This window comes from Xenopus laevis, chromosome 7S, assembly GCF_017654675.1.
Source record: "Xenopus laevis strain J_2021 chromosome 7S, Xenopus_laevis_v10.1, whole genome shotgun sequence".
NCBI classification, from domain to species: domain Eukaryota; kingdom Metazoa; phylum Chordata; class Amphibia; order Anura; family Pipidae; genus Xenopus; species Xenopus laevis.
In genome coordinates, this window is record NC_054384.1 from 65921796 (window position 1) to 66057835 (window position 136040).

Below are 136040 nucleotides of genomic sequence, written 5' to 3' on the forward strand. Positions count from 1 at the left end.
TGGGCGGAAACCTTATCAATATTTGTTTCCAGGTTGTCCGTCCGTATGGCAAGGGCACTGATGTCTCTTTCAATATCCTGGATATCCTCTTTAATAGATCTTGTCATCTCGTGGAGCATGTCTTTAAATCCGATTTAGAGGGTAGTTGTGCAATATAGGACTGTAGGTCTTGCTCTTCGTGATCTTCCCCTGATTCGCTGTCTGTGTCTGAGTGCTCTCTCCTCCTCGGCATTTATTGCCGGTAGCGATTTGCTTTTAGCCTGCGTCTCCTTCACCTTCGCTGCTTTGTCCCCCCTTTGTCTTTGGGTTTTCCCCATATTGGCTTTGCTATCCAGCCAGTAAGTGTTGGGTGAGACACAACTCCCACACTGGGGGCTTACTGTGCCACTGCAAACTAGGCCTCCATCAGGCTGATCAACCACGGCAAACCCCTGGCAACCACGAGGCTTAGCCGCTTCACATCGAGTGCGACCGGACCGTGCTCCAACACTAGGCGCCCTTACTCTGCCTAGGCAATCCAGGGATCAGCTAATCCCTGGCGTTCCAATTTGGGAGGTGAGAAAGGTGCGAGATGGGCCTCCCCAACACAACACGCGCACAGCGTCTGTCAGCTATTACGGCTCGGCCTCAGAGTCTAGTGCCCGCACACAACAGGCACTAGACTCTGGACACAACCTAACCCGCAACTAGGGTTGAGGGTTAGGTTAACCAGGAAGAGGGGATGAAGTGAGTATGATCAGAGTAAGCCACTCCGCCAAAGCAGAAGTCTGCAAGAACCCACATGGCAGATGAGTGTACCTCATGATGACGGTCAATGGTCATGGGTCAAAGTTCGTAGGTCAGAGGACACTCCACCAAAGCAGATGGATGCAAGAGCCCCGACGGCCGATAAGAAAACCCCATGATGGATGTCAAAGGTCACGTGTCAAATGTGGAAGGTCCAATGGTATTGAAGGCTGCCAAGTAAAGGCACAGTTGCAAATTTTGTTGTGCTGATCAGAAGAAGAAACTGGAGGGATTTTGTTAAATTTTTGTTCATCGACTCTCATATCTGGTATCACATGTAGCAATAAAGAGCATGGGCTAAAGGTCATGGGTAAGATACCTAGAATTTAGATTGGCGTTTACTCAAAAAGCACTCCATTAGAGTAAGCTAGGGGTCTGACTGGATGGTCTAGCACAGGAATAAGCAAACCCCATGATGGAGGCTAAATTGCATGGGTCAAAGGTCATGGATCAGAGGGAACTCCGTCAAAGCAGATGGTGCCAACAGCCACTAAGGCAGACAAGTGATAACCATTGTGGTGGTCAAATTGTATGGGTCATAGGTAACGGGTCAGAAGGCACTCCGCCAAAGCAGATGGCTGCAAGAGCCAATAGGGCAGATGAGCATACCTCATGATAATGGTCAACTGTCATACGTCAAAGGTCATGTGTAAAATGGCATGGGTCAGAGGGGACTCTGACAAAGCAGATGGCTGCAAGAGCCACCACAGCAGGCAAGTGACAACCATTATGGTGGTCAAAGGTCATGGGTCAAAGGTCATGGGTCAAAAAGTGTACTCCACCAAAGCAGATAAGTAAATTGCATGGGTCAAAGGGCATGGGTTAAAAGGTAATCAATCAAAGCAGGAGGCTGGAAGATCCATCAGGCAGATAATCGGTCCACACGATGGTGGTCAAAGTTCATGTATCAAAGATGATGGTTTAAATGACATGGGTCAAAGGTCACTCCACCAATGCAGATGGCTGCAAAAGCCCCAAGGTAGACAAACGACCACTATGATGGTAGTCAATCGTCATGGGTCAAAGGTCATTGATCAGACGGCACTCCACCAAAGAACATGGCTGCAATAGTCCCCAAGGCAGATCAGCGAACCAAATGATGGTAGTCAAAGGTCATGGGTCAAAGGTCATGAGTCAAATGTCACTGGTCAAATGTCTTGGGTCAGAGGGCACTGTTCATGGGTCAAAGATCATGAGACAAATGGCATGGGTCAAAGGTAACTCCCTCAAAGCAGATGGCAGCAAGAGCCACCAAGGCAGACGAATGACAACCACTGTGGAGGACAAAGGTCATGGGTCAGAGGAGACTGTCAAAGCAGATGGCTGCAAGAGCCACCAAGGCAGACAAGTGACAACCATTATGGTGGTCAAACATCATGGGTCAAATGACATAGGTCAAAGGCCATGGGTCAAATGGTATTTGTCATATGGCATGGGTCAGATGGAACTCCGATCAAAGCAGATGGTGGCAAGAGCCACCAAGGCAGATAAGTGACTACAACTATGGTAGTCAAATGTCATGGATCAAAGGTTAAGTGTCAAATTGCATGGGTCAGAGGGAACTCCGATCACTGTCCTCTACAGAGACATCCCATAAAACTATTGCAGCATATGTAGTCCCCTGTACTAAGCACAAATCAGCAGGAGTAGTCCCTAAGTTTGCTCATAACATCTACAGAGTGATCCCAAAAAACTATGGCAGCATATGCAGTCCCCTGTACTAAGCACAATTCAGCAGGAACAATCCCCTAAATTAGCTAATATACTGTACAGAGAGATCCCATTCAACTATAGGTATTCCCTTGAACTAAGTACAAGCAGCAGGAACAGTCCCCTACTTTTGCTCATTACCTGCACAGAGAGATCCCATAAACTTTGGAAGCATAGGAATTCCTCTGTAATAAGCACAATTCGGCAGAAACAGTCCCTAACTTTGCTCATAGCCTGTACAGAGAGATCCCATATAACTATGTAAGCAAAGGAATTCCTCTGTACTAAGAACAATTCAGCAGGAAAAGCACTGACGTTGGATTAAATCTTGTATAGAAAGATCCCATAAAATGATGGCAGCATAGGTATTCCCCTGTACTAAGCATAATTCAGCAGGAACATTATCTAAGTTTGCGCATAGCCTTTACAGAGAGATCTCAAAAAATATGGCAGCATAGGAATTCACCTGTACTAAGCACAATTCAGCAGGAACAGTCCGTAAGTTTACTCTCAGCCTGTACAGAGACATCCCATAAACAATGGCAGCATAGGTATTCCTGTGTACTAAGCACAATTCAGCAGGAACGGTCCCCAAAGTTTGTTCATAGATATTGGTGTTGGAATTGAACTCATGGCTTCAGGACTTCAACTTTGCCTCCTTTCGTGACTTCAGGTCTTTTCGCTGCTTCAGGAATCCTATTTTGGCTATTTTCGTGGCTTTAGGTCTTTTCGCTCATAACTTTCGCACTTCCGCATTTCGGCTGTTCGCGACTTCGGGATGAGGCGGCACGGCTTCGGCACTGGCAAGGGGGGCCCGGCTCTTTCGAAAAGTTCAGCACTGCCGGCCCCCCTTCAGGCTCGGGCCCAGCAGCATATGTATTCCCTTGTACTAAGCACAGTTTAGCTGGAACAGTCCGTAAGTTTGCTCAAAGCCTGTACAGAGAGATCCCTGTATAACTCAACCTGCAGCCTTGTGCCTTTATATGGTGACAGAACCCCTCAGTGACAGCTAATATTCTTATCATTTACGGTAGGGGACACAATACCATATAATACCTGTGTAATACTCGGGGTCCAATGTATAACTTAGTCTGCAGCCTTGTGCCTTTACATGGTCACAGAGCCAGTCAGTGACATCTAACAACCTTATCATTTAAAGAAGGGGGTGCATGATCCCTTATAATCAATGAGTGACAGTCCCCTGTGTAACTCAGCCTGCAGCCTTTATATGGTTATAGAACCCCAGCCCAGTGCCCAAAGCCCACCCCAGATTCAGCCAAGCCCACACCACAGTAAAAAGCCCACATAGACATCAGTGCTAAAACTAACCCCCACACATAATTTATAAAAAGCCATTGGTGGTTAAAACAAAAACATTGTTGGCCAGGGTCCCATATACAAGTTTTTAAAAAATCATTGGTGGTCAGGGCCCCATAAGATAAAAAAATATATTGGTGCAAGGGCCCCCCAAAACATTTTTTTTTGTTTGTTTTTTCAAAAGAAAATTGGTGGTGAGGACCCCCCTACAAGTTAAAAAAATCATTGGTGGCCAGGGCCCTCCCGCTATAAGTTAAAAAAAAAAAAAAACCCTTGCACCTGGTTCCCCAAAAATGTTTCTAAAAACATTGGTGGCCATGGCCCCCTCTTAAAAGTTTAAAAGAAACATTGGTGGTCAGGGGCCTATATAGTATTAACATAATACAGGAGTTTAATGAAATAAAAAACACACTGTTCAGTGGACCTTACTCCTTACCTGGCTTTGGGTCCTTTCGAGGCTTCAGGACTTCAACTTCGGGTCTTTTCGTGACGTCAGGTCTTTTCGCAGCTTTGAAGACCCCCCACATGGTCTGTCATTTCAGGTACTGAAAAATCAACACATTTACAGCATTAATTTGTGGGGCAAAGATAGAAAAATGTACATTCACCCAAAAAAATATATTTTCAGAAAATAGACATTCCCCTGAATCCAAATTGGGTGTGCATGTCTTTCTACTCTGAAGCACCAATCACAGTCACAATGATTCCTCCCTGTCTGCTAGCCTGTACAGAAAAGGATTCCTTCCAGTTGATACTGCAAAGGCCCTCATCCTAATGAAACGGAGACAGACTGATAGCCATCTAAGAAACTGACCCAATCAACTGGCTGATTATTCAATTATTAAAGGTATTCCAGTGTACTTGGCAAAATTCAGCAGGAACAGCCCCTATGTTTGCTCATAGCCTGTACAGAGAGATCCCATAAAACTATGGCACCATCTCTACCTACTATAGCTGCTATCCCAAAGCCACACTCCCTTCCCAAATGTGTTGCAAGGACCCCAATATTTGCAGAGACCACTGCAGATGCTAGGTGGTAGCTGAAGAGAAGAACATGTAGATGGCTTTTAATCTGACATATGTTGTTCATATAATGTGGAAAGCAATTGCAAAAAGTTTTTATTTCTGGGGAACAATCTGAAAACAATTGAACTGAAAATTTGGAAGGTAAACAACCCCTTTAAGTATATGGCACCAGCTAAACAAAAACTGTTCACTGGCTCCATATCCATCACCACTGACCCCAATAAGAAACAACACTGACTACTTACCTGGGATTGAACATAAGGGATACAAAACTGCTTTTGGGCTCCAGAATCTTCAATCGAGGCACCTTCTAGGCATGGAAATAGACCAGATCCCCATGCTCCTAAAAAACAAAGAAAAGCGGTGAGTTGGGGACAAGTGGAGGTACAGACAGCTGAAACATTACATGACGTCTATATCAATAGGAAATACTGTGTGTAGACCACTAACCAGCTTTGAAACATATAGCTCTATAAATACACCGACACGGACTCTCTCTAACGTACAAGGTCATGCTGGAACACAAACACCCCAACTTACCGGACTATACTAAGTCTTCGGAAACAGACTTAAACCTCAATCCCTGAGCAAGATTGGCTGGACATATTCCAAATAATCACAAAATGCTCAGTAAGCAATAAATAAAAAGAACAATGAGATCCACCATCTCTACCCACTATTAAGGCTAAGGAAGGGACCCCCTACAAGCCAAGGACCCCCCGGTTCTACCAGACTGAGCAACAGCAGCAGCACTGATTGGAACCATGGCTGATGAATGAATGGACCCAACAGATATGGCAGCGCAGTAACTGCACTGACTCAATAGGCCACACATACAAAGCAATGCTCTGTGTACTTAATAGTCTGTGTATGTGCTGCACATCTAATTAGAAATAAATGTCATATAATCCTCACTCATCAACAGGGGACACTTCCCCTTTAAGAGCAGGGGACAGAGGTGACTTCCACCTGGAAATGTGACAGTTGGTTCAGTCCGTTGGTTGGCCCTGTGGTGAGAGGTAAGAGTACTTTCCCTCTGGGAGATTTTTTGCCAAAAAACCTTTATTTTAGTGGAAAAAGAGGAGGGAATTTGGGCAATGTCCCACAGAGATGAGCAGGTGTTGTGCCTCTCCCTGATTTTAGTGAATTTGGTTATTTTTCCCCTAAAATGTGCTTGGGAGATGCCTTTAATCTTAGTGCTGGTTGGGAGACACAGACTTTTTGTGGATTTGGCAGTTATGCAGGGCTGCCAGCAAATATTCACATTATCTACAGAAGGAAAGTTTTGGGGACCCTGTAGCACACCATAAGATACTTAATGTATGTTCCCAGTACTGACAGGCTCCTTAGAGATTTGTCCCTTTGCCCCCTGGGTATGTGCCCTGTTCTTATGTACCAACATTGTAGCTAAATACATGTTCCCTTTATCCAAGTCTGGAACTAGGGGTGGGAAGCAGAGGCACGTGCCATGGGGACAGTTGGGGGGTGATGAGTGGGGGACATACAGCAGGTCCCATCGAAGAGAGGAGACTTTATACCTAGGGTTTGACAGTTGGTTTAGTCCGTTGGTTAAGTGTATATTCCCTCTGAGAGATATTTTGCCACATAACCTTTACTATAGTAAAAACAAGAGGGGGGAAAAGGTTAGGTGACGCCCCCAAGCAGATGTTGCTCCTCTCCCTGATTTTAGTGAATTTGGAGATTTTTCCCCTAAAATGTGCTTGGGAGAAGCCTTTAATGTTAGTGCTGGTTGGGAGAAAGACTTTGGCAGTTATTTAAGGCTCTCTGCTAATTGACTGTGTGAGGAAACTTCCAGCATTCTAGAGACCGAGGCTCAGTACCTGCTGGAACTGATACAAAGCTCAAAGTTTAGGGGAAAATACATTTCTGCTTTCCTCTGTATTAAATAGGAAATATTAAGCGCTAAATTCCTTAACTTGCCTTTATATTCTCTTTTCTATACAGATTGCTACAGTGCCTTTCCTGCATTTTTGGACCGCAACTTCGGTGATTCACACCTACCCATTAACACCTGGGAGTTTTTTTTGGCTTCTCCATTGTTCATATAATTACATCTTTATCTGAACAGTGTAAGAGAGCCAGGGGTTCCTTAGGGAGACCCCCCTTGGGGTGGCCCGGCCTTGTGCCGCCCCCTATTTTTTTTCCCCATCGGAGAATCTTCATTAACAGGTAATCTTGCAAATTCAACTGATTCAGCACATGATTTCTTCTTCAGAGAGTCTGTCATCAATTCACTTGGGGGGTCCCACGTGGCTTTGTGCATATGAGCCTATACGGCTACTGTATATGGTATTTATAAGAAGCCAATCCATCAACAGCATTAATAATGGGCTTTAATCATTGACTGGAACAATGTTTCATACAAATGGGAGAATATAGATAAGGAAATAATTAAATGGGTGGTTCACCTTTAATGTATATTTTAGTATATAACAGGATGGCTACTTCTAAACAACTTTTCCATTAGTCTTCATTAAATGTTTGATAGTTTTCTGACTCTTTCCAGCTTTCAAATGGGGGTCACTGACCCCATCAAAAAACAAATGGTCTGTAAGGCTACACATTTATTGTTATTGCTACTTTTCTTCAAATCAGCACATGGTTGCTAGAGTAATTTGGACCTTAGCAACCAGATGGTTTTAATTGCAAACTGGAGAGCTGCTGAAGAAAAAGCTCAATAACTCAAAACCCACAAATAAAAAAGGCAAACCAAGTGCAAATTGTCTTAGAACATCATTCTCTGCATCATACAAAGAGTTCATTTAAAGGGTAACAACTCTTGACTTCATTTTGGCTGATTATGTCTATTTGTCCCTCTAGGTTTCAACGATGGACAAGAAGCAGAGAAATCCATCTCTTCTGGTAATGCCTCAGTGTAAAACAATCCTCTCTCATCTGAACTGGTGTTTCCCTTTCACTCTTCTATATCAGCTCTCCTTAAACAGCTGTCTGTCTGTCTGTATGTATATATATATATATATATATATATATATATATATATATATCACGCTTAACATTCCACTGTTGGTCAACACATTAGTATGCAGTGAACAAACAAGCCACACTCCAAGGTCTCCTGAAGACGGCCCCAGTTAAGGAGCCAAAACGTTGAAATAAAACTTCACCTTTATTTTCAAAATGAAGTCCTTGGAGTGCGGCTTGTTTGTTCACTGTGGAGAGAGAGAGAGAGAGAGAGAGAGAGAGAGAGCTGAGAGAGAGAGAGAGAGAGCTGAGAGAGAGAGAGAGAGAGCTGAGAGAGAGAGAGAGAGAGCTGAGAGAGAGAGAGCTGAGAGAGAGAGAGAGAGAGAGAGAGAGAGAGAGAGAGAGCTGAGAGAGAGAGAGAGAGAGAGAGAGAGAGAGAGAGAGAGAGCTGAGAGAGAGAGCTGAGAGAGAGATATATATAGATATATATATATACACATAGATATATATATATATATACACATATATATATATATAGATATATACACACACACACACACACACATAAGAATAAAATGCCCTTATTCCTGGTATGTTTGCCCCATAAAAACCCAAACCCCTTTCTGTCTCTATTCTCCTCAGAGCCAGAGCCACTTAGTATTCTGTCCCTAATGCTTTTTCTTTTTACTTCCAGACGCTGTACTCCGTCCTGAAGGACTTCAGGGCGGAATATACGGACTTTGAGGCCCTCGCTTCTTATTATGGTAAAATCCTATATTATTTATCAGTTCCTAAGGTTGTGCCATTGTTTTATTATTTGTGAATTCCTTTCCCCATATAGCTCAGTATTTAACTGAATTGTGTTTTTCCCGCAGAACATCACTACCGGGTCGAATTCGGCGAAAACATCGTCCTGTAAGTAAAACATAAATGGACTTGTTACATGTTGGGAATCATTTGCTATTGCCCCAGGGGTAACTGCAAGGGCAATACAGCTGGAAAATGTTTTATTAACATTCAGTGATATCTTTCTTTTTCAGAAAGCACTTCCTTCTAACATGCGATGTGGACCCGAGGATGCGGGCCAAAGAGAACATTATGCATTACTGGAAAATGCTCCACTCGCTGGTATGTAATGCAGAATAGATGTTTAGATGAATAGGGAACAAATGATATTAGATTGCCAGCTCTTATCTCACGCTGCTTCTTTCTTTATGTTACAGGAAGTGATCAAGAGGGAATATGCCGCCCTCAGGAAATCTGCCAAGCTGCCTCCTGTAAGTGTCACTAGTATAATTATTATTATAGGAGAGGTTATTATTCACTGTGTGTCTCTATAATAATCTAGAACATTATTATTCATTGTATCTCCTGCTCCCCTGGGGGCATCTAAAGTCACCCATCCAAGTGACATTTTCACCAGAAACAAAAATGGTTTTATCACAAGCGTTCACATGGCCACAATAATGGCATTGGTACAAAGAAGCGCTTAACATTGACTCTCTTCTTCCACAGGATCATCCAACTCGAGTGCGAAACCGGAGGAAGCAGCTTGAGTATCTGCGGCTGGAGAATGTAAGTTCACCTGGGATCACTGTCCCTGATGCTTTTCTTGGGTGTTTAACCGCTAGATAATGAACTTTGATTGGTCTATTGCAATCGGGACAACGGCACAAGGGGTAATTTGGGTTTTTTTTCTCCCCTGATGAGAAAAGGCTGATGCTCAAAATTACAATATCACAACATCAGCTGCCGGCAGGGAATCCCACACCCTCACTGCCCTCAGCATATAAAGGTACTATTAGCAGCACATATACAGGCATAATCCTAATTGTCTCCTTTCTTTCCCCTTTGCTCCTATCCTTGTGCCTCCCCTGCGCTCACAGACTATCAACCAACATCTGACGCAGCTTCACCATGAGTTCTTGAGGGAGCTGAAGCTAAAGAAAGCGGCTGGGTATGTATTTTGCAATTAACACTTTCAATTACACTTACTGGCACATAACATATTCAAAAAAATATAGATGTTTTCTCGTACCTACGGGTGCTTTTGGCCATAATGATAGCACAGAGACTTGAACTTTTTTAGGTCCCTACAACCATAGCATGTATCTCAGCATGTATCACTGGGGGAAGTCTAGCATGGAACTTACTCAGCTCAGTAACTGCCCAATGTGTTACAGTAGGGACAGGTGTGTAGCAGGTATAATGATATTTCTTAGGTACAAGGCTATTTTAATCCTCCAGTCATCAGAATTGTAGTTGCAATACTTTGAAAACAAATTACAACAATGACCCATTTTTTTACATTTTCTTCCCTTCAAACCTAGTAAAAAACAAGCACACAGTCCTGCAGATGAAGAAGAGGAGGAGGATGGAGCCCCTGCAGCAGCAAAAGAGGAAGCTCTTGATACAGAGGACAAGGAAGAGGAAGCGGAAGGAGCTCCCGCTGAAGACCCTGCAGTGGAGGAGAAGATGGAGGAGCAAGCTCCTGCAGAGGAAGAAGAAGCTCCTGGAGCAGCAGAAGAGGAAGCTCTTGCCTCTCAGGAGAAAGAAGAAGGAGCTGAAGATAAAGAAGAGGATGCTCCAACAAATGAAGAAACAGCTCCTCCCGCTGAAGAACAGCAAGTTCCTGAAGAGGAGGAGAAAGAAGAGGGAGCGGAAGTAGGAGGTTCTGCAGAAGAACATCATGCCCCTGGAGTGGAGGAGAAGACGATGGAGGAGCAATCTGCTGCAGTGGAAAAGAAAGAGGAGGGAGCTGATGGTGAAGAAGAGATCATCAAAGATCCTCTGGTGGTGGAGAGGCCGACCCTCCGAAAACAGTTCAGGAAGGCCATCATGAAGAGGCTCCGGAGAGTTTGGGTAATGTATCAATTTACTGACAATTACCCATTATCTAGAGATGCCTCATGTTGTCCAATGCAGCTCCACTTTACTTCCTGCTGTTCTGAGCATTTTCAATCAGAACAATAAAAGGAAATCATACACTGTCTGTTGAGGCCGCAGGCTGATTACTTTGAGGGCACCCCATAGACCAATGTTTGGCTGCCTTTAGGTTGTAAGAGGTTGCTGACAGAGATAAAAGTCTGCAGATAAAGTGTCGATTCTATAGTAGGCCAATAACAGGGGAGGTAGGTAACGCTTATAGGGCTGATGGACATCTGGCTTAGATATCCACCTTTGGAAATGGGTTGCTATTGGGTAATGGACTGGCGCCAGGTGATCAAAGCGTATAAAAGAATAAATGGCACAGGCTCAGACTGAGATTCATAATAAGCCAAGGCATTCCATGTGTAGAGAGACCCAAACAGTCCCCACAGGCCCAACGAATAGTGCGTTCTTAAAGCAAGAACTATAGCCTTTAATATCATAAGGAAACAAGTATGTCTTTATTCTTATGTCAACACTTTCTATATCTTTTCTTTTCAGCATTCCACCCAAAGACTCGCCGCCTGCTGCTGCCGCCGACCCAACACCATGGCCTGAATCCAAAGAAATCCTAAATGATCCAGGGTGTAAAACCGACTGCCGTTTCTAGGAGTCAGGAAGGAATTTTTACCTACAGTGCAGATTGGTCCCCATAGTACTCTAGGGTTTTTCGCCTTCCTCTGGATCATTGGTCGTTAGGGATGCCCAAATATAAATTAGCTGTTAATTTGAATAAATCCTGTGCTCTCCGACAGGTTTCCCCATAAAAAGTCTCTGTGTTTTTCTTTAATCCCTATGGTGAATATTGAGGGAAGGGGCTCCTGTGCCTCATTCTACCGGTTGGGTGACAGGGCAATTAATACTGCTGGGAGCTGCTCAAAATGGCAGTGTAAGGGTAAAACTGGGTTGTGGTGCTGATACAGTGGGTTATTTGATGAAGGGAATGGGTTAATTTCTCTGCAGGGTCATTTGCTTCATATGTACATTGATGGGGATGAAAGACATAGGGACACATATTGATCTCAAATGATTGAAAGGAACTACAAAATTGCTTTACTCCATAGGCCACAATGTAAGCATTTCCATTAAAGTCCATTGCCCTCTCAATATTGGAATTCCATCCACTTCCCACAAGCCTATTTATACTATACCAGACATTTAGTATATGAAGGTGCTTGATATTGGGGAATGCCTGTGCTGGATTTGTTTTTTGGTTACCACTCTCTCCAGGTTATGAGAAATCCTTTTGGGGTAGGGGATTCCTGCTAAAGCGATGGAGGAGTATTATATTTCTTCCTGCCCCCACAATGACACACTCCATTGTTTGCTAGGTGAGGAAGCCCTTTGAGGGGTAATAAGGAAGGTAGGGGCAAGTTGGGCCAACCCTGCCCCTGGATCCACAAACCCCCCCCCCCCCACTCAGTACCAAAGTTCACATGGACATGAACCTGGAACAGTAACTTTTGGTCAAGGTAGACTCTTTAAACAGTTACCTAACTCAACCTAAATCAAATTTATTAGTAGAACTTTTCTGCATTTCTGATTTCGGTAAATATGAGGCAGTGGGTTAAATACTTTGGTCGAACACTCGCCGGTCCTAATAAAGGCAATGGCAAATGAGGAAATGTGTTGCCTATGGGAAATCTGTGCTACTGTCAGGTGACAATTCTCATGAAAATACCTTCCCCTCATTTAAATCTTAAAAAAACATTGGTGGCCTGCGGTCATGAGAGCTATAAACATTGGTGGCCTGGGGCCCTAAGAGTTAAAAACATTGGTGGCCTGGGACCCTAAGAGTTAAAAACATTGGTGACCTGGGGTCATAAGAGTTAAAAACTTTGATAGCCTGGGACCATAAGAGTTGAAGACATTGGTCGCCTGGGGCCCTAAGAGGTAAAAACATTGGTGGCAATGGGGCCCTAAGAGTTCAAAACATTGGTGGCAAGGGGCCCTAAGAGTTAAAAACATTGGTGACAAAGGGGCCCTAAAAATTAAAAACATTGGTGACCTGGGGCATAAAGAGCTAAAAACAATTGTGGCAAGGGGCCCTACTACAAATATCCTTATCATCTACAGTGGGGGTACAATATACCTTATAATACACAATACTCAGAGTTCCCTGTATAACTCAGCCTGTAGCCTTGTGCATTTATATGTGATGTCTATAGCCTTATAATTTACAATGGGGGTTTATTACCCCCTATAATACATTTGTAACAGTCCCCAGTGTAACTCAACCTGCAGTCATGTGCATTGATATTGTCACAGAACCCCTCAATGACTTCTAATTTGCTTATCATTTAATGTAGGGGGTACATTATCCCTTATAATACATGACGAATGCTCCGAGTTCCCTGTATAAGTCAGCTTGCAACCTTGTGCCTTTATATGATCAAAGAACCCCTCAGTGACTTCTAATGTCCATATCAATTACAGTATAGGGCACAGAATCTGTTATAATACATAAGGGATAGTTCCCTGTATAACTCACCCGCAGCCGTGTGCCTTTATATGGATTCTCAAATCCTTATAATTTACAGTAGGGGTACATTATGCATTATAATACACAAAATATACTCATTGTTCCCTGTATAACTCAGCCTGTACCCTTGTTCCTTTATATGGTCCCAAAAATGTTTCACCGTCCCTCTCTACTATAGCACCTCATCTATTCAATGTGGCAAAACTGCTGATCCCCACATGATAGAAATCGCTGCAGCCCCCAATAATCCAGGACTGGATAAACAAAATGAGTGAATTATACCATTCTGAGGAAATCTCAGCTACAGCCCCTGAATATGTCACTAAATTTACAGCTAAATGGATATACTGGACCCTCTGTAAAGGGGTTGTTCACCTTCCAAACACTTTTTTCAATTCAGGTGTTTTTAGATTGTTCCCCGGAAAGGAAAACTTTTTTCAATTACTTTCTATTATTTATTTTTTACTGTTGAATGTTGAAAGTTGAATGTTCCTGTCTCTGGTGTTTGATTCTAGCAGCTCAGTAAATCAGGTGCAGACTCTGAACGGTTACAATTTTGGAACATTAAGTTGATACATTTCTCAGCAGCCTCTCTGGAGTATTAGCAACTATTGTATCAATTCTAACAGCTGCCTGTAATGAAACCCAGAGATTCTGCTCAGCAGAGACAAAGATAAGAAGTGTATCAACTAAATGTATCCATTTAGAACAGTTTACAGGGTCGGCGACCCCCAGGGCTGCTTCAGAAGGTAAAAAATGACACTTTACACTTCAATATTTGAAAAACTGGGACACATAGAAAATAGAAAGTCATTGGAAAATGTCATTATTTCTGGTGATCTATCGGAAAACAACTAGTTGTTTGAAGGTGAACCATCCCTTTAATGAGAGGCTGGGTTGTGAGCCGGGCCCCTCGGAAGTGCCAATTTAAAAAAAAAAGCACCAAAATTGCCTACCTCTACAGCCACTCTGAAGATAATCCTCCCAGCCGCTCCTAAATTAATCTTTCTAGACACTTTGCAGATAATCCTCCCAGCCGCTATGAAGATAATCCGCACAACCGCTCTGGAAATAATCCTCCCATCTGCACTGTGGATAATTCACTCAATCCATATGAAGATCATCTGGTCAATCACAACAAAGAAAATCCTCCCATCCAACCGGAAGATAATCCTTCCAGAAGCTTTTAAATTAATCCTCTCAGTTTCCTCTCAATTGCTCTGAAAATGATCCTCCCAGCTGCTCTGAAAATAATCCTCCCATCTGCACTGCGGATAATTCACTTAGTCCATATGAAGGTAATCCTCTCAGTCGCAATAAAGAAAATCCTCCCATCCGACCTGAATATAATCCTCCCAGCCGCTCTGAAGATAATCCTCAAAATCGCTCTGGAGATAATCCTCCCATCCAATCTGAAAATAATCCTCACAGCCGTTTCGAATATAATTCTCCCAGCAGCTCTGAGGCTATGGATACACGTGCGGATGTTCGGCGCAGTTTCAGTGCAGTTTTTAAAAAAGCCGACCACTGCATAAATACGCTAGCAGTTTCAATCTTGGGCATTTTTTTTTTTTAAAAACGCGTCGCGAACCTCTGTGAAAATCCACACGTGTCAATAGCCTGAAGATACACCTCCCAGCCGTTCTGACTGTAATCCTCCCATCCGACCTGAAGATAACCAAACCTCTCATTAGATAATCAAGACACTCTGAAGATAATCCTCAAAACCGCTCTGAAGATAATCCATCTGCTCTGAAAATAATCCTCCCAGATGCTCTGAAGATAATCCTCCAAGGTGCTCTGAAGATAATCCTCCAAGGTGCTCTGAAGATAATCTTCAAAGGGCTCCAAAAAATAATCCAGGCAATTTGAAGATAATCCACCCAGCCGATCTGAAGATAATCCTCCCAGCCGCTCCGAAGATAATACTCCCAGCCGCTCCAAAGATAATACTCCCAACCCTCTGCAAATAATCACACAAAACGAGGTCTCAAAAGTAATTGCTTTATTGGGCCAACTTCCAAATTCCTTTCTTAACCCTTTCCCTGGCAGCCGTTTTGTCCTAGATGCGAACATCTACTGCCAAACAGTTTTTAGATATTTTGCACTCTTTCACTTTAAGGGCCTTTCCTGGGGTGGTCTTTTAGTTTACCCAGGAAAACAATATATTGTTTTTTTCAGGACAACCTGAACTTTCGCAATATGCAAGAATTTTGGTGTAATTCTACTTCTGTAAAAAAAATATAGGCTTCTAAGTGTCTAATAAAATGAAAAAAATCATGTTTCACAAAGAACAATCACATATATCAGAAACATCATTTATTTTATGTATGAGAACACAACCGATTTAGAAAGGTCTATGTCTCCTGAACGCGGCAATACCAAATATATATAGTTTTATGGAGATTTCTCACTTTTATAGCTCAAAATCTACAAGCAGTACACAACCAAATTTCCAAAGCAACGCTCCCCAAACTGCATACTTTTGATTTCAAGGCCAAACATTCCGCTAACAGTAGGTTTACCCTAGAAAACTACCCATTACTAGAAAGAACAGATTCTGGTGAACCAAAAATGGGTAAAAATATCTTTGTACTCTAAACTACCAAGTTGCAATTGTTTCCTAAAGTTATAATGTTTTATAGAAATTGGTGAATTTTTTGAAAAATGACCTCAAAGCTTCCACTCTACAGCAACATATCTCCCACACATCATTAGGTATCAATGTAAAACACCCCAAATATGAAATCCTGGGGTCCACTGAACAGTTTGATGCCCAATATGTATAGGTGTACCCAAGCACGTGGCATAGGGGGCCCCAAAAGGAAGACCTCCCGTTTGTTCTGTCATTTCAGATACTGCAAAATCAACACATTAGTTTTGGGGGGCGGCAAAGGTAGAAAAAAGTATGTTCACCCCAGAAAACCATATATTTTAGGAAAGAACACATTCCCTTGAATCCAAATTGGGTATGCATGTCTTTCTACACCAAAGTACCAAGGCGCAAACCATTCCTAAATTTGGTGACATTTCCAAAAATCACTTCAAAATTTCTACCCTGCAGCATCGTATTACCCACATATTTTTAGGTATCAAGATTAATCACCCCAAATATGAAAGTCGAGGGTCCTCTGAACAGTTTCATGCCCAATATGTATAGGTGTACCCAAGCACGTGGCATACAGGGGCCCCAAAAGGAAGACCCCCATATAGTCTGTCATTTCAGGTACTGCAAAATCAACACATTTACATCGTTTGGGGGGGGGGGGCAAAAGTAGAAAAAAGTACGTTCACCCAAGAAAACCATATATTTTCGCAAAGTACACATTGCCACCAATCTAAATTGGGTATGCATGTCTTTGTACTACAAAGTACCAAGCTGCAAACCATTCCTAAATTTGGTGGTTTTGGTGACATTTCCAAAAGTCACCTCAAAATTTCTACCCTGCAGCATCGTATTACCCCCATACTTTTAGGTATCAAGAGAAATTACCCCAAATATGAAAGCCTAGGGTCCTCTGAACAGTTTGATGCCCAATATGTATAGGTGTACCCAAGCACGTGGCATATACGGGCCCCAAAAAGAAGACCCCCATTTGTTCTGTCATTTAATATACTGCAAAATCAACACATTTATATAGTTTTGGGGGGCGGCAAAGGTAGAAAAAAGTAAGTTCACCCCAGAAAACCATATATTTTCGGAAAGTACATATTCCTCTGAATCTAAATTGGGTATGCATGTCTTTCTACTCCAAAGTACCAAGGCGCAAACCATTCCTAAATTTGGTGACATTTCCAAAAATCACTTCAAAATTTCTACCCTGCAGCATTGTATTACCCACATACTTTTAGGTATCAAGACAAATCACCCCAAATATGAAAGCCTGGGGTCCACTGAACAGTTTTTATGCCAAATATGTATAGGTGTACCCAAGGACGTGGCATATATCGCCCCTAAAATGAAGACCCCCCCCTTGTATGGTCTGTCATTTCAGGTACTGCAAAATCAACACATTTACATCGTTTTGTAGGGGGCAAAGGTAGAAAAAAGTAAGTTCATCCCAAAAAAACATATTTTTGGCAAGTACACATTGCCACGAATCTAAATTGGGTATGCATGTCTTTGTACTACAAAGTACCAAGCCGCAAACCATTCCTAAATTTGGTGATTTTGGGGACATTTCCAAAAATGACTTCAAAATTTCTACCCTGCAGCATCGTATTACCCACATACTTTTAGGTATCAAGACAAATCACCCCAAATATGAAAGCCTAGGGTCCTCTGAACAGTTTAATGCCCAATATGTTTAGGTGTAACCAAGCACGTGGCATATAGGGGCCCCAAAAGGAAGACCCCATATGGTCTGTCATTTCAGGTACTGCAAAATCAACACATATAGATAGTTTTGGGGGGGAGCAAAGGTAGAAAAAAGTACATTCACCCAGAAAACCATATATTTTCGGAAATTACACATTCCCGCGAATTGGGTATGCATGTCTTTGTACTCCAAAGTACCAAGTCGCAAGCCTTTCCTAAATTTGGCGATAAAAGCAACAGTTTTTACATTTTTGAAATTGCCTAAAAATATTGCAATTGGCCGCATTTATCTCACCCAATTTCTTGCATACAATAGTAAAACACCATAAATATTGATGCCAAGGGTCTACTGAACAGTTTGATGCCCAATATGCATAGATATACCAAGGCAGCTGGCATGTGCGGACCCCAAATGAAAATAGTGCATATGATTTTTCTCCGCTGCCGATTCGCCTTCTGTGAACATAGACCCTTGACTTCATATTATGTGCCTCAAGACCCTCCTAACAGCAAAGACCCCCCAAAACCATATGTATTTGGAAAGTACACATTCTGCCGAATCCAACAAAGATAACGACGTCTTTCTACACCAAACTACCAAACTGCAAAACTTTTCTAAACGTAGAGGTTTTTACAACATTTCTGAAAATCGCCTAAAATTGTTGCGGTTTCCCGCATTTATCGCACACAATGTTTTACGTATAAAGAAAAATCACCCTAAATATGGACGTCAGAGGTCTACTGAATAGTTTGATGCCCAATATGCAAAGATTTATAAAATTATGTGGCGTGTACGGACCCCTACATGAAAAACATGCATATGAATTTTCACAGTAGCCAACTAAGCTGCGGAAAAGAGAGCCCCAACTGTGCGTTATGTGCCGTAAGACCCACAAAATGTAAAAAGACCCCCAGAAAACTATATATTTTTGGAAAGTAAAATAAATCTTTCTATACCAAAGCACCAAACAGCAAAACAATACTAAAGATTCATAAGGAACAATAATGCAGGGATAAAATTGCAATAAAACCACAAAAATATCGTAAATCAATGAAATAAAATAATTGATCCGACAGCGTAATTAGTGGCCGAAATCGATTATCCAATAGTCACGCTGTCAAAATAACATGTTTTTAGGCAAAACAAACGGTACAATGAATAAGTAAAAAAAAAACAAAACACACCTGTTTGTGAGTTTTTGTGTATAGATATTTGTGCACTAATAAAAGTTGTCTGAGTGTGCAAATACATGTAATTAAGTGTAAATAAGTGTACAAAAACGCCCAAGTGTGCTAAAATAAAAAAATTTAAAAAAAAAATACAAATTTTTACTAAAATGTTTATGTAAGTGTATAAATGTACTGTAGGTATGTGTAAGTGCAGGTAAGTGTGTAAAAAAAAAAGGGCACTTACTGTTTTTGTAGCAGGAGGATCGCTGAAACCGATGGAGGCAGCCAGAACAGCGTGTCTGCAGAGTTACTGCGCAGCAGGAAGTGTGTGGGCGGCTGTTCCGGGAAGGAAGAGGTGAGTAACGCGCAGCAGCGCTATTTGCAGCGCATTTGCGTCTTTGAAGTCGGATCTGCGACAATCGTGTCGCAGATCCGACTTGACAGCCCCCCAGCCTTGTTGCCCAGGGGGCTGTCAACCCTTTTGACTCTCTGCGGAGGCGGCAAAAGCCCTGAGTAGGGCTCAGCTGCAGGAGAACGTACATGGTACGTTCTTGGCAGCCTGAGCCCTGAACCGCCAGCACGTACGCCGTACGTGCTTGGCGGTTAAAGGGTTAAAGAACAAAAAATCATTATCCTATTTATCCAGATTAGCATCCAGGCAATCCTAGCTCCCCAACTGGTAGAAATCTTCAGTAGAGGTATGGGACCTGTTATCCAGAATGCTCAGGGTTTTCTGGTAACAAACCTTTCCGTAATTTGGATCCTCATACCTTTAGTCTACTAGAAATTCATTTAAACAATAAATAAACCCAATAGGCTGATTTTGCTTCAAATAAGGATTCATTATCACTTAGTTTGGATCAAGTACAAGGAACTGTTTAATTATCACAGAGAAAAAAGAAAACTGTTTTTAAAATTTTGGATAATTTGAATAAATGGAGTCTATGGGAGAAAGACTTCTTGACATTCAGAGCTTTCTGGATTACAGGTTTCCAGATAACAGATCCAATACCTGTAAAAAAAATTTAAGCAAGTGATCCTAGAACTACCACAAAATATATATATATATATATATATATATATATATATATATATATATATATATATATATATATATATATATATATATATATATATATATATATATATCATGAAAAAAACAAACATTCTGTAGAATTTTACACCAACCACATCACACTAAAAACCTAAAAAATGGTCTCTATGCTAAAAATAACCCACAATATCAACCCCCCAATATCTCCCACAGCAATGCTGGACTAAATACAAACATGTTCTGTACCGACCAAAGCCATAATACTTACCATGAGAGTGTCCCAGGCAAACGTCTTCCCCTGTCTTCTGATCTCTCTTCTATCCCTTCTGCTATATCCTTCTCTTTTCTTCAGCTTCTTATTTGCATATTCCTGATAAAGACAAATGTATGTAAAAAAATCCATTAAAAAACCTATATTATGGTTTTTTTTTTGACAACATAAACTTTTCAAATCTGCAGTAATTTTTGTACAATTCCATTTCTGTAACAAGATATAGACTAAAAAAATGAAGGGGAAAAAGATCAAATTGAAGGTCACTTTAGAAACCAACATACTTTAGGTTCCAAGTCCAAAACTCCCACTAACTGTAGGTTCACCCTACAGAATCATAGACTTTTTTTTTGCAAAATACACACAACCACCAATATGAGCCCATAACCCTTTAGCCCACACAAAAACCTCTGGCTCACTGTCCTGACCTGACTCATAACACTGCTACAGTGCACTATAAGAAAACTAAACCTAAGCTAACTGAGCCTCACACTTCCTACTCACTTGGGTCCTGGTTGTGGTTCTCCTGCAAGGTGGCTTCTTCAGTAGATGTTCATCCTGTGATGCACATCTGTCCCTGTGGCTTGTCTCCAATTTTCTTCTAAACTCCATCCCTGTCTATGTGTTTCACTACTCTCACTCCCTCTAGTGGCCAAACCCTATATATACAGGTAACATAGATCCAACCCAACTCTACACTGCCATCTAGGAGCAGAAGTTGGTAAAGGTATGGGACCTGTTATCCAGAATGCTCGGGACCTGGGGTTTTCCGGATAATGGATCTTTCCGTATTTTGGGTCTTCATGCCTTAAGTCTACTAGAAATGAATTTAAACATTAAATAAACCCAATAGGCTGGTTCTGCTTCCAATAAGGATTAAATATATCTTAGTTGGGATCAAGTACAAGCTACTGTTTTATTATTACAGAGAAAAAGGAAATCTTTTTAAAAAATTTGGATTATTTGGATAAAATGGAGTCTATCCAGAAAGCTCCGAATTACGGAATGGCTATCGGGTTTCCGGATAAGGGATCCTATACCTGTAATTACAATGCAATAACTTGTGAATGCCTTTAAAGACTAATGGCACACTGGGAGATATGATGCCCACGTTTCAATTTGTGCTACCATGGGTGAAACATATCCCTGAAATGTTTTTCCACTGGCCAGGGCCAGAACTAGGAGCAGGCAGAAGAGGCAGGTCCTACGACGCAATGAAAGGGGGGCGCTGGGAGCTACCTTTAAAAATGTCTTCTGCCTTCCCCTAGCCGGGTTCCCACCCCTTACTCCCCTTTGCTCTCCCCTCCCTTGTCACCCTCCCCTCCATTGCTTTCTCTTCCCACCCTTCGTCGCATTCTCCTCCCCTCCATTGCTCTCTCCTTCTTTGGGTGCATCCGGGTTGTTCTGCCACCGGCAATAAAGTAAAGTCAGTCGGAAAACATACTCGGCACTTTGTTCCCAAAATGCAACTTCAGCTAACTTAAGGAACTTTTTATTACCAGCAGGGAAAACATTTTGAGAGAGATTTGCATAAATTCTATTTTCTGTATAATCTTGTCCAGCCGTAGAAGGGATTTTGATCTCCATCTCTTAATTCTGCTAAAAACATATAAACTTTAACTTAGTTACCATCAAGTACAAGACACTGTTTTATTATTAGAGAAAAAGGCAGTCACTTTTAAAAAGTATAGGTATTCCTTTGTACTAAGCTTCATGCACTGAATCCAGGATTTGGATATTCAAATTAGGGGTGGGAAGGGAAATTACATAACTATTGGTTACAAAACAGGAATGTAAAAAGTGGAAAAAATATTTTTACTTCCTTGTCAGTTTTCATATGCAAATTAAGATTCCGATTCGGTATTCGGTCAAATCTTTAATTTGAGCCACTACGGCTGGCAACAAGACCCAGAGAGCATGCTCAGATGCAGCCTCCAGGCTGGAACTCTATGACTGGACTGCTCCACAAGATTGCGGCACAATGCTTTAAGACCAGGCAGTACAGCTGCTATGCACCTCAATAATTGATTGCTGGGCAGCCTTATCGTTAAAAATAGAGGAGGTTAAGACCGACCTCTCCCTCCTACAAGGTGGACGACAACGAAAACAGGCAGCTCAGGAATGCCTAAGTTTGCTCAAAGACTGTACAGAGAGATATCAAAAAATATGGCAGCATGGGAATTCCCCTGTACTAAGCACAATTTAGCAGGAACAGCCCCTAAGTTTACTCATAGCCTGTATAGAGAGTTCCCATAAAAATATGGCAGCATGGAAATTCCCCTGTACTAAGCACAATTCAGCAGGAACAGTCCCCTAAAATGTTTATAGCTTTTACAGAATGATCCCATAAAACAGGGGCAGCATGGGTAATTCCTCTGTACTAAGCTCAATTTAGCATAAACAGCCCCTAAGTTTGCTCATAGCCTGTACAAAATTTACTATATAACTATGGCAGCATATGTATTCCCCTGTACTAAGCACACATCAGTAGGAACAGTCCCCTCAATTTGCTAGCTTGCTCTTAGTCTGTACAGAGACATCCCATAAAACTATGGCAGCATAGGTATCCCCTGTAGTAAGCACAATTCAGCAGGAACAGGAAGTTACATCACACAGAACTGATATGGTGCCGCAATCATAAGCAAACGGAGAGCTTCTAGAGCTGTTTTATGCAGGTATGGTAGAACATTCTGCATAATAAATACAGCGTTCTATCTTGCACTATTGTGACAAATCTATTAGTAATATAATGCATCACTTTTCCTTCTGGTGGTGATCTTATAAAAACATCTTCTAATTTAAAGCATAAGCAGCGAGTAACAGGCCCGAACTAGCAATGGGACACTCTACTGATTGGGCAGCTCCATGGCATATTTAAAATGTAATTAGATGTAGACACGCAGCGACGCGCTTTCCTACCTCTACAGTCAAAACAGCATGTTGGGAGTGGCGCTCTTTCTGCAGATAATCCATTGAAGATAATCCAGCTGCTCTGAAGGTAATCCAGCTGTTCTTAAAGTAATGCTCCTAGCCGCTCTGAAGATAATCCAACCATTCTGAAGATAATCCAACCACTCCTCCCAGACGCTCTGCAGAGAATCATTTTAGTCCTTCTGAATACAATTTTTCCATCCGCTCGGAAAATAATCCTCCCTGCATCTCTGAAGATAATCCTCCCAATTGTTTTGAAGATAATCCAGCTGCTCCAAAAATTATCCAGAAGCTTTGCAGATAATCCTCCCAGCCGCTCTGCAAATAATAACACAAAATGAGGTATCAAAAGTATTAACTCACCAAGAAATAGAGGAGGTCCACATGCACCACCCTGAACCTTCAGCTAGGGGAGCAGATGAAAACGGTATTATGATGGAGCAGACAATCATGCAACACTCTTCTAGACAGATGTGTAAAAAGAATGTAGTTTATTCAGAACGTAAAGGTACATTCTATTTACGTCTGTCTTTAAGATAGTTCCATGAGTGACTGCTCCATCATCATTATACAGTTTTACAAGCTGACAATCTTAGCTCTCATGTGCAACAGCATCCCTCCCCTACACTGGCAGCTTTACACCAGGCTGAGAAAACATATTCTTATTACTTGCATAATAAAACTAAAAATAAACTACTCGCGTGTGGTCTGCACGGGGCGCTGAGCAGATGTGTGTTCTGGAGCTCCGTGACAACTATCCTGAATACCCCGGTGGCAACTGGCTAGAAGCTCAAATCCTATAAGTATGGCATACCCGACACCACTAGACACTATGGGTGGCAACAAGACCTTGATAGCAAGTTCAGATGCAGCCGCCAGGCTGGAACACTATGCCTGGACTGCTCCACTAGATGACGGCGCATCCCCTTTGCGGGAAGAAGAGAACACCACGCCAGCAACAATGTTTCAGAAATGGCAGCATAGGTATTCCCCTGTACCAAGCACAATTCAGCAGGAACAGTCCCTAAGTTTGCTCATAGCCTATACAGAGAGAGCCCATAAAAACTATGGCAGCATAGGAATTCCCCTGTACTAAGCACAATTCAGCAGGAACAGTCTACTAAGTTTGCTACTTTGCTCATAGACTGTACAGAGTTCCCCAAAAACTATAGCAGCATAGGCATTCCCTGTACTAAGCACAATTCAGAAGGAACAGTCCCTACATTTGCTAGTTTTCTCATAGCCTGTACAGAGAGATTGCATAAACCTATGGCAGCATATTCCTCCTTACTAAGCACAATTCAGGAGGAACAGACCCTAAGATTGCTCATAGCCTGTAAAGAGAGATTCCATGAATCTATGGCTGCATAGGTGTTCCCCTGTACTAAAGGGATACTGTCATGGGAAAACATCTTTTTTTCAAAATACATCAGTTAATAGTGCTGCTCCAGCAGACTTCTGCACTGAAATCCATTCCTCAAAAGAGCAAATCTTTTTTTTAATATTTATTTTTGAAATCTGACATAGGGCTAGACATATTGTCAGTTTATCAGTTGTCCCTAACAGGTTACTTGTGCCACCACTAAAGGATGGAACTGCTTCCTGGCAGGCTATTTCTCCTACTTAATGAAACTGAATTTGTCTCAGTGGGACTTGGCATTTACTATTGAGTGTTCTGAGATCTACCAGGGAGCTTTTATCTTGTGTTAGGGAGCTGCTATCTGGTTACCTTCTTTTTGTTCTTTTGTTAGGCTGCTGGTGGGGATGATATCTCTCCAACTTACAGCACAGCAGTAAAGAGTGACTGAAGTTTATCAGAGCACAAGTCTCATGACTGGGGACACCTGGGAAATGGACAATATGTCTAGCCCCATGTCAGATTTCAAAATTAAATATAAAAAAAAAAAAAAATCTGTTTGCTCTTTTGAAAAATGCAGACTTCTGCTAGAGCAACAATAACCGATATGTTTTGAAACAAACATGTTTTCGCATGGCTGTATCCCTTCAGCTCAATTAAGCAGGAACAGACCACTAAGTTTACTCATAGACTGTACAGGGAGATCCCATAAAACTATGACAGCATAGGTATTCCACTGTACTAAGCACAATTCAGCAAGAACAGTCCCCTAAAATTTCTCATAGCCTGTAGAGAAAGATCCCGTAAAACTATGGCAGAATAGGTATCCCCCTGTACTAAGCACAGTTTAGCTGGAACAGTCAGTAAGTTTGCTCAAAGCCTGTACATAGATCCCTGTATAACTCAACCTGCAGCCTTGTGCCTTTATATGGTGACAGAACCCCTCAGTGACAGCTAATATTCTTATCATTTACGGTAGGGGACACAATACCATATAATACCTGTGTAATACTCAGGGTCCAATGTATAACTTAGTCTACAGCCTTGTGCCTTTATATGGTCACAGAGCCAGTCAGTGACATCTAACAACCTTATCATTTAAAGTAGGGGGTGCATTATCCCTTATAATCAATGAGTGATAGTCCCCTGTATAACTCAGCCTGCAGCCTTTATATGGTTATAGAACCCCAGCCCAGTGCCCAAAGCCCACCCCAGATTCTGCCAAGCCCACACCACAGTAAAAAGTAGAGATGCGCCGAACCCACTATTTTGGATTCGGCTGAACCCCCGAATCCTTCGTGAAAGATTCGGCCGAATACTAATGCTAATTTGCATATGTAAATTAGGGTTGGGAAGGGGAAAACATTTTTTACTTCCTTGTTTTCTGACAAAAACTCATGCGATTTCCCTCCCCGCCCCTAATTTGCATATGCAAATTAGGATTAGGTTCAGATGGGCAAAAGGATTTGGCCAAATCCGAATCCTGCTGAAAAAGGTTGAATCCTGGCTGAATCCCGAACCGAATCCTGGATTCGATGCATTCCTAGTAAAAAGCCCACATAGACGTCAGCGCTAAAAACTAACCTCCCCACACATAATTTATAAAAAGCCATTGGTGGTTAAAACAAAAACATTGTTGGCCAGGGTCCCTTTTTAAAAAAATCATTGGTGGTCAGGGCCCCCCATAAGTTAAAAATAAAAAAATTGGTGCCAGGGCCCCCATAAGTTTTTTTTTTAAAAAGAAAATTGGTGGTCAAATTAAAAAAACAATCATTGGTGGCCAGGGCCCTCCCCCTATAAATTAAACAAAAACCTTTGCACCAGGATCCCCAAAAAAATAAATAAATAAAAAAATAAAAAAAACATTGGTGGCCATGGCCTCCTCTTAAAAGTTAAGAAACATTGGTGGTCAGGGGCCTATATAGTATTAACATAATACATTGGTAGCCAGGGGTTTAATAAAATGTAAAAACCAATTGTTCAGTGGACCTTACTCCTTTCCTGGCTTTGGGTCCTTTCAAGGCTTCAGGACTTCAACTTCGGGTCTTTTCGTGACTTCAGCTCTTTTTGCGGCTTTGAAGACCCCCCCACATGGTAGGTCAATTCAGGTACTGCAAAATCAACACATTTACAGCATTCATTTTGTGAGGCAAAGATAGAATAAAGTATGTTCACCCCAGAAAACCATATATTTTCAGAATTTATTTCTTTCTACTCCAAAGCACCAAGCCACAAGCCTTTCCTAAATTTGGCGGTTTTGGTGACATTTACAAAAATCACCTCATAACTTTTACCTTGCAGCATCTTATCCACCACATACTATTAGGAACCAATATAAAACACCCCACATATGAAAGACTAGGACCACTGAACAGTTTGATACCCAATGTACGTACATAGGCTTATTGAAGTACATAACATGTAAAGACAAAATCTACCTTGTGCATACTTATTTGATGGCTTACATTTACACTCATTTATAAACACTGGCAGTTTTATGTGGAATAAAAGCTACAAACAATTAAAGTGACCCCTGAAAACCATATTTTGTAAACTACACATTATGATGACTCCATAATGGGCGATTATGTATTTCTACTGCACTGTGAAACTGCAAAGCAATGTAAGAAAAAAACTGCAAAAAAAAAATCACCAAAAAAACAAATACAATTAGGCAAATCAATAAAATAACTGATCAGATAGCGTGGTTAGTGTTCAGAATACTCAAGGCAAAAGTCACCCTATGACATCAGTTTTAGGGGGGGGAAAGGGAAAATTATAAAAATGAAAAAAAAAGTGGTCTGCGTTCCTGTAAAATTCAGCCTGCAACTTGGTGCTTTTATATGGTCATAAAACCACTCAGTGACATACTGTGGAACTACAGTAGCCCTTTTAAAACATGAGTGGAATTCAGAGATCCCTGTATAACTCAGCCTGCAGACTTGAGAGTTTTTATGGTCACAAAACACCTAGGTGAAATCCAATATCCTTGTTTAAAGCAGGAAGTACATTATCACTTATAATATATAGAGAGTTCCCTGTACAACATAGCCTACAGCCTTGTTCCTTTATATTGTGACAAAAGGCCTCAGTGACTTCTAATATCCTTATTATTTCCAGTAACAGGGACATTATCCCTTATAATAGATTTGTGATACCCACCGTTCCATGTATAATTCATCCTGCAGCTTTGTGCTGCTATATGGTCACACAAACCCTCGATGAGATCTAATATCCTAATCATTTACAGTAGGGGGTACCTTATCCCATAAAGTAAAAATGAGTGATTCTCAGAGTCCCCTGTATAACTCAATCTGCAGTCTTGTGCATTTATAAGGTTAGAGAGCCCCTCAGTGACATCCCATATCCTTACAATTTACAGTGGGGCAACATTATCCCTTAAAATATATGAGATACCAAGAGTTCCCCATATATATCACATCCTGCAACTTATGTCTTTATATGGTCAGAGAACCACATAGTGACATCTAATATTCTTATCATTAACAGTAGTGGGTACCTTATCCCTTATACTGCATATAAGTGATATGGTAAGTGATTATGGCTTAAAAGAGGGGTACATTATCGCCTATACTACAAAAGTTATACTCAAAGTCCCCTGAATAACACAGCCAGCAGCCATGCGCCTTTATATGGTCACAGACCCCCTGACTTCTAAAATCCTTATCATTTACAGTAGGGGGGTATTATCCCTTACAAAAAGTGATGGATACCCAGAGTTCCCTGTATAACTAAGCCTTCAAATTGTGCCTTTATATAGTCACAGAACCTTACAATTTACAGTTGGGGTACAATATCACTTAACATGACTGATAGTCAAAGTCCACTTTATAAATCATAGTCTTTTATGGTCACAGAACCCATTATAAAATACTTAAAGTAGGAAGTACAGTATATACATATAATCAATGAGTGATTGTACTCTTCATATCTCAGTCTGTAGCCTTGTGCCCTTACATGGTCACAAACCATCAGTGACTTCCAATATCCTTTAATGTACGATAGGGGGTACATTACCCCTTATAATATGTGAGTGATACACAATGTTCCCTTTATAACTCAGCCTGGGGTGGGGGGCATTATCCCTTATAATATAGCAGTGCTACTCCTTGTCCTCTGTATAACTCCTCCTATAGCCTTGTGCCTTTATATGGCCAGGGAACCCCTCAGTGACTTCTAATATCCTTATAATTTAAAGTAGGGGGATATTATCCATTATAATACATGAGTGACACACAGAGTTCCTTGAATATCTCAGCCTGTAGCCCTGTGCCTTTATATGGTCACAGAACCCCTCAGTATCTAGTATTCTTATAATTTACAGTAGGAGGTACAATATCCATTATAATACAAAAGTGACAGTTCTTTGTTCAACTCAGTCTGCAACTGTGTGTCTGTATATGGTCACAGAACCCTTCAGTGACTTCTAATATTCTTAGCATTTGCAGTAGGGGGTGCGTTAAACCTTATAATACATGAGCAATACTCAGAGATCCCTGTATAACTTAGCCTGAAGCCTTGTGTCTTTATATGGTCACAGAAACCCTCAGTGAATTCTAATATCCTTATTTGCACAAGAGGTACAGTATCCCTTATGATAAATTAATTTCACCTCAGTGAAATCTAAATTCCTTATCAAGTAACGCAAGAGAAACATTATCCCTTATTATAAATGAGTGATATGCTAAGATCCCTGCATATAAATACCCATTGACTTTTAATATCCTAATTTATAATGGGTGTAGAATATCCCTTATAATACATGAACAATTTTTTCCTGTAGCATTGTGCCTTTATATAGTCACAGAACAGTAGTTCACAATAGCGGTTTCATTATCCCTTATAAAAAATGAGTGATCGTCAAGAGTTCCCTGTATAATGAAACCTGCAGCCTTGTGCTTTTATATGGTATCAGAACCACTCAGTGACTTCCAATATCCTTATCCTAATACAGTCAGGGATCCCCAACCTTTGGAGCCCATGAGCAACAATCAGGAGTAAAAGGCGTTGGAGAGCAACACAAGCATGAAAAATGTTCTTGGGGTGCCAAATAAGTGCTGTGATTGGCCATTTAGTAGCCTCTATGTGGATTGTCAACCTACATTGAGACTCTGTTTGGCAGTGTACCTGTTTTTATACAACCAAAACTTGTCTCCAAGCCTGGAATTCGAAAATAAGCTCCTGCCTTGAGGCCACTGGGAGCAACATCCAAGGGGTTGGAGAGCAACATGTTGCTCATGAGCTACTGGTTGGGGATCACTGCAGTAGGGGGTACATTATCTCTTATAATATAGGAGTGATGCTCAGTGTTGCCTGTTTAACTCGGCATGTAGCCTTGTGCCTTGGTATGGTAACGTATGGTAACAAAAGCACTCAGTGACAATTACTATCCTTATCAGTTACAGTACGGAGGAACCAGTACCCCTTACAATACATGAGTGATTGGCAGAATTTCTTGTATAACTAAGCCTCCAACATTATGCCTAATAACTTAACCCTTCATTGACTATTTACCAGTAGGGGGTTACATTATCCCTTATAATACATGAGTGATGCTCAGAGTCCCCTGTATAAAACTTAACCTGCAGCCCTGTACCTTTATATGGTCCCACGACCCCTCAGTGACATCGAATATCCTTATCATTTAAAGTAGGGGGGGTACATTATCCCTTATAATACATGAGTGATACTCAGATTCCCCAGTATAAAATTTATAAAAAGTGATACAGAATCCCTTGTAATACATGACTGAACTCAGCCCAAAGCCTTGTTCCTTTATATGGTCACAGAGCCACTGAGTGAATTCTAATATCCTTATCATTTAAAGTAAGGGGAATAGTAACCCTTATAATACTCAATGATACAGTTCCCTGTATAACTCAGCCAGTAGCCGCGAGCCTTAATACGGTCACAGAAATCCCTCAGTGACTTCTAATGTCCTTATAATTTAAAGTTGGGGGTACATTATCCCTTATAGTACATGAGAGGGATGTCACAACTATGAAGCACAGATATTATGAACTTTTATTGCCAGACCATTTTTCAGACCATTTTTTTTAAACCCCATATGGCAGTCCCTAACTCGTTTGCCTCTGGCCATAGTATAAAAACTCTTACTTCTCTGCATAGTAGCATTATCTGTAATCAGTGTCTGTTGAACCTTGGTTTCAGTATGAAGGATCTAACCTCCCCCGCCAGTATGCGGCTTTTAAGGGAGAGGAATTGTCCAAACCAACGTCCATTTTTAAAAGTATGGGAGCATACTGGTGGGGGAGGATAGATCCTTCATACTGAAACCAAGGTTCAACAGACACCAAGACTTTTTATACTATGGCCAGAGGCAAACAAGTTAGGGACCGCCATATGGGGTTTACCTTGATGTGGTATGGTGGCTTTTCAAATTTATGATCATAACTTTGTAAGTAAATACCCCTGTTTTGTAAACTTACTTTTGAGACAGGATACCAGGGAATGTGCATTAAAACTAGCACTTACATTATACTATAACTTAGCCTTTAGAGTGCTTCCACATCCCCCCCATTTTTGTACATTGATAGATAAAGAACTAGAACTTATCAGCACAAAAAAGTCAGTCACCAATTGCCAGTTCTCATACCCATTCAACCAGAGAAACATTACCATTGCACCGTCAACATTCCGTTTAAATATAAAGTGGCTATCCATCAATTGCAACAATCTAACTCCTGTTGAACTGCGGTGTATGGGACCCACTGGGGCTGCCACCAGTTGCACCCATATGGTGACAGCCACCCACCTGCCGCACAGTGTGAACCGGCTCTACTCCTTGCAGCCACAATGGAAACGGGAAGGAGGGCCAGCGCCCACATGTCCTGATGGGGGGGGGCGGGGGAAGCGGGGCCTCAGTCGGAGAAGGCCCACCAGGTCTGGGGCCAATTGGTTTTTTTTTCTGGTCTCCCACCAGCCCAGTTTAACCCTGAATCCATCAGCCAGATTTAAAGGAAGAGTCAATTCAAGCTGACTTGGCCCTATGGATTACATGAAAGGAGAACGAAAGTCAAAATCTATGTCGTGTCCCTGATAGTAGTCCTCATAGAGCACTACCCAATCGCTAGGTATTTTTTTAAGAAGTAACTTGTTTTACTAAAGATTTCTACTGGGTAAAGTCTCTGCCTTTTGATTGAAACACAGCTGCCATCTTAGAAAAGGACACACTGCTGCAATAAATAATCAATGCGCATGCACCAACATTCCTCTACATGACCCCTGACGTGTTTATCATTATACCCATGGTGGGAAGAAAATTAAGTGATATAAAAGGGTTAAACTTGCCCCTCGCTCTGCTGGTAGTTGCAGTCTGTGCTGTGAACCTGCCAGCAGCTCTGAGACAGAAAGGGATCGAGCGTTGTCCAGGAGACCAGCAGCATAGATTCCTATTAGCTGGTGGGCAAATGAAGAGCATGCAAATGAATTTAGGAGGCCAGGACGGAGAGAAGGAGTGTTTTAATTAGATGCATGCGCAGATTGAAAGAAAATGAGTTTAGGAGTCTGTTCTGTGCCCGAGGCAGTGGGGTGGGAACATGAAGAGATTTTGCTGACATCACCCAGCTCAGTGGTTTGGATTCTGCTGGCAGATAATTTACATATGAATGAAAGCATGGACACAGAATTCACTGTGCACAAGTGATAAGGGAGAATGCCTTTGCTTTCAGCCTACATGTTGATTAACCTTTCGTTGTTCTTGAAGCTTTCTAATAAGAATATCCTATTTGAGTTATTTGTACTGGACACTGCAACATCTATTAAGTGAATTAAGACAAGAAATATTCAGCATTGTGTGATTTTATATAACCTTTGGAGGAGTTACTGTAGAGTATAAATTACCATGGACCTGGGCTAGCAACAATAACTGCCTGGTTTTATAACAATTCTTTATTTTCTCACACATTAGGTACCAATGTAAAAACAGATATGAGTTGTTGGATGATGTAGTCCTTTCGTTGTTTAGTTTGGTTCAACTTCAGAGTTAGGCACCGCCAGACCTAGTGACTTTCACAATATAAAGAATAGACTCTGGAGAACCAATTGCTGATTAGTGATTCATTTATTCAAAACCAGTGCACGACATGTTTCGGGCCCAGTGGCCCTTCCTCAGGTGCGCACCTGAGGAAGGGCCACTGGGCCCGAAACGTGTCGTGCACTGGTTTTGAATAAATGAATCACTAATCAGCAATTGGTTCTCCAGAGTCTATTCTTTATATTACCAATGTAAAAACACCTTAAATATGAATGTCATGAGTCCACTGAACAGTTTGATGCCCAGTATGTATAGATCTACCCAAGTATGTGGCATATAGGAGCCCCAAAATGTAAACTCATTTGAGCTTTCCAGATATTGCAAAATCGAACACCTTTACATGGTTTGGGGGGGGGGGGCAAAGATAGAAAAAAAAGTATGTTCACATCTGGAAAACAATATAATTTCGAAAAAATTACACATTCTCCCTAATCCAAATTGGGTATACATGTCTTTCTACGCCAAAGTCACCTCAAAACTTCCACCCTGCAGCATTTTATTTCCCACATACTACTAGGTATCAAGATGGATCACCCCAAATGTAAAAGCCTGGGGTCCTCTGAACAGTTGGAGGAGGTGGTGTATAGCTGGGAGGGTCTGAGGTGCAGGTAGGCCTCCGTATAGGAGCAAGCCAGTGTCTGGTCAGAAACTGTAATAGGTCACTATAGGAGGGACAGTTAGTGAGCAGCTAAGGCTCCAACAAGGAGTTCAGTGAAGGGTTAGCACAACTACAAAGGATCAGACAGTAACCGTGAGTAATACAATTGTGTGTAATTAACCTGCTGCCACTACTTGCTTCGTGGAGTGTACCATCTGAGCATACATCTTGAATATGTGACTGAATATTGAGAAGTGTACCATCAGTTCAACAAATCGTTTGACTGTTTTAAAGAACCACTGGTGCCAAAGTTTATCAAGAGTGACTGCTGTGTGCTTATACCAGCGCGGTAATCCTTTCCTCCATACCATAAGCGGGGGGGCCCCACATAAGGATAAAGAGTCTAATTATATTGTGTCTAACAGGAGTTGCTGGGAGTTGGACCCCTTGCCCAGGTACTGAAACCAGTGGATAGTAACCCAAGGGAAGGTTTTGGTAATACCTGACCCATTCACCTGTTACACATCTATAAGGATTTTATAAATGTCATCCTTTTGTCTAATGCAAGTAACCCCCCCCCCCCTTTTGGTAGTGTCCCAGATTGCATCCCATTCTTCCAATCAACCTATGAGATTTTCACATTTGTGCATACAGCTGTGTTTGTATTCTGGGGTAGTGAAAGGATTGTTTAAAGCTTCTATATTCTGGATATTACTACTTTCTGATGGAGTCCATGCAAAGCTAAATGTTCAAAAAAAGCTAGGGATGCACCGAATCCAGGATTCGGTTCGGGATTTGGCCTTTTTCAGCAGGATTCGGCCGAATCCTTCTGCCCGGCTGAACCAAATCCGAATCCTAGGATGGGTAAAAACCAGCATCTGGTCCTGTACTGACAAACTTTGCTAAGAATATTTTTAGGATAACTGGCTTATTCTATAACTACAAGAAGGTAAGCAGTTCCATCAAGAATCAAAATGACAAAGGTCTCTTGATTTTGCATAGTCAATTGAAAAACCTATAACACTTTCTAGCAACGATATGCCACAGTCAGACTAATTTTGTGTGTGTGTGTGTTTGTGTGTTGTGTGTGTGCCTTTTATTATAAAGCTGATTATAAAATCACAACCAAATTGAAAATGGATTATATACAGTATTAGAACAAACCGATAAACAGCTAAATGTTGACTTGAAGAAATGCTGAGCACTTGGTGTTGTTATCTTATCAGAGACTGTCAAGTAGAAATGTCAGGGCAATAAAAATAAGGTTGCTTTTGAGAAGATTATTGGCAAGTAAATTAAAGGATAGGCTGTCAAAGGCAGAGATTGTCTGTAGGAACCCAGCTGCTATGTGAGGGGTGGGCTGAATGCAGGCAGGTAACAATATGTTAAGTTCAGAGTGCACCACTGACATCTATAATCATGTGATTATCTTAGCTGGCTAGATGCTGACAAATGTCTTTCAGTTCCGCAAAATAATTCAAATAATGTACTATACATGACAATGATTCTGGGCGTCATTTATGTATCTGAAAAGTTAGCATGGATAAGTAGTAACTGTGCATCACTTATCTTCCACAAGTACCTGTGCCAATATGGTTATGAACACAGAAAAAAAGGAAATATAATTTCCACAATATACAAAACCAACTTTACAATACATGCATGCTAGGCTTCCCAAAGCAAACATATGGGGTGCCAAATATTAGGTAATCCCTAAGGATTGAAATTACTTACCTGATACCCCAGGCCAGAGCTTCTCTTAGCAGAAAACTGCACGGTCCAGGACACTAGCGAGTGACCAATTGTTTTTCTCTCTTCTTTATTTGCATGGGTGTGCATGTGCAGTAGAGTCAAAAGGTGGACTTTAACCAAAAAAAAAAAAAACTGCCCTTTCCGCTATAATGCCCATGTGTTGTCTGCTGGGTTTTGAAGAAAGAAGAAGGGAAGAGGAGGATCGCTTGCTCACAAGTGCCCCATGCTGGTGCAGTTTTTTGCCAACAGGAGCACCAGCCCAGGGTATAAGGTAAGTCATTAAAATTTGGCACCACCCATTGTTTAGGGCTTTTGTTCTTTTTTAAACGTTCAAAGAATCATTTTAGATTAGATCATAAACTTTCCTAAACCTAGAAGCCTAGACAATCAAATTCACATTTCTGCATGGGAGCACGTTGCTATATTACAGGTATGGGACCTGTTATCCAGAATACTCTGGACCTGATCTTTCCTTCATTTAGATCTTCATCCCGGACGTCTACTAGAGAATCATGTAAACATTAATAAACCCAATAGGCTGGTTATGCTTCCAGCAAGGATTAATTATAGTTTGGATCAAGTACAAGCTACTGTTTTATTATTACAGAGAAAAATATCATTTTTACTTGGATTATTTTGCTAAAATGAAGTCTATGGGAGATGGTATTTCCATAATTAGGACATTTCTGGATAACAGGTTTCCAGATAATGGATCCCATTACCTGTACTTGCCTTGAACAGCTTCTCCAGTAAATAGTAAAAATGACAGGAGATACAGGTATGGGACCGTTTATCCAGAACCCAGTTATCTAGAAAGCTCCAAATTATGGTAATGCTGTCTCCCATAGACTCCATTTTATCTAAATTTTTAAAAATGATTTCCTTTTTCTCTGTAATAATAAAATAGTAGCTTGTACTTGATCCCAGCCAATATATAATTAATCCTTATTGGAAGCATAACCAGCCTATTGGGTTTATTTAATGTCAACATGGTTTTCTAGTAGACAAGGTATGAAGATCCAAATTACAGAAAGATCCATTATGCAGAAAACCCTCGGTACCGAGCATTCCGGATAACAGGTGCCCTACCTGTACTAAGAAACAAAATATTTTGGCTCTCCTATTTTACTGTTAGTAAATTCCTACTTATAACAGATCTATATTGCATTTCTAAATGTACAGCTGGTATAGGAAGAGAAAACCTGGAGAGGCATAATACATGTGTGGCACAAGACTGGCACAAGACCGGCCCATACAAAATAATTATCTATTGGCATTATACATAGACCTCAGTGCACTGGATTTTCTGCCAGGCACATTTAATATCTGAACAGCCTTGACCAAAAGAACTAGTTCAAATTCAGTGGCTAAAGGAGGCTCATATCTGCCAGAAAACCTTAAAGGACCAGTAACCTCAAAAAAAAAAAATGCATTGGTTTACGGAAAAAAAAAACCCACCAAGACAAATTAAACTTTAAAATCACAAAGTCTTTATTAAGAAATAACTTACCAAAACTCTGCTTCCCCTCTTCAGAAAAGGGGACAGGGGGACCATTCGATTTCTCCTCCCTGGCTATTCTATCGACAGCATGCGACTGGGAAGCCCTGCGGATAGCGCTCCCATAGGCCAAGGCATGAGCTTCTTCCCTGGGAGAGATGGCTAGCGGCGGCTCCAGCTCAGCCCCGTCCTCTCAACCTTCAGGAGCAGCATCCCAGCCGTGCTGGGACAGGGTCTGGTAGAGTCTGTGCATCACCCCTTGTCAAGCAGCGGGCTTCTTGGGGCAGGATGGACTATGTGATCAGTGCGATGTACGAGTAGGGGGCTTCACCAATGTACTCCTTCCCGACCCAACCCGACCCTGCCGGCTTGTATGGGTCTTTGGTTAAGGAGCAGCGCGGGGAGCGGGGCATCAGCAGGTCCCCATCCTCTTCCTCCTCTGCCCGCGCCGCCATTAGAAATCACAGGGCCCCCGTACAACAAAATTTTCAGGGCCCCCTGGGACCCGCCTACGACGGCCCCCCAAGCCCCACTTCAGATCCCGCCCACTCCACACTACAGTTAAAAGACCACATAGACATCAGTGCTAAAAAAGGTAACCCCTCCCCCCCACACACAAGTTATAAAAAGCTAGAGATTGTCAGGCCCCCTTATAAGTTAAAAAAAACAAAAAACATTGGCGCCAGGTCCCCCCATAAATATTTTTTTATTTTAGGTTTTTTTTTTTTTAAATTGGTGACAGGACCCCCCTTAAAATCGAAAAAAAAAATTGATGGCCTGCCCCCCCCCTCCACAAGTTATAAAAAGCCATTGGAGATCTGGGCCCCCCCTGCAAGTAAAAAAAAGATGGTCCTTTAAAAATAAGTCCAAGTAAAGATGTAGAGGGATTGGACAAGGGGATCCAATCCCAATGCAGATTTACTGGATTTATTCCTAATGGACCAATGAGGGTACAGGAAATCTTAATTGGGAAAAGCTTCCGTGCACAGAGCTGCAGTGTCCTACTGGCAGCACGCTGAGCTGAAATCAAGTGAGCATGGTTGGGCCCCCCCCCCTAGACAGAAAATTCTGTCCCCCCTGTGACCCTCTGATGGCGGCCCCGCCTGTGGCTCCTCGTCTTCTCGCCTGGTTACTTTCTAATTTATTTTAGACCTATTACAGATGACAAAACAAACTAGGAGAGCTCCTGTCCATGTCACAACCGGCAACCAGCATAACCAAAAACTAAAACATGTGGGTTTCATATACAAAAAATAAACAATTTACTTAAATGTAGTTGGTACTGGCTCAGTACAGTTTTAGCCTTATAGACCTCCTACTATGTTATAATCCCTTCACAAAATGTCACAGAAAGCCTTGCCTAGCAGTACATGGTTATGGAATGCTATCCATTACGGTACTGCCATTGAACAGGGCCATGAATAATACCCCTGATAGTAAGGATATGTCCTTTGTTTTTCTCATAGCCCGAGAGCTAAAACGAGATATACATAGAGAGAATAAATCTAGATTTCCTTGTCTTAAGCACAAATAGATAAGTTGTCCCTTTGCAAGCAGAACCAGTTAAAGAAATCCATAAAACCACACCTAATCACACATAATAATACCTGTGTGTTGTCCATGTGTGCCACCGTAAAATTCCTCACCAGCGATTAGCTCCCTGCTGCTACATGAACCTTAACTTTACTAAATGCTTTACTTTCATTAAAAAACAAAATAGTTAAATGTGTGCTCCAAAGTTTGTCTCATACTCCAATATGTAACAGACTGGTTTGTTTACCCTTGAGAAAGATCACAGTCCACAGTTCAGCAAAAATGTAAAAACAAAATGGTGTACACCTTGTTTTTTAATATCTATATTGTATAAACAGAGATTCAATTAAGTAGTCCTATACTTTTTCCTTATACAGTAAGATATATAATAACTATAAATACTCTATGCTACAAAATGTTATTTATTATTGTCGCCTAAAAAGGACGTACTGTATAAACAAAATACTACCTTCATATGAGCTAAAGCATTAAGTATGTCTGGAATCTTAATGTTTTCCATGAGATAAACTGTAGGTAAAGCAGGATTACCTGAAAAGGCATTGCTTGTGTTTAGAAAAGAGATTTCTTACCTTAAATCAATATCACAGGCAGCGACCACGATGGCATTACCTTGGCGATCTCGTAAAGCATAATATGGAGAGCTCTGTTCATCCACAGCTACAGTATATGGACTAGGTGAAATCTTTTATATATTTTAGCAGTAGATTTGGCCCATTGTATCTAAGATTGAAAAAGGCAGAACCAAATTAGAATGAAGTTGCTTAAAAAAAATATAAAGCCAATAATAAATGTATTTTTGTACCTGGTCATAAACATGCAAAAATATGTTCTCAAATGATTACTAAATTGTCCTTTATTTTTCAAGATTAACAAGCAGTTATCAGCAGGACATTGCGAAGGTTATTTATTATAAGTCCAAATGCTCAAAAAAATATGTAATTATAAAATCCCAATTTTTAGAGAAAAAAAAAACTAATTTTTGAGATGTGAATGGAAAAAGTCAGAATCTGTAAATTCGGCATTCTCAAGCCTTCCGACCTTGAATATATGTCAATGGGAGAGGTCCCTATCCTATGTGGAAGTTTCTATGATCTGTGCTGGAATTAGCCTGAAAATCCAACTATTTCGGATTTTTCAGCCAAAAATCAGAAAATCGTACTATTAGAATTTTCATTTGTAAAATTTTTCTTTGTGTTTGCCCCCCGATCTGATTAAATTGTGATTTTTTTTTTTTAATAAATAAGGTCCAATCTTGGATTCTAGTTTGGTCTGACTTTTCTCATTAAAATAATCAGAAAAATTCGGAATTAATAAACAACACTTTTGATGATTCTGCCATTGTCACTATTCTTATATATAAAAACAGATGAAAAACAGCCCAGTAAGGTACTTTCCAAGATAATAGTATTATGTTATATTATCCAGAATGCTGGGGACCTGGGGTTTTCCGAATAATAAATCTCTGCGTAATTTGGATCTTCATACCTTAAGTCTACTAGAAAATCATAAAAACATTAAACAAACAGTCTGATCCTGCTTCCCATAAGAATTAATTATATCTTGGTTTGGATCAAGTACAAAGTATTATTACAGAGAATAAGGACATTTTATAAACATATTTGGATAAAATGGAGTCTATGGGAGATGGCCTTTCTGTAATTCAGAGCTTTCTGGATGAAGGGTTTCTGGATAACTGATCCCATACCTGTATTAATATTATAGGTCTGGTTACTATTTTAGATTTATAACTTTAGTTAAGATTGATTGGCCAAACAGTTCTACAGTACCCCTTAAACTGAAATCTTATTAACCTATTATAAGGCTACTATAGCTCAAAGTTATAGCTAATATGACTTTAGTTACTAAAAAAAAAAAAAATCACATAACTTGGGCACTGTTCGGAGGTATGGAGCTGTGATTAAGAGGATTTTCTACTTTCCCTGGGGCTACAAAAATATTTTATTCCTGAGATTGAGTCCCACATATAGCAGAGCTGGAAAGGTAACTTTTTAAAATATTATGTGTCAGCAAAATATTTGTCAGGTCATCGGGCCATGTCTAAATGTATGTCTCTAGCAAGTGAAGGTAGATTTTGCTAATGCGCTTATGCTTCCCCTATAGTATCTGGTTATATCCCCTTATAGGATATGTTAAACTGTCTAATCAAATTAAAACCTCAGGAAACACAGCCTAATTACATGTAGGTCTTGGGATAATTCTCCTAATTGAGATATTTCCCCCCCCCCAAAAAATATTGGACCATTACTAGTTAGAATCAAAGATAACTGCATGCTTTTTTAAATTCGGGTCTTCTGATAAAAAAAGATTATCTATGAAGGAGGCATATTGGATTTAGCATTTGAAAACAATAGAAATTTCTGGTGGAATGAATAAAGAGTGGGAAGCATCTTGTTACTATTGGCTTCTGGTTCTCTCCTGCAATTTTCTATGGTTTCCTCTTTTTTGTAAAAATATATGAATATTTTAAATAAATAATTGTGATACTTTATTGTGCATTATGTATTTGTGGATAATGTACATAACTACATTTTTAGATTCCAGTTTGTCACTTTCCGTTGTGCTTTACACTGTTTTTTCGTGCATTTGTAGTACAGGTATTGGATTAGTTATCCGGAAACCCAATATCCAGAAAGCTCAGAATTACGGAATGGCAGTCTCCCATTGATTCCATTATAATGAAATAATCCAAATTTTTTAAAATAATTTAATTTTTCTCTGTAATAAAGCAGTACTTGATCCCAATTAAGATATAATTAGTCATTAAAGGGGTGGTTCACCTTCAGGCTAACTTATAGTATGTTCTAGAATGGCCAATTCTAAGCTACTTTTCAATTGGTCTTCATTTTATTTTTTTTATAGCTTATGAATTATTTGCCTTCCTCTCCCGACTCTTTCTAGCTTTCAAAAGGGGGTCACTGATCCCATCTAAAAATAAATCCTCTCTAAAGCTACACATTTATTGTTATTGCTACATTTTATTACTCATCTTTCTGTTCTGACCCTCCCCTTTAATATTCCATATTCTCATTCAAATCAATGCATGGTTGCTAGGGTAATTTGGACCCTAGCAACCAGATTGCTGACACTGCAAACTGAATACAAAGCCAAATAACAAAAACCACAAATAAAAAATGAACACCAATTGCAAATTGTCTCAGAATATCACTCTCTGCTTCATAATAAAAGTTAACTCAAAGATGAACAACCCATTTAATGGAAACAGAACCAGTCTATTGGGTTCATTTAATGTTTACATGATTTTCTAGTAGACTAAAGGCTGAACTCCACGGTGCGCCAAGGAGCAATCTGTTGGCATGCGATGACACGCATGCGATGATGACACGCATGCGATGACACGCATGCGACGTGTCGGATGTCCATAAGATAAAGGAAGTGAATGAGAAATCGCAGGTAAAAACTACACATATCCGACTGTCGGATAAGGACGCAGCGTTGTATTTGGGATTTAATGTCTTGTGCAGCCTTCTTTTTTAAAAAAATAAATAAAAATCCAGAGTCTATAAAGCACTTATGAGCACCCAAGACTCTAAACTTCCAACACTTTACCTAAAGTGACAAGTAAATATACCCGATTTAATGACAGAGAAATGGGAAGATGCCACTGAGGACCCATATAACCACCTGCCCTCAGGGACAAACTTATTCAGTGCAAGTTCCTGCACAGGGTATACATAATGCCCAAAAAACTTCACCAAATAGGACAAAGAACAAATGACAGATGTCATAGATGTAACCAAGCCCCTGCCCACTGGTTTCACGTGTGGTGGTAATACCCATGCATCAAAAATATTGGGGCAAAATAGTGATATACATGGGCGATGATCTGGAGCTGCCTCTGACAACGGAACCCAAGCAGGTGCTACTAGATGTTATAGAAGACCTGCCAAATACAAGCAAAGCTACACGTATCTTAGTAAAAAACCTACATTACTATGGTAGGAAAACGATCCTTACGCATTGGATGGGGAGGAAAACCCCACTATAAAAAAAGTGGAGACTGTTAATAAACACGGTACTTCCTCTATACAAACCGACGCATGAGAAAAGGGGAAAGAGCAAAATATAAAGTATGGGGACCATGGTTAACACAAGGAAGATCTGGATTAGACGACCTACAAAACATGAAATGAGCAATAGGGAAACAGCTAGTTTCCCCCCCATACCCCATGTTATGTTTTGATATTATGCTGTAGCTCATGTATAACATCGCTGTTGTTCTTATGTATGTGATTGTTTGAATAAAAACAAAAAAAAACATTTTATAAAAAAAAAGTAAACAGTATGTCTGTAATTTCTAAACTTCTAAAATGTTCTAAAAATATTTTCACAAACAGCTCAAGTGAATATACGATTTAATTCCCACGTGTAAAATGAAGGCAGATAATCCCAATACCCGCAGGCACCACAAGCAAATAAAAACCAAGATGCCCTATAAATGTTCTGCATTTTCTGCTGTTCTGATAATACAGAAGGGAGTTAAAATATTCTACAGAACCAGGTTTAAGAACAGACCTTCTGGGGTTAACAACAATGACATCGAATGGCTGATTCAGCTGAAATTTGGGATTTAAGGTCTTGTGCTGCTTTCTGTTATTGTTTAAAAAAAAAAAAGTCAAAAAAGGAAACTGTGTCTAATTTCTAAACTTCCAAAACATTTTCACAAACAGCCCAAGTGACGGAGTTAATGTAGATTTTTCTATAGAATTTGTTTTGGTGCCACCACTAAGAGAAGATCCACTAGAACTCCTGCTGAATGTATTGAGTCGATATAAAGAACACAACCATCTGAGCAGAACATTCATGTGATTTACACTGTGATTGTTCCCATTCTGACTAATCTAAACTCACTCACACAACTACTGGGAGCAGTAACACAACTGACCCGACACTGACTAAGCCGCACCCTCTCTACTTACTTGTTTGCAGGTGGTGTCTTCTAGGTGGTGTCTTCTAGGTGGCGCACTTCTGTCGGCTTCTTTCCTATTCTAAACACAGGCCTCGGTCCCACCCTCCTTTTCTAGCCTTGGGCCGCACCCCTCTGGAAGGATTTCTGGGGCGTTTCCCTGTCTCTTTTGCTCCCTCTGGTGGCCACACAATAAAATTGCACCCTTTCTCTTTTGCTCCCTCTGTTGGTTACACACTAAAATTGCACCCTAAATGTACTTTTCTTAACACACTAGTGACAACTTAGTAATCACCTTAAAATAGCTGCTTTTTTTTACAGGTTATTCTCCAGTGTTAAAAATATACTAAACCTCATTTCCCCCTATAATAGGAAACATTTCTTAGGATATCAGTTCAAACAATAAAAAAGGCATAATTAATCAAACATCATAATGACCTTACAATTAAAGCTAACATTCATTAACCCTTTAAGTGCCAGCAACATTTCGCATTTCAGTTGCATGAAATGCGAAACATTTTTGAAACATTTTGTGCTCTCTCACTTTAAGGGCATTTTCTGAGGGGAAACCTTTAGTTTACCTAGGAAAACTATACATTGTTTTTCTAGGGAGAACCTGAGCTTTCTAAATCTGAGTTTTCATGTATTTCCACCGCTGCAAAAAGATTTATATCACTAAATACAAATAATACAAAAAAATCCTATTTTTCACAGTATATGAATATATAACAGAAAAATATTTAATTTTACACATGAAAACCCAACTGATTTGGAAAGCCTCATGTCTTTTGAATGTGCCAATAACTCCAGGCAATGTATTACCGAATTTTAAAAGCACTAAGGCAGAAAACAGCATACTTTAGATTCCAAGGCCAAAAAATCCTAAACAATAGGTTTACCCCCAAAAACTATATATTTTTAAAAAAAGTACACATTCCAAAATGGGTAACTATGTCTCTCTACTCCTAACTACCAAACATCAAAGCTTGGCTGAATGTAGCAGTTTATAAAAATGTATTAAAATTCTGAAAAAATCACTTCAAAGGTTTTATTTTGCTGCTCCACATCTCCGACACCGAATAAGGTACCAAGAAAAAGCACCCTGAATATGGTTGCCAGGGGCCCTCCAAACAGGTTCTGAACGCCAGGGGTCTACAATACAGTTTGATGCCCAATATGCATAGATTTACCAAACTATGTGGCATACAGAGACCCCCAAATCCAAATAGTGCATATGAATTTTCATGTATGACATGCTGGCTACTACAATATAAGCACCCGGTATGATTATTATGTGCCTTGAGACCCTCTAACAGTATGGAGACCCTAGAAAACCATATATTTTCAGTACACATTCCAACGAACCTAAAACGAGTAAATATGTCTTTCTACTGCAAACGACCAAACTGCAAACCATGCTAAACAATGTTATGTTTTAGACATTTCTGAAAATTGTCACAAAGCTTGCATTTTACACTATTATATACCCCACAGTTCATAACGTACCAGCATCCTAAATATGAATGCCAGGGGTCTACTGAACAGCTTGATGCCCAATATGCATAGATAAACCAAACTATGTGGCTCACAGAGACCTCAAAATGGATATATAGCAGACAAAATTTCCATGGGCAAAACGAAGTAACAAAGAACAGAGCGAAATTTGATAAAATCACTAAAATCAAAAAAAAAAACACAAAAAGCAATGCTTTTTTTTTTTTGCCTAGTGTAATCAGCAGTCAGAATCATAGTTTCAACTAAATAAAATGCAAAAGGTATTGCGCAATGCAATTAGTGAATACGCCATTTGCATTTTTTTCAGGCAAAACAACACATGATACAGTTAAAAAAAGCTACAAAAATATGTAATTGTGTATATGTGTGTGTACACATGGCAAAATGTGTGTTATGTGTGTGTTTGTGCAAGTATATGTGAGTGTTGTGAAGGTGTGTAAATGTGTGAAACCCACCCCTGATCCCCCAAAAATGTATGTGATTGTGTGTAAGTGTAAATGTAAGTGTGTATTACCATAAAAAGTTTGTGTAGGTGTATTTGGTGTGTTACACTAACCTGGGGGTTGTAAGCAGCAGATCCACGTTGAATATCGTTGAACTGGAGGTGCTGGAGGTAGGTGTCCCAAGCAGATCCAGGTAGAGGGTCGGCGCAGGGAGGGAGAGGAAGTAGGCTGTGATACAGGAAGCAACAGAAACTTGTCCGCTGTTCCTATGGGGCCCCTGGGTGATCCCGCCAAAGGGGTCCCTCATTGCCTAGAGGCGGGGGAACAAGCAGAAACGAATGGCGTGTCTTTAAAAGCCGCTCCTTCGCTTCCCCAGTAGCAATCGCTGCAGAAAGTAGATTCTAGGTTCTGTGGCATTTAAAAGGTTAAACCCACTTAGTTGCATGAGCATCATTTCTCCAACCACTACCCCCTTAGGTGAATAAACAATGGTGAATAAATCAATGTATTAGAATAGACTGTATATAAATAACTAGAACTCATCAGCACAAAAGTCGCTAATTGCCAGTTCTCACACCCATTCAACCAGAGAAACATTACCATTGCACCTCTAACAATCCTATTAAATATAAAGTGGCTATCCATCAATTGCAACAATCTAACTAGTGTTGGACTGGGGTCTCTGGGACCCATCTCTTCGTTCTTCTGAAATTGCATCTGGACAAACTGTAGGTGACTTTGCAATGTGTAGGTTTTACCACTGGCAATTTCAGTTATTGTCAATGGAAAAGCATTTTTGGGAGGTTTGTAGCCCACAGCCATGCATTTTTATCAGGGGTGACAAATCTCCCTTCACCCCGTGGAGGCTTATTTATTAAAGGTTGGATATTAGTGGCTTTTGAAACCAAGCCTAAACTCACAAGCTCTTAAACCCCAAATGTTATTGAATTTATTAAAAGATCCATATATAAAAAGTAAGGACACAAAAAAAATGCTGAACCGATTCGCTAAAAATTATGAATAATTATGAATTTTAGTTTCATGGACAAAGTCCAAAATGATTAACATTGGTCCAATAAGATCAGCACAGCTCTCATGGACTTCTATAGCACCTCAACAACTTTTACTTGGTGAAGTCTGGCATTTGAAGTTTTTGAGGTATTTACATTAAATAAATTTCCAGTTTTTAGAGCTTATAATATAGGAAAACCATACATTTTCCGAAATTTGCTGGGAAAAAAACTCAACTCAATTGTTAGTAAACGGGCTCATCACCATTAGGGGCAGATTTATCAAAATGTGGGAATAGAACTCAACACAGAAAAACTCACTCACTTTCTATTCATTCCTATGGGAGTTTTAGAATCATATTTATCACTGGAGTTCATCATTTGATAAATGTGCTTTTCAAAATCCCATAGGAATGAATAGAAAGTGAGTTTTTCTGTGGCAAGTTCTTTTCTCGCATTTGAATAAATCTGCAATGTAACACAATTTCTCAGATTTATAAACATTATCTTAAAGGACTTGGTCACCTTCCTAAAGCTGGCCATAGAGGCAAAGATCTGATCGTACAAATCGAGGATTCATACGATTTTCGAACCGTGTGTGGAGAGTCCCGACATTTTTCGTCCGGTGGAGATCGGTCGTTTGGTCGATCAAACAGGTTAGAAAATTTCTGTCGGCTGCCGATAATATCTCTGCGTGTATTGCCGATTGTACGATTTTCAGTGGGAGACTGTCATTAGCTTTGGTTGGACATAGATATCGTACGATTGCTGTCAGGGGCAGAACATTGCTGATCTGTTCTTTAACTAATCTGACTGGTAAGACTTTGATCTGAATAGTTAGTGGCGGGTCGGGAGATGGGAAAGTCCGATCGTACGATGATTGGTAAAATCGGATCTTTGCATCTATGGCCAGCTTAACACTTTGTTTTAGTTTAGTTTAGGGATGCACCAAATCCACTATTTTGGATTCAGCCGAACCCCTTAATCCTTCACGAAAGATTTGGCCGAATACCGAAACGAATCCGAATCTGCATATGCAAATTAGGGGTGGGAAGGGGGAAACATTTTAACTTCCTAGTTTTGCGACTAAAAGGCATGCGATTTCCCTCCCTGCCCCTAATTTGCATATGCAAATTAGGATTCGGATTGAATCCTGGATTCGGTGCATCCCTAGTTTTAGTTGTTTTCCAATTATTCACCAGTAATAAATATAATTACTTTCCATCTTTTACTTTTTACAGTTATTTATTATTTATTTACCCAGTTTTTATTTCTACACTGAACTGTTCCTTTAAAGCAAAATGGGGGCGAGGTTTAAAGCAAATGGAGGTGAGGCTTTAAGCAAATGGAGGTGAGGCGTTAATCAAATGGGGGTGAGGCTTAAAGTAAATGGGGGCGAGGCTTAAAGTAAATGGGGGCGAGGCTTAAAGTAAATGGGGGCGAGGCTTAAAGTAAATGGGGGCGAGGCTTAAAGCAAATGGAGGTGAGGCGTGGAACTCACAGTTAGGAAGTGGGTTGCAATTACAGGAGAAAGTTAAGAATAAATGGAGATTAAGAGGGCCGGACTGAATGCAATAGAGGCATGGTAGCAACAATAACAGATGTGACATTTCTTAATCCCACATCTCCAGTCCTTAATATCGGGCCCTTGGCCCAATACACCTCTCTGGGGCCTACAAAACCCATTAGCCCGACAGTTGCTTTTCCAATTCAATCAGTAAGTGCGACTTGCCGCTTAGGAGTAGGATGGAGCCGGTACCGTGCCGCAACTTTTGTCAACTAAATCGTTTTTCTATTGTGGTTTAAAAGAAACCCTTACAGTATTTTGAATAATTGTCCTTCACGCTGTGCGTTACTCCTTTACCCTCTCATACAGTGAAACTTCAGCTTTAAATCCTTTGATTTGAAGTTTCCCTCCTTATACATTGTTTTCTATGGGTGTTCTACTGAATGCCTTACTGCACTTCTCTCAAACTAATGTGCTTTTCTGTTAATTCCTTCCAATGTCAAGCCATATTGTTTTCCTTTCGCTGAACTGAGGATTGCGGTCGCCAATTTCCCTTAATAGATTCAAAACGAAGCAGGCGCCGCAAATCACATGTGCGTGACGTCACCGGAGGCCTAATATTGACACGGAACTAGCGCGACGCTAGCGTTTCCCCTTGTATGGTGCATTTGTGTTTCTCGTCGCAGCAGACTTAATAATATATAGTTTACTTATTTCGGCAACAGAATGGATTGGTGACCGTGACAAGTCTTAATCACCTGTGTCATAGGATGGCAGATAAAAGTACAAAGCGCAATATAAGTCTGGTGCTACAGTGTGAATGGGGCTCTTGCACTCACGTAGCGTCCAGGATGGAAGACTTTTGCACTCATGTGTCAGAATATCTCCGACAGCACCAGCATGAGGCAACGGAGGAAGCTTTGGACTGTGAAGGTGAGCCTGTCTCATATTACTGCTGCAGCCATTCTCACCACTTCATTGCCGCTTTGCTTTGCATGTCTTTCACATCTAGGACAGTGCTCCATAGATTAATGCTGAAGTGCCTGTTACTGTCCTGGACCTGAATGACCTGCGCAAACCACAAAGATCCTTGTTAAACCACCACTCTGTAGTCCTTGTCTCAAGAACTGGTTTTCATACTACTAGCCACTTATCTATATCTAAGCTTGTTGTTTTCCTTAGCAGATAAAGGTTCCATTAGGCGATATATCCCTTTTTTTATTCTTATAGTGCATTGAGTTTACCCCACATTGCTTATCCTTTAGTCATGTAACTATGAGACCTGTCACTGCACTTGCAGCCAATGTCCGTGACGGGTAGGGGGTACTTGTAGCAGTGATTAACTGCTGTGTTCCATAGCTCTAAACGCAATCCAACAAAAGCTCTTTGTGGTAGGGCAGTGCTGTCCAACTTCTGTGCTACAGAGGGACGAAATTATTCCGGCCTTCATAGCGAAGGGCCTATAATGGAAACCAGTGTTGACCACTCCCTGTTTTTAAACCACACCCACTTTAAACCGCACCCATGTTACCACAAGATCGTGTCCACATTAATGGTGGTAACACGCCAAAAAACCTAATGGTTGGTGCTCACTGGATATCATTTATCATTCATATGTGAAAAAAGTTGTCATATTAAGACATACCCTTAAATCCATATGCCTCCTCTTCCCCTTGGATAACACAGCACCCCCAGCACATGATTGAACACCTTAGTGGCCCCTAACAATAATTTATTTTCAAATGCCAACAAATCCCCAGAACAAATATCAGGCTTATGTTCCACAGGCAGAGGAGGGCACACGCAGGCAGATCATATGGAAGGCAGAACAGAGCAAGAGACAGGGAAACCTATTAGGAACAGTCTAATATGTACTACATACAGTGCTGGTATCCATTAGCATTTTGTGTGAACAATGTGGGCAGTTTCAGTCTGGGTCTCAGGTGTGAACAGTACATGTTTTTAGGGATGTGAATAGGGATGGGCGAATTTTGCCAGTTTCGTTTCGCCAAAAATGTTGCAGATGCCCATTAAAGTCTATGGGCAGCAAATACAAATTTTGTCGTGCGGCGAAATTATTTTGCCGCGCGTCTTTTTTTTTTCCGATGCACACCACCATACAAGTCTTATGGGCGTCATTTTTTCCGCAAAACAAGGTGAAAAAATTCGCCCATCCCTAGATGTGGAAAATAGATGTGTAACAAGTGTGAACAATGCAGGGGGATCACAGGTGTGAACAATACAGGGGATTCGTCTGAATTTGAAGTTTTTAAACAATGCAGGGGCTAGTTAATTTCTGTAGTGATACCATTTAAAGCTTACACATGGTAAGCAAACACAGAAGGTATGTGGGGGGCAACACAAGGGTCGCGGGCCACCAGTTGCACAGCCCTGTGGTAGGGGGTCAGTTATTTGAAATGCTTAGGACGTATGGCTTTCCTCAAATTTTTTTTTCTGTAATTTGGGTCATTGTTCCTAAAATATAATAAAGGAAAATCAAAGGTCTTTTTATTAGGGGCCAAAATTTAGGCAACCCCAAGTGATCTCATTTATTTACCTCAAACCCCAGGCCAGTGCACCTGCACTGGCCCGGGATTCTTCCAGTTTACACCACGGAGCAATCTTCTTTCTTCAAATTTCCCAGGGCAGATGCATTTGCAGTAGAACTAAATAACCGACTTTTTAGTTAAAGTTCAGCTTTTCACTCTACAGCGCATGCGCAGCTGTGAGACAAAAGAAGAAGCCAGAAGAAGATTGCTCCATGGTGCTCGCTGGAAGAATCCCGTGCCAGTGCAGTTTTCTCCTAATAGGTGCACCGGCCCGGGGTTTCAGGTAAGTAAATGCAATCGCTTGGGGGTGCCCAACATTTGGCACCTCCAAGTAAAAAGACCTATCCTACTTTAAAACATGTTTCATATTTCTTAAAAATACGAGAACGGGGGAGTGTGGAGAGAGCAGCAATTTCTAGGAAGCGCTGAATGGAAAGTGAAAGTAATTGTCTGTCCTGCCTCTATGCCCAGGGCATAGAGGAGAGGCAGATAATATTTGATTAACAGCTGAGATGTTTAAACGAGCTTACAACAGCTATGCATGTTTTAATAAAAAAATAGAAATTGGATTTTATGTTTAATTTGAAAAGGACTTTTATTACACATCTTTTTGTGTCTGGGTGACAGGTCCACTTTAAGCAATGAAAAAACGTATCCCCTTTGTTACTCTCCAGAGAAAAATATTGGGAGGTGCGTGATATTGGCTCTGTTGCAAACATGAGCTTGTTTATTCATAAACAAAAATAGGAACAAAGACACTCTCCATTCAATGCATCTGCACAAAATTCCATAGCTTCTTGATTAAGGTGAGATCCTTGCTTTAATATACAATTGTTAAGTCTTGCCAGATTTGCTGTCGTAATAAAACAATTTATTTTCCTTTTACTTAATGTTATACAGCCACCGGATGCAAAACCATTGTTGTCCCTATTTTTGTTTATATTTAAGCAATACTTTGTAGGAATATCTTTGCTAATTTATACAGTGTTCTGGATAATATATTACTGATAATAATAATAATATTATCATCAATGGGAGATTGTCACTATTTGTCAGACATAACGTTTGTACGATTGCGTTCTGTCAATGGCCCAAGAATCGTGTGATTTGTTCTCTTTACTACTTTATATTAATCTAAATATTCTCATGCCTCATAATTCAAACTTAGAATAAATCATCGTCACAGGGCCATAGATGTTGAGATTTTTAAAAGATCCAATCCTCATCATGAGACCACAATTTTCTCTGAACGATCGTAAGAATTGTCCATCAACCAAAAAGACCAATTTGCAGGAAAACAAAGGGGAGCTGACTGCTTGTCCCTGCAAACATAGATAGATTGCACTGGGACCGACAAAGATTTTTTGACCTGGCCGATCAATTTCCAGACAGATGTCAGCCGAAAAATTGTAAGATGTACGATCGTTTGAATCCCACTAAGCGCAAGTTAATTTCGAAGGATTGGTCGGACTTCCCTAAAATTGGTCGTTCGGCAAGAAGAATCGTAGCGTCTATGGGGAGCTTAAGCCTAAACCCCTCAGACAGTTGTGATCTTCAATCCAGAATGTGGAATTATTGCCACAGTAAGGGGTCATAAGGACCCTGGGAACAATTGTCTCAGCCTTCGATGTGATGCATGCCTGACCACCCCAATAATTGATTAATTGATCTTCCTTGAGCTAAATAGATTACTAGAACATAGACTGCAAAGTGCTCACACACCAAAAGGTTGAGACCTCATTTCAACTGAGACGAGCTTCAACATGTGGGGTGGGTACTGTCACATTAAAGGGCTTTCTCCTTGAGCTACTCGTTTGAGGCAGGGCACCTGGTCTGTCTACTCGGTGCCATATGTTCCCTCTAGTTGCCTAATTAAACTGCTGATCTGATTGTAATTCCACTATATTTATGGCCATGGCATCTGCACCAAAGGAGCTTATGATCTGGTGAGATGTATTGGTGTTAATGCAGCACAGCTTTGGATTTAGTTTGAATGTTGATAAATATGCCCAAAGCAAGAACCCTGTAAACTAAATTGTTTTTCTACAGTGGTAGAGAGACACTTATTTTGAATTACTGTCCTTCACTTGGTGCGTTACACACTCCTTTACACTCTTATACAGTGAAACTGCAATTTAAAATCCTTTTGATTTTAAGTTTCCCTCCTTATATATTTTTCTATGGGTGTTCTACTCAATGCATTACTGCACTGCTCTATTTTGTGTTAAACTAATGTGCTTTTCTGTTAATTCCCTCTAATTTCATGCCACATTGCTTTCCTTTAGATGAATACTGTTGCCTTTGGTTAGGATGTGGATTCTTCACACCAGACAGAGCAGATTTTGTACGACATGTTTACTTTCATTGCTACCACACCAGACTGAAACAGTTTGGCCTGCAAGCCCTTCAGAGTCAACCTGACCTCAACCCCTGTCAACTGGACACTCAAACTCGCAACATAATCCCAGAACTACAAGATGGCTTCATTTGTTTATGGGACCAATGTGAGGTAATGATCTGATCAGTATTCAAGGGATACTTCTCATGGTTGTGCTTATATAACATACTGAAAGAGATATATCAGTTATTTATTTTTTTTTGTCTTTCAGCAAAAAAACAAAGTTTATAAAAGTTACCAAATCACTGTTCTATTATTAGCTATACCTGGAAAATAACACCTTCGTGTTTTGTAGACTTCCTATGACAATGCCGAGTGGTTTTACAGACATGTTGACACACATGGTCTTAGTGCTGAATATGAGGTGGCTGGGAAAGAAAACAGAGTGATACTCTGTGGCTGGAAAGGTGAGACTAAAACAAGCTAGTTCTAAATTCTTTTAGCCTACTTTTCAACTTTGATAAAAGATTTGGGTCTTTTAGATAAATGTCTCCAATGTCCTTTTGTTTGACTGTTATTAGACTGTGATCTTTCCTGTAAAAGTCGATGGAAGTTGCGTGAGCATCTGCGGAGCCATACTCAGGAGAAGGTGGTTTCCTGTCCCAACTGTGGAGGGATGTTTGCCAACAACACAAAATTCTATGACCATCTTAGAAGGCAAACCTCATTAGAAGGTATGTATTGTAGTAATGGCTAAAGAGCTGCAACATTTCATATGTGATGTTACATTAAATGGGATGTAAAAGCAAAAAACAATATTGCATTTACCTGTACTATTTATAAACTAAAAAGAAGCATATTTGCAATGTGCTTCACTTAGAAATTTTGCACCGTTTCTTTAAAATAACCGTTTTTGTGCAGCTATAGTCACTGTTCGTCTCCTCTCCTTGCTGAAACTGTGCACAGGTCCTTTTCCAGACAGCCAGCCATCAAGGGTAGTAAGAAAACAACGAGGCACTGCTGTGCTACTCTGTATTCCAAAAGGCAAGGAAAAAGTGGAAAAGTTGTGCTCACCACTAATTGTTAAAACCATTAGGCGGGGTTGCAATGAGGCTGTGACCACAAAATACATATAGACAAATACAAGAGTCCTCTGCACTCAACCCATTATCAATATATTTAAGATGGAGACATTTTGTGCATACTGCTACTGAAAAAATGCCTTACCCTTTAAACAAAACAGGGATTGTTTGTCCATATATTGCAATATATTTAAGCTGGCCAACTACATCAGTCATCCCATATCTGGCCAGTCCTATGCTCAATTTTCATCTGATTCATTAAGAATTCTATTGCTTCATTATACATTTTACAAAGGGACTAAGTTTTACCTGCAACTTACTAGCTGCTTTCAAAGTAAAACTCCCAAACTTGGCTGCCCTTTTATAAGACACCAGTGGGATCACCTGACTATAGTTGGGAAGGGTGGGAGCTACAATATGGAGCTGGTCACTGCTCCTGTATAACTATAACAAACAAGGGAAAGTTGTGCTCACCACTCATTTTTAAAACCACCAGGCGGAGGTGCAATGAGGCTGTGACCACAAAATACATATAGACAAATACAAGAGTCCTCTGCACTCAACCCATTATCAATATATTTAAGACGGAGACATTTTGTGCATACTGCTACTGAAAAAATGACTTCCCCAAACGGATTGTTTGTCCATATATTGCAATATATTTAAGCTTAAATATATTGCAATATATGGACAAACAATCCCTGTTTTATATATATATCTACAGTGTCCTGGGGTATAGTTTTGCTTTGAATCCCATAATGGCCGCCCACACTGGGAGCTGCCAACCGTGCAGCTGACATAGCTCACGTGGAGTGTGCCCCTCTTTGGTGGAAGCAGTACATGCTACTATGAGGACCTGGCACACTTGCCTTTGCCCTGTTTGAGGGGAAAATTCTAGGGGGGCATCTCCATCATAGGCACCTATGATGAACAGCCCATTTTCTGGTAAATCATCATCATTTCATCATCATCATTTATTTATATAGCGCTGTCAATGCAGCAATGATATTTAAGACACTGATAGCTTTAAGTTGTGGGACAAGGGCCTATACTGTCTTATATAATGCTTATTCTCCATTTACAAATACAGAACATCGTTTCCAGTGCTCTCACTGCTCAAAGAGATTTGCAACAGAGCGACTTCTACGGGACCACATGCGTAATCATGGTGAGTATTCCAAAAATATCGGTAAGCAATTGTTCATCTTTTAATAAAATGGCTGGTAGATGTACATTTTTTTTTGGGGTATGTTTCGATATGCATACAATGTGACCTGTGGCCACTTCCTTCCTGTTCCTATCTGCCTGCATATAAATTAAAAATTGTAACCCTGGGATAAAGCAAAATATTTGCTACTCTGTGGGCTATAATAGCCTGTCTAGAATAGACTTAGCTTTTGGCAATGAAAAATCCATAAAACAGTTGAAGGAGCCAAAAAACTTCCAAGAGACATCTCCCACCACCCTCCCCCCCGTGACACTACACATTTCTCCAATACCAGGAGACAGGCTATGGAGGTTGAGCTCATACTGGGCTAACCACCAAGACCTAAATTTAACCATCCAAAGTAATATTGAAAATTCTTTTGTCAAATATCACTGCTTAGCATAAACCCCCCTATAGTGCAATCTAAACTCGGACGTCTAAGCCAGCTCCCAGACCATCAGGTGTTGGCACAACATAGAATTAAATATAATAGTGGTGGGTAAACTGCTGCCCTTTCCAGAACTGTGACAATTATTTTCTGTCACAAATAGAATGATTTTCAGGTACCTCCATTTAAGGTATGCAATAGGCTCTGTTCACTAAACAGTAACTCGATACAACTCCCAAACCCCAATGGCCTGCATAGCCAAGCTAAAAAAATACCTTTCTCACAATATTATGTTAGCCTCATGAAGGCATGGCATAAAAACCTTCCCCAATTAACCCCTGATCAATGGGAGGACATACTAGAATCTACCTGTGTGGGAGGACTGACTCCACCTTACATACCTCACTCCCCAACGATGAATATCCAAGATGCCAATACACCCCTGCTGATTTTGTACATATGGTGTGGGCATGGCCAATTTTACAAAGGTTTTGGGGGAATGAAACTAAATATATACAAGGTAGAACAGACATCATACTCCCGTTAGACCCAGTAGTGATCTTACTTGACCAGCATGAAGAAGTATCGCCTCTTGGAGCACAACGTTCCCTAATTATCTCATTGTGCATGTATGCCAATATACCAATTGAATTATATTGGAAATTGAGGTCTGACTTGAGAGCATGGGCAGACATTTTCAACAAAGCCATACCGTTATATAAACTAACTTATCTCAGGAGAAGCTGCCCCAAACAATTTGAGAAAGTCTGGGGACAGGACAGACTTTGACCCCTCTCCTTATCTCTGAAACCACCCTAATCTATCAGAACCTGACCGTTTTCCAAACGTAGACTCGCCCGCACCCATTAAATTTCCCCTTGTAATAACAACCTAGTTTATGAAATAATAACCCTTTGGTATCAATATTAAACCCTGGAGGGTATAAGAAAGTTTCATGGCATATTGGTAAGGTAAAAAGACAGTGTTTAGTTTACGGTTTTAAAATTTATTGTAAAATTAAGGATTTTTTACTACAATGTATAAATATACTGCTGTTCAATAGCTTCTTGTTATGATCAATAAAATAATTGGTAAAAAAATCTGATATCTAGTTCCTGGGGTGGGGGGTACCTTGGTATGACCTCAGAAAAGGGCAGTAAAAGTAAATACCATTGCTGATTTTGGTCCCCAGTATTTTTTTATTTTAGGCTGTATTCCTTTCAACCCATCTTGTATATGAAGGCATCTTATAATCATTTTATAATGTAGTTTCTCTTTGCAAGTTTATTTTTTTGTGTGTATTTCATATTTAAAGGGAAAATCATATTTAAAACTATTAATGAATATAGATTAATCATGATCCCAATCCCCTCAGGAAGTAATTAAAAAAACCTTTCCAACAGTGAATCATTACAAGTGTCCATTGTGTGACATGACCTGCCCGCTTCCCTCCAGCCTGCGATCCCACATCCGCTTCCGGCACAGTGATGAGCGTCCATTTAAGTGCCAGCATTGCGAATACAGGTCAGTATGTACAGGTACATTTTATGCAATTGTTTTTCTGGTGGGCAAGTACTTTATCAGTGTGTTTTCCTTTCGTACCCTAAGGGCAGAAGCGCACGCTCCGATTTGGGGATATTAGTCACCCAGCGAAAAATATCCTCTTCTTCAGGGTGACTAATCTCCTCTAACTGCCTCCCGCTGACTAGAATGTAAATCGCCGGCGTTATGGCAATCGGTGCACTTCGTTTTCCAAAGTAGTCTCACAAGGAAACTTCGGGCGTGTTTGGAAAATGAAGCGATCCAAGTGCCATCCCGCGGCGATTTACATTCTAGCCAGCGGGAGGCAGTTCGGGGAGATTAGTCGCACCGAAGAAGAGGATATTTGTCGCTGGGCGACTAATCTCCCCGTATCTGAGCGTGCGTCTCTGCCCTAAAGTGTCTAAGGCTAGTTCCACCACAGGGGCTGAAATCAGCTAGCAGAAATATGCTGACTGAATCCAGCTCTACTGCTCCCTTTTCCGCATCGAATTGGCTTTGATGGGAACAGACTTTGGTGAAGAATCACAAGTCTCTGTATTTCAAGCCGAAAACCGCCTAATAATGTTTCCCCGAAGCAGGCTGTCCGCAGTAGCTAGCTGATTAGGCCCATGTGTGGCCCTATGCTATAGCTTTGCATCAGTTTGGAAGACTACCCAGGATGTGTATTTTCTACCCGCCACTCTCAATCCAGAGTAGTATCTCTGGATTGTCTTTGTACAGTACATCCTCACTGATGTGGTACAGATTTTTACTGAGCAGTCTTAGTTCAACAGAGCTGACTGTAGTGTCTGTAATTAAAATTAACTCTGCATCGTTTTTATACCACCTGATATTATGTGGAATGTTTTTGCTCACAAGCTCTTGTTTTTGAGCAGCTGATTGACTGTACTATCTCCGTTTACATTCCCTAAATACTGTACTGTATTATATATGATCTTATTTGTTCTATTTTTCTTTTCTTTTTTTCGGTCATCCTTGATTTTGTTTATTGCTTTTTCACATAAGACTATCATGTTTCTTTAATAAGCTGTAAAAATCTGGTGGACTTAAGGCGGCACCAAGACACACACAGCAAGATGCCAGCATTCTGTTGTGAGTATGAGGAGTGCACCTTCACTGCTCGCTCTATGGCGTCCATTAAGGCTCATCACAGAAAATTTCATGAGGTGAGAGATCCCACTTTGTGATTGTAAAAGAATATGCCTCATGCCTGTAATATCTGTACAGTTCTTCCTTCTGCAGTGACCATAGGGTCCCCATAATAATCATTACTGTATAGAAGAAAGTGCAAAAATATGTAAAATAATATATAATCATGCTAATTTGTATTTTTAAAAAAACAACTTTTTTTATAGATTAAATAGTGAAGCTTAAACACCTGTTATATATACCCTTACAATGAAAATTGTTTTCCAGAGCAATCGGTGTCTGTTATGAATATGTATATTCTACAAAGGGCTCGTAGACTGTAAATCAGTGATCCCCAACCAGTAGCTTGTGAGTAACATGTTGCTCTCCAATCCCTTGGATGTTGCTCCCCGTGGCCTCAAAACAGGAGCTCATTTTTTAATTCCAGTCTTGGAGGCAAGTTTTACTTGCATAAAAACCAGGTGCACTGCCAAACAGAGCCTCATTGTTGATTGACAATCCACATAGGGGCTACTAAATAGCCAATCACAGCCCTTATTTGGCACCCCAGGAACATTTTTCAAGCTAGCGTTGCTCCCCAACACTTTTTACTTCTGAATGTTGCTCACAGGTTCTAAAGGTTGGGGATCCCTGCTGTAAATAATATAGTGAATAAAGGACCCCCTTTTGTAAAATATAAGGATATTGTAAGTTACCGAGGAGTTCCATGACCATATAAAAACCCAGAGGTAACTTCTAATATCCTCATATTTTACAACTGGGGGTACTTTATTATAATACACAAGTTTCAGTGAGTCATGTGACAGAAAATACATCAGAACTCACCGTTTATAACTGATGACATCATAACTCACAGTTTATAATGATAGAATTGACAAGATATTCATGGTTTTTGTGTATTATAACCTTATAATACACAAAAGCCAGGAATTATCTTGTAAATTATATCCTTATAAACTGTGAGTTATGATGTCATCAGTTATAAACGGTGAGTTCTGATGTATTTTCTGTCTTAGTGATGTCATCAGTTATAAATGGAGCTTAGTGATGTCCTTTTTGTCACATGACTCATAACTTGTGTATTATAATAAATAAAGTACACCTTGTTGGCAAATATGAGGATATTATGACATGGAACGCCTTGGTGACTTATAATATCCTTATATTTTACAATAAGCGGTACTTTATTCACTATATAAACAGTGCATTCTGATGTCAGAACCCCCCATTTATAACAAATACAAATTCTGCTGCACAACCACGTATGTCAATTAATTTAACCTCCCAAAAAATCGAACTACCCAAAAAGTATTAAAAAAAAAAAAAAACTCAGATGATGCAGGTTTTTTTTCCCAACTTTTAGAATGGAAATTAGGGTCCTGTTTGTTTCAGTTTTTGACCGGAATGGTTATTGAGGATTTAGTATTTGTCCAAACGCAAAAATTATATATTCAGAGCATATCTAGATTATTTATGCTCAAAGTTTTTGATTTATATCCTCTGACTTCTCAAACTTTGTAGGGGGATTGTGAGCCCAGATATAAATGCCATGTTTGTGAGAAATGCTTCACTCGTGGAAACAACCTTACAGTTCATCTACGCAAGAAACATCAGTTTAAGTGGCCCTCAGGGCATCCACGTTTCAGGTATTTACATGCGGAGGAAAGAAGTATGCTTTAAAACAGTCCATGTGAATCCATAAGAATAGTTTAACACTCGTAATCTAGTCCATTTGGTAATCCTTACAGCAAATTCAAAAAATATGTAGAGTGATTTCATAAGAGCAACAAGTGACCAAAGTGTATTCATAAAAACAAAAAATGTAATAATAATTAATGCATTTGACATACCTGAGATTCACTTACGTATGCATTAGTATAGAAGCAGCACTCAGGATATTCAATGCTGATCAGGCCTCAAAAAAGGGAAACCTGTTAGAATACACTATAAAATCTTATGTATAATGTATTTAACATAGTCACCAACATTTCACAATCATAGCAGTTTACCTAATCAAAGATGAATGCAGCGGGAGTGTAATCCCTATTAAGACCCCACTGCCATATTACAATTCAAAGTTTCTTTAATAACAATAGTCTGTCACCACCTCTCCTAAATTCAACCTCTGAATCAATTATTTGAAATCTGTTTGTTTAGGTTGGTGAAAATGAGCTGGCACTCATAGTGGTTAATCCTGTCCTAATGATGGACTTTTGTTTAGAGAAATGATTTCCCCTTTATAAATCAGACCACATGGACATTTAAGCAGATGTATTACAAATGTTGACTCACAAGTCTAGAAGTTTTTGATTTTAAATTTGTTTGTCTGAATGTTGTTGTACAAAATAATTACCCTTAATGACAGAATTATACTGCGTATAGTGTAGACATGGAAATGTGCCATATTTGGGGTTCTGCAGCTTTCTTAACTACCAATATCAGCTTTAACCAGTTGATAGTTTACATTTTCCCCTCTTCAATGCCATCATATGTATTTGTGGGAAGGCTGTACATCTGGTAAACATGTTTTAAGAAGGTGCCAATGCTGTTGTAAATGGTACAAATACCATAAGGCCCTCATTTTCTTTTCAGTACTAGACAATAACTGTTCCTATTATTCTCTTTAGTGATGAAAATACTTCTAGTGAGAACATCAAGGTTTTTAAACCTTTCTGACATTTCTGCCGCATGTTCAATAAAAAATATTTTCATCACTCACAATATGTTTAACCCTTGTGAATTCTGTAGGGAGGGGTAAAGAATTTTTTACGTTGTCTGGAAACTCAAGAAATGTAACAGACTGCTGTTGTCTGTCGGTTTTCTAGACAGATCTGTAGCGAGGATCTGAACTTCTCATGTATATCTAGGGAGTTAAGCTTAGTGGAACTTTAAAGTACTCTCCATTGTGTTTAAATGATGGTGGAATTGGAGCAGACTTTCACTTGTGCCCACAATACCAGAAGATCATATCTATCTATCTATCTATCTATCTATCTATATCTATATATATATCTATAGATATAGATATATAGATATAGATATATATATATATATAGATCTATATATCTATATTAATTTGCCTATGTAGGTGTAACTGCTGCCCATAGCTGTTTCATAAAAACGTGAAATGTAATCTAGCACTGGACTCTCAATAGGGATTACACTCCTGCTGCTTTCATTGATCCTTACCTTTGATAAGGTACGCTGCTATGATTGTGAAACGTTGGTGACTATGGTAAATACATTATACATAAGATTTTATAGTGTATTCTAACATGTTTCCCTTTTTCAAGGCCATTAAGCTAATCTTCATAGAACATCCACAGTGCTGGTCCTATGTATATGTAAGTGAATCTCCATATGCAATGTGTAATCTTTGAAAAGCATCTCCGATATGTCAAATGTATTATTGATTATACAATTTTTTGTTTTTACGAATACACTTTGGTCACTTGTTGATCTCATGAAATCACTCTACATATTTTCTGAATTTGCTGTAATGATTACCAATTGGACTGGATTACAAGTGTGAATCCACAAGACAACTATTGCGTGTGGATTCACATGGACTGATTTAAACTCTTGAGGGGAGCACTGTGATGTCACTAATTAGGTGTTGGACTTATTTACTCCACCCATCACTTGGTCTTTAAATTCATCTTGCTTTAAAAAGGACCCAGTTAGCCCCGAAACATTGCTTGCTTGTTATTTTGAGGGTTGAATAAATGCTTCACAGAACTTGCAACTAATAGCATGCTGTGGGATTTCGTGTTTTATCCATGTATATGGCTGTAGAATTGTCAAAACCAACAGACGGTTTTTGCTATTGTCCTTCATGAGTCATTGTGCAAAATTTATAAAAACGCCATCAGCATCAGTTTACAAACAAATACACTGGTTTGACAAGCCACTTCTGTTATAAAACCATGGTATACTCTTGCTTTAGATCTCTAAACAAACCTTCAAATGGAGACTCCTGTTAAGATAATAAACATAGTCTTGCAGTTTCAATTCTATGCCTATATTTTCTATTTTGTAATAAAATACATTTATTTACCTCCAATCCATTAGTACCACAATAGAAGTGAGTAGTGGTGGGCGAATTTGTCCCATTTCGATTTGCTGAAAAATTAGCGAATTTCCCGCAAAACTGCGAAAAATTGTGAAATCTGAAAGTTCCTGAAAAAAACGTGAAATTTGAAGGTTTTCACAAAAATATTTTGCAGGAGATTTGCAAATTTAGTCGCTGGTGGTGAAACGTGGGAATTCGCTGCGAATTCGTGCCAGGCGAATTTATTCGCCCATCACTAGTATTGTGTGTAAATATATATACAGGAAAACAGAGGCTGTCTGTAGACTCTCCTGCTCAGGGTATATTTTTGTCTTTAAAGGGGATGTTCACCTTTGCATAAACTTTTAGTATGATGTAGAGAGTGATATTCTGAGACACTTTGCATTTGGTTCTCATTTTTTAAAGGAGAAGGAAAGCTACCGAAGCAGTTTATTGCCAATAGATTAGCCACAATAGTGCAAGCTACAATACTATATTCTGCAGAATGCTTTACCATACCTGAGTAAACCACTTTAGAAGCTCTCTCTCGGTTTGTTTAGGATAGCAGCTGCCATATTAGCTTTCTGTGAGATCACTTCCTGTTTGAGTCTTTCCCTGCTCGCTCATAGCTCTGAGCTCAGATTACAGCAGGGAGGGAGGGGGAGAGGAGCAAACTGAGCATGCTCAAGCCCTAGCCCTGGAGGTTTAAGCTGAAACCAGGAAGTTTGATACAGAAGCCCATGTATACACAATAGAAGGAAAGAAATGCTGTGTTTCTTTTGACAGAGGACTCAGAGAAGCACTACTTTGAGGGTTTACTGGTGTATTTATATAGACCTTTCTGATAAAGTTTACTTAGTATTAACCTTTACTTCTCCTTTTAATATTTGTGGTTTATGAGTTATTTCGCTTTTTATTCAGCAGTTCTCCAATTTGCAATTTCAGCAATCTGGTTGCTAGGGTCCACATTACCCAAGCAACCATGCACTGATTTGTAGAAGAGCCTGGAATATGCAGAGGAGAGGCCTGAAAAGAAAGAGGAGTAATAAAAATGAGCAATAACAATAGATGTGTAGCCTTACAGAGCATTTGAGTTTTAGATGGGGATCAATGACCCCCCCATTTGAAAGTTGAAAATTTAAAAAAAACTATACAAAATAATGAACAATTGAAAAGTCGCTTACAATTTACCATTGTATAACATGCTAAAGGTTAACTTAAAGGTGAACCACCCCTTTAAGACTATCTTAATGTATTTTTCTAAAAAAACAAATTCCTGTTGAATGTCCGACCTGCAGTAATTGCCAGTATACCCCGCCAGCAGTTGGTGGTTGCCTATAGCTAATGGGAGTTAAAATTCACTGGAATGTAGCATGTTTAACTATCTCTTCTCAACAGATAACAGCTATTATGAAGAACTTATCTTAAAGGGATTCTTCACCTTCAAACATGTTTAGTTGGTTTCAGATAGTTCACCAGAACTAAAGACTTTTTGTAATTACTTTCTTTTTGTGATAATTTTTCTATTGAAGTATAAAGTTTCATTTTTCACCTTCTAAAGCAGCTCTTGGAGCTCACACTGTAACTGTTCTAAATTGATGCATTTAGTTGATACATTTGTTATGTTTGTCCCTACTGAGCAGAATCCCTGTGCTTCTTTTAAAGGAGAATTCAACCCGTAATAACAAAAACCCCTACCCTGGGTAGACCCCTCAGCCTACCTGCCCCCCCGGGCAAATGCCCCTAATTTTTTACTCACCCTTTTTACTCACCCCTCCGTGCAGATACTGCCCTCGGAGTTCACCGACGACATCTTCTTTCTTTGGTCTTTTTGGAGTAAAGTCACGAAAATTTCCGAACAATTTTCTGAAATTTTTGTGAATTTGTGCCGAAAATGCTGTCAAGACACAAAGATTACCGGAGAAGAAGAAGATGGCTGCCGTGAACTCCGTGGCCAGAATCTGCACGGAGGGGTGAGTAAAAAATTAGGGGCATTTGCCCAGGGGGGCAGGTAGGCTGGGGGAGGAGGGAGGGGGGTATACCCAGGGTGGGGGAGGTTTTTTTTTAATTACGGGTTGAATTCTCCTTCAAGGCAGCTGTTAAAATTTATACAATAGTTGCTAATATTCCAAAGAGACTACTGATAAATGTATCCACTAATGTAGCTACTAAATGTAGCAAATTGTAACCGTGTAGAATGTGCTCCAGGATTACTGATCTACCAGAGACAGGAACATTAAAGTTTAAACTTCAATTTTGGAAAAACGATAAATGGAGAGTTGGAAAAAAGTATTTACTTCTGGGGAACAATTGAACTGAAAAAAGTGCTTGGAAGGTGAACAACCCCTCTAAATAAATTTAGATCATTTAGTACACATAGGTTTGGAGTTTCTCCGGTACAAACTACCTGGAAGAAGTGAAAGACCACTTGTGCAAATACTGTATAATGTAGGGTTGCAACGTTTGCTGCAGGTCTGGTAACTTCTTCGTTCAGTAGTATGATCGATTTGATTTTTCAATCAAAGATATTTACATGTTTTATCTTTAGGTTTTCCTCCATCTTATATGTTGTATACCAAAAATAGACATGTTTAAATAATTTTGAAGCCATCTGCTTGCATATATACCTACCACAATGCATTAAAATTTGCCTTCCCTCGCAGGTACAAGGAGCATGATGATGGCTTCTTGCGCTTGCAGCTGGTGCGCTATGAAAGTGTAGAACTTACTGAGCAGCTTATGAAGGAACGTGAGAAGCAGGGTGCCCCAATGGATACAACCACTGCTTGTTTGGTGCTGAGCCCAGGCGGAAGCTCCGAGTCTGATGAAGGAGTTTATGAGAGAACTGTGACTGAGAAAGATTGTGCTTTACTTACAGAGTGATGGGATCATTTTTTCCAGGATAAAAACTCTTTTGCAATGTGAGAGTTATTTGGACTTAAGTAACAAGATTGCAGCTAAAGGTGCTCAACATTGCACACATTTTTTTATGTGTTGTTTTATATTGAATGCAGGCTCTTCAGTTATTTTCAGACAAAAACTCTGCCATCTGTGAGACAGAATGAGAAAAACAAATGCTAGTCCATAATTTTGACATGTATTTTCCTCCCAGCAACTCTTGGGCGTTTGTATGTTTGAACGCCTATTCCACTTTTCTAAGCTTCCCGTTGTCTGTTGGACCTTCCCTGTTTATTAAGTATGTGGATTGTCCCTTGGGTCTGTTGGGAGAGCCAGCTTTTCATTGTTTGGTCTGTATTAAATGGCCATAGAAGGATAAGACAGGCTTTGCTGCTTGGCAGATTCTTCCTACACAATCATTATTCTGCAAAATCCACTGACTCCTTTGTCTTCAGATTTAGTATCTACCATTTATTGTTGCCTGTTCCAAAATAAATATTTCATGTTAATTTAACTTTTACTTATAGTTGCTTTAATTGAAATCATCCTTGAGAAAGAATTGGGGCTTACGGGCTCTGCTAAAGAGGCATTCTTCTTACCACTGTAACTTTTTATTTGTCTGCTGAACAGAAGATGTTTGGCAGTTGGCACAGAGCTTCACCACACTGTTGCATATAGAGGGTTAACACAAAGGTAATCCAAGGTAAAGCAGTACTTTTGCCAAAAAGAAGAAATCTGGGTCATGCTGCAACCTCCTTCTGCTTGTACAAGAACCACCTTTTACTGGACCATTGTTTAATTCAACATTCTTTTGCAATACACAAGCCGCTTGCTAGGCACGCACTGAGCACAAAAATAACAGCATGCAGGGGTATGGCCACAGACAGACTGGTTCAGCAACAAATAAAGCTACAAATTAAGTTATACTTTAGTTGCCCATAGCAGATTTTGTTGCCATTTTAAGAACAATGGCTAACCATTCGTTTTAAGAAACGATTCATCCATCAATGGTTAATGATATGTGAAGAGCAATTTGTTGTATATTTGTCTAGTTGCCTGAAAAAAACTAACATATACAGTTGTGTTCAGAATAATAGCAGTCCAACATCACTAACCTGAACACTGTTTTTGGTGGAAATTATATTTCTACTTGGCAAATAACTTAGTAGGTGATTTCAGCCCTTATTTAAGGAAGGAAGGCAGCAAATGTTGTGCATTCTGGTTATAGTGCATTTCTCTCTGAAAAAGTAAATTGTTCAGAGGAACAGCGTACGTTGATTAAAAAGTTGATCGAAGAGGGGAAAATACAAAGAAGTGCAGAAAATGATAGGCTGCTCAGCTAAAATGATATCAAATATTTTAAAATGGCAACCAAAACCTGAAAGACGTGGAAGAAAATGGAAAGCTACCATTCAAATGGATAGAAGAATAGCCAAAATGGAAAATAAGGTCTACCTGTGAGTACTGTTACAATTGGGAGATGCCTATGTGAAGCCAAGCTATTGGCAAGGAGCCCCTGCAAAGTCCCATTGTTGAAAAAACTAGGTACTGAAGAGGTTACAGTTTGCCAATGAACAAATTGACTGGCCTAAAGAGAAATGGCTCAACAATTTGTGGACTGATGAAGGTCTAGGGACCACAGACAGGCCCCCAAAACTGAATTCAAACCACATTACACCGGAAAACCGTGAAGCATGGTGGCGCAAACTTGATCTGGAGAGGTTTCTCAAACTATGGTGGCCTATTTATCACATACCAGGGATCATGGATCAGTTTTTAATACATCAAAATACTTCATGTTGCCTTATGTCGAAGGAGAAATGCGTTTGAATTGGATGTTTCAACAAGACAACGAATGTTGTTGGAATTTATATTTAAATATTAGTTCAGTGATTCAGCTAATACAGTGAATGCAGACACTGCTATTTTTTTTTGGAACAGGCTGATATTCCCATATTTTTGCTTTCTGTAAAGGAATAACACAAATTTGATAAATTCTTCGTGTGCGATCAGTTTGGGTTCCTGTGACCCTTCAGTCGTCATAATTACGCAATGAGGGAGCCAATGATTGTGCTAGATCGCAGTAGAAAAGACTAGGCGCCTTGCTATGATGTCACTCCTAGCAAAACCTATGTGGCGTAATGTGTGAAGTATGTTGTCTCCACCAACTTGGGCTCCCTGCTTCTAGCTGGACATTTAGGATTGGTATTACCCTCCTACCTGTGGTCCTTATAATCTTATTAAAATGAATTTGTCCTTATATTTATTTAAAACATTTTGTTTGAGACTATTTACTTATTTATTGTTTATGGTGAACATTCGTATGCTACCATGGATCCGGTAACTAATTGGTTTTGGTCCCGTTGCAGGCAGGGCTTCACATTAATATTCAAGGTGAGACGAGCTTTGTTTTAAATGCTTTAACTAAGTCTAAATTGTGTTGGTGTTGAAATAAAGATTGTCTTTTTAATACTGAAATTTAGAGTGTGCATTTAAACAGGGTCTTTTACTACAAGTTTGCTACAGTGTTGCGGACTATTGCGTTTATAAATTTTGGTTGTGTTCCTGGTTTGCACCTCATCACACACTGTCATGTTTATTGGTATGTGGTGCTTTAATGCAATTGTGCTGTGCCTACTGCAATTGCATCCAATTAGCCAAATTAATGTGTGCGATTTGTCTCAAATCAGGCACAGTTATGGTGAATTCGAAGTCATTTTGGCATCAATTCCGGTGTTTCGTGTTAGAGTAACAAGTAGCTTATGGTTTACCCTGCAAAGCAGTACTCCATTTAGAACGGAAACCAGAAAAGATTCAGTGGCACCAAGTATAACTATACAGAAGTGCAAAGAGCACAATTTTACACAAGTATCTAATGAAAGTGGTGTTACACGCAGCTGGCTGTGTGGAAAGGGCAGTGTTTACAACCGCACTTATGGGTGCTATGGACTGTTCAATTGTATTTCATTTTAATATATTTTTTTATTTCCATTTTTATTTTCATGTCCTCTTCATGTTCCAGTCTGACTTTCACACTGCTGCTGGTTGCTGAGGTAGTTAAGCCCTACAAACCAGATAGCAGTTCCACAAATTTTGCTGCAGTCATTGTGCAAATATACTCCATTAAAAGCACTTGCATCTGAAGCCACAGCCTGCAATTTTGCATAGCTACACTTAGCACCGCTGCCTTTGTCCTGCCTTCTGTCCTTAAAGGTCTCTATAAAAAATATATTGCATAAACCAGCTCATATGTAAAACCCTGATTCACGTAAATAAACCATTTTCATAATAATATACTTTTTTAGTAGTATGCGCCATTGGGTAATCTGAAGAAAATTAGCATTTTAAGAGTTAATGGCTGCCCCTCTGATCCTATGACCGTGCACACAACTAAACCAAACATCCCACGTGTTAGGTCACATGAACTAATTAAGGGACAAAGATCTGTTTTTTGCTTCCACACTCCTTCCTGTTAGAGTTGCACTATTTCTGGTCAGGTGATCTCAGTACCCAGTAGGCATCCAAGGCTTTTGACAACAAAACCCCCATGCAAAAACGCATACAAAGTGTGGTGACGCATAGGGAGGGGGAGTAGAGGTGTGGTGCCGAAAAAATGTTGCCGTGAAGATCTACAGGACCTAAATTTCACTTGTCAAGGGTCCGAACTAAGGGTAGCAGACAAATGGTACGTGGGTAGTGCCATGTTGCGCCCTAAACATGTGTTTTTTCTGCCATAACACATCGCACACAACTGCCTCTAACATTTAAGCTCTGTGTTGCTATTATGCTGAAATTGTGGGGGTACATGCTGCATTGTGGGTATAAAAAATGGCACTTGAAATCGGCCTTTGTACTTGCAGTTGTAATTGAGCCCTATTGTCATTGAATATGTTGTTGCACTGTTTGTGGCATTAGTGCAATTTATAGGGATAGAAGATAGAGAACATTCAACATATGGTCAAAAGTATCCATAAACTTGCCTGCCCAACATCTATTTCTGAAACAAGGCTTTCTCTCTGTATCATTCCGTGAAGTCAGTGCCTTTAATAATGCAAGCTGTAGTCAGTACATAGGATAGCTAAGCAGAGATTTCATTGGTCTGGAACCAGACAGGATTTCCCATTTCAGAGTATATACTTAATGAAAGCGGTATACAGTAAGTACAGAGCAATGTAGCCTATACACAGCCTTGCAGCAAAGTGCCTTCATAATGCAGACAAAAGTGAGTTCTTCCTATTTTAGTATAAATGTGACAAATTGGGACTACAGTGTAACACTACTGATTGTGTAAGAAATGTTGCTGCACCTAAAATTTGTATTTGTGCCACACAAAGGGGATTTATATGTAACTTATATACAGACCTGTGTCAGCTATCCTGCAGAACAGTTCTCTACAACACACAGTCTCTTGCAATACATGTATTTTTCTGGGTTCTATTTAAAGGAACAGTAACCAAAAAAATAAAACTATTGTGCTGTACTGGTAAAACTGGTGTGTTTACTTCAGAAACTCTACAATAGTTTATATAAACAACCTGCTGTGTAGCCATGGGGGCAGCCATTCAAAACTGAAAAAGGAGAAAAGGCACAGGATACACAGCAGAAAACAAATAAACTCTGTAGTACACAATGGGATTCCTCAGAACTTATCTGTTATCTGCTGTTTATCATGTGCTTGAATGGGTGCCCCCATGGCTACACAGGAGCTTGTTTATATAAACTATTGAAGTGTCACACTCGTTCTACCAGTGCAGGGCAACACTACATTCAGGGGTGCTTCGCCAATGAGGCGTGTTGAGGCTGTCGCCTCAGGCGGCAGTGCCCCACTAGGTACCAGGGGCAGCAAAAATGCTGCTCCTGGTACTTTAAGAGCAAATTTATGGGGGAGAGGGGGCAGCAGCAACTGCTGCTGCCTCAGGCGGCGGAAGGGCCAGGATCGCCCCTGACTACATTATATTGTCATTACTTTTATACACTTTCATTTTCAGGTGTTACTGTTCCATTAAAGTGGACCTGTCACCCTAAGAAATAATTACAAATTCTTATTTATTGTGCTTGTTAAGCAAAATAAACTTTACTTACACTATATAAATCATTTCAATCTTGGTTGCAGTCAGCCTTGGAATCTACCACCACAGCTAACAGGCAGCAGCCATTTTCTGGACACTGTTATTAAGACAAGCATTGTAATCTTATTTATGCACCAGAATTTGGGACCTGATCCCCATGCCTTTGCATTGGTAACACAATTATAGACTGTGAACAGGGAGTGGGATGTGGGAAGTGCAGTAACATGTAGGAAATACAGAATGGAAAGTGAAAGTAATTAAATATATCATTGACAGCTGGAGTAGAGTCCTGCAGAGGGTCGGGTACCTCCGGGTTATCCGCAAAAAAAAGTGGGCACCCTGCGGAATGAGCGGAGAATTTTCAGGTGCGGGTATACCCACAGGTTCGCGGGTCAAGTTGCAGGTCTCATCACTTCCGGTCTGCAGCACAGTCACTTCCTGTTTGATGGTGGTAGGTGGGTTGCGGGTCTGGGTCGGGTAGCGGATCAAAGTGGGTAAATATGCGGTACAGGTTGCAGGGTCGGGTCCGGTTCTTAGAAATTGGTTCCGCGCAGGACTCTAGCTGGAATCCTTAAATGCATTTATAAAAAGTATGGATGTTTTAATGAAAAAAATAATTTGGGTTTCATGTCTAATTTGGAAAGGACTTAATATACAGCTTTTTATGTCTGGGTGACAGGTTCACTTTAAGAATCATTACTGAAAGCTGTATAGGTGCCTCTCTAACACTGACCAGATAATAATAGAATTGGACAGCTGTGGCTCCGATGAAATCAGCTTGGAACAGCTCAACCCATTCTCAAACCATACAGTCTATACACTGCCTTGAAAACATATTTAGCCCCCTTGTCCAATTTTCTCATTTTACTGAATAACAAATTCTATGCTAAAAATTCTACTTCCGTCATTTTAAATCTGAAAAATACACTATGGTACACTTAATCATAGCCTGTGATTATGATTTTAGACTAATAATTTAATATTGTTATGACCATTCCAGTTTTTTTTAAATAAAAATGTTAATTTTGATATTTGTGAGCGATAATTTGTAAGGGGTGGACCCTTGAGTTGTTTCCTGGTGGGCCCCAGGCACCCCAGTCCGGCACTGGATGATGTTACTAAAAGAAGTCTATAGATTGGGTCAGCACACATGAAATCAACACATTCAGCCCATGCTGCCTCCAGTTGAGCAGCTGCCCTAACCTACAGTTTTAATTTTACCCTTCAAATTTACCATATCCAGATAATACTGATGTAAAGTTCTGATGTATAAACTAAGAGCTACAACAGAATGGTAAGAGCCATGAGTTTCCCAATTTCTTCGTATTATCTTATTTTGTTATTTATATCTTGTATCTGAGTCCCTGCACATGGTGTGCTGTGGGTTGCTGTAGTTAAAAATATGCAGAACTGAATGTGACAGTAAAGATCCAATGTGGAGCATGACCAGTGTTGATTTAAAAACAGAGACGAGCACTCCAAACACAGATTATACTCCAAAATTCCCTTTTCTTGAGGCCCCAAAGTTCCCTTTCTCATTTACATTTGACAAAGGGCAGTTTGTGCCCAAAACAAGCTTATTTTATAATTCAATCTACTTTTGGAGTGCTCATCTCTGCTTTCATACCTACATTAGAATTGCTTTTGTTAATGTATGTGAAAAGTTGCTACCTATAGTTATTTTCTCCAGGGCTTTTTGCTAATAAGCAGAGCACAATTATACAGTATACCTTTCTGGGAACTTAATCAAAAATGCACTTAACTCCTCCCCCCCCGAAATGTTTCCCTCACTGGAGTGGAAACATTTTTCTTCACATGGGGAAATTCACAGGCCGTCCTTTACCCTTACTACACATCAGTGTCGGACTGGCCAGGCCAGACCCCCCTCTCCCGATATTCTGGATTGTCCATGCAGCGCAAGCGCACCAAACGGCGCAGTTTGCACATGTTCGTTTAGTTTGAGAATGCAAGACGAGCGGCGCATCACAGTTGGGCAGCGGGGAGGGGGGCCCTGGACAGCAGTCCAGATGGGCCCGGGACCCCCCAGTCTGACCCTGCAACACATGTCTGTAGAGCAGTGATCCCCAACCAGTAGCTCGTGAGCAACATGTTGCTCCCCAACCCCTTGGATGTTGTTCTCAGTGGCCTCAAAGCAGGTGCTTATTTTTGAATTCCAGGCTTGGAGGTAAGTTTTGGTTTCATAAAAACCAGGAACACTGCCAACAGAGTCTCAATGTAGGTTGACATTCCATATAAAGGCTTCCAAATGGCCAATCACAGCCCTTATTTGGCACCCCAAGATGATTTTTCATGCTTGTGTTGCTCCCAAACTCCTTTTACTTCTGAATGTTGCTCACGAGTTCAAGGGGTTAGTGATCACTGCCCTAGAGTGTTCTGGTTATACCATATTAGAGCCTGGACACTTGTGGTATATGTGCAAGTGTGGGTTTCAAAAATATAGACATCCACAATGGCATTGCAGCTGCCTGGTTATCTGCTGTCAATGACAGTATGTCTTCTCCCACACAAAGGTGGGTTGTGTCAACTCACAGCTCCAGTGAGAGAAATATTTAAAGGGGATAGGTGGCCTTTAGTTAACAAGTTCATATGTCACAAGCATAACATTTTATATACCGCCTCTCTCCAGTCTGTTCAAGGACACCATAAATTTCTGTTTATGACATAATCATGTTTATTATACTCTAGACATTGAACATGTGGATTGACATAAAGTTAACCCTCTGTGTAAATATTTGCTCTGTACAATATAATTATCATTATTACGAACACATAATTATAAAGAATCCTCAGTCAGCTTTGAACATCATAACAGCTGTGAGACTTGATGTTGGATCCCTTCATAATGTTAGCTGAAAAATAAGAGCTAGATGATTGCTGTTGGTGAAAAAAAAAACAGAATCAATGTGCCCAGACCTTGAACTATTTAAAAATAAAACCACCTCTTCATCTCCATATCTTTATAGCTATCCTACAATATATATCTTTATCTAATTCTATCCTGACACACTCCAGGCAAGAGGATTTACAGTTATATATTGCCCTTAAAGGAGAACTAAACCTTAAAAATGAAGATGACTAGAAATGCCATATTTTATATAGTGAACTCATTGAACCAGCCTAAGGCTAGTGCCACAAATACACTGGCTGATTTCAGCTCTACAGCAGGCTGTAGCCTCCTGTCCTTTTTTCACATTCCTAAGTGCAGAATCAGCTTCTGTGTGAACAGACTTTGGCGGATTTCAGCTCAAAATGCAGAGACTTGCGGTTCTTGACCGTTGTCCGTTGTGTCTGTTCACAATGAAGCCGATTCAGAAGCTAAACTTAGGGGTCATATAAGCTGGTGTTACAGGGCTGATTATTACATTATGAGAATTGTGTTTCTGAACTGCCATGTACAAATAATTAGTTTTTTACTAATCAGTTGTATATTGTGATATATGATCAATTGAATGCAAGTCGTAGAATTATATCACTTCACAATGAGAAAAGGGGTTGAATGGCTCTAAGCCTAAAGGTGGCCATAGACACACAGATCCTATTGTACGAATCAAGGATTCGTACAATTTTCGGATTGTGTGTGGCGTGTGCCGACATCTTTCGTCCAGCGGAGAATGGTCAATCGGTCAGGTTTGATTTTGACCCGACCGATCCCGCCGGAGCCCACGGCACATCGTAAACGGATCGTTCGGCCATACGGCCAAACAATCAGATTACACCCGATATAGCCATGTTTGTTAATGGCATATCGGGGAAAGATGGCGATGTTGCCAAACGAGCGGATCTTTGCATCTATGGCAACCTAAGGTGGATTGGGAAATTGTCTTTGGTGTTAGAGGTAGACTGTCATGATGAAGGCTGTGGAGTAACTATGGAGACATACTCATACTTAAGCAGGACCTTCCCCCTAATTATTAGCCCACTTGTCTGGGCACTGGTGGGCCCTGCCAACAAGTAAAATAGGACCCCAGTAAGTAAAAAAAAATGCCCCTTGCTCATGGTCATGATCATTATGTGCCCTGGCAACTCAGAATTCTGCCGACAGCACTCAAATAACAGTTACTGCTAGAAAAATATTTTATTGACTACAAATCACACGACATGTTTCGGGCTTAGCCCTTTCTCAAATCCACCTGAGTCTACAAAGGATTGCGGTAATCCTTTGCGGAGGATCGAAGCATTGAGGAATTAACCCCTGCAAGGCTGAGCGTAAGAACAAATTGTGTTTTTTGTATATAAGACAGTGCCCTGGCAACTCCCCAGTTTTGTCAAAACTCCTTTCTTGAACCGCTATCTTCCAACTAGAATATATCCTATATTTCTGCGGGACAATCCCAATTTTGACAGCTCAGCCCACAGTGCCAGATTTTTATTAAAAGTCCAGAGTTTCTCTTTGAATACTTTTCTAGTGTCTATGCAGGAGAACAAAGTTTTTGAAACTTAATTAAAATAAGGGGCTTTTTGGCAGAGAGCCAAGAATACTCAGCACCTGTACTAAGCTACATTTGTAAGAATTTAAGATAAGCAAATATACAATTGTCACTATTTAAGATAAGCAAGCTTCAACTAGGTGTAGGCAGCAGACAAGGTACATGCAGGGCAGTATTTAGGACTGATGCCACCCTAGGCACTGGACCTAAACACGCCCCCTACGTTGTGCGTGTGACATCAGCACGTTGTGTGCATTACATCACACACACTCATGCAGTGGAAGTGATGTCACACGTTGTGCGCGCATAATGTCACTTCAACCAACCAACCTGGCCCACTACCCCTCACCCCCCCCCCAGCTCCGTCACTGGATCTCATATAGAAATCTGTGGCAGAGACGGGGAATTTTTTATTATATTTAAAAAATATATTTATAGGCAACCGAGGGTCACCCCCCAAAACCTGCTGCCCCAGGCATAGGTTCAAGGGTGCCTTACTATAAATAAGCCCCTGGATACATGTGTGGTGCCCCCCAAGTGTTGCGCCCTAAGCACGTGTCACTTCTGTCTACCCCTAATTCTGACCCTGAATAAAACCTATAGGGTTTTCTAAGTGTACTGAACTGAACATGATACTGCTGTTTGTGAAGGAAACATTTAGGGAGGAACTCCCTAGGGCCCATGGTCGGATCAGAATGGAGGCAATATGGGCGGTCGGATTGTGGGACCGCATCAACGAACAGATGCGCCCGTGATCCAATGGGATTTTTTACCCTGCCCGATCGGCATCTGCACGACTTTTGGGCAGATATCGATCGGGGACGCCCATCGGATGGCTGGGTCTGTCGGCAGCTTTTATCGGCCCGTTAATTAATTAGTCTTGTACAGTATAGATGCTGTCAGCACACAGGAGCACAGCACCTTTTCATTTTGTGTACAAAAAAGTACAAATAGAGCAGCAAGTTGTGTATATTCCTTCTCACTGCTACTGGAGTGATGTGACTTTAAGAGAAGCCCAGCCTCTCAGCAGCCTCTGCCAGATGATGGAACTGCATCAGCTTTAGAGCATCTCTGTCTGAGCTTGGGCTTTCTGCTACAGGACCAGGGAACACATTCTTAGTCTACAGCCATATAAAGCATGGGGGAACCGCAGCATCCCACTGTGCGAGGCTTTCCACTCCGAATGGCAGTTTATTCTTGCCAGCCCCTGTCCTGAAGCATCCCTTCCCCCTAGATCCCCTGGGGCGGGGGGAGCTACTCTAACTGCAGCTGGAGGCTACTGACTGGAAGGGGAGCATTGATCCCCTCTGGAATTGGAAGGTGAGACCCTTTATCGCATTTGAGACTAGGAGTATATGGGGGAGCGGGGGTGGGTCACTGTGGGGAAATTAAGGTGAATGCAAGGGATAAGGAGTTGGCGTGCAGGTGAGGAGAGGGATGCACAAGTATTTATATGAGTTCACACACAGCGGAATAACAGCCTGGCCCACAGATCAGTAAAAACAAAATATGGGTGGGACCTGGTGTTGGGGAAGGGGGGAAGTCAATCTCTAGGAGGCCAAAATAAAAAGGTGAAAACATGTATAGATAGAGAAAGAGAACATGGAGGTGGAAATATAGAAATGAGGAGTGAAGTATTATGGGTAAAAATCGATTCTGGCAATGTAAAAAAAAGGAGGAAACAGTTCAATAGATGTGGGGGCTGGGAATAAGGAGTAGATGGCAAATAACAGACACCTGTAAAGAGGGACAGCTTGACACAGAATAGAGGTAGGTTGTTATCCAGAAGTGTACAGTAAGTACAGGCAGCAAGTGAATTATTTCCAAAGCATGTGTGGATGCAGGGGTCACTCACTGGTACTATATGTTTATATGGGAGTGTGTAATATGACTATGGAACTGTGCACACTATGTAATCATGTGCACTTTGCTGTTATTTTCTATACACTAATGATGACATTTTCGCCCAGCAACAAATTGCCTCTTCTTCAGACAACTAATCTCCCAGAAAAGCCTTCCCACCGGCTAAAATGTAAATCGCTGGGCAACTAAATCTCTCCGAATTTTAGCGTGTGACACTGCCCTTAAGAAGGTTTTTCAGATAATGTGGTTTTAATATAGCTCATCGATTCTGTTGTTATTTTCACAGTATAAGTGGAAACATGGGGTCTAAGCTACCAAGAATACCTATGTAGGCAAAAACAAATATTAACCTTATGAAACACCCACCATCACATTTACTGTAGCTCCCCTATGTATGGCCTGCCAGAGTTTGTTGGTCCTGCAGAATCTCTCCTGTTCAGCTGAATGTTAATTGCTAATATTACCATTGCATTATATAATGCTATACAGCATGTAGATTAAAAATTAGGGTCAGGCTGTCACAGTTTGGCCTGTGCAGCACATTTAAGTAAGTTGCTCAGTACACACCCCCCTAAACTTATATATAGTACACGTATGGGACTGTTATGCAGAATGCTTGGGATTGGAGTTTTCTGGATAAAAAAGTCTCTCTGTAATTTGAATCACCATTCAGCAAGTCCACTAAAATAGTTCAAACTTTAAATTAACCCAACTGACTTCTACATGAACTCGGCAGGTCTGAGTTGGAGTATATTTTTATTTGGACTTTTAACACCATCGGGGTTAATAAATCATGAGAAAAGGTTTTTTTTGTATGAAAAAAATTGTTTTTTTTTCATTTTAAAGTCTGACCAGATAAAATCGGACTTTAATAAATAAATCCCTTAATCTTAGTTTGGATCAAGTACAAGGTACCATTTTATTTTTTCAGAGAATTTATTTAAAATAAAATTAGTTATTTGATCAACATGGAGTCTATGATTTTTGCCTCAGGTGCATGGTAAATTGTCTAGATACTGCAAAAAGACCAGCAACACAGAGAAATCTTGTGAAATTGAATACAATACTATACAGGTATGGGATCTGTAACCTAGAAACCAGTTTTCCAGAAATCTCTGAATTAGTGAGGCCATCTCCTATAGGGGCAGATTTACTAAAGGGCGAAGTGACTAACGCTGGCAACAATGTGTCAGCGTTACAGGCACTTTGCTGATTTACTAACTTCACTAGCGAAAGAGACAGACGCTATTGGTCATTTGCACTCTATCACCAGGCGAATTTTCGCTCTGGTGAATGGACGTTACTCCGTTACCTCTTTCGCCAATCTTGCCTTCACCAGCTCAGGCCAGGCGAAGTGCATTGGAGTGCATAGATCTTCCTCAATCTTCTGTTATTTACATCATATTATCATATTTTTCGTGGAACGCTGGCATCTTTTCTTTTTTTCAGAGTGATTGCCTGCAAAAGTCCTTACATTTTTTTTTTGGTAACCAGGTTCCCCCATACATTTTCTAACATATGGAACATAAACAATACAGTGGGCTCAGGTCCGGATTTGTGGCAAGGTCACAAAGGGCCTTATGCGCCCAGCCGCATTAGGAACACAGCGTTCTCCATCGCTTCCCAGTGCAATATCGCATGTACGTCTGCGTGCTTGCGTGAGGTGGGTGCATGCAGACCACGGCGATAGGATCCTCAGGCCTAGGATGGCGGGCAATAGAACCGCGAGGCACCGGGGACGCAAATCCGGCCTTGACTGGGCTCATGTGTAGGGCATTATAACAACTCTATTTTCTTTATTAAGGTTCCATGGACTTGTTTAATGAAATGTATTTGCTGCAACATATACATCCATTCAACTTTATAATTTCCCGCTGTATGCAAATTAGCCTGAGCGAAGACCTCTAACAAAGTTGCACTAGGCATTATAGATCTTTACCGCATCTTCGCTTTGATTGCCAAAGTAACGCTAGTGAAAATTTGCCAGTGTTCGGCACCCTGGACACAACTTTGCATTTTAGTAAATTAGCTTTGTCATCCATTTGACATTGTTACCCCCATTGATGAAAACTCAAACAAACGTGTAATGCTAAACTATTGCAGTGTCAGACTGGGAGGGGGGGTCTGGGCCCACCGGGGGTACTGTATATATATACATATATATATATATATATATATAAATATATATATATATATATACATATATATATATATACACACATATATATATATATATATATATATATATATATATACATATACATATAGACAGAATATGTGATAGCCATATACGTTATTTCATTCTGTCTATATATGGTAGTTTTGTATAGTGTATGATGTTTTAGCATCACATATTACACACCACCTTGCAAGGACCAAATATTGAGTAGCTTCATTTTTCCTGTTTAGCCCAAGAAATAACGAAAAATTCAATTTTTTCATGATAGAAATGTCATATAGACTAGAAATACTATATGTACATGAAATTTGCTTTATGGTCAGGAAAACGTACACTAGAGTGCATAGTACTGAGTATTTAAACTGCCATTCAACTAAAATACTTTGCAGGAAAATCCTGGACATTGGCAATCAATGCATGGCTTGAAAGTGATCCATAATGAGCCCAAGGAATATCCTTTTTGTAATATTATGTTGAGCAGTATTTCCATGGTGGGAAATGCAAAATATACTGAAAATATGAAGTCATTAATGGACAGTGACCGCCTACTGAAGGACAATTTTGCTAAATAATCTTTAGTTTAAGGCTGAAAATGTATACAGAGCATATGCAGAAGCCCCCTGTTTTATTTGATGTTTAGAACCAGTATGTATACATTTACTAGCCTTTTTACAAATACTTTTGTTTATTCAGCTTTTTATCAAGGGGCGCTGCAATCCTTGGCTATTCCAATTACTGGTGTTCTTTATAATAAGGCAAGTGATTTCCCAATTCAGTTGTTGTTCAGTAGATAGTCATATGTCCTGGCCTCATCTAATTATATTAAGGGCATTCTCTGACCCAGCAAATTGAGCCTAACATTTAAAGTATACATCTTAGTGTAAAGGCTGCTTTAGCGTTAAAAGTCACCCATGGAAACATGCCCCCACACCTACAGTGGCAGGCCCACGATGCCTTATGCTTTTCATGCTATAGCAGACTTAGTCATAGGCTTTGACAAAGCTTTAGCAGGTATGGAACCTGTTATCCGGAATGCTTGGGACCTGGTGTTTTCCAAATAAGGGATCTTTCCATAATTTGGATCTTCATACCTTAAGTCTACTAAACAATCTTGTAAACATTAAATAAACCCAATAGGCTGGTTTTGCTTCCAATAAGGATTAATTATATCTTAGTTCGGATCAAGTACAAGGTATTGTTTTATTATTAAAGAGAAAAGGAAATACATTTTAAAAATTTGGATTATTTGATTATAATGGAGTCTATGGGAGATGTCCTTTCTGTAATTCAGAGCTTTCTGGATAACGGATTTCCGGATAACAGATCCCATACCTGTACCTGATATGTTTTTGTGGTCTTCTATTCTTTTAATAAGGCCTGTTCAGGGGATCTGTGAGTGTCGGCCATATATAATATTGAAATCAGGTATAAACTTTAGCTGCTGATTATTAATACGCCTCTTAGATACCTAGTCTGCCGAAAGATAGGGTGATGCTGTGCATTGTGTTTGGAGTGAATGTATTTCATTCTTAAGCAAGGCGTTCTGTAACAATTACTTGAAACAAACATTTATTAATTGTTTGAAATTATAGAAATCCACGTGTTCATTAAAACCCTTAGGCTTATAGTAGCATTTTCTTGGAGTCTTTGAGCTGGCAGAGAAGGCTCACCAAATCTTCTCCTGCCTCCTCCCATTGGCAGCCCACTGACATGTGTAACACGTTTTTGGACTATCCAGGCCAACGGAGTTAACCACCAGCTAGTATACTAGAGCATGGGTTATACTTGACTGTAACACTTTCACAGGCTAATTCCAAAATATAAGATGAACTGTAGCTCACCGACACAAATTTCTATATTGGTCATCCTGCAGGGTATCCTGTGTTGATACCCTAAGCGAATTGCTCAAAGAAGGTTGGAGTTTGAGCAACTCCCACAGGCTACTGTGCTTTAACCAATAAAGAAATTGGCACCATGGGGTTCTTGCAGTCGAACAGATCAGAATAACTTTATTTTTCAGAGACAAATTTAAATCAGTAAATAGGCATTTGCAAAATATATAGGCACACAGCTCAGACAGTGTATCAGAGGTAGATGCAGGTGCATTCCATGAGAATGAGAATGACTTTAACAAAGCTCAGGGATTCTGCCCATCAGAGACAAAGATAAAAAAACTTATTAGCTAAATGTATCAATTTAAAACAATTTACAGAGTTGGTGCCCCCTGAGGTTCTTTAGAAGGTGAAAAATGAAAGTTTCCACTTCATTATTAGAAAAACGATCACAATAGTGGTGTGCGGGTTGAAAAATTCTTGTTCAGCACCTGATCCTAATCTGCACCACTATTTACAGACCAGCGCCTGCCCCGCAATGATGTCACAAAAGGAAAGGGTGGAGGCAGCCGCAAGTCTATAAATTTAGGCGCCGGAAGCCGCAGTGCTAGGTCACTCAACCCAGACCCGCCCCAACCCAAACATTTTGTGCGAGAGCAGGCCTGAACCTGCCTGACCAGTAGGTAAACCCCGGGTCCCACAGGTTTCGGGCCGCCCCGTACATCACTAGATTATAAATAGAAAATAGAAATTAATTACAAAGGGTCTTTATTTCTGGAACCAACTTTATTTCTGAAACCACCTAAAATGAATAATGTGTTTTATACAGTAGGTGAACAACCCCTTTAATATACTGAACTTATATATTTGTTCTGTTTTTGTAAAACTAAGTTCATCAATGTTCATTTGTATGAAGCGCTTGTTGTATCAGTTGGGATACGCTGCGTTTTGCTGGAATAAAAGATAGCTTTTGCTATACAGTATATTAATAACTCTGTTTTATTTGGACCAAATTCTTGATTTAACTTCTATGTTTACCTATTAGGATATACAAAACTCTTGATGTTTGGCTTAATTCTTAAGTATTCTTCACTATAACACCTTTTATATCAGAGTCACATAAACTGCAATTTAGACATGGAACATCCAAAATGTTGTCGTGACCCAAAGATTAAGTCTTTTTTATTAGGTTTGGACTGTACTGTATGACTGACCGTATGCCTCTAACTACCTAATAGGTTAATGTTCACTCTAAGGAAGTGGTCCCCAACCAGTGGCTTGTGAGCAACATATTGCTCACCAACCCCTTGGATGTTACTCCCAGTGGCTTCGAAGCAGGAGCTTATTTTTCAATTCCTGGTTTGGAGGCAAGTTTTGTGTCATAATCGGCACCCGAATTCCAGAACAGGTGCTATGCTCCCTGGTTTCGGCTCTGCTTCTGCCTGTAGCAGCCGCCTTTCACTTTGGGAGGAGCCCTCCGCTAATGCCGCCAGGTCTTAATAAGAGAGGAGCCAAGCAAGAGTTCTGGACGAGAAAAAGGGCACAATTGTTTACCAAGGATTTAACACGGAAAGCAACACAACTCAGGAGGAACCAACGGAATAGCATGAACAGACAAGTTCAAGCCAGGTCAGACAGGCCGGTCGGTACAGGTAGAGTTCAAGCCAGGTCAGACAGGGAAGGTTCAGGACTGAAGCGTACAGAATAGTCAAGCAGGCAAGGATCAGGATTGGAGAGTTTGGAATAGTCATGCAGGCTAGGGTCAGGATTGTAAAGTTCAGAACAGTCAGGTAGGCAAGCAAGGGTCAAAAATAGGGATGTAGCGAACGTCGGAAAAAAAGCGTCAAAAATGCGAACGGTTCGCGAACGTCGCGAACCCCATAGACTTCAATGGGAAGGCGAATTTTAAAAGCTAGAAAAGACATTTCTGGCCAGAAAAATGATTTTAAAGTTGTTTAAAGGGTGCAACGACCTGGACAGTGCCATGCCAGAGGGGGATCAAGGGCAAAAATGTTTCTAAAAAATCCATTGTTGACACAGCGCTGCGTTTTGTGCTGTAAAGGGCAGAAATCACACTACATTTCTAAACCTGTGTAATAAAATGCTTTAAAACGTCCGGCGTCTACATGCCAATCAAGTCGTGTAAAGGTTACAGCCTGTTCACACGCAAAGACGAAACGCGGTGCTTACTGCAACGCAAAAAGACGCAAAGAGCTTTAATGAATGATACCGTTAAGTGAGCAAATAATAGTTTTTAATTACTAGTTGCTTGTCACCTCCAGGATGTTCGTCCTGTTGGTGGCAATATTTCTGTAGTGGTGTGTTTAGCAGTCACCGTGCTTGTGCGCACGTGCACTGTCAGGCAGAGGTAATTCAATGTACAGTGAAGTGAACCAAAAAACACTGATTCTGCAGTGTGGGCCCAGTTTTGGTCTACTTTATTGATCACCTGCGGTGACCATAAAAGATGCGATTTTGCCACTGTTGCAGAACCCTGAAAAATTAGGCATGTGTACTTTCCTGAAAAATTATGTTTTTTTTGTCGCAGCCACTGAACCAGAAGTCCAGAAACAATATGCCATATAAATGCTGAAAATATTAATTTTTTTTTGTCGCAGCCACTGCAGCACAGAGGCCAGAAAAAATATGCCATATAAATGCAAACAATATTAATTTTTTTTGTTGCAGCCACTGCAGCACAGAGGCCAGAAAAAATATGCCATATAAATGCAAACAATATTAATTTTTTTTGGTCGCAGCCACTGCAGCACAGAGGCCAGGAAAAATATGCCATATAAATGCTAACAATATAAAAAATTTTTTGTCGCAGACACTGAAGCACAGAGGCCAGAAAAAATATGCCATATAAATGCTGAAAATATTCTGTTTTTTTTGGTCGCAGCCACTGAAGCACAGAGGCCATAAAAAATATGCCATATAAATGCTGAAAATATTCTGTTTTTTTTGTCGCAGCCACTGAAGCACAGAGGCCAGAAAAAATATGCCATATAAATGCTGAAAATATTCATTTTTTTGTCACAGCCACTGAAGCACAGAGGCCAGAAAAAATATGCCATATAAATGCTGAAAATATTCATTTTTTTGTCACAGCCACTGAAGCACAGAGGCCAGAAAAAATATGCCATATAAATGCAGAAAATATTCTGTTTTTTTTGGTCGCAGCCACTGAAGCACAGAGGCCAGAAAAAATATGCCATATAAATGCTGAAAATATTCATTTTTTTGTCACAGCCACTGAAGCACAGAGGCCAGAAAAAATATGCCATATAAATGCTGAAAATATTCTGTTTTTTTTGGTCGCAGCCACTGAAGCACAGAGGCCAGAAAAAATATGCCATATAAATGCTGAAAATATTCATTTTTTTGTCACAGCCACTGAAGCACAGAGGCCAGAAAAAATATGCCATATAAATGCAGAAAATATTCTGTTTTTTTTGGTCGCAGCCACTGAAGCACAGAGGCCAGAAAAAATATGCCATATAAATGCTGAAAATATTCATTTTTTTGTCACAGCCACTGAAGCACAGAGGCCAGAAAAAATATGCCATATAAATGCAGAAAATATTCTGTTTTTTTTGGTCGCAGCCACTGAAGCACAGAGGCCATAAAAAATATGCCATATAAATGCTGAAAATATTCATTTTTTTGTCACAGCCACTGAAGCACAGAGGCCATAAAAAATATGCCATATAAATGCTGAAAATATTCATTTTTTTGTCACAGCCACTGAAGCACAGAGGCCAGAAAAAATATGCCATATAAATGCTGAAAATATTCATTTTTTTGTCACAGCCACTGAAGCACAGAGGCCATAAAAAATATGCCATATAAATGCTGAAAATATTCAATTTTTTGTCACAGCCACTGAAGCACAGAGGCCAGAAAAACTCAGGATTTACCTGGATTCAAATTAAACCAGTAGGGTTTGCACCCTAGTTTGTAACGGTGGTGGAGGGAGGAGGACGCTAAAGGACAGCTGTATGTGGAGTCATGAGGCGTGCAGAGAAGGACAGCTGCATGGGGAGTCAGAATCAGAAACTCAGCACAAGTCTTCCGGCGTGCAGTAACCCTCCGAGATCCACCCCTCATTCATTTTAATAAAGGTCAGGTAATCCACACTTTTGTGACCTAGGCGAGTTCTCTTCTCAGTTACAATCCCTCCTGCTGCACTGAAGGTCCTTTCTGAGAGGACACTTGAGGCGGGGCAAGACAAGAGGTTCATGGCAAATTGTGACAGCTCTGGCCACAGATCAAGCCTGCGCACCCAGTAGTCCAGGGGTTCATCGCTCCTCAGAGTGTCGATATCTGCAGTTAATGCCAGGTAGTCCGCTACCTGCCGGTCGAGGCGTTCTTTGAGGGTGGATCCCGAACGGTTCTGCCGCTGCCTTGGACTGAAAAACATTTGCATGTCTGACGTTACAGAGTGGCCAAAGTGCTTTGTCCTTGCAGGTGCGCTCGTGGCAGGATTACTGGCACCTCTGCCCCTGGAATGTTGATGAGTTCCTGAAGTGACATCACCCTTAAAAGCATTGTACAACATGTTTTGCAGGCTGGTTTCTAAATGCAGCATCCTTTCAGACTTGTGGTATGTTGGTAACATTTCTGCCACTTTATGCTTGTACCGAGGGTCTAGTAGAGTCGCGACCCAGTACAGGTCCTTCTCCTTAAGCCTCTTGATACGGGGGTCCTTCAACAGGCATGACAGCATGAAAGACCCCATTCTCACAAGGTTGGATGCAGAGGTATCCATCTCCGCTTCCTCGTTATCAAGGACTGCATCATCCACGGTCTCCTCCCCCCAGCCACGTACAAGACCAGGGGTCCCCAAAAGGTCACCACTAGCCCCCTGGGAAGCCTGCTCCTGTTGGTCCTCCTCCTCCACAAAGCCACCTTCCTCCTCTGACTCCACTTCTGACACCTCTCCCTGCGTTGCAGCAGGTGCCTGGGTTCGTTCTGGTGATTCCGACCAGAAATCGTGCGCTTCCTGCTCCTCGTCACGCTGGTCTACAGCCTCATCTGTCACTCGTCGCACGGCACGCTCCAGGAAGAAAGCGAAGGGTATTAGGTCGCTGATAGTGCCTTCGGTGCGACTGACCATATTTGTAACCTCTTCAAAAGGGCGCATGAGCCTGCAGGCATCGCGCATAAGCACCCAGTAACGGGGTAAAAAAATCCCCAGCTCTGCAGATCCAGTCCTACCACCCAGTTCAAACAGGTATTCGTTGACGGCTCTTTGTTGTTGCAGCAGACGTTCCAACATGAGGAGCGTTGAATTCCAGCGAGTCTGGCTGTCGCAAATCAAACGCCTGACTGGCATTTTGTACCGCTGCTGAATGTCAGCAAGGCGTGCCATGGCTGTGTAGGACCGTCTGAAATGGGCCGACACCTTCCTGGACTGCCTGAGAACGTCCTGGAATCCTGGGTACTTTGAGACAAAACGTTGTACTATTAAATTCAGAACATGTGCCATGCAGGGCACATGTGTTAAATTGCCCAGTCTCAGTGCTGTCAACAGATTGCTTCCATTGTCACACACCACTTTTCCGATCTTCAGTTGGTGTGGGGTCAGCCACCGATCGGCCTGTGACTGCAGAGATGACAGGAGTACAGATCCGGTATGGTTTTTGCTTTACAGGCACGTCATCCCCAAGACAGCATGACAACGGCGTACCTGGCACGTCGAATAGCCTAGGGGGAGCTGGGGGTGCACAGGTGTGGAGGAGGAGGACCCAGCAGCAGAGGACGAAGAAGAGGAAGAAGACGAGGTAGAGAGCGAAGGAGGAGTAGAGGTGGTGGCAGAACCGCGTGCAATCCGTGGCGGTGACACCAACTCCACTGTCGTTGTTGAGCTACACATTCCCTGCTTCCCAGCCATTACCAAGTTCACCCAGTGGGCAGTGTAGGTGACATACCTGCCCTGACCATGCTTGGAGGACCATGCGTCAGTAGTCATATGGACCTTTGGCCCAACACTAAGTGACAGAGATGCGGTGACTTGGCTCTGCACATGGTGGTACAGGTGTGGTATTCCCTTTTTTGAAAAAAAATTGCGTCTGGGTACCTTCCACTGCGGTGTCCCAATTGCTACAAATTTGCGGAAGGCCTCAGAGTCCACCAGCTGGTATGGTAAAAGCTGGCGGGCTAAGAGTGCGGACAAGCCAGCTGTCAGACGCCGGGCAAGGGGGTGACTAGCAGACATTGGCTTCTTACGCTCAAACATGGCCCTCACAGAAACTTGGCTGGGGGCAGATGACTGGGAATGGGAACTGGTGGTCAAGGTGGAAGGCGGAGTGGAGGGTGGTTCAGACGGGTGAAGGACAGCAGAGGTAGAGCAGTAAGATGCTGGACCAGAAGTAGGGTGGCTTTAGTTTGCCTGTTGCCTTTGAGGTGTTGCTCCCAAAGTGCTTTGTGCTTGCCGTTCATGTGCCTTCGCATAGAAGTTGTACCTATGTGGCTGTTGGGCTTCCCAAGACTCAGTTTCTGACTGCACTCATTGCAAATGACAACGCTTTTGTCAGAGGCACACACATTAAAAAAATCCCACACTGCTGACCTTTTTGAGGCTGGCAATCTGGCGGTAACAGTAGAAGTCGGCGGCGTTGGCGGCAATGGCGGGTGCGTTGGCCGGCTGACCACAGGTGCCGATACATGTTGTTGCCCTACTGTTCCCTGCGAGCTGTCCTCCCTGCTTCTTCTAAGTCTTATTCTCCTCCTGCCTCTCTGACTCTCCGTCTCTCCATCTGAACTATCCTCCTCTTCCTCTCTTCTACTGGGCACCCATAAAACATCAATCTCCTCATCCTCATTCTCCTCAGATGCATCAATTTCTTCTAACAGCTCACAGAAGGAAGCAGCAGCGGGGACCTCCTCGTCATCACTCATTATGTCCATCTCTGTTGTGTTCTCTGCCAGAATTAAATCTGGTGTAACGTCCTCATCTCCTTCATCTTCTTCTGCCAATAATGGTTGCGCATCACTCAGTTCAAGAAACTCATGTGAAAATAACTCCTCTGACTCCAGTGAAGAAGGGGCGCCGGTGGTGGAGGAAGTGTTACGTGGGGTGCCCATAGCAGTGGAGGATGAGGATGTTGTGGTAAAGTTAGAAACGGTAGAGGATGGGGTGTGCTGTGTAAGCCAGTCAACTACCTCTTCAGCATTTTGGGAGTTCAGGGTCATTGCCTTTTTAAAACTGGGCAATTTCCTAGGGCCACAGGATAGCATAGCAGCACGGCCCCTTGTGCCTCTGCGTGGCGGCCTGCCTTTGCCTGGCATTATTTTTAAAACAACAACAACAACAACTCAGGTGGTGTTTCTAGAGACGGTATTATTATTGATATTTAGACAGAATGTGAACAAGCTCACACAGCTAGATGGGAGTTGTTTGAAAATGAAGAAGAAGAACACACTGGGCAAACAAGGCCTACAAGGTCAACGTATACACTACTACAGCAGTGGATACGGAATATATTATTGCTGCCTGAAAAACGTCACTCGGGTGGTGTTTCTAGAGACGGTATTATTATTGATATTTAGACAGAATGTGAACAAGCTCACACAGCTAGATGGTTGTTGTTTGAAAATGAAGAAGAAGAACACACTGGGCAAACAAGGCCTACAAGGTCAACGTATACACTACTACAGCAGTGGATACGGAATATATTATTGCTGCCTGAAAAACGTCACTCGGGTGGTGTTGCTAGAGACGGTATTATTATTGATATTTAGACAGAATGTGAACAAGCTCACACAGCTAGATGGTTGTTGTTTGAATATGAAGAACACACTGAGCAAATAATGCCTACAAGGTTAACGTATACACTACTACAGCAGTGGATACGGAATATATTATTGCTGCCTGAAAAACGTCACTCAGGTGGTGTTTCTAGAGACGGTATTATTATTGATATTTAGACAGAATGTGAACAAGCTCACACAGCTAGATGCGTTGCAGCAGGTGCCTGGGTTCGTTCTGGTGATTCCGACCAGAAATCGTGCGCTTCCTGCTCCTCGTCACGCTGGTCTACAGCCTCATCTGTCACTCGTCGCACGGCACGCTCCAGGAAGAAAGCGAAGGGTATTAGGTCGCTGATAGTGCCTTCGGTGCGACTGACCATATTTGTAACCTCTTCAAAAGGGCGCATGAGCCTGCAGGCATCGCGCATAAGCACCCAGTAACGGGGTAAAAAAATCCCCAGCTCTGCAGATCCAGTCCTACCACCCAGTTCAAACAGGTATTCGTTGACGGCTCTTTGTTGTTGCAGCAGACGTTCCAACATGAGGAGCGTTGAATTCCAGCGAGTCTGGCTGTCGCAAATCAAACGCCTGACTGGCATTTTGTACCGCTGCTGAATGTCAGCAAGGCGTGCCATGGCTGTGTAGGACCGTCTGAAATGGGCCGACACCTTCCTGGACTGCCTGAGAACGTCCTGGAATCCTGGGTACTTTGAGACAAAACGTTGTACTATTAAATTCAGAACATGTGCCATGCAGGGCACATGTGTTAAATTGCCCAGTCTCAGTGCTGCCAACAGATTGCTTCCATTGTCACACACCACTTTTCCGATCTTCAGTTGGTGTGGGGTCAGCCACCGATCGGCCTGTGACTGCAGAGATGACAGGAGTACAGATCCGGTATGGTTTTTGCTTTACAGGCACGTCATCCCCAAGACAGCATGACAACGGCGTACCTGGCACGTCGAATAGCCTAGGGGGAGCTGGGGGTGCACAGGTGTGGAGGAGGAGGACCCAGCAGCAGAGGACGAAGAAGAGGAAGAAGACGAGGTAGAGAGCGAAGGAGGAGTAGAGGTGGTGGCAGAACCGCGTGCAATCCGTGGCGGTGACACCAACTCCACTGTCGTTGTTGAGCTACACATTCCCTGCTTCCCAGCCATTACCAAGTTCACCCAGTGGGCAGTGTAGGTGACATACCTGCCCTGACCATGCTTGGAGGACCATGCGTCAGTAGTCATATGGACCTTTGGCCCAACACTAAGTGACAGAGATGCGGTGACTTGGCTCTGCACATGGTGGTACAGGTGTGGTATTCCCTTTTTTGAAAAAAAATTGCGTCTGGGTACCTTCCACTGCGGTGTCCCAATTGCTACAAATTTGCGGAAGGCCTCAGAGTCCACCAGCTGGTATGGTAAAAGCTGGCGGGCTAAGAGTGCGGACAAGCCAGCTGTCAGACGCCGGGCAAGGGGGTGACTAGCAGACATTGGCTTCTTACGCTCAAACATGGCCCTCACAGAAACTTGGCTGGGGGCAGATGACTGGGAATGGGAACTGGTGGTCAAGGTGGAAGGCGGAGTGGAGGGTGGTTCAGACGGGTGAAGGACAGCAGAGGTAGAGCAGTAAGATGCTGGACCAGAAGTAGGGTGGCTTTTAGTTTGCCTGTTGCCTTTGAGGTGTTGCTCCCAAAGTGCTTTGTGCTTGCCGTTCATGTGCCTTCGCATAGAAGTTGTACCTATGTGGCTGTTGGGCTTCCCAAGACTCAGTTTCTGACTGCACTCATTGCAAATGACAACGCTTTTGTCAGAGGCACACACATTAAAAAAATCCCACACTGCTGACCTTTTTGAGGCTGGCAATCTGGCGGTAACAGTAGAAGTCGGCGGCGTTGGCGGCAATGGCGGGTGCGTTGGCCGGCTGACCACAGGTGCCGATACATGTTGTTGCCCTACTGTTCCCTGCGAGCTGTCCTCCCTGCTTCTTCTAAGTCTTATTCTCCTCCTGCCTCTCTGACTCTCCGTCTCTCCATCTGAACTATCCTCCTCTTCCTCTCTTCTACTGGGCACCCATAAAACATCAATCTCCTCATCCTCATTCTCCTCAGATGCATCAATTTCTTCTAACAGCTCACAGAAGGAAGCAGCAGCGGGGACCTCCTCGTCATCACTCATTATGTCCATCTCTGTTGTGTTCTCTGCCAGAATTAAATCTGGTGTAACGTCCTCATCTCCTTCATCTTCTTCTGCCAATAATGGTTGCGCATCACTCAGTTCAAGAAACTCATGTGAAAATAACTCCTCTGACTCCAGTGAAGAAGGGGCGCCGGTGGTGGAGGAAGTGTTACGTGGGGTGCCCATAGCAGTGGAGGATGAGGATGTTGTGGTAAAGTTAGAAACGGTAGAGGATGGGGTGTGCTGTGTAAGCCAGTCAACTACCTCTTCAGCATTTTGGGAGTTCAGGGTCATTGCCTTTTTAAAACTGGGCAATTTCCTAGGGCCACAGGATAGCATAGCAGCACGGCCCCTTGTGCCTCTGCGTGGCGGCCTGCCTTTGCCTGGCATTATTTTTAAAACAACAACAACAACAACTCAGGTGGTGTTTCTAGAGACGGTATTATTATTGATATTTAGACAGAATGTGAACAAGCTCACACAGCTAGATGGGAGTTGTTTGAAAATGAAGAAGAAGAACACACTGGGCAAACAAGGCCTACAAGGTCAACGTATACACTACTACAGCAGTGGATACGGAATATATTATTGCTGCCTGAAAAACGTCACTCGGGTGGTGTTTCTAGAGACGGTATTATTATTGATATTTAGACAGAATGTGAACAAGCTCACACAGCTAGATGGTTGTTGTTTGAAAATGAAGAAGAAGAACACACTGGGCAAACAAGGCCTACAAGGTCAACGTATACACTACTACAGCAGTGGATACGGAATATATTATTGCTGCCTGAAAAACGTCACTCGGGTGGTGTTGCTAGAGACGGTATTATTATTGATATTTAGACAGAATGTGAACAAGCTCACACAGCTAGATGGTTGTTGTTTGAATATGAAGAACACACTGAGCAAATAATGCCTACAAGGTTAACGTATACACTACTACAGCAGTGGATACGGAATATATTATTGCTGCCTGAAAAACGTCACTCAGGTGGTGTTTCTAGAGACGGTATTATTATTGATATTTAGACAGAATGTGAACAAGCTCACACAGCTAGATGGTTGTTGTTTGAAAATGAAGAAGAAGAACACACTGGGCAAACAAGGCCTACAAGGTCAACGTATACACTACTACAGCAGTGGATACGGAATATATTATTGCTGCCTGAAAAACGTCACTCGGGTGGTGTTGCTAGAGACGGTATTATTATTGATATTTAGACAGAATGTGAACAAGCTCACACAGCTAGATGGTTGTTGTTTGAATATGAAGAACACACTGAGCAAATAATGCCTACAAGGTTAACATATACACTACTACAGCAGTGGATACGGAATATATTATTGCTGCCTGAAAAACGTCACTCGGGTGGTGTTGCTAGAGACGGTATTATTATTGATATTTAGACAGAATGTGAACAAGCTCACACAGCTAGATGGTTGTTGTTTGAAAATGAAGAAGAAGAACACACTGGGCAAACAAGGCCTACAAGGTCAATGTATACACTACTACAGCAGTGGATACGGAATATATTATTGCTGCCTGAAAAACGTCACTCGGGTGGTGTTGCTAGAGACGGTATTATTATTGATATTTAGACAGAATGTGAACAAGCTCACACAGCTAGATGGTTGTTGTTTGAATATGAAGAACACACTGAGCAAATAATGCCTACAAGGTTAACGTATACACTACTACAGCAGTGGATACGATATATATGATTGCTGCCTGAAAAACGTCACTCGGGTGGTGTTTCTAGAGACGGTATTATTATTGATATTTAGACAGAATGTGAACAAGCTCACACAGCTAGATGGTTGTTGTTTGAATATGAAGAACACACTGAGCAAATAATGCCTACAAGGTTAACGTATACACTACTACAGCAGTGGATACGATATATATGATTGCTGCCTGAAAAACGTCACTCGGGTGGTGTTTCTAGAGACGGTATTATTATTGATATGTAGACAGAATGTGAACAAGCTCACACAGCTAGATGGTTGTTGTTTGAAAATGAAGAACACCCTGAGCAAATAATGCCTACAAGGTTAACGTATACACTACTACAGCAGTGGATACGGAATATATTATTGCTGCCTGAAAAACGTCACTCGGGTGGTGTTGCTAGAGACGGTATTATTATTGATATTTAGACAGAATGTGAACAAGCTCACACAGCTAGATGGTTGTTGTTTGAAAATGAAGAACACACTGAGCAAATAATGCCTACAAGGTTAACGTATACACTACTACAGCAGTGGATACGATATATATGATTGCTGCCTGAAAAACGTCACTCGGGTGGTGTTTCTAGAGACGGTATTATTATTGATATTTAGACAGAATGTGAACAAGCTCACACAGCTAGATGGTTGTTGTTTGAAAATGAAGAACACACTGAGCAAATAATGCCTACAAGGTAAACGTATACACTACTACAGCAGTGGATACGGAATATATTATTGCTGCCTGAAAAACGTCACTCGGGTGGTGTTTCTAGAGACGGTATTATTATTGATATTTAGACAGAATGTGAACAAGCTCACACAGCTAGATGGTTGTTGTTTGAAAATGAAGAACACACTGAGCAAATAATGCCTACAAGGTTAACGTATACACTACTACAGCAGTGGATACGGAATATATTATTGCTGCCTGAAAAACGTCACTCGGGTGGTGTTTCTAGAGACGGTATTATTATTGATATTTAGACAGAATGTGAACAAGCTCACACAGCTAGATGGTTGTTGTTTGAAAATGAAGAACACACTGAGCAAATAATGCCTGCAAGTGCACTACTATTGGTGCACTACTATGAAGAACAGCAACAGCACTGTACGCGTTAAAGAACAGTAAGATAAGTAAAAGAAAAAAAAAATATATGTATATTAAAAAAAATATTTTTCTCGGGTTGGTGCTGCTGAACTACTAGGAGCAGCACAGTAGCACACCAGTCCCACTCCCCAACACTGCTAGACTAATAGCACTGGGCTTATAGTAGCAACTAGCAAAGTAAAAAAACAAAAAAGAAAATAAAAGGACTATTGGGTTATTACAGCAGTCAGCAGATGAGATCAGAAGAGATCAGTGCCCACAGCAGGCAGCTACATACAGAGCACTGCAGTAGAAGGTAGATTACTAGCCAGCAAAGCTACCCTAAAATGTCCCTCAAATCCCTGCAGACTTCTATCCCTCCAATACAGAGCAGTATCAAGTAGATTACTAGCCAGCAAACTTACTATCAACTGTCCCTCAAAGAAATCAGTGAAATCAGTAACAGCTCTCTCCCTACACTAGCTCTTGCAAGCACACACAGGCAGAATGAAAAAACGCTGCAGGGCTTCAGTTTATATATGGAAGGGGAGTGGTCCAGGGGGTGTGGGGGTGGTCCAGGAGGGAGAGCTTCCTGATTGGCTGCCATGTATCTGCTGGTCTGGGGTGAGAGGTCAAAAAAAAGCGCCAGGTAAGGCGAACCCAAAATGGCGAACGTCGCGTGACGTTCGCGAACATTCGGCGAGCGCGAACAGCCGATGTTCGCGCGAACAAGTTCGCCGGCGAACAGTCCGCGACATCCCTAGTCAAAAACAGGATACATAAAGGAATTCACGTAGAATAAGCACCCAGGAACTAAACACGTTAGAGTTACAAGTTATAGTTGCAGACCCTGCCACTACTGAATGTTCTTTTTTATATAAACATATTCTCACTCAATACTAATAAAACACATTTTCACAACAACAATATCGTGTAGTCAATCAAAATCTATATTAAAAATGATATGTCTCTTTTTTTAATTGGTGTTACAAGGCATTGCTGTGTCTGGGTAGTAGCAGTCAGTGTATGGTTTTTACATCAAAATGTTTTGCAGCAATATATGGAGGACACAAAAAAGCAGCAAAGACATTAATTTATTGAGCAGTGCTGGCAGTGGCTGAAAGGGCCTGACAGGGAAATTAAAGTTTAACATCCACTCGCAATCTTGTGTAGTCACCCATTGAGGTTTAGAGCAGTTGTTCTAATTTTAAAATAGAAAGAGATTGACATGACAGATTTAGTGAAATGTGCTAAGTGTAAAGGCTAATTAACCTAGCACTTCTGAATAAAATAGAGCTAGCATTTCAATTGTCCTTTACAATGTTTATGTTAATTTAGTGTGACCCGATATTGGTATTCACTCTCAGAGGGCCATGCAGTCCGGGCACCCAAGGCAACCCCGCCGGCTTCATCACCCCCACCCCTGAAGAGAACACTGGGAAGGAACCAAATAATAGCTCCCTGTCACAGGAACACAACAGGATCTCAACACCATGGTGGATATGAGAATATCACTCAAAAGTAAAAAGTCCCACTGTGACTCCCCCAGTTACATTGAGTAGGTGAAAGCAGTTCCATTGTGAAGTGCTGGTTCTTTCTTAAAGTGCAGGATCAGGCACAAATGACCTGAGATGGCTGCCTACGAAATACGATTGTTGGTTCATGAATAAAATTTTATGTGGTAGAGTGAATTATTTGAAATGTAAGCAGTGTAATTTTGAAATAAAACTACACCATAAAAATTATGTCAGAATCCCTTTATTTGTAACCTTGTAACCTGCTTCTGCCTGTAGCAGCCGCTACAGCACTTCTCCTGCTCTCCCCAACCGCCACCTTCAAATGCCGGCTTTCGACTTCCGGCTTTATAGCTGCGCACCTGCTCACCCCGCCCCTTTTGTGATGTCATTGGCAGGGCGGGTTGGCACAGGTCTATAAAAGGAACCCGGAAGTGCGGGCTAAAGGCAGGCGGGTTAGGGTCAGGTGCGGGTGGGGAAACCCCTGACCGCACATCACTAGTCTTTTGAGTACTATGCTACTATTTCTGACTACATGTACAATTGAAACATTGTGGCAGTATTAAACTCTCCCACAATACCTTTCACACATCAGTCATTTACCTTAATTACAGTACTTTTAGAGGCCTTTTTACTAAAATTTGACTTTCTTTTCACTAAATTAAATAAAATTTGACAACTCCCAAACCCAGATCCCCTTAATTTACCAATAATTATTCTCTAAAAAAAGGTGGAAAAAAATCATGCAACAATTCAAATCTTGTGACTTTTTTGATTTGATTCTCGATACAACTTTTTATAGTTTGTAACCTGAAAAACGTATCTGTTTATTGAACAAAAAACAACTCAAACAGCCCTAAACTATCAAGAATCCTGAAAGTAAAAAAACATCTTACAATTGTTTAAGGGGCCATCGGCCATTGACTTCTACATAATTTTTTCGGATTCAAATTTTTAGCAGCTACGTGGCGTAATAAATCTCTAAAAATTGGAATTTTTTATTTTCTTTAAAAATTCAAATTTTTCCCTTTTAAAAACTCGACCAGAAAAATCTAAGGTTTAATATATAGGCCCTTTAATCGCAGAATATGCAAAGCATTGTGGGGACTGGAGTCTTTCCTACTTCTTTTCATTAATACAGTGAATGGCAAAAGGCAGATACATAATGCTTTCTATAATTAACATTGGAAAGTTGATTAGAATTACATTTGATTTAATTATGCAACATTTCGGGGCATATTTATCAAGGGTCGAATTTCAAATTTAAAAACTTCGAAATTCAAATTCAAAAAGACCAACCGAAATTAGGTCGAAGTTTTTTTTGGTCGAATAGGTCAGTTTTCAATCGAATAGGTCCACATTCGGCCGAATTTGAATCGTACTAATTGAAGGAATAGCGAATTCAAACGAATTCGATTCTAAGTTTTTCCCAAAAAAAGTTTGATTTTACAAAGTCCACCAATTGACTCCAGATAGGTTCTAGGAGGTCCCCCTAGGCTAAAACAGCAATTCGGCAGGTTTTAGATGGCGAATGGTTGGTCGAATTTTTAAAGAGACAGTACATAATAAATTTCGATATTCGAATTTTCAAATTTTTTTCAAATTCGAATCGAATTTGGACTATTCCCTAGTCGAAGTACACAAAAAATAGCTTGAAATTCGATTTTTTTTTTCATTCAAAAATTCATCTTGACCTTTGATAAATCTGCCCCTTCATGTTAGGGTTTACAACCCCTTTAATTTTTCCTGTGTTGTTTGCTATGGAGACAAAGCAACCATTTATTTCTAACCAGCTACTAATCTTCCTGTCTGACATGGGGCCTAAACATAATCATATTTATTAACATCATTATTAGAATGATCACCCAATATTTTTGTATAATGGCAAATTTATGTTTTTGCAGATTCCTGGATTTGAGTTTTTCAGAAGTTGCTCCCACTTATCACATGGCAGAAAAAAATCCTCCCCCAATACAAGCCTCTGGCATTGCTGAGGATGGATCTTGCCAGAACCAACAAGAAACAACTCTGCTTGCCACTCACCTGAAGAAAGTGGAAAACCATATCACTGACGCACGGCGCTTCTGTCATCTCCCCAAACGTTCTGCTGTTGATATTGAATTCAAAGACATTTCTTACTCTGTGAGAGAAGGGCCATGTTGGAGAAAGAGAGGTGAGATGGATAGAAGCAGAGTCACAGAGGGATGGAATGATAGAAAAAATAAAGGAAGGATGCACTGAATCCAGGATTTGTCCAAATCCACATGCCTTGCTGAACCAAATCCTTGGTTTTTTTTTACACATCCTAACCCTGATTTGCATATACACATTAGGGTTCAGTATTTGGCCAAATCTATCAAGAAGGACTCAAATCCCAAAATAGTGGATTTGGTGCATCCTTAAAATAAAGTAATGAGGACTGGGAGTGAGAGAAATTCTAAATAGTAATGAGAATGTTGGGCAGAAATGAGCGAGTATTTCCATGGTACAATTTTAAATGTGATTGAAAGAAAAGTGTCTCTGTATTTGACAGTGCTACTAATTTACTCTTCACAGGATATAAGACTCTCTTGAAATGTTTATCCGGAATGTTCTGCAGTCGAGAACTTATTGGAATTATGGGACCATCGGGAGCTGGAAAATCTACCTTAATGAATATTCTCGCTGGGTACAGGTGAGAAATACAGTACATAAAAAGTTTAATAAAAAAATTATATTTCACTTCTATATGTATTAATTCCATAGGTACAGTAGACCAAAATGCAATATATTTGGTGCGATATGTTTAAAAAGTAATACAAATATTAGCTTTTATTTATAGGACAAGAGAATATCAAAACATGATACAGTAAATACAGTATAAAGAACGCTAAATATTAATGGTTATTGGAATAAATAAATAAAACTGGTAGTTGTGGTGAGGCCATTAATATATAAATTGAAGCCCAGAGTTTATGCACAGCTCCCAAACATGAAAAAGATAATAGCATTAAAGACATATAAATAACCCTTATGGTAGTATTCAAGACTCCTTGGGTTCAGAAGTAGGTGAAGGTAGTCATTGGATTTTGATCTAAAGAACAGTCTTTTTCAGCCATAAATTGAAACAAGAAGATCTAGACTAATGTTTATGGAGCTAAACGCCTCTCATGTAGTGGCCACCTGTTGAAGGTTTGTGTTGTAGGTACATAGGAATGTAGGAGGTTTCTTTCAGTCATGTATCTTTGTGCTGTGGAGTGTGCAGATAAATTAGGGGTGTCTTATATTCAGTGACAACTGTTTTGTGGTTGATTCAATTCCCAAAGACTGATTCTTTTTACATGCATGTGTTTTACTCTGGGTTTGTTACTGTGTTTGATATAGTCTGCTCTTTGAGATATTTATTTGCCTCAGCTTTAATCAGCAATTATCCCTGCAGATAAGGTACGTGCAAGGGGACATTTAACTATATAACCAGGTGTTTTATATGACATGTATAATTGTATTCCAAAAGGTTGGCATATTGCAGTGTGACTAATACCCCCATTCTACTTCCAGTCTCTTAAACATGAAAGCCCCGTTGATAGCATGAACAATATCACATCTCTATTTAGATCTCAGGAAATGTTTTCTCACTCTAGAAAGTTTTGGCAGATCGTAGGTGCAGATTTATTAGTGTCGTACTGGTAGCCCACCAGGACCGCCACCTTGAGAACCCACCATCCTCATCCTCTTCACAAATCCCTGCCCTCCAATGCCCTATTGCTTACCTCCTCTCTCCTTTTGGGAGACGCCAATTTCAACCAGTGGGGGTGAGCCTGCAGATCCTGGCCAACAGGGGTGTGTGTGGAAGATCCCGTGCAACAGGTAAGGGGGCCAGTGTCCCTTCGGTCCAGTCTGACCCTACAGGGACTGTCCACCTTCACAAAAAAATGTTTTCATTTCTTAAAGGAGGCATTTTGTGCTAAAAATGAGAATGTACCAGTGCATCATTTAGATATAGAAGAATTGTGCTTTAAAATGTAGTGTTTATTGAATAATTCTGCAAACCCCTTAATAATCCCTCCCTTTCCTTCCACTTCCTGCTCCCTGAATTCTAGGGATGCATCGAATCCAGGATTCGGTTCGGGATTCGGCCAGGATTCAGCCTTTTTCAGCAGGATTATGATTCGGCGGAATCCTTCAGTCTGGCCGAACCGAATCCTAATTTGCATATGCAAATTAGAGGTGGAGAGGGAAATCGCGTGACTTTTTGTCACAAAACAAGGAAGTAAAAATTGTTTTTCCCTTCCCACACCTAACTTGCATATGCAAATTAGGATTCGGATTCGGTTCGGTATTGGGCCGAATCCTTCGCAAAGGATTCGGGGGTTCGGCCGAAGCAAAAATAGTGGATTCGGTGCATCCCTACTGAATTCCCAGGCTGTGCAGGGGAGCTGGTGTCTCTCAGCTCACTGCACTGTAGGACAGGAACCAATCAGCCGCAAGCAGGACCTGATAGGGAACTAAAGCCTGTCTGTGCTTGTGTGACTGCAGGGCTGTGATTGGCTGTCCCCCTCCTACTGTGCTTCTGGCAGGGACTTTTTGGACACGCCCACCCCTCATTTGAAACACAGACAGTGAACATGTAGAGGGTGCTCTAATAAAGTGGCTATTTTTAAAGATAATATTAATTTTAAGCACCATGTAAAAGCAAAACCATATATTACTTATAATTGCCTATAAAATTTGTGTTTTTTCATTTATTCTATATGTTTTCCTATATGTTTAACTTCCCTCCAGCTCCCTACGTGTACCTTTTTATTTTTTACAGCAGTGACTGGGACCGGTGTGGACTGCACCAGATTTACCTAGCACTCAACCAAACACCTCACAGGTACACAAAAGCGCGGGAGCACTGGGGAGCTGCTCGTCCCCAGTGCTCCCCATAGAGCGGCTGGGCGGCATGTTGCCCCTAATAATCTGCCGCCCTAGGCTCGACCTTTGTGGCCTAGTCACAAATCCGGGCCTGCCCACCGTTTTTTTCCCGCTGTCCTGCTGGCCCAGTCTGACCCTGGGTCCCCCTATTGTTGTGCCCTAGGCCCTCTTTTGCCTACCCCTAGTTCCGGCCCTGCTGACTGGTCAGAAGGGGGTGGTAGCTCCAGAATTCCCATGTGTCATCACTCAATTTGGAACTGAAGGCAGCCAAACACTGTACTCATGTTTATGAAAGACGCAAGGAACGCATTTTAACGTAAGTACCTTCAGTGAAAGTGGTTTTACATGCAACTGACCAGGGAAAATTCAGGGACCGCAACTGCAGTTGTCAATGTAAATAAACCCTGTTGCTTATTTGTAATGCACTGAACCCTGTGTTACATATGTGTGTGTGTGTTGCAGAAGTATGTGAACCTTTGCTTTCAATAACTGGTGTGCAATAACTGCAACTATATGTTTCCATAAATGTTGGTAAGTCCTGTGCATCAGCTCTGAGGAATTTTAGCCCATGTCTGCTTACAGAATAGCATCATCTCAGGTATGTTCGTGGGCTTCCTCACATGAACTGCCCACTTCAACTCCTTCCACGGCACTTCTATATGATTAAGGCCACTACTTTGACTCATCCATTCCAAAACATTACTTTCTTCTGCTTGAACCATTCTTTGGTTTGACTTGTGCGTTTAGCGTCGTTTTGTTGCTTTATAACACATTTCTCATGAGCTTCCTGCAGAATTTGCTGGTGCAATTAATAATTCATTGTTCCAATTCATAATTCATTGTTCCATCAATGCAGGTCCAAACCATAATAATGCTACCATTATATTTCACAGAAGGGATTAGCTACATATGCTTGAATACAGTGTTGTCTTTTGTCAAACATAATGCTTTTCATTCACAAAGTTCTGGTTTCCTCCACAACATTCTTCCAATAGCCTTCTGACTTCATTAGCAAAATCTAGACTGCAATGCTCTTGGATAGTATTTTCTTTCTCCTTACAACCCTGTTGTACACTATTGTTGCTCAGTGATCTCTTGCTTGTGGACTCATGAACCAATACAAGAGAAGCCTCTAGCCTGGGTAAATTGAGTATTTCAACCCTTGCTCTTAGTGAACTGTTGGTGTCCAAACGCTTTAGAAATAGCTTTTTGTTTTATTTTTCAGAGGCCTCAGAAATCTCCTTTGCCATGACACACTTCCATAAACCATTGTTTATTAAAGGGGTGGTTCACCTTCAAACAACTAGTTTTTTTTGGATAGATCACCAGAAATAATGACTTTTTCCAATGACTTTCTATTTTCTATGTGTCACTGTTTTTCTAATATTGAAGTGTCAAGTGTCTTTTTTCACCTTCTGAAGCAGCCCTGGGGGTCGCCGACTCTGTAAACTGTTCTAAATGGATACATTTAGTTGATACATTTCTTATCTTTGTCCCTGCTGAGCAGAATCTCTGGGTTTCATTACAGGCAGCTGTTAGAATTGATACAATAGTTGCTAATACTCCAGAGATGCGGCTGAAAAATGTATCAACTAAGGGGCCCATTCACTAAGTTTGAGTGAAGGAATAGAGGAAAAATAGTTTGAATTTCTAATGTTTTTTTGGCTACTTCGACCATCGAATTGGCTACTTCGACCTTCGACTGCGAATTGAACGATTCGAAGTAAAATTCGTTTGAATATTCGAACATTCGATAATCGAAGTACTGTCTCTTTAAAACTTTCTTCGACCCCCTACTTCGCCACCTAAAACCTATCGTGGCCAATGTTAGCCTATGGGGAAGGTCCTCATAGGCTTGCTAACAATTTTCTGATCGAAGGATAATCCTTCGATCGATGGATTAAAATCCTTCAAATCGTTCGATTCGAAGGATTTAATTGTTCGATCGAACGATTATTCCTTCAATCGTTCGATCAAACGAATTGTGCAAAATCCTTCGATATTCGAAGTCGAAGGATTTTAATCCGGCAGTCGAATATCGAGGGTTAATTAACCCTCGATATTCGACCCTTGATACATCTGCCCCATATGTTTAGAATCTGCACCTGAATTACTGAGCTTAAACACCAGAGACAGGAACATTCAACTTTAAACTTAGATTTTGGGAAAAACAGTAAAAAATAAACAATGTCAAGTAATTGAAAAAAGTCTTTATTTCTGGGGAACAATCTGAAAACAACTGAATTCAAAAAAGTGTTTGGAAAGTGAACAACCCCTTTAATATCAGATTTGGATTGCAAAGGGTTCACAAACTTTCAAGCACCACTGTACCTACATAGTTATATGTCCTGGTCTCTGTTTAGTTTCAAATTGATTTGGATAGGGGCAAGACTTCACTGTGATTAACAGGGTTTTAAAGGAGAATTAAACCCTAAAATGTATATGGCTAGAAATACCATATTTTATACACCGTACTTATTGAGACAAACGAAAAGGTCTGCATTTTTGTAGTAGTAATGACCCAGGCCTTCAAAGTTGTCACAGGAGTTTCCCATCTTGGATTTGGTTAGTAGTGTGTGCGACACACATGCTCAGTGTGCTCTGGGCAGCTGTTGAGGAACTAAGCTTAAGGGTCATTGCAAATCTTCAATTAGGTTTGCCTGTTATATAAGCTTATGCTGCAGAGCTAAATATTAAATTGTTGCCATGTACTAATAATCTGATTTATTTATTAATCAGCCTTAAATTGTGACATTTATATTCTATGTGTACTGTATATTGTGAGTCAGTTGCTAAGCTCAGTAAGTGACAACAGCACAGAGCATGTGCAGTGAATCAGCAGAAAAGAAGATGGTGAGCTACTGGGGCATCTTTGTAGACACAGATGTTTGCTGCTAAATAGCTATTGTTTATATATTTAATTTACATATGTGAGTGTATCTATAATTTGTTTTGAGTATGTGTATATATGTGCACTGGGGTTCATTTTAAGGGCTTCAACTTGATGGTCTTTTGCAAGCCAACTTATTTATATACTGTAACTATGTACCTATTATGTCCACTACTCTGTATAGGCAGACACAAAATTAATGAAGTTTTAGGTGAACTTAATCTCCCAAAATTTGTCCAGCTGCCATGTACAAAGCAGTGTATGCTATAATGCTTTGCTAAACAAAGTAGCCTTACTTTAGGCTTTACTCTGTCCTATATAATAGTTGTATTCCATTTATAATTTGTGGATATAATAAGGATTTAAATATTCTTTGGTTCTCCTTGCAATGCCTCCTATAATTATCCACTTTTGTTATTATACTGTATACCTCAAAAAGCCTTTCTGCTGGTTTCTTTCACAAGAAACCAGCAGAAAGCACTACCTGATGATATAAATGATGAAGCCAAATGTTATAAAAAAGAAGAAAAAGTATGACCCATATGGTTGCACCTTCCCACCTTCATTAGCTGAGTTCCCAAAGCAAAGTTTTGCTTTGGGAACTCAGCTAATGAAGGTGGGAAGGTGCAACCATATGGGTCATACTTTTTCTTCTTTTTTCTATGCTATTTATTACTACCATTGACCTTGCACACCACCTTTTTGTTTCAAATCTCTACCAATGGATGGTGCTACCTACCAAACTAATATATCTCAAATGTTATAAAACAATTATTGGCCTGTAATTGATTTCCATATTCATAGCATTAGCAAAAACAGCCTACTCAAACTGTTCTCACCTACACTTGCCACTGTAGTGACAATGAGCCGGATTAAGTTAAAGCAGGGGTCCCCAACCTTTTTCACCTGTGATCAACATTCAAATGTAAAAAAGTTGGGGAGCAATACAAGCATGAAAAATGTTCTTGGGTGGTGCCAAATAAGGGTTATGATTGGGTATTTTGTAGCCCCTATGTGGACTGACAGCCTACAGGAGGCTCTGTTTGGCAGTACATCTGGTTTTATGCAACCAAAACTTGGCTTCTAGCCTGAAATTCAAAAATAAGCGCTTGTTTTGAGAGCAACATCCAAGGGGTTGGAGAGAAACATGTTGCTCATGAGCTACTGTTGGGCGATCACTGATTTAAAGGATACGTCAACCCCAAAATAAAAATTTGCCTTATAAAAGAAAATATAATTCTAAGCAACTTTCCAATACACATTAATTAAACATTTTCAATGCTTTTAAATAATTGAAACTGGTTGTTACTTTATAAACAATGTTGTAATTTTGCAAGTCTCGGCTCCCCATCAAAAGAAGGTCTGTTAAAGGGGAACTCCACACAAACATAACTGAAGCTTTTTGAAAAGTAAACATAATTTCAAGCAACTTTGCAATATACATTGATTAAAAAATATGCAGACTTTTCATGATTTTTAATGGTTTCTGACAGTTCCCTAAGCCCAGCCCCCTGCTCTTCTGACTACTTTGCTGAGCTGGCTGAGTACTGTTACTTTGTATCAGCAGCCATCTGTCCTCAGCCTGCATCCTCCAAACCCCACAATTCCCTGCACACGTGATTTCAATAAGGAATGGAACATTACAGTGCAATGCATTGTGGATTATGTAGTTCCTGCATGCTTTCTGTAAACTGTGGAGAAGTTGTTACAATTTGTAACATCAGTGTTTAGTCCCTCCTTTCCTGCCAGGATTTCAAATGATGCAGAAAGAGCAGAACTTTTAACCAGCCGGATTGCAGCATAGAAAATGGCATTTATTCTGAAGAAACAGGTAACTGTGATGGGTATATTAGGGGTTTCTGTGTTATATGGGCTTCTTGAACAAAATTTTGGTTTGGAAGCCGGAGTTCCCCCTTTAATCAGTGGCCTTGTCTTAAATTGTTTTAACAGTCTGAGCCATCAGGGCAGAGAATAGAGTGGGACAGACAAACGGCTTTCAACAGCAATACATTTACAAATAACTTAAACACCAGAGAAAATCTGTAATGAATTTATATTGCAACATTGCTTAGAATTAAGTATTTTAAAATGTATTTTTTTGGGTTGACGTTCCCTTTAAGTATTACTTTTGTGCATCAATCGATAATTTAAACAAATTCTATGAAATTAATTTTCTATTTTTTTGACAAATCCTAATGTAATGAAATGATCATTCTTAGAGGGTGGCTCTGCAGCTGAACAGCTTTTAGACCTTGTAAATATCCTATGTCAGTGTTCTTGTTCTTGCATTTTGCTTTGCATTATTTTTCCGCTCAGTGTCTTTGGTGAAAATAGTTAATATTAAAAATATATGCAGTTAAAAAAATTATAGTGTCTTGTAAAAAGTCATATACATTTCTTGTAGGGGTATCATGGGTGTTCTGAGCCTGCATTGGAAATAGAATATTGCTTAATACTGAATGGAGGGTGTATTTAGATGTCTGTACATGTGTGCATTTGGTCTTACACCTACAATTGAAGCTTGACATTTGTGTATTCTGATCCATTTCTCCAGAAAAATACAGTATGCTAATTGCCTGCTTGATGAAATGTATTTATTAGTATGTACTTGTGATATAGAGCTTTTATTTAAGGTTGTTCATGTTGCTAATATCTAATATGTGTGTTTCAGGGAGAGCGGAATGACAGGCCAAATTCTAGTGAATGGGAAGCAACGGGAACTACGAACATTCCGGAAGATGTCATGTTATATTATGCAGGATGATATGCTTCATCCCCACCTCACTGTCAAAGAGGCAATGATGGTATGATGTGGAGTAATACGCTTGACGACATTGTGCCTACAAAGGTCCCATAATGCTCAATAAGTGCCCAGTGAATTCTTTGGTTTTTGACTGTCCCCTAAACTGTTAAGGATTTCCCTTGGGGATGTTCATCTTCCAACACTTTTTTTCAGTTCAGATTTTTTTTTAGTTACTTTCTATTTGTGACTGCTTTTCTAATATTAAAGTGTAATGTTTCATTTTTCACCTTCTTATTACTTTCTAAAGCAGCTCGGGGGGGGGGGGATCACTGATTCTGTAACCTAAATTGATATGTTGGTTAATACATTTCTTGTGTTTGTCCCTGCTTATTGGAAACCCTGAGTTTCATTGAAGGTAGACTTGTTACTGTAGTTGCTGAGCTGCCGGACTGAAACACCCAAAAAAGAATATAACATTTTAAAATTTAGTATTGGGAAAACTGAAAAATTTAAAGAAATGGAAAGTGATTGAAAAAAGTGTTTATTTCTGGTGAACAATCTGAAAACAACTGAATTGAATAAAGTGTTTGTAAGTTGCACAACGTAAGCACTTAAAGAGCCTCATGCAAATGAGAATGTTATATATAAAACAAATGACACACATTACCCAAGTAAACAGGCTAAATCTAGAACTCATCACCATTGCGTATCTTGTGCTTGAATGGTTGCCCCATGGTTAAACAGTAGCTTGTTTATATAGATTGTATTTGTGTTTCTAAAACAATACCAGTTTTACCAGTGCAGGGCCACACTACATTACACTGCCATTTCTTTAAAATACTTGATTTTTTGGTGTTACTGTTCCTTTTACAACCATAGACCCCCCACTTACTCATCCAAAAAGCAGGTTACCTGAAGTCTGACGTATATTTAGCTGAGAAATCTGAAAAACTGAGAAATTCTCTGGTACAAGAGCAATTAGTGATAGTATAAAACATTGGCACACTTGAGTAGATTTTAGTAGGTATTGAAGTTTAGAGATGAAGGAGGTTATTTGCTAAACTCCGATTTTTTATGGTCAGAGTTTTAAAGGGGAAAACGCAGTTTTTTTGTCGAAAAAAAAAATAGAATTTTTCAAGTGAAACCCTGATGCTGTTAAAAGTCGGAATAAAAAAGGACTCCATCTGAAACCTGCCGAGGTCATGTAGAAGTCAATTGCAGATGTCCCATTTACAATAGGATGATCATGATGTACATTGTGTTTCGCATAATAATCCGATTAATTTGTAGTTTTCGGGCATTAAACCTGCAAAAAATCGTACAATTCAGATTTTTTTCACGATTTTATGAAGTCTTTTCCCGCACCAGATTTTTTAGAGTAAATTTATTGATAAACATGGTAAAAAATGTTTGGTTGAAGTGGCTTTAAGAAAATTGTGAGAAATTTTCTGATTTTAGTAAATAACCCCCTAAATTATTGTATGTTCAAATAGGTGGGGTGGCACAATTGTGTTTGGGGGGAAACCACTGATCTTTTATAAATGTTCTGTCAACCCAGGTTTCCACTAATCTGAAACTCAATGAGAAGATGGAAGTAAAGAAAAAGTTGGTAAGTGCGAATTGTACAGAGCAGAAATCCTTACCAACCATATAATGTCTCTAATGTTTACGTAAAATGTATTTTTTTTTCATATTTGCTTTAGGTTCAGAATTTTCTAAAGTAAAATTGTTAGGTTGTTTGGTTGAGAAGAATTCATCAAGGAACATAGGGGCATGATGTAGAGAGAGACTTTTCACACACAGTGTAATTCATGCAGGTGAATGAGATTCTGACTGCATTGGGTCTACTGGATTGTTCTGGAACTCGCACTTTGTCTCTATCTGGGGGCCAGCGCAAGCGTTTGGCTATAGCGCTGGAACTTGTCAATAATCCACCAGTCATGTTCTTTGATGAACCCACTAGGTGAGACTGTTTTGCTAAAATCATATTTTTCCCTCCTTTTTAAAAAAATATTATTTTAAAATTAATCTTATTATGGTTTCTGTTTATTAAAAAAAAAACCTCTATTAGAGATTATCTGTGTTTTTTGCCCCTTGAGGTGTTTCTCCACAGCTATGCTATATTCCCTAAGAATTGCACAGAACCATAACCAAGTCAGGGATTTATTAAGCAAATCTTTACATTTTAAGCCTTAAACTCTAAATAATGTATCAAAATAGCTGGAATCACATTATACATTACTACCATATTGTTATATAATTAGTTTAATTCAGGGGCTCTAACTGTCCTATAACAAAAGCACAACAAAAGAAGCTGTGAATAAAATTAATAGTAAAGATAGGGCTACTGATACTCCAACCTTCCATATGCACAAACATGTTGGTTGAATTTTTATCTGGAACAACCTTGGCAATATTATGCCTCTTTAATTCTAGTCTTAGAAAATAAACATGGAACCTCAATTTTGAAATTATTTGTGCATCTGTTATTCATATAATCCCTTCTTTTCTACGTCACAGTGGTTTGGACAGTGCATCCTGTTTCCAGGTGGTCTCTCTGCTGAATTCTTTGGCACAGGGGGGGCGCACCATTATCTGCACCATACACCAACCTAGCGCCAGACTCTTTGAGATGTTCAATAAGGTCTGTATTTAGAATTACCACAGGATTTACTTACAGGATTGTTTTAGTAACAAATATATTTACTACATAGTAATCAGTGTTTTAATGTTTTGCTTGGATATCCATAAAATGTGTATAAGCATGTGTTCCAGTTATTCCTCCTCCAGAGCAGGGCTGTCCAAACTGAGGCTTCCTTAGACTTCCTTTCAGGACATGAACTTTTGATTATATTGTGTATCTATGATTAGTGGACCACTACATAGCAAAACTCTGGCAGCAGTACTTGAAGGTAATATCCATTTTCCCTTGTGTCCCTATTGCATTTGATTATTAGCCTACTACATAGTAAACTTGGACAACAGACAAAATATGTGGGGTGTTTAAGTCGAGAAGCTAACACCTGACGATATATAGATAGATACCAATATCTGTATTCAACCTCAATTCACTTGAGCAACAACCCACTCAACCCCCCTATAACATCCAAGCCACCCAACCCCCTTATATGCAAAAAAGCTGCTGGAAATCATTTAACTTTTCCCTTTGGATATTTTTAATTATGTAAGGCCATAGCGACATGCTCCAAAGTATCGTCAAAATAGCGATTACCACATGAATATGATGCCACATCGATTACATCTTGGTGGTACAAGAATTAGTTAAATCATTCATTTTATATTTCACATTTGCTTATAAATTAACAAAATGATTTAACAAGAAATGTAGATGCTTTGACAACCTTCCAACCTCTTCAGTTCACTATGCCTAGGGCCTTTTAACCTTTGTGCCAAATTAATTTATAAAGGGCAACTGATATAAATATGTACCAAAAATGAGCTATCGTGCCAACACACAAACCATAAAAGATAATATTAGCTAAATTATAGATATAGAATTTCACTCCCAACTTTCATCCTATTACAGCTAGAACTGCTTTTTTCTGTTTGTGTTTCATTTTGTTCCAGTGTTCAATGGGGCAGATTTATCAAAGTGTGACTTTAGAACTCACAGTGTCGGACTGGGACACCAGGGGCCCACCCAAAAACCTTCGACCAGGGGCCCACCAAGTAATCTTAGACCAGGGGCCCACTCTTAATACTATTAATCTTCCTCTCCTCACTCAACCTCCATTCTCCTAGTCTCTTTTCTTTATATACTATAATCTATTATTCCATCTATTTAGCCTCTTTGTTCTCATAGAAATAGGGAATGACCATGACATAGGCCAAATGTTTAGCAGCATGAGGGCCACTGACACCTGGGCCCACCGGGAGTTTTTCTGGTATCCCGGTGGGCCAGTCCGACACTGAGAACTCACCACAGAAAAACTCACTTTCTATTCATTCCTATTGGATTTTTAAAAGCAAAATTGATAAATACATTTCAAAGAATCCCATAGGAAGGAATATTAAGGGAGTTTTTCTGTGGTGAGTTCTAAATTCACTTTGATAAATCTGCCCCAGAATATCACAAAGTGGTGGTTCAACGATAGACTTAGGGGTAAATTTACTTACCTCCGAAAATCAGCCAGCGATGGCTTCGCTTACATCACAACACTTCTCCAGGTTTAAATTCGCCTGGACAACGCTAATTCACGAAGATCCGAAGTTGCGCACAGGGTACCGAACGCTTCGAAGTTGCGCTATAGATAATACGATCAGCAGTTCGAAGTTACTCTACCGCTAATTTGCATGCGGCGTGCAGTTAAAGTACAATGGACGTACAGTATATGTTGCAGCAAATACATTACACAAGGCCAGGAAACCTTAATAAAATTATATAGAGGTCTTATATTGCCCTACACATGTGCCCAGTGTATAGTTTAGGTGCCATATGTAAGGAAATGTAGAGGGGAAGCAGGGTACCCTAAAAAAAATTTACGCACTTTTGCAGGCTATCACCCTGAAAATAGGAAAAGACGCCAGCGTTTTTTGGGACTTAGAAAAATTTTCAACAAAATTTTAAGTAAGTCCATTGCACTTCGCCTGGTCTGAGGCGGTGAAGGCAAGTCTGGCGATAGAGGTAACGGTCAGTAAAATCAAAAACTTAGTCAATTTGCGTAGTAACGCTCTTTCGCCAGAGTGAAAATTCGCCTGCCGTTGGAGTGCGAAGTTGTGCCAGAGTCTATCGCCTTCACTAGCGAAATTACAGTGATGGTTAGTAAATCGACGAAGTGCCGAAATGACGTCAGCCGAATTTTAGCCAGCGTTAGCCACTTCGCCCTTTAGTAAATTTCCCCCTTAAATGGGACCTGTCACTCAGACATAAAAAAGCTTTATAATAAAAGAGATTTTCAAATTAAACATGAAACGCAAATACTTTTTTAATTAACACATCCATGGCTGTTATGCTGGCAATTTTATATTGCCTGCTCTGCCTCTATGACTCTAGAAGTGGGACAGGCAATTACTTTCAATTTCCATTCTATAATTGTGTAGTTAGTGCAAGTGCATCAGGTCCCCATTCTGGTGCATTAATAAGCTTGTCTTGTTAACAGTTTCCCAAAATGGCACTTTCCTATGTGTTCTTATTGTGGATTTCAAAAGAATAAAATAAACAAGATTTAAATAATTGATATAGTGTAAGTATACATATATAATAGAATATACAGTAGAAAATCATTCTGAATTATTTCTTATTGTGACAGGTCCCCTGTAAACATAAAGATCCAGTTATACCTCATGAAAAAAATCTACTCTCGGTTTAGATAAAGTTGGACAGAACTACTCTGGAGAAGAAAAAATGTGATTACATGTTAGACATGCATGGGTATATGCATATCTAGATAGATATAATTTTCTTTCTATTTTTCCAGCTGTATATCCTCAGTCAAGGGCAGTGTATATACAGAGGGTCTGTAACTCACCTCATTCCATACCTGAAGGGTTTGGGACTGCACTGCCCAACCTACCACAATCCTGCTGACTTCAGTGAGTCACATATATTCATCATATACCATCCTGCATATTTATCTTAACTACTAACAGTACGCTCTTAAAGTTGCATGGTTATGTTTCTCATATCGATTATACCATTAAAGGGATACTGTCATGGAAAAAAATTAAAATGCATCAGTTAATAGTGCTGCTCCATCAGAATTCTGCACTGAAATCTGAGCAAACAGAATTTTTTATATTTAATTTTGAAATCTGACATGGGGCTATACATATTGTCAGTTTCCCTGATAAACTTTTGTCACTCTTTATTGCAAGTTGGAGTGATATTAACCCCCTCCCTCCCCCCCCCAGCTGCCTAACAACAGAACAATGGGAAGTTAACCTGAAAACAGCTCCCTAAGACAGGGTAACAGCTGCCTGGTAGATCTAAGAACAGCACTCAATAGTAAAATCCTGGTCCCACTGCAACACATTCAGTTACATTGAGTAGGAGAAACAAAAGCTTGCCAGAAAGCAGTTCCATCCTGCTGGGCTGGCTCTTTCTGAAAGCACATGACCAGGCAAAATTACCTGAGATGACTGCCTACATACCAATATAGAAACTAAAAAAATACACTTGCTAGTCCAGGAATTAGATTTTATATTGCAGAGTGAATTATTTGGAGTGTAATTTAGAAATAAAAACTGCATCATAAAAATCATGACAGAATCCCTTTAAGCTCAATTGTTCATGGGATGCTGTTCAGAAACTTGATATTTCAGCATCTGTAAAAGTAACACTACTTCAAGAGGTGAACAAAGCTTTATGGGTTATATATTGCAAATGATTGCATTCACTGATCACTGTATTATGCCAGATTATAATGAATGTATCCCTGAATATTCGGTTTATTATAAAATAAAAAATAATGTAAGATTGGTAGTACACAAAGAGCACAATTATTAGCCCTTCTGATCATGTTATTAAACCTACAAAATTAACTTACCACTGATGTGTTGGAGGCTCCTGACTGATCTTTCAAAGTAAATTCCATCTGAGATCAAATTCCTTCAACTGAGTGTCAGCTAAGAGCCCAGTAGGTGAGTAGTCAATAGGAATAGGCATGGATACACCACTCTCATACTTCAAATGTGATCAATTTTTTTAGCCCATGTGCCAAGTAATACTATAATCAGTAGAGAATATCTCTCTATATGATTTCATTACACTGGCCTGTTACCAGTGTAAATTATCTCTTAATTATCTTCTTTGGCATCTGCCAACACAATGGCTAACTGCATATTCAGGGTCAGATATCCCTAAAAAGTTAATTATTGGTCTGTAACAAGTAGTCGGTATCTCCACAACAATAAGCTTAAAGGAGAAGGAAAGCTACGGAGGCATTTTATTGCCAATAGATTAGCTGCAATAGTGCAAGATAGAATGCTATATTTATTCTGTAGAATGTTTTACCATGCCTGAGTAAAAGCTTTAGAAGCTCTCTGGTTGTTTAGGATAGGAGCTGCAGTATTAACATGGTGTGACATCACTTCCTGCCTGAGTCTCTCCCTGCTCTGGGCTCAGATTACAGTAGAAAGGGGAGGGGGTGGGGAAGAGGAGCAAACTGAGCATGCTCTTGCCCAGGGCAATGAGGTTTAAGCTGAAGGCAGGAAGTCTGATACAGAAGCCCATGTGTACACAATAGAAGGAAAGAAATGCAGTGTTTCTTTTGACAGGGGACTCAGAGCAGCACTACTTTGGGGGTTTACTGGTATATTTAGATGGACCTTTCTGATAAGGCTTACTTAGTTTTAACCTTTCCTTCTCCTTTAATGTACATGCAATATTCAACTACTTTTCCAACTTTTCATGAATTGTTATTCCTTTCTGATTAACAGTTATTGAGCTGGCATCAGGGGAATATGGAGACTTAAACCCTGTGTTATTCCGGGCTGTAGAAGATGGCTTATGTCCAATCACTCGAGACAAGAGTCAGCAAACCAAGCTAGATCAGGAGCACTTTCCTAATGTGAGTGTGAAATCCCATCATCTGTATGTCATTTGTTACATAATCTGACTTGTCCAGCTCTTTATTATTAAATATGAACCAGTTAGGTTTTTTGCAGTCCCACAAATTTCCCTGCAGTGAGTTGTGTGTAAAATCCCACTTATTAATGGTAGTTGTGTCAAAATATATTCTTTGCACTTCTGTTTATTTGTGCTCGATGGCACTCAGTCCTTCCTATCTTCTTTTCTGAATCAATCACAATTGTGGCCTGTACCTAAAGATTAGGGTGCGCATGCCACTTGCACGCCAGACACCAGAAATTATTTCAACTTGGCATCAAAAATATTCAGTGCAATTGAGCTACTTTTGATCTGCCACAAAAATTTCAGGCACAACACTCTCTTGTGACTGCAGCGATGTTGGTAAGGGAAAAGGATAAGGGAAAAAACCATGGTGCTTGCACTTGAAATTGTCAATTATAAAGAGTTAATCTTCTTAAATTAATTTGAACCCCTATGGTTTTAAAGGAACATTTTAGAACCTTAAGGTGCATAGAGAGTATGATTTTGTCATGGAATTATTCTAGTACACAATAATATATAAATGCAAGTTTATTGTTTCCCAGAATTTCAGTATATTTGCAGGTGCCTGCAAAGTAGCATAAACTGGAACTTGCTTGGAAATTTAAAAGCAAATTAGTTTTCACATTGTTAGATTCCAAGATGTATTCATGTTTCATCAGTTTGGGTATGAATGGCATCATTTTTGGCAGTGTTAACTGTATTATTGCCCAATTCATAAGGAGCAAGTCAGCTGCAAATATATATATATTTATATATATTTATATATATATTTATTTTTTATTTTAGAAACTACCTATGCACGTAGCTATACCTAGAAAAATCACATTGCAATATTGTACAGAAGCTAACACGGGGGTATTCATTTTTTTGCCAAATGTACATACAATGATCCTTCATGTATATTTATGCCTATGTATATGCTTGTGCCAACAGGATGTCTCTGTACATGTAGAGAGTCACACTTTTGCCACCAGCTCCCTAAACCAATTTCGCATCCTTTTCAAACGCACCTTCCTCTCTATTCTGAGAGATACGGTAAGGACAAGAAAACGTATGCTGTAGGTGGGTAAGCAAAAAAATATATTTAGATTTCTAAAATGTTGCGAACAATTAGGGTTAGGCTTAAATGAAGGGTACCATAAATGAATTATATATTCACAGTCCTATCAGCCTTTTCATCAGTCCATAAAACATTACACAAGTCCATCTGATTAGGAACAATTTACATGTATGTCTATGAAGTGTTTTATTCATCTAGGTCATGATAACATGACAACATCTAGCAGTGATAGGTCTAAAGCTCTGAGATTTGCTGAGCAATCTTGATCTGAAATTGATCTTGAAGAAGCTGCTTGAATGGGTAGTGACATTTTTTTAAAACTACTTAGCAAAACCAGTAGCTTTAGACTTCGGTTACTGAAATGAACATGTAGCACAACGTTACATAGTTAAGTTGGATTGAAAAAAAGACCAAAGTCCATCAAGTTCAACCCCTCTTAACAAATCCAGTACACATACTATATATATATATATATATATATATATATATATGGATATAGATAGATATATAGATAGATCTATCTATCTATCTATCTATCTATCTATCTATATATATATATATATATATATATATATATATATATATATATATATATATATATATATATATATATATACAACTTTGACAGTCTACCCTGACGGTTTTAATCCTCCATTCCTTTTACCAGTTCAGTTGCATGTCTTTGCACTTTCTCCTGTTCTTTAATATCCATCTTAATAACTGGAGCCCAAAATTTTTTTCATCCCTCGAATTAATGCCCTTTTTTCATGCAAGACTGTACTTTTTTCGCTTAAGTATCCTCTGAATAAAACTGCCTAGAATTTCAACCAAAGTGCATAACCTTGCACTTATTAACATTGAGCTTTATTTGCCAGTTTGCTTTCCATTTTTCCATTGTCCTGTTATTTGGGCAATGTGAGCAAATCAAAGCGAAAATGCGCTAGCGTTCAATACTGCCTAGCGCAACTTCGTTAGAGGTCTTCGCTCAGGCTAATTTGCGGTAAATTTAAAGTTGAATGTACGTATATGTTGGAGCAAATGCATTACATTACACAAGTCCAGGGAACCTTAATAAAGAAAATAGTTGTTATAATGCCCTACACATGAGCCCACTGTATAGTTTATGTTCCATATGTTAGAAAATGTATGGGGGAACCCGGTTACCCAAAAAAGATTTTTAAGGACTTTTCCAGGCTATCACTCTGAAAAAAGGAAAAGACGCCAGCGTTTTTTGGACTTAGAAACTTTTTCCACTAAAAAATATAATGTAAGTAACTGAAGAATGAGGAAGTCCTATGCACTCCAGTGCACTTCGTCTGGTCTGAGATGGTGTAGGCAAGTCTGGCGAAAGAAGTAACGTTTAGTAAAATCTGCATCCTAGTGAATTTGCGGAGTAACGTCCATTCGCCAGAGCGAAAATTCACCTGGTGATAAAGTTCGAATCGCCGCTAGAGTCTCCTTCGCTAGTGAAGTTACGCCTGCACCCGTTAGTAAATCGGTGAATTCCCTGAAAACAGTAACACTGGCAATTTTTAGCCAGCGTTAGTAACTTCGCCCATTAGTAAACAGTGTCAGACTGGCCCACTGGGATACCAGGAAAACTCTTGGTGGGCCCAGCAGTCAGTGGGCCCTCTTACATCTAACCATTTTGCCTATTTCATGGCCATTCCCTATTTCTTTAAGGGCCTTCATAATGGAAGAATAGAGTATAGTATGTAGAGATAAAAGACTAGGAGAATAAAGAGGTTGAGTGAAGAGAGAAGGAATAATATTTTGGAAAGTGGGCCCACAGTCTAAGGTTTTCTGGTGGACCCCTGGCATCCCAGTCCAACACTTTTAGTAAATCTGCCCCTAGCTATAGTTTCGCATGGTTTAGTATCATTCATCAGCATCGCCAGGAAGGATTTTTCTCCTCTTTGAGGCAAATTAAGGCTTCAGATGGATTTTCTCATATTCCTTTGGATCAGCTAGCAGGTTATAGGCAGGTTTCAGTTAGACCAAAATGTTGAACTTGATGGACGTGTGTCTATTTTCTTTTTTTTTTTTTTTAAAAGTTTTTATTTATTAAGAACAGTTGGCAGTACATCAAATGACAAGTAACAGAAAAGTACAAAGGTTGCACAGCGACACAATATCACACGTGACACTATACAGCATAAGTTACCACATTCCTTGTAATGTACAATGCTCACACATTTCCGGAAACCATAGGGTATATGTCTATCCATTGACCCCATACTTTGTCAAACTTCTCAGGGTGACCACGGGCTTCATACGTAAGCTTTATTACCGGAAGCATATGATTCACCATGTTAAGCCATTGGTTAATTGAGGGAGGCATAGGTTGAATCCAGTGCATAATAATGACCTTCCTTGCATAAAATAACAGGGATCTATACATTATTCTAGTACCGCTTTTAGGAACTAGCTCATCTATTGCCCCCAGAAGGCAGGCTTCAGGGGAGACTACTTGGGGAAGGGCTAAAGTATCACTAAGCAAACCAACCACTCTTTTCCAGAACTGGAGTATTCTTGGGCACTCCCACAACATATGAATAAAATCTGCATTAGCCTGAGCACATCGGGGACATGCCGAAGACTTATCAGGAAAGATCCTACTCAGCCTAAGAGGGGAATAGTAATAGAAATGCAATATTTTAAAACTAATCAGCCTGTCTTTCGTTGAGATAAGGTAATTATAGGCTTTGTCAGTAGCCTCATCCCACACATCATCAGTTATCGTAGGTAGAACTCTCTGCCATTTCCGCTGGGCTACTTGGAAGGGAGTACTCCCCGCCTCCATTAAATTCCTGTAAAGGCATGATACCAATTTGCGCGGGTTCTCCGCATGTAATGTACTGGAAACATCAAATTTGTGAAAGGAGGGTATATACCCATCAAACTGAGCTTTAAAGGCATGCTTTAATTGCAAGTATCTGAAGGGGTTGATTATTGTGTCAGGACATAACTCTTGCAATTGGGGGAGAGTGACAAAGACCCCATCTTTCAGGATGTCTCCGAGTTTTTTGATCCGTCTAGTGGGCCAGTACAAAAAATCAGTGAGGTAGCGGAGATGCGGGAGATTGGAATTTCCTCACAGTGGAGTGTGGTGGGAGAACAAAGTTGGAGACACCTTGCACAGTCGGAGAGCCAGCTGCCAGGCCATATATGGGGCATATAGAACTGGGGGAAGCTGGGGTAGATCTTTCAATTTACGCATGGGACAAAGTGCCAAAGCTTCCAAAGAGCCCAAGAGCAGGCCATGTAATAGCATATTGGGGTTTTCAGGATCAGGATTAAACCATTCATGAATATGTGATAGTTGAGCCGCTAAATAATACAGCCAAAGGTTTGGTAGACCTAGACCCCCACACGAAGGTGGAGCCGTGAGGGATTCCCAGGAAATTCTGGCCTGCTTCCCTGCCCATATAAATGATATTAACACCGTGTTGACTTTCCGAAAAAATTCCTTTGACAATTTGATCGGAGTGTTTCTGAAAAAGTATAGGAATTTTGGGAGAAAAACCATCTTAAAGATATTAATCTTCCCCCATAATGTCAGAGGCAAGTTCTGCCATTGAGCAGAAGTCGCTGTAAACTTAGCCACCAGTGGACCTAAATTAAGCTCAGGGAAATCGGTAGCCTTTGATGTCACAGTTACACCCAGGTATTTTATTTGGGCTGCCCAGACCAGTTGGTGGACCGGGGTTTGTTGATGTGGGGGGATGTCATCTATGGGCATTATGAGCGATTTACCCCAATTTATCTTCAGACCAGAGTACATACCGAAGTCCTGTATTATATCTAAGGCCGACTGAAGTGTACGACCCGGATCTGCCAAAAATAGCAGAATATCATCAGCATAGAGGGCTATGCGTTCTTCGGATGTCTTGTAGCGAAGTCCAACTATATTAGGGGCATTTCTTATACTTATGGCCAGAGGCTCTATTGCTACTGCAAACAGGAGAGGGGAGAGTGGGCACCCTTGCCTGGTGCCTCTATGTAATTGAAGAGGTAAAGACAGGGAGTTATTTACACGAACTTGAGCGATGGGCGCTGCATAAAGTAATTGAACCCAGGAGATGAATCTGGGGCCAAAGCCAAAAGCCCTCAACGTTTCCCATAAGTATGGCCACTCAATGGAGTCAAAGGCCTTGGCTGAATCCAGAGACACCACCACCCTCGAACCCGCATTCTCATGCACGACCTGCAAGTTGGTATAGAGTCTCCGCAAGTTAACAGTAGTGGACTTGTTAGGCATAAATCCTGACTGATCCGGGTGAATTATTGATGTTATGACTTTTATTAGTCTGGAAGCCAAAATTTTGGCCAACAATTTGGCATCTGTATTTATCAACGAAATTGGGCGATACGAGTCGCACAGATCAGGATTTTTGCTGGGTTTATGGATTAGCACTATCAATGCAGAGTACAAAGACGGTGGTAACTGCTTAACCTCAGATGCAGCCCCCACCATGTGTACAAATTGTGGAATCATCTCTTTAGCCACCTGCTTGTACCACTCAGCCGGTAGACCATCAGGGCCTGGTGTTTTGTTACTAGGGAGGGAGTGGAGTGCCACTGCAACTTCAGTCGGAGTAATAGGGTTATCTAAGTATGCTGTCTGTTGTTCATCTAATTGAGGACAATTGATTCTCCCAAGATAGTTAGCAATATCAATTTGTGAGCAGGTAAGTTTCGATGTATATAAATCGGCATAAAAGTCCCTAAAAGTCTCGGTAATTACCTTTGGGGATGAGGTAATAGTGCCGTTGTTTGTTATGATTCTTGGAATTAATGTGCTAGGTGTAACGCTTTTTGATAGGTATGCCAGAGTTGCTCCGCCCTTTTCCCCTTTATCAAATAGTCTTTGTGTCGTGTACAGCTCCTTCTTTTTCGTGAGGGAGGTAATAGCTAGTTCTAGGGCCTGTTGCGCCTGACACATTAGAGTGTGATTAGCGTCTGAGGGGTCTACAGCATATGCTGCTTCGGCCTGTCGTACCACCTCTGTGGCGTCAGCTACCAATTGTTTAGTATGATTTCTCGCACCCTTTATGGCCCTGGAGAGGGAATCCCGAGCAACTGCCTTGGATGCGTCCCAAGATATATTAGGGGAGACTGTATCCCTATTGATGTCCCAGTATTCCGCAAATTCCTGGGTAACTGTCTCCTGTACCTCTGTGTTTTGCAACCACAATGGACTAAGCCTCCACATTCTATCAGATGACACATCGCCCGCCTGAAGTGATATCATTAGAGGGGAGTGGTCAGAAAAGGCCCTAGGGAGGTATTGAACTTCCGAAACTAGTAGGAGAAATTCGGGGGATGCCAGTGCCAGGTCTATTCGGGAAAGCGTATTATGGGTAGCGGAATGACAGGAATACTATCTGGTTGCTGGGTTTTTCCACCTCCATATGTCCCTCAGACCCATCGTATCAGCCCAGTTGGCTAGTGGTGTTAGTGCTGTTGTTTGGGATATTAATCTATCAAGTGCGGGATTCAGCGGGGAGTTGAAGTCACCCATTAAACAAACAGGAGCAGGGGGAAACTCCAATATCTTATTAAAGACTTTGTCTAGCGTGTCCATAGACATAGGAGGAGGAAGATATATATTCGCTAAGATTAAGGGAGTAGAGTTCAGTTTGCAGTAGAGGACAATATACCTTCCGTAAATATCCAGGTGAATCTTAATTAGCTCAAACATTATGTGTTTCCTGACCAATATTGCCACTCCCCGGGCATAAGTAGAGAAGGTCGCATGGTAATGGTGCGCTACCCACGCTTTTTTAAGAGCCAGGATTTTCTGACCTACTAAGTGGGTTTCCTGTAATAAAAGGAGCGCCGGTGAGTGGGTTTTAATGTATTGGAATAACTGTGCCCGCTTAAACTTTGAGTTTAGGCCCCGTACATTCCAGGAGCAAATTTTGATGGAAGCCATTATGTTACACCCAATGTGGAGCTACGTAGGATTGGAATGTGTAAATTCGGCCGGCTGCCAACCAACTGTATACCTGTAGAACTATATACACAGCATAGAAACCTTTCCAGCTTCATAACTTCCCAACTTGTCCCTTCCCTCCCCTGCCCGCTTATGCAACTTAGCAAGCCTATGACCCCCAAACTTTCGATAAATGAGGTAAAGATAGCTTACGTAGGTGCCATTACAGTCCCCATTATGTAGGGTTAACAGTCCATGCAGATAGGAATGGACCAATCCAAACTCCGACAGTCACTGAAAATACAAAGTCCACAGTCCAATATTCCAATGGTATAGTATAGTATAGGAGTGTTACCTGCCGGTGAGTATGGAGTCAAGGTGCCAGAGTAACACCCCAATATCTTGTGTGGAGAGACAGCAAAAATAACTTATCTTGTGAGCCGCATGCCCACTATTGCTTGCGTAGAGATCTGGGCCTCCGAATTAGACGACGTCGCCGTCGTGATCTGGGGGATGTTGTCGTCGCCCCGCGGGGTGCTTCGATTCAATCCACTGAATAACATCCTCTGGGTGGTCAAAAAACAGAGTGGAGTCCCCAGTAGAGATGCGCAGCTTCGCAGGGAATAGCATAGCGTATTGGATCTTTAGTGTACGCAGTCTGCGCCGCGCCTCTGTGAATGAGCTGCGTTTCCTCTGAACCATTGAGGAAAAGTCGGGATACAGGGAGACTCTGGCATTCTCGTGGATGATTTCCCCTTTAATCCTCGCTGCGCGCAAGGCCGCATCTCTGTCCTTAAAGTTCAGCAACTTCATGACCACTGGACGGGGGGGAGCCCCTGGAGGAGGTCGGCGAGCCGGTACACGATGGGCCCGTTCCACTGCAAATTGTGCCGAAAAGGTATCTGACCCCAGCTTAGTCTTAAGCCAATCCTCCATGAAGGCCTCCATCTGAGGGCTTTCACATCCTTCGGGTAGGCCAATTACGCGCAGATTCGACCTACGTTGTCTGTTTTCTAGGTCGTCAACATGCTCAATGAGCAAGCGCTGATCTCGTTGTAGTTGCTGAACTTGTCTCTGAATTGGCGGCATATCATCCTCCAACGCCCCAATGCGTCTTTCGGCCTCAGTAGTGCGCTCCCGGAGCTTGTGCACATCCTGCTGCAACAACGAGAGATCCACTTTGATCTCCTCCATTTTGGATGTCATCGTGGAAGTCGTGTCGGAGATCTGCATCGCAAGTGAGGCTCTGGATTCGGTAATCGCTAGCATGAGCGTTTGCAGCGTAGGTTCCGGGTTGTGCTCATCGGCGCATTCAGATTGTGGGGAGACGGGTCTGCTGTTGATTAATTCGTCAGCGTCTTTCTCCCTAGCGCCGCCGCCGCCATCTTGTCGATGCGGCCTAGCAAACATCTTTGGGATGTTCTCGGATTTGGACTTCCCAGGGCCCTTGGAAGGCATTATATAATGCTGTGGGTTGTTAGGTCTCTGCTGGATGCCGTCCGGCACCAAAATATAGGCAGGAATCGGGTCAGGATATGTATTAGTACGGGAGCTCTGGCACTGCACGTCTATCACGGATCACATCGTAGCTCCGCCCCCACGTGTGTCTATTTTCAACCTAACTTACAATGTTAATATGTTACATATGGCTACTAAATAGAGTAAACCTTTATGTAAAAAACATCAGTCAATAAACAAAAAAACAAACACAAAAACACCATGGAGGGGGGGAATTAAAAAAAGTGGTGATATTGAGACAAATATAAGTGAAGATAGAGTTGCCGGATTCCCCTCCATATTCACAAACTTCTATTTCCACTTCTGTGAATTTGTTACAGATTTTGTCTTTTGCATGACATTTTATTAACATTTTTGAATTTGTATTAAGCTCTTCCTAAGCCTATCAGTCTATTAGGCTAAGCCTATCTCCTATTAGGAGAATCTCAGCTGTACATTTCCCTCATACTACTGATTGTGCCCTTCAGAGAAGAGATTCCCTGCCTCTTTAAAAGGCCAATATGGCAGAACACACACTTTATCACTATCCATTCCCATCATTATTCTCACCTAGGAACATGTTCAATAGCCTATGATTCCAGTTTAACTTTCATTTTTTTGTACCTGTTCACTGATTAGCAAGATGGATGCCGGGAACAGAAGGGACACAGTTAAATGTGGGGCCAACACTACTAGGCAGCTCTGTAGTTCTGGGCATGGTGGGGAGTGGGCTGTGTACTGATACAAAAAATTAAATTTGCCAGGGTGGCTTTACTTTCCCTTTAATTAAAGATCTATAAGTTCACTTGAAATTATAACATTGCCTCATTCATTTAGCAAAATAATGCAAATATGAGGTAAAAATCCCAGGGGGTGGTTTATTTTTTTAAATGTCAATTTTCTATTTATGATTATCCAGCGACACATACTACTAAAAAAGTATATTATTATGAAAATGGTCTATTTACATGAAGCAGGCTTTTATATATGAGGGGTTATATATGGGGGGTTTAAATTTCCTTTCAGCAGTCACTGTCTTACTGGCAGGCTAACTAAAACCTCCACCCCATCCACACACAGGGCTTTTACTGTTATAATAACATTATTAAGGTGTGCCAAGTTTTGATTACTAAACTTTATTTTAGTAGTTATATTAATACATTTATTAAGCAGGTACTATGCAAGATCATAGGCTAGAAGCAGAGAAGACAAGTAGTCTAAATTAATTCCACTCCACCACATTTATGTCATGAAACACTGAAAGTGTTTATGGCAAAAATGAAACTATAAGGCAAAATAGGTTTACGATAAATAAATCACAAATCTCCTTTGCCTAACAGTATAAACAGCAAACTAATTATATGAGGTAATATAAAACTTGCAAGATCAAATGCAGGTAGAAATGTTTCCTGGGCCATGATTATCTTTCTAGGTGTGTCTCACTGTGTACCATTGCATGTTACCTGTTTTGTTCTCCTACTCCAGGTCCTGACTCATCTGCGTTTCATGTCTCACCTATGTATTGGGGTTTTGATCGGGCTGCTGTACCTGCACATTGGAGATGATGCCAGCAAAGTGTTCAATAACACAGGCTTCCTGTTCTTCTCCATGCTCTTTCTTATGTTTGCAGCCCTCATGCCTACTGTGCTGACTTGTAAGTTAACCAACATTATTAAGTATAAGCTTTCTGTCTTCTCTTGCAGCTTTCATTGTCACACTGACAGTGCCTACTCATTCCCTCCCTCATCACTTCTTTAATTTATCCTTTTCGATAACCCATACTTTGCCTTTCACGTGTTTCTTGTCCTACTTTTTCTTGTAGATACATTATATGCTCCCTTTTTATCTCTATTACTCAAAGACTCCCAGTTGTCTCTATCATTCTCCCCCACCACACTCTTCATTGTTTTCCCACAGTTCCCCTGGAGATGTCTGTCTTTCTACGAGAGCATCTGAATTATTGGTACAGCTTGAAGGCCTATTATCTGGCCAAGACCATGGCAGATGTTCCCTTTCAGGTAACATACTGTGGTCTTACAAGGCCATTTTTCAAACAGTATCTAACTAAGCACTTTTAGAAGCAGAAGGCTTGTTTTTTATGGGGCCTAAATTAAGTCTTAAGTAGGATCTACCAAGTTTTACTAGTTGGCTTAACAAAACCCACCAAAATGCATCTTACCTTCATGTACACCCAATACCTGTGGTTGTACATAATATACAAATGGGTGGCACATAATTACTGTGTTTAACGCCTGATAATGTTGGCCTGTCCTTGCAATACAATGTTTCCTGTACAAACCAGAACTAAAAAAGTGTTAGCAATACAAACATACTATACAACAATCAGGGGCTATGTTGCAATGGCAAAAACAAGTTTATTTAATGTTTTTATATCATATGAGATATTATGATATGATTTAGTGGTACTTAAATCTCTGAATGTTTTTTCTAGTCTTGTATTATAGTATATAAATGTGCTAACTCAAGTGCAGAGGAACAGAACTAAAAGGTTAATGCATCTTGTCCTAGAGCAGCATTTTCCACATAATGTATTAGCAGTGGTTTGATTCTATCCACCAGGCACATTAATTGTGTACATGGCTAAATTCTTCCCATTTCTGTCTTGCTTTCTGACAGATTATCTGCCCCGTGGCATACTGTAGCATTGTATACTGGATGACCAGTCAACCTCCTGAAGTTTCACGTTTCCTACTCTTCTCAGCTTTGGCAACTTCTACTGCCCTCGTGGCACAGTCATTAGGCCTTCTCATTGGTGTAGCATCAAATTCTTTGCAGGTGATGAACTATTTATTTAGTAATCTAATGCCACAACACTCTACTACTGCACGTTCTTGCACAGAAGGCTCATTATACTTCTTAAAATTATTATGTATTTAAGGCTTTTAGTGTTTACATCAAGAAATACAAAATATAATATGTATATCCACGTTAACGGAACTCACAGGATTTGTATATACAAGCAAAAAGGTCAAAATGAAGATGAATAAAGTGCAAGGTTTATTTAAGCCGACGTTTCGGTTCCACACAGGAACCTTTCTCAAGGACAAAATGTAATATGTATATAAAGCACAGCACATACAAGCAAACAGGAGAATACTGGTGGTAGTTATTCAGAAAGTCTCTACTACACTTTAAGAAAAAATATAAATGGTAGCAGATTACATTCCTTCCCTTTGTTTATAGGTTGCAACCTTCGTGGGACCAGTTACTGCAATTCCAGTATTGCTATTCTCAGGCTTCTTTGTCAGCTTTAAAACTATCCCAACATACCTACAATGGAGCTCCTACATCTCATATGTCAGGTAGAAGGAAATGTGCTGTAACTATGAATGTAATTAATCACCACTAGATAACTTTTGAAAACATCCATCTTGTGGGGCAATTGTCTGATCTTAGAATATCAAACTTTTTTGCAAGTATATAAAAAAACAAAAAGCACATCTTTCATCGACTGCCTACACCATATATGTTTACAACCACTAAATATTAGAAAACTATACAGAAACCATGACTACTTAACAAAAGGTCACGCAGGCATTTTTTTGTTATATTGCACTTATCTTCCAACTCTCTACTGTTTACTCTTTAAAAGTGGTGGCTAGAGGGATGAATTTATGAACTTATGCAGCAAAGTGGGGTTTCAATGTCAAGAAAGTGTTTCTTTTTAAACTCTTAGGGGCCTATTTATGAAGCCTTGAATTTGTTTGGTCAGAATTTTTGAGGAACAAAAACTTTTAATTTTTCGAGATTTATTATACTGTACTCCAAAGCTGCTAAAAATTAGAATCTGAAAATACTCCAGCTAAAACCTGTCACAGTCATGTAAATGGCAATGGCAGATGGTCCTTTTAACAAATGGAACATGTTTTCTGCCTTCATGATTGTTCAAAGTTGTTGGCTGTTTCACACAGGTTTTTGTTTGATATTCCGACAAATTAGAGTTTTTGGGTTCAACAATTCCAAAAAGTTTCAGGATTCAAATTGTCACACGATTTTGTTGAGACTTTTCTCACACAGATAATCTTCAATTCGAAATTGTCAATAAATTAAGCCAGATCGTGGATGGGAGTTTGGTTGAATTTTTTTTATCTTAATAATCGGAAAAAATCGAGTTTTAATAAACACCCCCCCTAATATTATATATATATATATATATATATATATATTCTTATCTCCATACAGGTATGGATTTGAAGGAGTCATCTTGGCAATCTATGGCATGGATCGTGCCCCTCTGCAATGTCGTGAGTTATCCTGCACTTTTCAGCTACCTCAACAGGTCCTGCAAGAGTTAGATGTTGAGGATGCCAAGCTATATGTGGACTTCTTAGTTTTGGGAGGCTTCTTTCTTGGACTTCGTCTCCTTGCTTATCTAGTATTACGCTATAGGGTTAAATCTGAGAGGTAAACAATGGAAGAGGAAAACCTCACAAATGAATGAGTTTCCAAAAGTTTTCATGGTCAGGTACATCCAAAATATGGATTATAAAATGTGCTGATAGCAAAAACTCTCACAATACATTTACCAATGCATAGCTGGACAAAAGCCTCATCCTCTTCTGGTCCTTTTTTTCTCTTGCTCCATTGCCTCTACTTCTTCTATCAGTGTCTTAAATTTGCACAGATACCACTTTTGCACATAATTTCTATGTCTTTTTTGCTTCCACTTTTTTATTATTGCCATTGTATTCATATGTATATGAATAGTATTATTTCCTGACTGTTAGTTGTGTTCTGTTTCTTCCTCCTCAACAGACAGGAAACTGATTATTTCAACAGTATAAGCAATCTGAAAACTATTACTCCTTTAAGTCTTATTCTGACAATTTTTTGAAGATCATTGTTGATGCACCAAGGAGGTTAAAAACATTGTCCTCTCTCCAGAATGGTTCTTCTATTGGCTGTGCACTAAGAACAATAAACTGCATTCCACAGACACAGCCTTCTCTTGACCAGTCCTGCTATGGCCAGTCGGTATCTCTTATCTTCCTCACTGGTTCAGGCTTCTCCAGATGTAAACGTATATATTCATCTGCTGCTAAAATATTATAGTCCTTCCCTGGAATTTCTGTAGTATTACCTAAGAAAAAAGTAGCACGTCGTCTGTTATCCCTATCCATTGTAAATGTATGTGAATTTGTTGGCTGAATTATTCTTGTTCAAAAAGAAAGTGGCCATATTTTAGTCTTGAAAATTTGCCTGAAGTTTGAACTGCATATTGAAACCACATGGCTGTCATTTTGTTTTAGCAGATGTGTGTTTATGTCTTTTCTGTTGACTTATTCTGAGTACTGCAATTTTATGGCTGTTAGAACCTTTCAACATAAGTGGTATCATACAAAGAAAACACATTCATAGACAATATATACAAGATATCAGTATTACTTTTTTTGCTAGTGCACTGTGGTCAATATGAAGGATCTGGGCATTAAACATGGCCAGAAAATTGCAGAGATTAATCGCCAAGGATATAATATACTTGAGATCAAATGCTGGAGCATTTCCTTCTTAATACCCACAAGGTACATTATTCAAATCACATCCCATGGATGTGTTGGTATAACAACTGTTATTTCTCAGGCCTTATTCCTATATGTAGGCCTAAAGAATGTGATGTTCATTTGCCCACCTTCACTGCTTACTAGGCAATTATCATACTACACTGTATCAATAAGATCGTCTTGTGACTTTAATAAAATTCTACCTACATACATTACATTGAAAAATCAGCCTCCTTCATCCAACATTTTGCCATATTTGCATTTTTATTTAAAGGAACAGTTTGCCCTAAAATTAACTTTTAACTTGAAGTCAAGGCGATGTGTGTGTATTGACTTTATAAAGCCTCACTAATTAAATTTTTGATAAATAAGACCATTAATATTAACAAGGTTACCTCATAATTTACATGATTATAGAGCAATATAAAGTACATGCTGCAATATGTGAGCATATATATAGGAAACAATGCTGCTAAAATGTCTTCCTTAAAATAATTTCTACTTCACTTAGCATAACTGCTTGTTTTCACCCCAATAATGCATGCATAGTTAATGCAATTTCTGTTTCACAGATATTTGCAATATTATTGCAACATTACATTACATAGCATTTTGATTTGCTTTTAAAACTGACTCAGCTAAAGCATCTTTAAAGGGTAAGGCATTTTTTAGTAGCAGTATGCACAAAATGTCGCTGTCTTAAATATATTGATAATGGGTTGAGTGCAGAGGACTCTTGTATTCAGCTAAAGCATCTGACACATACTCCTCCTAAAAATGAATTGTCTGCTGCTTCTCCAAGATGTGTGCATATATATATCTCTGCTGTCTATCTGTAAAATAAAGCATGTTCCTACAGAGTAGAAACTGTGTACCTAAAAAACAGATTTTATAGTGTTTTTGTGAGCACATAGGTATTCAGTGGGTTCATGGATTTCTTACTGAATGAGAGTCTTGATTTACAGCAAGCACAGAGCATGACAATCACTGTACTCACATTCTAAGGTGCCCTTTACTGTTTATTTATTTGTCTAAATACTATTTTATATCAGACATGATCACATAATGCCATGCATGTAAGCTTGTAGATTACTTCATGTATGTGCTCTAAAGACTACTTTGCCTATAAGAATATACTTAATGCATGGTTGTTTCAGCACAGGATAATCCATCATGCACTTATTCAATATTTTGTGTTTTTGTATTAAACACATCAAGGCCTGAAACAAGTCATCATATGCAAACAATGCCTAGGGGTTTCTTCGTTTCATACTATAGAGAAGAAACATCATTAACAGTTTCATGTACAATATTATAGGACACTGTATATTTTTATGGAATCTGGTATTGCTAATCTGCTTTGTTAGTTATAAAGGGAGCCATTTATTTTATTTATTCATTGCTGTAACAATATTTTAATAAAAACATATGCTTCATAAGACCCTTTTAATTTTAACATTGTCATCCTATTTATTGAACCCAGCCTATGTTCAGATATGTGCAATTTACAATCTTATAAGTTGTTTAGCCTTCTTTGCATGCAAATAACAAGCACTGTTTACCTACATTGGTACTACAGAAGACAAATAATACAATGTACAGCATTGTGGATTCTATTGCATATCATATGTGGACCATTGTTTTTACATAGCGAGGACAGAAAAAGCCATCCAGACCCACAAAAGTGTTACAATACTGAGTTTTACGTTTACGAAGGATAACATTACTATGGATAAAATTGCTTATAACTAGGGATGAGCGAAATATTTCACTGAGTTTTACTGCAAATAAAAATCCATATACTCTAACGAACAGTTAAAAAATTGTTTTGTGGTTAAAAAAAAATTTGATTGATGTCACAATCAAATGATTCATTGATTTGCATTTGTATTTGGTGGAAACGGGTCAGAGTTGCCCATCTCTACTCATAACAAATGCATAGATGGTAATTATAATACTGAAGAAGGTTCTTTGCCTCAAAACATTGTGCACTTGCCTTATTGTAAAATAAAAGTGGCTATAAGCCTAACACCTTCCTCAGTTGTGTGGCCCCAAATTCCTATTTCTTGACTAGATGGTTATTGTAATCCATTCAGGGTACAGGCAGAATATTCATTAGATGACTAAAGGTGGCCATTGATGTTAAGATTATTAAAAGGTGTTTTCGTTATCATAAAACCAAGCTTATTTTGAAACAATCGTTTAAATGTACATGGCTGTCCAACTGGCAGCCCGCGGTCCGCGACCCCCCTTGTGGGGCCCCTCACATGGCAGTCTGTCTGCTGTGTCTCTTCCCATGTGTCTCTGCCCTTAAACCTCAAATTCAGACTGTAATCCCCTGTATTGTTCACACATGTAATCCCCCTGCATTGTTCACACATGTAACACCTCTATTGTTCATAGTTACATAGTTACATAGTTAAATTGGATTGAAAAAAAAAACAAAGTCCATCAAGTTGAACCCCTCCAAATGAAAACTCAGCATCCATACACACACCCCTCCCTACTTTCACATAAATTCTATATACCCAGAACCCCCTACGTTGCTTCAGATGAAATTTCTTTTCTTCTAGTCTAAAGTGGTGGCCTCTGGTACAGTGATCCACTTTATGGGTAAAAAGGTCCCCTGCTATTTGTCTATAATGTCCTCTAATGTACTTGCAAAGTGTAATCATGTCCCCTCGCAAGCGCCTTTTTTCCAGAGAAAACAACCCCAACCTTAACAGTCTACCCTCATAATTTAAGTCTTCCATCCTTCTAACCAATTTAGTTGCACGTCTCTGCACTCTCTCCAGCTCATTTAAATCCCTCTTAAGGACTGGAGTCCAAAACTGCACTGCATACTCCAGATGTGTACCATACTCTGCCTGCCCTATGCTCCCTGTGTGTGTCATACTTTGCCTGACCCATGCTTCCTGGGTGTGCTATATTCTGCTTGTCATATGCTCCTTGTGTGTGCCATACTCTGCCTGTCCTATGCTCCTTGCATGTGCCATACTCTGCATGCCATATGCTCCCCGGGTTTGCCATACTCTGCCTACCCCATGCTTCCTGGGTGTGCCAAATTCTGCCTGTCCTATGCTCCTTGTGTGTGCCATACTCTGCCTGCCCTATGCTCCCTGTATGTGTCATACTTTGCCTGGCCCATGCTTCCTGGGTGTGCCATATTCTGCTTGTCTTATGCTCCTTGTGCATGCCATACTCTGTCTGACCTATGTTCCTTGTGTGGGCCATACTCTGCCTATTCTATGCTCCCTGTGTGTGTGTGTGTGTCATACTCTGCCTGCCCTATGCTCCTTGTGTGTGCTACTGTATACTCTGGCTGTGTGTGCATTGCTCTGCCTGTGGAACATAAGCCTGGCATTTGTTCTGGGGGTTTGTTAGCATTTGAAAATTATTGTTAGGGTCCCCTAAGGTGTTTAATCGTGTGCTGGGGGTGGGGGTGCTGTGTTACCCACAGGGTAGGAGGAGGCATATGGATTTAAATTTTTTCACATATTAGTGATAAGTGATATCTCTGAAGTGAGCACCAACCATTTGTTTTTTTTGGTGTACTACCACCATTAATGTGGAAATGGTCTTGTGGTAACACGGGTGTGGTTTAAAGTGGGCATGGTTTAAAAACAGGGACTTGTCAATGCTGGCTTCCATTATTGGCCCTCCACCATGTAGGCTAGAAAAATTCCGGCCCTCTGTACCACAGAAGTTGGACAGCGCTGGTCTAGATGAAGCTAGGTAAACTGTGGATAGCTGTCTGCTTGACCCTGCAAACAATTGGACAATCGATAAATTTTACTGTGACTAGTGATGGACGATTTTGTCCCATTTACCGTGAAATTCCCTTAACGGCAAAAAATTTGCGAAACACATGGAAGTCAATGGCCAGCAAAATAATTTTGACACAAGAACTTTTATATGCGCGCCTATTTAGTCCAAATGCATTAAAGTCAACGGGCGTCCGAATAATCTGACACAAGCCCAAATTTTTTTGATGTGACGGATTTTTCACCTGCGAATTTTCACCACAGTGTCGCACATTTATTCGCTGGCTGTGAAATGTGGAGATTCATTGCAAATTCGCGTCTTCCGAATATATTTGTCCATCACTAACTGTGACCAATGAAAATTCTCAAACCTACCCGACTGACTTTCTGACTGATGTCAGACGACACATCGCTTGATGCATGATAGTTCGGTGCCCACTAACCTCGCGATAATTTGACAGATTTGTAGGGTGGCATAAAAATCGATTGTTAAGGAGAGAAATATCTTAACTTTGGTGACCTTTAGACACAAAGCTAAATGTATTTGAGTGAATGGACTGTCGCTCCAGTCTTAGAGAGTTTTTTTTACAAATAACCTCCCATTCGAGTTTTGAGTACATTCAAATTTATTAGAGTCGAAGGACAGTGAAGAAGCACTTGTTGCACTCTAGTCTTCACTGACTACCACTTTCTGACCTCATGGACTTTCTTTTCTTTTTGTATGAGTTCCAAAATGAAGCATTTACCCAGGACTTGTTATCTAACTGCAGGATCCTGACCTTTCTACAGTGAGAATTAGAGATGTCGCGAACTGTTCGCCGGCGAACTTGTTCGCGCGAACATCGGGTGTTCGCGCTCGCCGGAAGTTCGCGAACGTCGCGCGACGTTCGCCATTTTGGGTTCGCCATTGTTGGCGCTTTTTTTTGCCCTCTCACCCCAGACCAGCAGGTACATGGCAGCCAATCAGGAAGCTCTCCCCTGGACCACTCCCCTTCCCTATAAAAACCGAAGCCCTGCAGCGTTTTTTCACTCTGCCTGTGTGTGCTGAAGAGATAGTGTAGGGAGAGAGCTGCTGCCTGTTAGTGATTTCAGGGACAGTTGAAAGTTTGCTGGCTAGTAATCGTTTTGATACTGCTCTGTTATTGGAGGGACAGAAGTCTGCAGGGGTTTGAGGGACATTTAAGCTTAGGTAGCTTTGCTGGCTAGTAATCTACCTTCTACTGCAGTGCTCTGTATGTAGCTGCTGTGGGCAGCTGTCCTGCTTCTGATCTCATCTGCTGACTGCTGCAATAACAGTAGTCCTTGTAAGGACTGCTTTTATTTATTTTTTTGTTGTTTTACTACTACTACTACTACTACTATAAGAGCCCAGTGCTATTAGTCTAGCAGTGTTGGGGAGTGGGACTGGTGTGCTAATCTGCTGCTCCTAGTAGTTCAGCAGCACCAACTTTAATTTTTTTTTTTAATATTCATTTTTTTTTATTTTACTTTTTTTTATTTTACTACCGCTGTAGTAGTGTATAAGTTGACCTTTTAGGCATTATTTGCCCTGTAGGCATTATTTGCACACTGTTTTCTTCAACCCGCCATCTAGCTGTGTGACCTTGTTCACATTCTGTCTAAATATCCATAATATTACCGTCTCCAGAAAAAACACCGGAGTGACTTTTTTCAAGCAGCCATAATATATTTTACGTAATCCGTATCCACCGCTGTAGTAGTGTATACGTTGACCTTGTAGGCATTATTTGCACACTGTTTTCTTCAACCCGCCATCTAGCTGTGTGACCTTGTTCACATTTTGTCTAAATATTGATAATATTATCGTCTCTAGAAAAACCACTTGATTACTAGCCAGCAAACTTACTATCATCTGTCCCTGAAATCACTAACAGCTCTCCCCCTACACTATCTCTTCCAAGCACACACAGGCAGATTTTTCAGATACATTTTTGCCCTTGATCCCCCTCTGGCATGCCACTGTCCAGGTCGTTGCACCCTTTAAACAACTTTAAAATCATTTTTCTGGCCAGAAATTTTTTTTTTAGATGTTAAAGTTCGCCTTCCCATTGAAGTCTATGGGGTTCGCGAACCGTTCGCGAACCGCTCGCATTTTTGCGCAAGTTCGCGAATATGTTCGCGAACTTTTTTTCCGACGTTCGCTACATCCCTAGGAGAATGACACCCCTTAAGTGCACAGTGGTTTCATCTGTTATGGGTGGCTCTGGGAAACCAATGGCAGAGGCCAACTTCAGATCCTGTGAGTTGGATCCTGATGCAGACTCAAGTACTTATCTAGGCACATGGTTTTAATTTTGTGTACTTCTCCCTCTTGGGCTGCTCTATTTTGCACTGGTCGAATTGAGGATGGGATGAAACCTGACTGAAATAGCTTTCTTATTATAACCTGTAACTGAGGAAGCAGAGTACAAGTACTCCCTCTAGTGGTCACAGTACTTATCTGCTTTAAATGCTTAAGCGATCAGTAAAAAGTTAAAACCACCAACTGGCTTTTGGGGTTCCTACCAAACTTGATAATGGGAAGAGAACCACCCTGAAAATACATAGAATTCAAGCATTAGAGGGTAGACTGGATAACCACAGGGGAAGTTGCTAATGGTACTAAAGCGATGCAACAGTGTTTCATCCAAAATGAAGTTCTCACCAATAATAAGTTGATCACTAATCAATGAATGAGAGGTGATTCTGTTACCCACCAGCTGAGCTGGAAATAACTAAGGCAACAAAATTTCCTGAAAACAAGCTGTGCTGTCAAACTATATCCTATTTATGCCTAAACATGTTCATTAGCTTCTTTTTGTGTTACAATTCTATAACAATTACCATGTTTAGGAGGGCTGTACTCCCAGAAACATGGGGTTTAATATAAAGTTGCTGTAGTAAACCATAGCAACCAATCAGTAGATAGCAATTAATGCTCATCTGGTTCAAAAAAGAATACTGTGATGTTCAAAGAAAAATTATATAATTGCAGCAGACCTATGATTATGATTTTAGAATTATTAATTCAAAAATAAGACATAGGCTGCTCCTCTGCTAATGTTTTTCTTTCGTCAAAATTCTCCTGCATCCCTGGGTACAAAAACTGCATTGGTGACCTTTTTTCAGCTCTGCTGTATGTTTTAATGCAAGCACATACAGTGACGAACAGACGCCATCAGCACTGTATACAACCCATTATCAGTAAATGGTAGAATGAGGTAGATTGCAATCAGGAAAGCCACTGTACATCCACTTTCTCAGGCAACTGAGCTATTGAATAAACAGGTTGTCAGCTAAACCTGGAAGATGCTCAGAGCAAACAAGTCTGTTCTTGTGGAGGTGTGGTTTTCTGTCGTTAATATTTAAACAGTTTAATTGTAGCTACAATATTTGCAGAGCTATATCTAATCTGGTTAGTCAACAGAACAGCTAATGGCTCTTAAAGGGAAGCTATTTATAATTAGGAACTATTTCTTTTCACTCTTATGATAAATGGTACAAAGTTGGTGGTGGTGTGGGGGGGGGTTACTTGTATGCAAAACATTCCTTCTCTGTAGGTTTGCATTTGTGTATGAGATGGGGCAATCAGATTGCTTTTCCCAATAAGGAATTACCCTTCAGCTTCATTTAAACAATATGATCTAAGTAATGATCTATGAGAAATGACCTATGGAGAGTGTTCAACTATTATGGCAGTTTCTGCTAATATACAATTGTAAATTTGCCAAAATGGAATGTTTTTTTTAATACAAGTTTGGGATCTCTTACATGGAAAGCTGTATTCAGAAAGCTCTAAACAGCTTTTTGTTTAAAGGGTAAGGCATTTTTCAGTAGCAGTATGCACAAAATGTCTCGGTCTTAGATATATTGATAATAGGTTGAGTGCAGAGGACCTCTTGTATTTTCATAGAAATCAATAACATGTAGCTTGCTTTAAAGGTGGAGTTGATTTTATCCGTAGTACAATGGCCCACCAGATCCCTTGTGACTGCATCACTCAAAGCTTCACCTTCTTAGCTGCTTGTCACGTTTTTATAGCTACAGAGCCACTTTTAAGTGTTTTAACAGAGGCAATTAATAGTATTGTCTGTGACAGGGTAAATTTTTTTTGGCCTTTTGTAGCCACTACAAAACGCAGGCAAAAGCACTGTCATTGCCCTTTTATGTTCTGAAAAGGAGAATCATTCATGCCCATATACATTCATTGTACATATCCTTTTTTGCTTTCTCTACAGTCTGTATTTTAATGAGCTGTCTGATAATGGTCTGCCTTCACTTCAGTCCCTGGGTGGGGTCCAAAATTTGGTGTCTCTGACCGAGGGAGCGGATGCCTCCCATCACCGGTCTCTGATATTACGGGAGCTCCGGGCTAATGCTGGTGGCTGTAGTAGTCACCTCACATTTCTTCTCAGGGATCTACAGAGTAGTCGTGCACTAGGAACCTGTTTCTCAAGGCACGCCTATTACGTGTGGAGACTGAGGTTAAACACATGCTGAGCCGTATCCAATAAGGGCAGCTCTAAGCCAGTGTTTAAATGTGCATATGTGTCATGCTCCCAATCCAAGGTATTTGCTAACTGCCTTACACACACTTGCTCAAGGTACTATATTAAAATGCTGTTTTTATTCAAAACTACTTGAAAAAATGCACATATAGGTCCCTGAAACCTTCTATTGAAGCTTGAATTTAGGTAACCTCTTAGCAACTTTTGTCTAAAGAAAAAACAAGAGTGAAAATGGGTCTGTATTTACAGTTATTGTACACAGTGTCACTGCCTCCTGATAACTGGAGTAATAAATGGCATACTATTGCACTATAAACATGTCAATCGTTGGCACCTTTCAGCACTGTAATATGTGACATTTGTTATACGCTGTATTATATACGTGGAACAGGGCTATATGTTTTAGTTAGCAGACTTTAAAGTGTTTTCATAGCCACTGGGGGATATTACTTTTACCTCAGCAGAGATATCAATATGGTGGCTTTGTACATGTTGTTAAATAGGCTAATGATTTGGGGGGGGGGGTGACCAGAGTCATATGCATTTTCATGTAGGACTGGGGATGGTTTCTGGACCCTCGAAGTTATGCCACTGGTTCTGAACACAGAATTAGCCATGCATATAAGTTTTACTATATAATGGAAAATAAAAAAGTAATCCCTACTTGTAAAGTATTTTTTTCATTAGTTTTGTTATCTTGCTCATCTAATTTAATATTCAAATCCTTCACAGACCCTGCCCTAGACCCACACCACAGTTTAAAAAGCACCACACAGACATGGGTGCTAAAAATCCATTGGTGGACAGCCCCCCCCCATAAAAGTTAAAAAAATAAAAACATCACTGGTGACCAGCCCCCCCCCCTACAAGTTAAAAAACCCATTGGTGGCCAGGGTCCCCCCTACCCTACAACTATAAAAAAAAAATTGGTGGTCAGGGGCTCCATGGAAATGTAAAAATAAAATTGGTGGCCAGGCCCCCCCATTACAAGTTAAAAAGTCAAGAGGTGGTTGGTAATGGATTATATAAAAAAGGAAAACACTAAACTGGTATGCCTCCAAGAAACTCATTTAGAAGGGAGCAAGATTTTATCCATTTAAAAAAATGGGTCGGCTGGCAATACCATGCCACACATACTACTCACTCCTCAGGGATGTACAAGAGACACTACAAGAGATACGCAAAGACCCATTGGGAAGATTTATATTTGTGCATGGGTACATTGCTAAGCACAAGATAATAATTGCATATCCCCCTCCATACAAGGATGACATAGTGACTCAACTAGCAGAGTTTCAGCATACTCGACTGCAATGGGAGATTACAATACAGTGCTGAACTTTCGAACTAGACAGATGGCACAGAAAGGGCAAAACAACTGAGGAAAACCCCACAAATTTCAAAAACCTGGTAAGCTCCCTGGGAATGGTAGAAGCATGGAGGCATACATATCCAGCAACCCAATTGTACTCCTGTTTTTCAGCCTCACACTTACCCATGTCAAGAATAGACAGGACCTTAGTGACCCACAAAACTTTACCCTTAATAAGCCACATTCACTCGCCACTAGTACTAAACCTAGGTCTATCCAG

General features: G+C 40.4%; 2 protein-coding genes and 1 long non-coding RNA gene across 3 annotated transcripts; 2 read left to right on the top strand and 1 right to left on the bottom strand.

Moving 5' to 3' along the window:
• Positions 1-20053: 20053 nt before the first annotated feature.
• On the bottom strand, positions 20054-42806 carry LOC121396101. The gene is made up of 5 exons (XR_005962820.1): positions 42731-42806; positions 38342-38492; positions 26288-26404; positions 22925-23254; positions 20054-20104 (listed from the first exon to the last, which is right to left on the bottom strand). It is a non-coding gene; the product is annotated as an uncharacterized LOC121396101 (long non-coding RNA).
• A 5047-nt stretch (positions 42807-47853) lies between these two features.
• On the top strand, positions 47854-64916 carry hinfp.S (histone H4 transcription factor S homeolog). The gene is given in 9 exon segments (NM_001093171.1): positions 47854-48125; positions 52027-52250; positions 52435-52546; positions 52661-52813; positions 54252-54329; positions 56160-56280; positions 57326-57464; positions 58969-59093; positions 64162-64916. Coding segments are annotated over 9 exon segments (1335 nt in total). The 5' UTR covers positions 47854-47962; the 3' UTR covers positions 64382-64916.
• Positions 64917-74937: 10021 nt separating this feature from the next.
• On the top strand, positions 74938-127632 carry LOC121396432 (ATP-binding cassette sub-family G member 4-like). The gene is made up of 15 exons (XM_041571328.1): positions 74938-75233; positions 95944-96212; positions 96596-96713; positions 104497-104629; positions 106127-106177; positions 106386-106531; positions 107089-107212; positions 110007-110121; positions 111967-112097; positions 113093-113194; positions 122140-122308; positions 122572-122672; positions 123292-123450; positions 123859-123977; positions 124858-127632. The coding sequence occupies exons 2-15, from the start codon at positions 95987-95989 to the stop codon at positions 125081-125083; spliced, it is 1920 nt and encodes a 639-aa protein (XP_041427262.1). The 5' UTR covers positions 74938-75233; positions 95944-95986; the 3' UTR covers positions 125084-127632.
• The last annotated feature ends 8408 nt before the right edge of the window (positions 127633-136040 follow it).

What these genes read in the sequence shown, in the direction of transcription:
- LOC121396432 (XM_041571328.1), top strand. Translation starts at nt 95,987, where the DNA reads ATGGCAGAAAAAAATCCTCCCCCAATACAAGCCTCTGGCATTGCTGAG. An exon ending in GCCATGTTGGAGAAAGAGAG is followed by an intron (nt 96,213 to 96,595) that starts GTGAGATGGATA and finishes TACTCTTCACAG; the next exon opens with GATATAAGACTCTCTTGAAA. An exon ending in TGGCAGATGTTCCCTTTCAG is followed by an intron (nt 122,673 to 123,291) that starts GTAACATACTGT and finishes GCTTTCTGACAG; the next exon opens with ATTATCTGCCCCGTGGCATA.